Source organism: Rhineura floridana, chromosome 8, assembly GCF_030035675.1.
Source record: "Rhineura floridana isolate rRhiFlo1 chromosome 8, rRhiFlo1.hap2, whole genome shotgun sequence".
In the NCBI taxonomy this organism is placed as follows: Eukaryota; Metazoa; Chordata; class Lepidosauria; order Squamata; family Rhineuridae; genus Rhineura; species Rhineura floridana.
The window spans coordinates 37711737-37823938 of NC_084487.1; the positions used below are offsets into that span (position 1 = coordinate 37711737).

General features: G+C 42.2%; 3 protein-coding genes and 1 long non-coding RNA gene across 17 annotated transcripts in view; 3 read left to right on the forward strand and 1 right to left on the reverse strand.

The window, feature by feature from the left end:
* Positions 1-19561, forward strand: part of TMEM263 (transmembrane protein 263) — a 24265-nt gene extending 4704 nt beyond the window's left edge. The window contains exons 2-5 of one of the 2 annotated variants that reach the window (XM_061638948.1): positions 4456-4504; positions 8560-8637; positions 12216-12285; positions 18655-19561. In XM_061638948.1, coding sequence (XP_061494932.1) covers positions 12222-12285; positions 18655-18941 — 351 coding nt within the window. In that variant the 5' untranslated portion in view covers positions 4456-4504; positions 8560-8637; positions 12216-12221 and the 3' untranslated portion in view covers positions 18942-19561. Of the gene's footprint in view, positions 1-4455; positions 4505-8559; positions 8638-11417; positions 11446-12215; positions 12286-18654 lie in introns of those variants that run through there. The other variant, XM_061638949.1, reaches the window with a different exon arrangement.
* A 1496-nt stretch (positions 19562-21057) lies between these two features.
* Positions 21058-25833, reverse strand: MTERF2 (mitochondrial transcription termination factor 2). Of its 12 annotated transcripts, none has more exons than XM_061638943.1 (3): positions 25489-25833; positions 24692-24786; positions 21059-23608 (listed from the first exon to the last, which is right to left on the reverse strand). In XM_061638943.1, the coding sequence occupies exon 3, from the start codon at positions 23567-23569 to the stop codon at positions 22391-22393; it is 1179 nt and encodes a 392-aa protein (XP_061494927.1). In that variant the 5' UTR covers positions 23570-23608; positions 24692-24786; positions 25489-25833; the 3' UTR covers positions 21059-22390. The 12 variants fall into 12 exon arrangements, with proteins under 12 accessions (XP_061494919.1, XP_061494920.1, XP_061494927.1 ...); XM_061638940.1 differs by having other exon boundaries at positions 25468-25833; XM_061638945.1 differs by lacking the exon at positions 25489-25833 and adding an exon at positions 25229-25245.
* An 11880-nt stretch (positions 25834-37713) lies between these two features.
* Positions 37714-80281, forward strand: CRY1 (cryptochrome circadian regulator 1). Of its 2 annotated transcripts, XM_061638950.1 has the most exons (14): positions 37715-38666; positions 54821-54929; positions 62776-62918; positions 64334-64518; positions 67173-67261; positions 68027-68167; positions 68255-68566; positions 70360-70511; positions 70607-70809; positions 72251-72352; positions 75838-75933; positions 77279-77350; positions 77432-77538; positions 79611-80281. In XM_061638950.1, the coding sequence occupies exons 1-13, from the start codon at positions 38509-38511 to the stop codon at positions 77533-77535; spliced, it is 1866 nt and encodes a 621-aa protein (XP_061494934.1). In that variant the 5' UTR covers positions 37715-38508; the 3' UTR covers positions 77536-77538; positions 79611-80281. The 2 variants fall into 2 exon arrangements, with proteins under 2 accessions (XP_061494935.1, XP_061494934.1); XM_061638951.1 differs by lacking the exon at positions 77279-77350 and having other exon boundaries at positions 37714-38666.
* Positions 80282-89480: 9199 nt separating this feature from the next.
* LOC133363384 (uncharacterized) lies at positions 89481-104447 on the forward strand. The gene is made up of 2 exons (XR_009757663.1): positions 89481-89564; positions 103682-104447. It is a non-coding gene; the product is annotated as an uncharacterized LOC133363384 (long non-coding RNA).
* Positions 104448-112202: the final 7755 nt, after the last annotated feature.

Below are 112202 nucleotides of genomic sequence, written 5' to 3' on the forward strand. Positions count from 1 at the left end.
GCAATGGAGCGGTCGGATCCGATCCTGGGGAGGGGAGAGGCTACTCCTACAGCGCGGCTTGCCCTCAGTTGATGACTCTGAACGCGCAAGATCTAGGGGGCAGAAGGATGTGGCGACATCGGTGGCGTAGCACGGGACACTCTCGCCTTGCCGCGGTGGTAGGGTGCAGTGCACCCTTTCGGCCCAAGACATCGGCGGCGCCTCCCCCACCCCGCGGCACCGACGGGGGGAGTGAAACGCCCTCTGGTTCATGACATTGGCGGAGTGGAGACATATTTCAACGTCTGCTGCTATTGTTGAATTATGATTGTGTTTAGTGTGAATGAGTTTGAGTCTTTATATGAGTTGTATTAGTTTGAATTTTAGTGTGGTTAATTTATGGAGTGTGTTGAGTGTGAATGAGATTGAGTGAGTATATGAGTATATGCGTGTGAATTTATGTGTATTTTATCATGTGTCTGGGAGAGAGGGCCTTGCTCCGACTGGGGGGACTTTCGGGGGCCCCAATCAACGTAGTGACGGGTAATGGGAGGTATGGTGTTGTGAGAAGAACATGCCAGATAAGGGGAACTCGTCCCAGACAAGTTGTGTCTGTACCTTGTTCCGGTCCTTCTCACATCCGCAGGACTGCTGGTTGTCCTGTCAGCCAGCTCTCGGATCTCCAAGTGCTGCTTCTAAACGCTAGGTCGGTACACAACAAGATCTCCCTCGTCCATGACTTAATTGTCGATGAGGGTGTCGACCTGGCGTGCATAACCGAGACCTGGGTGGGTGATCAGGGAGGACTTGCTCTCTCCCAGCTTTGCCCACCTGGGTATATGGTTCAGTACTGTGGTAGATCCGAGGGCCGGGGAGGTGGGGTGGCTGTGGCCTATAGGAGTTCTCTCTCACTCATCAAGCACCCTGTCCAGGTGACGACTGGCTTGGAATGCCTCCACCTTGTGTTGGGTCAAAGAGACAGACTGGGAATTCTGTTGGTGTACCGTCCACCCTGCTGCCCAACAACTTCCCTAACTGAGCTGTCAGAGGTAGTCTCGGAGGTACTGTTGAGGTCCCCCAGACTATTAGTACTGGGAGACTTCAACATCCATGCCGAGGCTGCCTTATCTGGGGCGGCTCAGGACTTCATGGCCTCCATGGCAACCATGGGGCTGTCTCAATTTGCTACTGGCCCAACACATGTGTCGGGGCACACTCTTGATTTGATCTTTGCCACTGGACATGGAGATGGTGATCTGGAGGTGGGGAGTTTTTTCTCGACCCCATTGTCATGGACAGATCACCGCTTGCTGAAGTTTAGGCTTACAGCCGCCCTTTCCCTCTGCAAGGGTGGAGGACCTATTAAGCGGGTCCGACCTCGGAGACTAATGGATCCTTTGGGTTTCCAAAGGGCTCTGGGGGATTTTCCGGCTGATAAGACAGGCGCTCCTGTCGAAGCCCTGGTCGAACTGTGGAATACGGAAATGACCCGGGCCATGGACACGATCGCTCCTGCGCGCCCTATCCCATGCAGAGCTCATGCAGCCCCATGGTATACCCCGGAGCTGAGAGCGATGAAGCAAGAGAGGACAAGGCTTGAGTGCAGATGGAGGCGTACCCCTGACGGATGCAATTATGCCTTGGTGAGTGCCTCCACCAAACTGTATACAGAAGTGGTGAGGGCAGCGAAAAAGCGATATTTCGCTGCCACTATTAAATCATCTCTCAACCGCCCAGCGGAGCTGTTTAAAATTGTCCGAGGGCTTTTACATTCTAGCCCTCAGGAAATTATAGAACCTTCAGACACCCGCTGTAATGAGTTCGCTGGGCACTTCCAAGATAAAATCTCACGCATCCGCCGGGACTTATACTCCAGTATTACAGCAGTTGAACCTAATGAGGTATCCGGAGCACGGTCTTGTCCTTATTTGTTGGATGAATTTCAGTTGGTACAGCTTGAGGACGTTGACAAGGTGCTTGGACTGGTGCGTGCAACCACCTCTGTACTGGATCCTTGCCCCTCTTGGCTAGTGAAAGCTGGCAGGGCTGGAACAGCCGGCTGGTCCAGGGAAGTGATAAATGCCTCCTTGAGAGATGGAGTGGTCCCTAGTTGCTTAAAAGAGGCAGTAGTGAGACCACTCCTGAAGAAACCTTCCCTGGATCCAGATAATTTGAACAACTATAGACCGGTAGCGAATGTTCCATTCCTGGGCAAGGTCTTAGAACGGGTGGTCGCCAGCCAGCTCCAGGTGCTCTTGGATGAAACCGATTATCTAGATCCGTTTCAATCCAGTTTTAGGCCCAGTTTTGGCACTGAAACAGCCTTGGTCGCCCTGTATGATGACCTATGTCAGGAGAGGGACAGAGGGAGTGTTACTCTGTTGATTCTCCTTGATCTCTCAGCGGCTTTTGATACCATCAACCATGGTATCCTTCTGGGGAGACTCATGGAGTTGGGAGTTGGAGGTACTGCTTGGCAGTGGTTCCGCTCCTACTTGGTGGATCGTCTCCAGAAGGTAGGGCTTGGGGAACATAGTTCGACACCCTGGACTCTCCATTGTGGAGTCCCGCAGGGATCGGTCCTGTCTCCTATGCTTTTTAACATCTACATGAAGCCGCTGGGTGCAGTCATCAGGAGCTTTGGAGTGCGTGTCATCAGTATGCTGATGACACGCAACTCTACTTCTCCTTTTCATCTTCCTCAGGTGAGGCTGTTAATGTGCTGAACCGCTGCCTGGCTGCGATAATGGACTGGATGAGAGCTAATAAACTGAGGCTCAATCCTGACAAGACTGAGACGCTGTTAGTGAGTGCCTTCTCTGACCAGATGGTGGATGTTCAACCTGTTCTAGATGGGGTTACACTCCCCCTGAAGGAACAGGTTCGTAGCTTCGGGGTTCTTTTCGATCCATTCCTGTCTCTCGAGGCGCAGGTGGCCTTGGTGGCACGGAATGCGTTCTACCACCTTCGGTTGGTAGCCCAGCTACGTCCCTATCTGGAAAGCGACGACCTCGCTTTAGTTGTGCATGCTCTGGTAACCTCTAGATTGGATTACTGCAATGCGCTCTATGTGGGGCTGCCTTTGAAGACAGTTCGGAAACTACAGCTAGTGCAAAACGCAGCTGCTAGACTGCTGACGAGGACTAGGCGGTCTGCACATATAACACCTGTTCTGGCTTGTTTGCACTGGCTACCTATTTGTTTCTGGGCCAAATTCAAAGTGCTAGTTTTGACTTATAAAGCCTTACACGGTGCGGGACCACAATACCTAGCGGAACGCATCTCCCGATATGAACCTACCCGTTCACTGCGTTCAACATCTAAGGCCCTCCTCCGAGCTCCGACTCACAGAGAAGCTCGGAGGGTAGTAACAAGATCTAGGGCCTTTTCAGTGGTTGCCCCCGAATTATGGAACAGTCTACCCGATGAGGTGCGCCTGGCGCCTACACTTTTATCTTTTCGGCGCCAGGTTAAAACCTTTTTATTCTCCCAGGCATTTTAATCTATTTGTGCTTTTAATGTATATCTGGCTGTTTACTTGTTTAATAATGTATATTTTACTGTTTTTGTAATTTTATTGTATTTTATCCATGTTGTGCACCGCCCTGAGAGCCCCCCGGGCTGTGGGCGGTATATAAATCGAATAAAATAAATAAATGAATAAATAAATATTGATAGACAAACTACATTGCAAGCAGCAGCTAAAGTTTGTTCCCCCCTTTATCACAATCTGAGTTTCAACCCCTTAAAGCACGCTCCTTACCTTGAGGCCTTAACGAATTACAAATATCGCCTACCATTTTCTAAGGCCCGCTTTAATTGTTTAGATTCAGCCCTTTTGGAGGGCAGATTTCAGGGCATACCTTTAGTGCACCGTACGTGCCCGTGTAAGAAAGGTTTGACTGAATCGCTTTCTCACGTCCTTTTTGCCTGTCCGTTATACTTAGTGGAAAGGGACTTATATATGTTGCCCCTTCTTAATAAACGTCCCAACTTATCTCCCGAACACCAATTGGCCTGGCTTATCAGGCGCCATCAGTTCTCATTTGGTACCAGTAGCAAAATATTTTTATGCAATTCAACGTAAACGGGTATCTTTGTTCTCTTAATTTTTAGTTATTGTTTACCTAGCACGAATTTTTATATGAGCATTTTATCCTTTTCGGTTTGTAATTTGACTGCTGTATCCTATCCCTTTTGACAGGTCGCTGACCGCAATAAAGATGTTGTTGTTGTTGTTATTTATCAAAGCAGTACAGTCAGAACATTTTAAATTGTTGTTAAGTAGAAGAATAGCTTTGGGACATCCTGATTTGCCTTTCTTAGATGTTTAAAGCTTTGCATTAATTAGAATTCTTTATGAACCACATACATAACTTGCATTTCTCCAGGTCATTGTGTGTTGCAGCTGAGATGTAATTGACAATCTGAAAAATCTATTGTGTATAAATGTTAATAAGCATGTTACTCTCCTAGGTTTTTATATAGAAAATCACAGTGGGACTTTTGAATGCAGTAACAGTTGGTAAGTCTTAATTTTTATATATATTTATGTAATAGTGGGTGTACCATATGTAGACATTGAGGGGATCTAAATGGAGGCAAAGGAGAACAGGAGAGTCTTTGCCAGTGCCAAAGATCCCCTATATTTGCAAGAGACTATTGGGGACTGGAAGGGTTCTGACCCTGCTTCTCATTCTCTTAAAAAAAAAAAAAAAGGCCTGGTGTGAGGGTTGCAGATTTTCACTTCTCTCAGCCACCAGCGAATATCCCACCAGTATAGGAAGTTGCAAAGGCACAAGACTGAAGTTGTCTTAAGTAGACATAGTTGAGAGAGGCTGAAGGAAAGCAAACATCCTCCCCCCACCTCCAAAATTCAATTTAGGATGGACTTGGTTAAAACAATTTATTCCCCATCCCACCTGCCCAAATATATGAAAATAAATTATTTCTGTTTCTGAACTTGTTCCAAGGTTTTGATTTGTTGCACTCCTACATACTGTCCCCCTTTCCCCAGAACTTGGTACTGTCTCCATTATCTGTAAATTAGTTTTAGAAATTCCCTTATAAGGTTTTATTGGGACTTTATGTAGAAAACAAATCTGGACAAGTTGTTATAATATGTATTTTGCATGAAGAATGTGGTCTTGTATTCATCTGAATATCTGCAGTGAGGTAGTTTGCAGTGTAGCAATAAACAATTATTCTAGAATAGTTTAGGTATAACGCTAGTCAAAATAGTTTGTTGTGCATGTTGTGCTCAACTTTAGCTGTATGTAGGGGCAGTGAGGGCAGCAAAAAAACAACATTTTGCTGCCACTATCAAATCATCAATCTGCCGCCCAGCAGAGCTCTTCAGAATTGTCCAGGGGCTATTGCATGCTGGCCCCAAGGACATGATAGAACCATCTGAGGCCCGCTGTAATGAATTTGCTAGGCACTTCCAGGATAAAATCTTTAGCATCCACCAGGACTTAGACTCCAGTGTTATAGCAGGTGAATCAAGCGGGGTATCCAGAGCACAGCCTTGTCCCGATTTCTTGGAAGAGGTTCAGTTGGTACAGCTTGAGGACGTTGACAAGGTGCTTGAACAGGTTCGTGCAGCCACTTCTGTGCTGAATCCTTGCCCTTCTTGGCTAATAAAAGCTAGCAGGGATGGAACAGTTGGCTGGACTAGGGAAGTAATTAATGCCTCTCTGCGAGGGGGGTGGTCCCTGGCTGCCTGAAAGAGGCAGTAGTGAGACCACTCCTGAAGAGGCCCTCCCTGGACCCAGAAAATCTTAATAACTATAGGCCAATAGCAAATGTTCCATTCCTGGGCAAGGTCCTTGAACGAGTGGTTGCAGGCCAGCTCCACACCCTCTTGGATGAGACCAATTATCTGGATCCATTTCAGTCAGGTTTCAGGCCTGGTTTTGGCACGGAAACAGCCTTGGTTGCCCTGTGTGATGACCTCTGTCGGGAGAGAGACGGGAGTGTGACTCTGTTGATTCTCCTTGATCTCTCAGCAGCTTTCGATACCATCTACCATGGTATCCTTCTGGGAAGACTGGGTGAGTTGGGAGTGGGAGGGACTGCATGGTGGAGGTTGTGCTTCTACTGGGCGGGTCGGCTCCAGAAAGTGGTGCTTGGGGAACATTGCTCAGCACCCTGGACTCTCCAGTATGGGGTTCTGCAGGGGTCAGTTCTGTCCCCCATGCTCTTCAACATCTACATGAAACAGTTGGGTGTGGTCATCCGGAGCTTTGGAGTGCGTTGCCATCAGTATGCTGATGACACACAGCTCTATTTCTCCTTTTCATCTTCTTCAGGTGAGGCTGTCAATGTGCTGAACCGGTGCCTGGCTGCGACAATGGACGGGATGAGGGCTAATAAACTGAGGCTCAATCCAGACAAGACTGAGATGCTACTAGAGGGTGGTTCTTCTGACCAGATGGTAGATGTCCAACCTGTCCTGGATGGGGTTGCTCTCCCCCTGAAGGAGCAGCTTCGTAGCTTGGGGATTCTCCTAGAACCATCTCTGTCACTTGAGGCTCAGGTAGCCTTGGTGGCACGGAGTGCCTTCTACCAGCTTTGGTTGGTGGCCCAGCTACGTCCCTATCTGGACAGTTATAACCTGGCTTCAGTTGTCCATGCTCTGGTAACCTCCAAGTTAGATTACTGCAATGCACTCTATGTGGGGCTGCCTTTGAAGACTGTTTGGAAGCTGCAGCTTGTGCAAAATGCAGTGGCCAGATTGGTAACAGGGACCAGACTGTTAGAACATATAAAACCAATTCTGGCTCGCTTGCATTGACTGCCTGTATGTTTCCAAGCTCGATTCAAGGTGCTGGTTTTAACCTATAAAGCCTTACATTGCTTAGGACCACAATACCTGATGGAATGCCTCTCCCAACACGAACCCACCCGTACACTACGCTCAACATCCAAGGCTCTCCTCCAGGTGCCTAGTCTGAGGGAAGCTGGGAGTCTGGCAACAAGGGAGAGGGCCTTCTCAGTGGTGGCCCCCAAATTATGGAATGACCTCCCTGACAAGGTGCGCCTGGCGCCATCACTGTTATCTTTTTGGCGCCAGGTCAAGACTTTCCTCTTCTCCCAGGCATTTCAGTATGTGTTTTTAAATTGCTTTTTAAAGATGTGTTTTTAAATTTGTATATTTGTTTTTAATGTTTTTAATTGTTGTAAGCCACCCAGAGAGCTTCGGTTATGGGGTGGTATACAAATGCAATAAATAAATGAATCTTACCTGTCAATACAAAGAAAAGTGGCCTACTGCAAATATTTAAGATGCTGAAAAATGTCTCATAAAAATAATTTGGCCACCTTTAAAATAATATTATTTGGCATTTATATGGTGCTTATTGAATAGCCTGAGCACCTCATGTTATCTTTGCAATCCTTACTAACCTACCTTACATAGCTAGGGAAAGGAGTTGAGGATGGCTTGCCTAAGGCTTTACCTAGTGCAGTGATAGGTAACTTGTGGCCCTCCAGATGTTACTGGACTACATCTCCCATCATCCTTGACTGTTGGCCACGCTGGCTGAGGCTAGCTTATTTATTTATTATTATATTTATATCACTACCTTGGCAGGAAGGGCGGGATATAAATGTAATTAATTTCCTACCTTTCCTCCAAGGAGCTCAAGGTGACATACAAACTCTCTCCCTCCCACCCATTTTATCCTCACAACAGCTCTGTGAGATAGGTTAGGCTGCGAGACAGTAACTGGCCCAAGATCACCCTGTGAGTTTCATGGATGAGTGGGGATGTGAAGCCTGGTCTCCCAGATCCCAGTCTGACGCTAACCACTACTTCACACTGGCTCTAATGGGACTTGGAGTCCAACAACATCTAGAGGGCCACAGTTTCTCCATCCCTGACCTAGCTTTTTCGTGACAGAAGCATGGGAAGTTAGTAAAGAGATTTTTTCTATATTATAGAAATTGTATTAAGTGAAATAGAGATAGATTTCCTACAGAGTATCACTTCATGTAGGAAATTCCAATAAAACTACATTTACATCATCATGCATGAGGAATGCACATATATCTACATATGTAGATAGACCATATGTGGCTTTCTACACAAGAATGATACCATGTAGGACACCTATGTGCAGCAGCTCCAAAATGCTTACATTTTAAGCTCTTGGTACAATCTTACACCTTAAGCATATGCACTGACAGAATCTTGGATGATTGCAAAACTGTTTCTTTCTGCAGGAGCCTTAGCTCTTCTAGTAGATAGCTTCTTTGGTACCCATAGAGTAGGTATGAGTCTACAGGAGTTATTTATTTGTTTTGCAATTTAGCATCTGTAATTACAATCTGCATAGTAAAAAGGGTATAAAAATGTATTTTCCAGAGATAAGGGAACTCATTCGTTAAACATCTAAGATTAAAAATTAGCCATTGAACCGTTGCCTCACTTGAAAATGCACAGAGCAATCTCGAGATTGTCTTTGATAGGCCTTTCATACGGGCTTACCAACTTTTTCTTCTGGGAATTTATAATAATTCCACTAGATGTGTGCTGCTTTAGTTTCTGTTGACTTGGATCAGTGTTTATTATTGTAGGTTGCTGTTTAATTATAAGAAAAAGAGGAGAGATTTTTTGCTTGGCATCCTGAAGCTATACATCAAGGCATTCTATAGGTATGTATATTATGTGGGGTATAATATATTTATATTTAATATTATTTATTTAATTCTAGTGCTGTAGAAGTTTCTTTAAAAAGCATAGTTGACTTTTAGGCTACATGTTAGCTGCTTTTTTTCAGTATTTTAATTATTTTTGTCCTGTACTTGTTTTAAAAGCCTGAAATAGGGAGCATTCCAGCTCTGCTAAAATTACAAGACTTTTTCATTGACTTTGGGAGGTGGATTACAGACCTAATAATTATAATACTCTGACATTCAAAATGGTACATGTCAGTTTGCTGGCTAATAACTCTCTGAAATAATATTTACCCTAAAGCAGAATTGCTCATTTTGATAAAGCTGAGATGGTGGTGGACAGAAGAGGTTTTTTACAAAATGTTTTTTGGTGTCAGTTAATTCATGACATCTTGAATGTGTACATACAAATCTGCTTTTTCTAAAATAGAAGAATTTTAATATGCTAAAGAGAAGAAGTGGAGACTAATACTGCATCCAATTAAAAATGTAGGATATATGTGGTTGTCCATACTGAAATTTGGCCAGGACAATAATGTTAATACCACAACTCTTTGCAAAATGCCGCATGATCTCAGTGGCCCTAATTAAGGACCATGAAATCAACAAGACGGCATGTCCTGCATGGTGTTATTGAACTAACTGTGTTATAGGGTATTTCTTGACTGCCCTCTTTTTAAATGCTTCTAGCTGGTATCCTGGTAGGGTATGAGGGTAAGGTATTTGAAGCTTCTGACACCCTTGTCTTAAACATACTTAATTAAAAGTAAAACCTACTGAGTTCAGCAGATTTGCCTTAGCAGATTTAGGATCATGGTAGTGTTAAATCATTGAGATTTAAATATATTCTTCATATTAAAATAACAAGCAAGCATTAAAATGCTAGATAACTTAAAATGTGTCATTTATTTATGTTAACAAAATTTATGTACTGGTGCACTGTAACTAAAACCTCTAAGCGATTTACAAAGAATGTAAAATATACATTAAAAAAAGTTTTTAAAAAATCAAACTATGAATATAGTCAGAGGTTAAAATATGTATTGCAAGTTAAAATTACGTATTAAAATACACGCCAGCTTTACATGTCTAGATAGGCATGTAAACAGAAAAGCTTTTAGCAGGTGCTGAAAAGAATATGTGAAGGCATCTGCCTAAAGTCAATGTGCAGGGAGTTCTAGAGTGTAGGAGCTGCCACACTGAAGGATTGATTCCTTATAAGTGCAGAATTAGCATTATGTGGCACTTGTAAATGCACCAGTTCCACAGGTCAAAGTGGTCAAGTGGGCATATATGGGGTAAAGCAATCCTTTAAATAAGCTGGTAAGGACTTTATATATGAATAATAATACCTTGAACTTGGCCCAGGAACAAATCAGCAGCCAATGCTAATCTCTGAGCAGGGGATGTTATATGCTATATGCTGACAAGATCTCACTTCTGTCAGCAGTTGATCAGTATTTCCCTTTAATGATGAACTTATCGTGCTGATTTTAAACTTTGCATTAATATCCTGCCAAAGGTCAATTAGTTCAGCATTTTTTCAAGTGTTGCAATGTAATTTACTACAATGGCAAGCCACTAAATCAATATCTTTATTTACTTTTGCATTCTGTAATAATTCAACATCAACGCTTCAGTATTTATTGGAAAAAGATATAAATACTTGGCATTAAGGAATGTGAGGTTTTGCTAGCGTGCAGGGGTCCATAACTCTTGCTGGGTTTGGTAACCATTCATTACTTTGAATAGCCAACAAGGCTGCTTTCTTGCATCCTACGCTACAGAAAAAAATATATCCCTTTTGCACCCACTGCCTAATTTATAAAGGAAAAGCCACATGAACTGTGTGTGTATAGGAACCCCTTTCCCTCCAACCCACAATCCTGAGCATAATGCAGCCTAATACCTATTTGGAAAACATGCATTCTGCCTTCAATGGCTGCTGGTATGTTTGTGTGTGAGTGTGTGTTTCTTTTCTTTTTGAAGAGAAACCTGTTCTCAGCATAATTCTCACACCATTTTTGTTAAATTGTAGGGAAACATTTATTTATTTAAAGGCATTTCTAAATCCCTGAATACTTAAACTCTCTAAGTGGTATCAAAAATACAAACATAAAAAGCCATAAAATAGTATCATAAAAACAGAGATTAAAACAAAAAATCTAGTAAATCAGGGTCCAGTATTATGGGGCAGAGAAAGCCAGGGCAACAAGGTGTATCTTTACAAGGTGTCTGAAGCGACTGATGGATGATGCTTCATATTTGACAGAAAACTTCCTGTACGAAGTAAAAAAAAAATCAGCTTGCTGGAGATCTTGAATAGTGTGCTAATAATTGGAGTCAAGATAGACATGTCTGAATGTACAATGAATATTGCCCAATCTGTAAAAAGGCAGGCTGTAAAAGATTCTTCAAATTGGAATTTGTGTCAGTAAAGTACTGTGTGTTGCTAGGAAGTGAGACTTAATGCAACTCTGTACATGTCTACTCAGAAGTAAGCTCCATTGAGCTCAATGAGACCTATTCCCAGGTAAGCGTGTATAGGATTGCAGCCCAAGTTGCCTATTCCTCAAGCATGGAGCTCCTTTTGCTCCATTTTGTGCTTTCTGCTTTTTATTCTTCTTTGCTGCAGTCTGAGTGGCTATCCAAATGGTAGCTTTTTTTATTGATTCAGTAGTTATTTCATATTTATTGAGGAGCAAATTCTGCTAGACCTTGTATAATTGATACAGATCATTCATAGATCTGCCAGCGTGGATTGCTTTTGTGAAGTCTGAAACTAAGGTATGCTGATACACATTTTCCCTGAATAATAGTACTTCACATTTGACTCTTCCATAGTACAAAATTGTGCACGAAATAATCTATATTTCTACTCCTAATTTGTAAAGCGAGTTTGGTTTAATAACAAAGGCTACAACATGATGTTGTTTTGTTTCCTCTTGAATTACTGTGCTTTTATTTTTATTGTTTTCTGTTAAAACTTAAAAAGCCATTAAAAATCTTAATCCCATGGTGTATAGGGTCCTCAATAGTCAGTTCAGATAGACCACGTGAAACCCAGCAAGTCTCTCCCATGAGCTCTCCCTTTTTGCAAATGGGTATGTTGTTGGTTGGGTGTGGCTGCTGGTCCACCATTCTCACCTTCCATGTTTCCTTATGATAATGGAGACACAGTTGAGTCTGAGATGCAATAAAAAGCAATGATTGCTTTTACCTCATTTCCTGCCCCTATACAATGTATTACTCTTTTTATTCAATTCATTGATGATTTTGTTAATTTTAAAGCTAACACAACCTGAAGTTGAAGTAGAGACTGAAACTTGTATGGTTGTGCTTAACTTAGCATAATATGGAAAGTGCCATCAGTTCGTAGCATCCATGTAATGTCATGATTGTAATATTGGCCCAATGTTCATTGGCTGTTGCAGCAAGTATTAGGATTAGGCTGTACATTTTCTTTCTTTTTTAAAGGGAGGTGGGTGAAAGATTAACTTTTTAAAAGCTTGTGCCTATACAGTACATGAGAACTCTTGAATTTTTTCTTCCCATAGGCAATAATGAACCAAACAGACAAAAGTGAACAAGATGTTCCCCCATATCTTAGTGAGGAGCCACCAGAAGGTACATTTCAATAACAAGTGGTTTTGTAAGCTACAATGTCTTAAGCTGCAATCCTGTGCCCCATTTCCTGGAAGTAAGACCCAGTGAACCCAGTGTACGGATTTTTGAGTAAGCTTGTAAAAAATGTGCTATTAGTATGTTACTCCACAGGTGTATTTTATGACCCCTACTTCAGAAAATGGATTTCTGATTGTTGTCAGACCTGAGGAGTCAACCCATGCAGTGTGAGGCCTGAAATGTATTCCATCCATTCATTTACTATTCAACATTATAGTATTATTTACTGAACTGCAAATTGTTTCCCCTCTTCTAAACTTACTTCAAGTTCAAGACTAGATCTGACTTTGCAAAGAAAATCACTAAAATACTATTTTTACTAAGTTTAAAATTATATTTGCCCAAGCCCACACGGTGAGCTTCACAGCTGAGGAAGCATTGGGCTTTTCACATAAGTCCAGCACTTAGCATCTTCTCTTCTCTCGTGGCTTAATTTTTTTTAAAAAAAGTCTGCAAACCTGGATTTCCCCAACTCTGCTGATTCCTCTCTGTTATGTGTGGGGGGTGGTGTTTTAGCTGCGTAAGAATCTACATTCAGAGAATGAGTTGCTAGTAACATATAGGACGACCCAGAAACTGAACATGCTTATATGTCAGGACAAGCTGTTTTCTTTCTTGCATACCTTGGCATATAAGCATCACTTGTGTTCCTGAGTTTCTGTATTCAGCTATGTGTGTTGTACTTTTCACGTTACCAGCTTATTTTTGTTGTTTTAAATGAAATTCAGGAAATTGTTTCTTGGACAGCTGTTCTTATTCAGTAGGCATGGCTTTCACAGTCGCCAATTTCCTTTTTTCTTCATGGTATTGTTTCTTTCTTAGCACATAGTTCAGAAATGCAGATACTTTGGACACTTTTAATGTAGAGAACTAATCTTATAAAACTGAAATCCATGGACTTCTGAAATAAGTGATTGCCTCAATGATGGTAAGCTATCAAGCACTATTAGGCTTTCTCCTGTCTCCTCTGCAGAACTTAGATACAGAATCAGGTTTAGGTGGTTGCTAATTCTGTACAGGACCACAGAATTCTGGATATCATTCTCAGTAGCAACAGTTCAGCAATGCCAAACAGAGTCGTGCAAAGAAGAGGTATCTCCTATTGTTCATTGACTATTTCAGAGCTTAACATCACTGTTTTGGCATGGTGGAAGCTCTGCTATGTGGAGAAGCAGCATCAGCATGGGAGTTAACACTCTGAAAGTGAGAATTGTGGGTGCTGATTGGAAAGCTAGTCATCCACACAATGCTATGTTGAGAAGCACCCTAATGTTCTACTGCTCAGACCCTTGACTGTATAAAAAAGAAAACAGATTTAACAACCTCCCCAAACAAACATTCTTACTCTAATATTGGAAATCTGGGGCCTTTTGCTTTCAGGTTTCTCATTCACCTTTCCTTATGGTTTTAGTATTATAACAACACTGATAGTAGGAAGTCCTGTTCTTGTATCTGTGTTTGGTAGAACAAGAAAAATGCTTTATGATTGATGATAATTCAGAACTATTTAGAAGTAAGGTCCTTTGAGTTCAATGGAATTAACGCCCAAGTACAGGATTGTAGTCCATTTTTTTAACATTGCATGCAGAGTTTGGAGTTTATGGGATATATCCAACATTGACCATACTCTGAGTTGACTCATTGAAATTAATAGATGTGACTAAGTTAGGTACATTAATTTTAATGCATCTACTCTGAGCAGAACTTTGTGGGACATAATCCTATACTGTTATGTTGCAAACAGCAGTTGTGAAAGGAACCAATTCCTTATTCAGGCTTGTAAATAGCCACACATTTTGACAAAAATTTGTCAAGAAATATGGAAAACTAAACAATGGCCAGGAGATTGGAAGCGTTCCATATACATCTCAATTCCAAAGAAAGGGGATCCCAGGGAATGCAGTAATTATCGAACTATTGCCTTAATATCCCATGCAAGTAAAGTAATGCTCAATATTCTACAACAAAGGCTCTTACCATATATGGAGTGAGAAATGCCAGATGTCCAAGCTGGATTTAGAAAGGGAAGAGGCACCAGAGATCATATTGCAAACATACATTGGATAATGGAATTTTAGAAGAAAATCACCCTGTGCTTTATAGATTACAGCAAAGCCTTTGACTGTGTAGATCATGAAAAACTATGGAATGCTCATGGGGGTGCCACAGCATCTGATTGTCCTGATGCGCCACCTATACTCTGGACAAGAGGCTACTGTAAGGACAGAATATGGAGAAAACAATTGGTTCCCAGTCTGAAAGGGTGTGAGACGGGTGTATTTTATCACCCTGTTTATTTAATCTGTATGCAGAACATACCATACGGAAAGCGGGATTGGACAAAGATGATGGATGTGTGAAAATTGGAGGGAGAAATACCAATAATTTAAGATATGCAGACAATACCATACTACTAGCAGAAACCAGTAATGATTTGAAACGAATGCTGATGAAAGTTAAAGAGGAAAGCACAAAAGCAGGACTACAGCTGAACGTGAAAAAGACTAAAATAATGACAACAGAAGATTTATGTAACTTTAAAGTTGAGAATGAGGACATTGAACTTGTCAAGGATTATCAATACCTCGACACAGACATTAACCAAAATGGAGACAATAGTCAGGAAAACAGAAGAACGCTAGGACTGGGGAGGGCAGCTATGAGAGAACTAGAAAAGGTCCTCAAATGCAGAGATGTGTCACTGAACACCAAAGTCAGGATCATACAGACCATGGTATTTCTGATCTCTATGTATGGATGTGAAAGCTGGACAGTGAAAAAAGGGGATAAGAGAAAAATCAACTCATTTGAAATGTGCTGGAGAAGAGCTTTGCGCATACCATGGACTGCGAAAAAGACAAATAATTGGGTGTTAGAACAAATTAAACCAGAACTGTCACTAGAAGCTAAAATGATGAAACTGAGGTTATCATACTTTGGACACATAATGAGAAGACATGATTCACTAGAGAAGAGAATTATGCTGGGGAAAACAAGGGAGTAGAAAAAGAGGAAGACCAAACAAGAGATGGATTGATTTCATAAAGGAAGCCACAGACCTGAACTTACAAGATCTGAACAGGGTGGTTCACGACAGGTGCTGTTGGAGGTCACTGATTCATAGGGTCGCCATAAGTCATAGTCAGCTTGAAGGCACATAACAACAACAACAAAATAGCCACACACCAGTTTGCCTGTGGCACATAAGAATCTCCTTCAGAGGAGTAGTTCTAGAAATGTTTTTAACAATGAAAGAGATTTGATTTATGGACTGTATGGGAAGATGAGCTAGTAAACATATCTGGGCTTCTGTGGCCATCTTTGCAAGGCTGCTATAGTCATGAAGGGTGAAGGGTGGGCTGCACTTTTTAAGAGTTACATGTCATGGAAGACTTCTCCTTGTTTGATAATCATAGCCAATCCTGTCTATCATTCCTGTGTTGAAAAGAAGAGACAGTATTTCAAAGAAATGTTTGCCCTGCAGCGTTTTAGTGGTTAATTCTGTTCCAAAATAACTTCCTATCCTGCACACCTGCAGTGTAAAAATGCTTTTCAGTTTGTCTGAAAAAATCTGTTAATTGTAGGAGCACTAAAAGATGCAGCTTGATTTGGTATACCAGATGACACAGTACTATGGAAGCACGTTTTGCTTATTTTTAAATCGGTGTGAATCCAAAAGTGCTTTAACATGTTTGTGCCACAATCCAGCAAATATTGACGTTGTTGATCACTTTTCTGGTAAAAGAAGGGTGGGCAGTGGGTACCTGGCTCAGTCCACTTTTTCTACTCTCAGCAGTGTATTTGTGAAGCAGAGACTGCCTCATAGTCTTGTTGAGTCAGGCAACAGGCTCAGAATTTCCTGCTGTACTTCTAAGCTAGTGGATCAGGGCAACTGTTCACAGTGACCGGTTGCAGAAAATATTATTCACATTGATACAGTTATATAATTATAATTATAATTGAGCATGCCGACTCTCTTCCTCTTAAGTGGCAAAGCCCGTAATCTTGAACAAGTTTTATTTCATACACTTACAGTTCAGTTTGGATTCATGATTACTTAGAAGTTAGTCCCACACTTCAGTCTTAGATACATAGAATTGTTTCTGCTGTATTCTGATATTCAAATGGAGGCACAGAGTAATACAGAACATTTATGGCACAATACTTGTACTGAGATCAGTTGTTAGCTGATGTTGGTTTAGCCTACTTTGTGGTTTTAGCTGCTCCTTTTGTTTTATGGTTTTTATCATATATTATGTCCTTTTGTTTATTTTATGAATTGTACCCTGCCCTGGTATCTGTATAGATCAGGGGTGGGAAATGTCTGCCCTGCGGGCCAGATTTAACCTTACAGGCCTCCTCATTTGGTCCACTAGGCCATTTCCCCAAAACCACACTCACCTGACACCATATGTGACATCTGGGTTGGCATTCAGTGCTAGTCCTACCGAATAGACTCTTTGAAGTTAATATGCAAGACTAACATCATTCATTTCAGTGGGTCTACTCTGAGTAGGATTTAGTTGAATACAACTCCTGATGTGGGGCTGGTGGAGATGTAGTTGCAGAAATCAGGATTGAATTCTTCAGGAGGTTCTGCTAAATTAAAATGAAGTTTTTTTCCCCTTGGTTTTAGCAGGGGTTCCAGTTGCCCCTCCTGGAACAAGGTACGCCCTCACTGCCCATCACCTGGTGGGGGTATGCTTTCTTCAGAAGGGGGAAGCAGTTTCTATTGAAACTCCTTTAAAATGGAGGGAAAATCCTTTGTTTCAGCAGCTTCAGTGAAAACTGCTTTGCCTTGCTTCTGGCGAGGTGCTTTGAAGTCTGGACTTCAGGACTTCAAAGCACCAAATCACCTGATCTCATTGTGATGTCAACTAATTGACAGGTTGGGCTGGCAAGTGGATGGCCCCTCCCACCTATCAAATTTGGCCTGTGAGATTCTCATACGGATCTGGCCCATGGAACCAAAAAGGTTGCCTACCTCTGGTATCTATGAATGATTGGGGCTTTTGAGTATATTAAATAATAAATACATTTGGCAAAATAGAACTTCCCACTTTTAGAAAAAGTGGTGTCAGAAACCTTGCAGAACAGTGCACTTAAGTAAATTCCATTCCCAGTTCACAATTGGGAATATAAATCCTGTGAAAATGTTTGATGTACATAAAATTCTGTGAAGTGTTGAGAGTACGCTTGAAGTCTTTGGCTGAGGAAATTGGCATACTCGGTGTCTAGAGGCTGTAATGGACCTGTGGCTGTTAAAGGAAGAGTGGCGGGGAATCACCTGTGGATAATTTTAGGCCATCCAGCCAAAACTTTGGAGGCCCAAAGTGACTATAGGGAAGAAGAGGCTTGGAAATTACATTACGGTGTTTTAAACAAGGGTTTGACTTTTAAAGCCTGGAACATCCTTCCCTACTATCTTTTGAAAGGGAGGTGAAAGAGAACTTGAGTTAACTGGTTTTGCTGTTGTCATTCTTTGTACTGATAATTATTTATTTTAATTAGCCTTATTTTAAACTTTTTGTCCTTTGCACACTGCTTATATATAAATATATATATATATTACAGTGACCCATAGAAAACTTACTGAGTTATTTTCTAATGATAAAGTGCTTCATACAAAGAAGAATATTATGTATATTTTGAACAAGTACATAGCTGAACACTCTCATGTTGCATCAGTTATAACTTCCTATACCTATTTAGAATGCAAATGATTAAATTCTGTGTTGTGTGTTAGCAACATTAAGATTATAAAGAGAATCTGGCACAAAATGCTCACTTATACACAATCATCTGTTTTAAAATTCTGATTATGAAGATGCTGCACACTAGTATGTTCCAAAACACACTTTGCACAATATGCAGGCAATCATACCCAGGGATTGCAAGATTGCTTAGAGAGGAAATCAAAGGTGAGGACAGTTGTAAAAGTAGAGTTGGGTTAGATACTACCTTCCTTATGCTGATGAACGGTTTTGAGGCTCTTGAAATTTGTATTATTATCTTTTGCCAAAATGAACACTGCTCAGAAGTCTTTATGTGTGATAGAAGACTGATGTCAGAAGACAACTACTCGATAAAGGGAAAAAGCAGTATAAGTTTAATAATTACTAAAACATTTTAAAATAATTTTTGAAAATGTTATTCTTTGATAGGAACTTTCATTGGCAAAGGCTTCTGCCAAACAGCCGGCCTATAGGGCATTTATAGTCCATATGATGTATGTCGTGTCAGAAGGATATGTAATTGTTGGTTTAATTTTTTTAAAAAATAGTATCTGAACATTTTACTCTCTCTCCTTAGATTCATTAAAAGATCATCCGCAGCAGCAGCCTGGCATGATTTCTCGCGTGACTGGTGGCCTCTTCAGCATAACAAAGGGAGCTGTTGGAGCCACAATTGGTGGTGTAGCATGGATAGGAGGGAAAAGCCTAGAAGTGACCAAAACAGCAGTAACAGCCGTGCCTTCTATGGGAGTAGGATTAGTAAAAGGAAGTGTTTCTGCTGTGACAGGAGGTGTTACAGCTGTAGGATCTGCTATCTCAAGCAAAGTGCCTTTAACAGGGAAGAAAAAGGATAAGTCCGACTAAAAAAGTGACTGAGGCCTGTTTGTCAAGAATGTTGCCTCTGTGGCTGTGGAATCTGCAGATTTGGACTGCTACAAAGCCGCAAGTCTTAAGATTCATCTAAAGAGCTGTATGAATAACTTTCACCCAAAAGGGACAGGAGCAACTTGTCATCACAGTGTCCCAAACTTCATTTAAAACTATAGATTGCTTCAAGCACTCATCTGGTGATATGTTACACTTGATAAATATGGAATCAAGTACATGGATCTGAAGGGATGGCTCACATTTTAATATTCACTGTAGATCTTTTTGAAATCTTGAACTAAAAATGTGAAAATAAGAATGGAGGGAATGACCTAGCAAAACGTTAAGCACTTTGAAGTCCTGTTGGTCCCAGTGGGAGGAATTTAAGCATGTGTTTAACTCTCCCTTCAGAATCTGTTGAACATTAAAGTGCTTTAAATATTGGCTAGATCATCCTCTTTGTTGGTAACCTGTGCAGTTCCATAAATATATTGATGTTCTAGCTGTAAGTCTATGGCTTCTGTATTTTTTGGATAAAGAATCATTGAACTGCTTCATATCTTTGCATTTTGAAACTATTTTTATACACTCTATAAACTCTTTGAATGGTGACTGCATTTGCTCTGTGTGTGTGTGTATGTGAATATATATGTAGATGTATATAAAACTCAATCATTCATGCCTTATCGTGAAAAGCAATCCATTTTTACTTAGTGAATCTGGAAGGATTTTGTAATGCCCCTCATTTCAATGCAGTCTGTAACAGAAGCTTTACTTCAAAAAAAAAACTGTTGATACTGACTAAAGAGAAGACTGCTAAATCTCAGGTGTAACTTGCTGGTTTCCATTCCTCACCTGCAAATGAAAAAATCTGTTGTGCTGTTTGTTTTAACTGAAATGTAACTCCCAAGTTTACAGTCCATTGGATAACTTTTTAGCTTAGAATAAAAACACTCTCTGTGGCTTCTAGTCCAACAGTACAAATGATTTTAAAACCTGCTTTTTGAACACAGGTGCAAATTCAGCAACAGCTTCTGCTACACATAATTAATTTCAATATAGTGGGTAAAAATGACTGTGCAGCAACAGTGGCGGATGGGTTAGACGATAATCATTTTTACTTTGAGAAAAAAACTTCTTAGCATTTATTCCTCAATAGGTAGTCTGTTGAAGAAGGAAAAGGCACCCAAGACTGACAATGACTAAAGCAAAGTGATTAAAAATAACTAGGTAACTTGCATAGAAATCAATTTAACGCATACATTTTCAAGGTTTCCTGAGCAAGATGCAGATATGTAACTTGTGGTCTTGCTTCTAATTCATAATCCATTAATTCTAAAGTAGTCCTACTCAGGTCACTGGACTGTTAACTGTAGGTTAATTAGATTTATGCCTTCTTTCATTTGGAAACTTCTTGTTGACTTTGTAACATCTTTGGTAGTCCGTAAAAGATGGCTGAAGTAACACATGAATATTCTATATGCGGTAATTCCTAAAATGTATGTGTTAAAATAAAAGAGAAATGTAAGCATGTGATCTTGGTTGAAGTGGTTCTGATTATGAACAATAGACTAATGGGGGTGAGTTGGGTTTCTTTATAAAATTGACAAATCACTTATTCTGGTTCGTAGAATTTTGTAAATTAAATAGTCTGATACAAATAGCAACAGCGCATAGTTTGACTATGAAATTCGCTCCCACAAGAGGCAGTGACGGCCACCAACCTGAATGGCTTTCAAAGAGGATTAGAGAAATTTATGGAGGATTAGGCTATCAGTGGCTACTAGCCATGATGGCTGGGCTGTGCCACTGTAGTCGGATGCAGTATGCTTCTGAAAACCAGTTGCTGGAAGCCATAGGAGGGGAGAGTGCTCTTGCACTCAGGTCCTGCTTGTGGGCTTTCCATGGGCATCTGGTTGGCCACTGTGACAACAGGATGCTGGACTAGATAGGCCTTTGGTCTGATCCAGCAGGCTCTTCTTAGGTTTTGGCTCCCAAGGGAAAGGACCATAGCTCAGTGGTAGAGCATGTGCTTAGCATGCACAAGGTTCCAGGTTAACCCTTGACATCTCGATATTAAAAAAAACGGGTAGCAAGGCTGGAAAACACGCGCTCAAGACTATGGACAGATGTTGCCAGTTAGAATAGACAATGCTGGGCTAGCTTCATATGCTCATAAGAACAATATTTTACCTATACTGTTTCTATCACTCAAACCTGTAAAATCTGAAATAAAATGTCGTTCTTCAGACCTAGAATGTGATGCTTCAAACCATCCCAATAGGAGGAATTAATCACTCCTATTGTCTCGAATGAGGGGTTTTGTGGGAGCTATATTGAATCGTACAGCAAAGCACTATAATAACACCATGCCTATATCTGAGAGCTCCTAAGTAGCTCTTTTAATATGGGATGCCTTGACTAGCATGATTGTAGATATTTTCAAGATATCATTTTAATATTCTGAGCTGTTCAACCACTCCCAACAAAAGATTCCTAAAAGCATTTTTAAAAGCAAAAATGTTGTATTCCTTTTTTTTTAAAGGAATGCTTTACAAAGATCCTTGTCTTCCATATGTAGGCATTTTAACTGGTTTATGTATGGGGTTTATTTTTAGAATGGTTAGCTATATTGAGACGAAGGGGTAGAATGTATAAACATTTAACACTTACAGTGCTTATAGGCATTAATCCTATTGATGCTAGAGGCTTAAACTGCAAACGAGATACTGTTAATTACAGTGTTGTCTGGTTACATAGTCTTAGTCTTATTAGAGAAAAGAGAGGTGTAACATGTACAGAATGGTGTGGCTGATTTTAAAAGCATCCTTGCTGATCCTCTCTTACCTATTCCTCTCCAGGACTGAGCAGACGCCACAACTGAAGTCAAACATAAATTAAGTGTCCCTGCTTATTTTTGCATGTGTAATGATAAAAGCTTTTTTAAAAGTATTAGGTGAAAATGAAAGCTCGTTGATGGGAAAAAGTGTGGTGTCCAAAATCCAAGAGACCTCCAGCATTCTAGGGTGTGTGGCAATCCTAATAATAAAATGCTAAAATTATGGAATTGTGAAACTACAGGGCTATTTCAATAAGGCACTGTTTTGAAAGCTTTTATTTGTCAACTAACTGAAAAGCAATATGGAATGTCCTGATGGATTTATTTTTCTATTGGTTAGTATAATACACTCAGTATCAGCAATATTGCTAAAAGCAGCTTCACTAGAGTTAAGTCCCTGATAAGCTAATGTCCAGTTAGGTGGGGAAGCTTGCAATCCCATTAGTCACCAAGTTCGAAAATGCATTTATACTACATTTAAACTGAAAGAAGTAGAGTCTGAATAAAAAAAACTTTGAGAATATCAATTAGGTCCAGTATTCTCCAGTTGTAAGAAGTCATCTTTTTCTCTCTTACCAGATACCACTGTTTAAGCACATTCTGGAAATTAATCTTCGATATTTAAAGGAGCAGCTGGATTAAATATTGGTCTCTCCCTTTTTGCTTGAATCTTTCCATAAGTAGCTTCAAAATCCTTTTTTGTCCCATTCAGATCCTCTAGAGTTCCACTTCTTAGATTGTATCCTATAGCATCCAATTTTTTAATCCTGTATTGCACTATTTCTGTTGACAGTTCTAACACTGCAGGTGTTCTTTTAATTTGGTCCACAGACATTCCCACCTTCAATAATTCCTCCAATCTTTTTTCCAGAACTGGAACTGAATAGTAGAGAAGAGCAGGGCATTTTATTACTAGCTCTTTTAATTCTTGATCACTGCACTTGAAGATATTCTTTGAGAACAATAGGCTCTTCTGCATATTGCAAGGGTTAAGTTGAAAAATAAACCCCTTTAGCTTGGATAGCAGACTTAAAACTTCCAAATCAGTGAATTTGTTCTTCTGAAGAAATTCCAAATTGTCTTGAACAGTGGCAGAGGCATTTAACAAAATAAATGGGTTTTGACTCAGTAATTTCAGCAGCCAGTTCTTCATATTCTGCTGTGAACCACCCAGTCTTAGATAGTTACTTTGTAGGGTTTCTATCATATGCTTGTTCTTTGTGACAGGATTGTAAAATATATTTGATGCACTTGTTAGGAGCCTACTGATAATCGTATTTCTCAGTCCCAGATCTTTAAAGAAGCTAATGTTGGATTTCTGGTTTTCATAATGTTCAACTGTAAAAAAGGAGTCTGGGAACCGTTTTATTAATTCAACTAATTGCTTTTCATTTTGACAGACCGACAACCACAGGTCTCTCTGACAACTAATATCTGTAGGGTTGCAAATAATTGCCTCGGGACAGCGTTCAAATATATATGCTACAGAACTCTTATCAGCTCCCATTTCTTGCAAAATCTTAGCTGTTTCTTTGACATAAGTTGTCTCTTTTGACAGCACCCATGGTTTTAGCCTACGGATCTTCTTGATATCCACAGATAACTCATAGAGGCTTTCTATGGTGGTTTTGTTCTCTCTGGCAATAACATCAGTTGTGTATCTAAAATGCAGTAAAAAGTTCCTGTTCTGTCTCTGGTTCCACAAGGCTGAAAAAGCTGGCAATAACAGGTGAGGCTGAGATCTGCCCAAAACATGTATAATCAGATTTGGAGCAGTGTGGTTCATTTCACTTTGTGGTTTAATTAGCACTATGGTGGAGAAGGTCTGTAAGAACCAAAGCATATGAGAAATTAATGCTATGCCCTCTTCAAACAACAACAAAAACTGCGAGAAAACTTAAGTCTGTTTACTTTTTCTCACTTAGCATATTTGTTTACATTTCTGATCCTGTTTAATAGTCTTTAAACAATCTTTCCAGGCTGTAATGATGCCTCACTCTGTAGAAGATGCATTCAAATTCCTATTTAAATAATGGGGCACATTGTGAACACATTCTAAGTCACATAGATGACAAGCAAGTGGAAAGCAGTAGTAGAATGTATGTTAGTAGGTCAACAGACAAACTTGTGTGTAACTTAACCACTGCAATGTAAGAGAGTGGGTTACTGCTGCTGCTATAGCTCCTGATGCATTCTTTCTTAGGACTTAATAGGGAGTAAAATTAAACTCCTGTCTGCTTCAGCAGCCAGGGAAATTAATCAAGAGGACCAAAGAATGACTCCCAAGGCAGTGGCAGCAATCTCTCCTGCTACATCAGTACTGTTAAGATAAAAGCATCTCACCTTCACCCATGCATGGCAGCCAAATCTGCTGCTGATTTTCATTTTTTAAATATATCTCCAAAGCCTTTTGAGACCTTGCTTTCTCCTATTCTGCCAGTCCCCTATTTTTTTCCATCATCATGGAAGCAGATGGGGATTTCATGAGACATGGAATGTGCCTGTGGCAGAACTAAAAGAGCTTCCCTTGAAATTCCAGAAGGGTAGCCCTGTTGGTGTGTTGCAGCAAAAACAGGGTCCTATGGCACCTTAAAGGCTTCTACAGGGGAACAACCGGCTTTTTTTTTTCTTTTTAAGGACAGCTGCCACCTTGTGGAAGGGCTCAATAGCTGTCTTTAACAGAACGACAGGCATATGTTCAACAGGTGCACCTTTCCCCAATTACTATGTTAGTATGCAACGAAAAGCGAACCGCCGTGCAACTGCAAAAGGCATTGAATCTTTTTATTTACTTTTTAAAATATAACAGCCTTCTTCCTCTCTCTCTTTTTAACAACACAATCCTATAGCACTCTTAAGGGTTACCAAATGTATTTTGGCATGTATGATCAGATCTATGGAAACTAACCTAAAGTGGGAGGAAAGGCTGAAGGCTGCGACGTCGTACACACCATTTACTTGGGAGCAAGCCCAGTCTCATACACTGGAAGGAGTCAGAACAGACTGCCAAAGAAAAAAAGAAAGAAAAAAAGCAGGGCTCAGATTGGGCTGTGAAGCCTGTTTGGGGGGTTTTAACGCTGGCGTAAGCGTTTGCCCCAGGATGGGGGGGGGGTGTCAAATAATGGACTGTCCCTTCCGAGGAGAGATACTTGCCAAGTGCTCAACCCACCCATCGCTGCTGCTGGAGGATGGTCTCTCTCCCCTCCACACAGTAGCGGCCAGGCCCAGCCGCCACCACCCAAAGGACACGACTCAGCAGTCCCTTTAGCTATTGACCTTGCACTGCCCTGACCTGTCTCCCCAGCGCAGACCACCCGCGGCTTTTCTGAGCCTAAAGACAGACAAAGAAACTCTAGGCAGGGCGGCAAAAGAGCCTGGGCAACTCCTCAGCAGTGGCAAAAACAAAGCAGCTGCCGGGCGGGCGGCCCAGGTGTCTTGGCCATACCATTGTGCGAGACAGAGAGAGGGGTGTCCCTGAGGCGGAGCGAACCATGTCCACTTTCCAACTCGGCTTGGTTGCTGCGATAAACAAGGGGACCGGTTTTTAAGTCAGAGACTGCAGACAATTTAAGAGCATGAAACCTTGGGACCATGGGCTGTGCTCGGCTCCGGATCTCTTGTCTGTTCCCTCCCCCCCCCCACTTTTTAAATTTAAAATCGTATTTTTTAAAAAAGTTTGCTTACAGGGCAACTCAGAAATCATACATTTTGATGGCTTCCATGTAATCACGTTTTCTCTGGTTTCTCCATAACTGCAGAGGACCAAAGTTTTATTTCGGGAAAGCAAGAGAGCGAGAAATTGAGATCGCCATGAGTCACATCCACGTCTGAAAAAAAGACAGGAAAAAAGCATAGGTCAGGGCAGCATATGAAGGTCCTGATGAAGCTGGCCAGACGTAAGCAAGCATAGCTTTAACCACTGAATCTGTGTGAAATTTTATGCTTATGCTTGTAGTTAACAAGAATATAGAAACGAATGGAAGATGCAGGTCATGCCCTAATTGAAAGAAGATGAGGCGTTGATGAACTCGTTAGACCAGTGGTGGTTGGTGTCCATTAGGATTGACAGGGCGGAAGGCAAGGAGGCCATCGGTAGGCGGAGACAGAGCCAATGACTGGCTAAGCCAACTAATTCTAGTTTTGTCCCCAGCCTCCTCCCTCTTGAGTTCTACAAAGTCAACACGGAGACGAGGGATGGAGGAGAGATGTGATTAAGTTTGCATTTAGAACTTAATTTATCAAATTTGCACTTTCTTAAACCAATGAGAAGGGAAGCACAGCCATCTTACAAAATTTGTACTTATCCAAATTTTCTAATGCAGTTCTCCAACTGTTTACAAAAGTGCATATTTTAGGGGGAAGTGTGCATAAAAATGAATATCTTCGTGAAAGTAACATACAAATTATGCTAAGAGAAATTGCTTGCAAAAATGTATACATTAGTCAAAAATGCATATAAACACGTTTATTAGGAGAAATTCACACTAAAATGCTGATGGAGCTTCATGAGGATTTTTTTTAAATCGCTAATTGCTGCAGAAATGTGGAGAACTGAATTTAAAATTTGAAAAACTGAGAGAACCCAAACTGACAGATCCTTCCATCCCTAACTAAGCAGGAGGAAACAGAGAGCCAAGGCTGAGAGTGCACCTTTAAAGGGGCTTGCTGCAACCACCAGGTGTGGTGCAGGTAAGTGTGGTTTATGGAGACCGGCCTCGCTGCTAGAATGTAAATTCAGTATAGAACTGGTAACTCCTTTCAGATTGGCAGAGAAATCCAAAGTGCAGGGACAAACCAAGGCAGAGGAACCACCAAATCCAGCATCCCAGGTTTTGAATGCCTTTGCCCTCTGATATTTGTCTGGCTCCTCCACTGATGGCTTTTAGTTGCCAGCTGGAGACATGGCTGTTTGTGCAAGGATGTGGTATTGACTGTCATTTATTCAGCAGTGAATTTTGAAATATGAAATAATTTTATGTATATGTATTTTTATGCTTTTACCCTCTCTCTTTAATTAATATTACCCACCTTGAGATCCTTGATAAAGGATGGGATATCATTATTTTAAATAATATATGCATATATACATGCATATAGTTTTACTTTTTAAATTGTTCTTAATGCTTTTATTTGTGAATTGTTTGGGGAAGGCCTTTCCTCTGCAAGGCAATATAAAAATACCCAGACAAATACATGTTTACAATAGGAGACACTGCACTGATTGCCAGTTAGTTGGCTCAACTAAAAGTTTCAGGGCTCAACTCAAAGTGCTGATGTTGACCATTAAAGCACCATATGGTTTGAAACCCCAATACCTAAATTGCCTCTTCCCATTTGAACCTACTCAGTACTGCATTCATCATCAGGCCTTTCTCTATATATCATCAAAAGATGCACAGATTATGGTGATCAGAGAGCAGATATTCTCTGCAATATTCCCCCAGCTCTCAGAATTTGGAACCCTCTCCCTGCCGGCACCAACTTTACTATCATTTCGGTGCCAAGTTTTTATTTTCCCAGGGATATGAGCAGCTTTAATGATACTGATGTTACAGTTACTCAGTCCAGGCTTTAGTGTCTTTTTTATAATTGTTACTTTATTGCTATTGTTCATTGTTTTAATCTGTGTTTTTTTGTGTGTGTGTGTGTGTTACTTCATGATATATATTATAAACCACTTTGAGTCTTTTTACTCCAATCAAAGATATGGAAGAAGCAAGGAAGGGAGGAACAGATGAAGCCAAGGTTAGAGGATGAATTACACATATACACTTTATGTCACAGGGGCAGGAGAGGAGAAGAGGAAGTCTCTTAAGCTAAAGGTAAGATTTGAAGGAAGACATAGAACACCTACATGCTGCTACTACTGTCAGTGAAAGTCATTTTTTTGGCACCTTAACAACACATATCAAGCATCACATTAAGATATCTACAAAAATAAACTGACTGAGTTTAAGGTTTGTTAGGTGAAGGCTTCTTGAACTTTAGTTGGGCAGCTGGAAAGCATTTATAAGCCATTGCTTCAAATGATGCTCACTTGAGCAACCAATTGTTAACATAATAACAATTATTATTATTTACAGAACAAACTGATAACAGAAAAGGAACATGATCCAGGTAAAATCAGTAACAATCCTCTTCATTTTAGTAAATCCTGTATTCTAAAAGTCTTACTCATTCATGTTATTTAAAGTACGTGTGTGTGTGTGCGCGTGTGTGTGTGCGCGCGTGCTGCCTTTTAATCTCAAAGAAATTTACTGTCGGGCAAGCATCGGATAAATTTTATGAGGAAACAAATACTTCCAATGGGGGGGGTGTTTTATGAGCTTTGTTGGTGTTATGAATCTGGCTTATGTGATTTTGAGTCTCTTTGTTGTCCTGTATAGTGTCTTGAGGGCATTTTCATCAAATGCTTGACCAATAATGTGAGCCAGGAAGGTTTCTCCAACCTTAGAATCATACAGCCTTTGCTGTCAATCTTGGAGTCCGTACTCATGGACACCTGCAGTGCAATCCTATGCATGTAGCATTCTATGGAGTCCCAAGGCATGGTCTGAAGGCATATGAAGCAGCAACCTTGCTGAAAGCTGTGCGTAAGAAAAGTCATGCTGAATCCCACTTTGAAAGGACCACACACAGGGCGGGAACGCAATAACTCTCTTCTGATTTTATGTCTAGCAGCAGGAATGCAGGTCTGGTCACTACCTGGATGGGGGACCACTTGGGACCCCTATACACCACCGAGTTCCAAAAAAGAAAGACAGAATATAAACAGACATAATGCTTACTCAGAATTAAGGGCAGAGAATTACAGCCTTAAAGTAGTCCCAACAACCTTGTGTAACACACTTCAGCCACATAGCTGTACTCACAACAGATGGTTAAAAAGCAGCAGGGGATTGCTAATGCAATTCTGTTCATGTCTACTCAGAAGTAAGCCCCAGTGAGTTCAGTTGGATTTATTTTTAGGTAAATTTGTATAGGAATTAAGTCTCAGTTTCTCCATTCCTTTCAGTGCAAGATTAATTTATTTTTATTTTATTTGTTTCATTTATAGACCGCCCATAGCGAATAGCTCTCTGGGCGGTGTACAAAAAGGTTAAAATACAAAATACGACAATAAAATCAAGCTACACACAATAACGTTATAAACATTTAAACATTTAACAATTAAAATGCCTGGGAGCACAGCCAGGTCTTAACCTGGCGCCGGAAAGACAGCAGCGTAGGCGCCAGGCGTACATCTTCGGGGAGGCTGTTCCACAGTTCGGGGGCCACTACAGAAAATGAACTGTGGAAGTGCAACCAGGATATGATTGCTAATCTGGGTTAATTAATAATCCATTAAAAGTTTGTGATGTTGTATATGTGCCATTCTGCCTGGCAGGGAATGAGCAGGGACATACTTCTACGACTGTAAAGCTCACAATGGCTTCACTTGAACTAGTTAATTGGTGCAATTCACTTCATTTGACTGTCAATCTTGATTGACACCAACACACATATGAAGAGATTCCTTCCTGAATCCTTAAAACTTGCAGTTTTGTATATAATTTCCTAATTTTTTTTAAAAAGGAGGTCAGATATTTTTTAGACCAGATATAATGAATAACTTGGTGGACAATATACTACAGGTATAGGTTCTAATTATTATAAAAAGCAAATTGTATGACAAATGCAGGAAACTCTGCATTATGGGGAATCTGAAAAAGAAACAAAACCTTTCAGGTGTAGCAACATGTAATTAAAAGCACACTCAGGCAACCCTAACACCACCTCACATTTAACGTCATAACAACCACCACCATATGATTAGCAAATTACAGGGTTTATTGTGCTCCCAGCTTTTAAAGACATAGATGCCTTGGGTTTCTTTCTTCATGGTACATTGTGTTCAGCTAAGCCTTAGCAGAACATAATACTTTAACATAACTGGTTTAGTACAACTGTGCTTCTTCAGCAGTTCTTTATCTCTCCTGCTCTCCAATAATGATTTAAACAGACAATATTCAGCTCTAAATTGATACCCATTTGCAATGCCAAAAAGTGCTTATTATTTAAAGCTTATTTTCCCTAGAACAGGGGCTCCCAAACTGTGGTCCACAGATCACCGGGCTCTGCGAACTTCATTCAGGTGGTCCACAGCATATTTGTAAAAATACAATTAAAACTCATACAGCACCAAGCACAGCACATACAATTGCTACAGCAGACAGAAAAATCATTAAGTGGTCCACCAAGACCCTCAGAATTTTTAAGTGGTCCGTGGGGGGAAAAAACTTTGATGATCACTGTCCTACAATATTTTGCTTTGTGGTAATTTTTTAATAGTTGTTTACAGTCTTTGGCAAGATGTTGCTTATTCTAACTATTATTTCATGGATCCTGTGCAAAACTGAGAATCATTACATTCACACCCATCTCATCATTAGTGATTCTTCCACCCATCTTGGTGTAGTATGTGATTCTAACATGAGAACATTATTGTTAGAATGATATAACATTCCTGTGTTAGGAAGTTTTCTTATTAACAACCCAAATTTACGAGTAGATGCTTCCTCAATGGGAGCCAATGAAAGAGCGAGCCCCAGGATAATTGACAGACCCTCTTTCTCTGGCAAGTGAATTAGGTAATAAAGAGATTTTAACATTTTGCTATTGTTTATTGATATATTAGCATAGAAGAAATCAGAGAATGAGGAAAATAATCAAGCAGAGGCTGGATACTGCTTTTCTATTATGGTATTCCTGCTAAAGCTTGCATTTTGGCTGGCTGAAGATCTTTTGTTAAAACTCACTGTTTTAACTATGACTGTCAGCTGACCTTAATAAATTGGGTATTATACCATGTACTGCTGCTCCTTTTTCCCAGGGCAGAGGGAGGTTATGTATTTGTATATATGGATCAACACAGCCGCCTGTGTTTTTGAATTTTACCTGGGGATGTGGCTATGGAAGCTGTCATGATGGGGGGCTGCAAATTTGCCACTGCACCACTGATAGTGGGAGATGTGTTTTGAATGGGAAAAGCTATCAGAGAGTGGTAGCCGACACACACAGCCCAGCTAAGAGGAGGAAGTGGATGTAATATGTGTTTGTGTGCATGCAAAAGATATAATTTTGGAACAGACGGGGAGAGAAGCAGAGAGGTCCGAAGTAACTTACTACACTATAGTGTGCCTTTCTCTTGGGATCTTATGTGTGATAGATCTGCTGCCTCCACTTATGCTATTTGCTCCCACTTATGCTCTATTTGAATATCTTATTTACAAACAAATATATTACAAAACCACTGCAAGTCTCCAGCGATCTCATCTCCAAAGGATCCAGAGCTTGGTTTGCCCTGCCCTTATGTGGGGAAGGAGGTAACATTGTTGATCTGTACATACAGCTTAATAAAACTCCCCCAAATAACACTGATGACAGATTTACTTATACATGGAAAGGAGGAGGGTGATTTAAGACATTTGTCACCCTTTGTCCATTCCTACTTTGGTGCATGTGTCTGTATTCCCTTTCCAGTGTACTTAGATTTTGTACAGTATGGAACAGAACTGCCAAAAGATGATGGAGGTAGGTTCTAACAGGAATCTGCCTCCCCCCGGTTATTCATTTTTTAAAATAAAGGACATCACAAAACTGTGATGTTTGTTTCTATTCTGCTGTGCAGCTCTGAAATAGTTTTCCAAAGGAGGAACATTTGCACTGAGGAAAGAACCATGCATACAGCAGGAGATATTTTTGTTTTTTCCCCTCAGCAGTTTCCCCTGCTGAAGAGCCAAGCTGTTATTCAATTTAACGACCAGCTTGTCTTATCAGCAAGTATTCTATAATTGTTGTTTTCATCAACTGTTATTTCCTGCCCTGAACCAGCTCTGTAGCTCTTCCCCCGCTGGTGGAGAGGACGTGAGGGCCATGCCAGGGGAAGGGAAAGGTAGTGACCTTCCCCCTCATTCCTCCTTCATCCAGAGAGTGTGTTAACTTATATGATGTTTAATCTGTTGAATTGTCTTACTCTTTTTTGAGATATTCCTTTGAATACCAGACTCAAAAACTTGACTTAGCCTATACCTACACTCCCTTTTCACCTGTGGTCTGTTCCTGTGTTCCGATTCTTCATGAACTGAGCTACTTTGGTAATGACAGTGAGCTCCTGAGATTAGCTTTGATGGCGCATTAGGTATCTCAGTTTTAGATTCCACCCAAAAAACAAACTTGTCCATATTACAAGTTTAGGGAAGGGCAGAGAGAAAATAATTATTCTAGGGTGTGTTTGTTAAGTCCTGAGGAGTCCCCCCTTCTAAACTTGTTCCTGACCTTTAAATTTTCCTTCCTGTAGGACAATCGGGGAAAACATTTTAACCGGCTGCTGTAAAAAGGACTAACTAAGCAATTGGAAACTAACTGTAGTAAGCAATTGGATTTTTTTACTGGTTGTGGGGGTGGGGGTTGTCCAGAAACTCTGAAAAAGCTTCATGCTGAGCAGCACATATTGGGAAGATCAGAAATTAGGCCCGAGTTATAGCTTAGGTGGCCAGCCAGCCAACTAGCTAAATATAGTGTACACAGCAGTATTTTTATTCCTGTATAGAACCAATCCATCTCTTGTTTGGTTTCCTCTTTTTCTACTCCCTTCTCCATAGCTGTATTCAAATTAATGGCTGACTGTCACTTGTCCTAGCTACGGGACAAACTCCTTGGAGAGGCGAGAGCCACCACATGTTTGCTAGACCCTTGCCCTTCCTGGCTCATTAAGAGTGCCAGAGGGGGACTGGCCGACTGGGTGAGGGGAGTGGTAAATGCCTCTTTACAACAAGGCATAATTCCAATGTGCCTAAAAGAGGCAGTTGTAAGACCTTTGTTGAAAAAGCCCTCCCTGGATCCCTCTATAATGGGTAATTATCGGCCAGTCTCCAACATTCCATTTCTGGGTAAGGTAATAGAGCGTGTGGTGTCTGCCCAGCTCCAGAGATTCTTGGATGAAACGGATTATCCTGATGCATTTCAGTCTGGTTTCTGGCCCTGCTACGGGACAGAGACGGCTTTGGTCGCCTTGGTGGATGACTTGCACAGAGAGCTGGACAGGGGGAGTGTGTCCCTGTTGGTTCTACTGGATCTCTCAGCAGCTTTCGATACCATCGACCATGGTATCCTTCTGGGCCGCCTTGCAGGGATGGGACTTGGGGGCACTGTGTTGCGGTGGCTTGGCTCCTTCCTGGAGGGATGAACCCAGAAGGTGGTGCTGGGGGATTCCTGTTTGACTCCTTGGCCGTTGACATATGGGGTCCCTCAGGGCTCAGTTTTGTCCCCCATGTTATTTAACATCTACGTGAAACCGCTGGGTGAGGTTGTCCGGGGGTTTGGGGTTCGGTGTCATCAGTATGCAGATGACACCCAACTCTATTTCTCCTTTCCACCTAAAGCCAAGGAAGCTGTCCTGGTCCTGAACCGGTGCCTGGCATCAGTGATGGACTGGATGAGGGCAAACAAATTGAAATTAAATCCAGACAAGACAGAGGTGCTCCTGGTTAGTCGAAAGGCAAATCAGGGAATAGGGATTCAGCCTGTGCTGGATGGGGTTACACTCCCCCTGAAGACACAGGTTCGCAGTTTGGGTGTGCTCCTGGACTCAGCTTTGAACTTGGAGGCCCAGGTCTCTGCAGTGGCCAGGAGTGCTTCTGCCCAGCTAAGACTGGTGCTGCAGCTGCGCCTGTTCCTGGAGACGCCTGATTTGACTACAGTGATGCATGCCTTAGTTACATCCCGTTTAGATTACTGTAACGCGCTCTACGTGGGGCTGCCTTTGAAGACTGTTCGGAAACTTAAACTGGTACAAAGAGCTGCAGCCAGAGTGCTAACTGGGGCTGGTTACAGGGACCATACAACTACCTTGTTATGACAGCTCCACTGGCTGCCAGTTTGTTTCTGGTCACAATTCAAAGTGCTGGTTTTGACCTATAAAGCTCTATACAGCCTAGGTCCAGGCTATTTGTCAGACTGTATCTCCCCATATGAGCCTGCCCGGGCATTGAGATCCTCAGGAGAGGCCTTTCTCTCAGTCCCAACACCTTCGCAAGCGTGATTGGTGGGGACGCGAGATAGGGCCTTCTCGGTGGCTGCCCCCAGGTTCTGGAACTCTCTTCCTAGGGAAGCACGAATGGCCCCATCCTTGCTATCCTTCCGTCGGCAGGCAAAGACTTTTTTATTCTGACAGGCTTTTGGACTAGAAGATGTTTAAGATAGGGCCTCATAAGGTCTGTTGTATTGTTCTATGGTCCTATTCTTAATGTTTTAAATTGTCTTAGTATCTTAAGTGTATGTTTCATGGTTTTAATGTCATGAATAGTTTAATTCTATTTTAATTGTATATTTTTGTATGTTTTTTTACCTATGTGTAGTTTTTATTTGTAAGCCGCCCTGAGTTCCAGTTTTGGAAAAAGGGCGGGGTAAAAATAAAGATCCATTAATTCATTCATACTTCATGCTATGAGCATCTGCCAGTGGCCTGGTCAACCAGCTGCAGTGTAGATAGGCAGGGACTAAGAGAAGTGTAAGGTCTCATCTCTCTTTAGAATAGTCATCTATTTTTGGAGCAAGCTTTTGTATCTTAAACAGCTGCATGCCAAACCCCAGATGCAATATTTGGATTGCAATAGTTGCAATATTTAGTTTACAATCTTGATCCTATGTAAGCCAACTCAAAAATTCAGTTTCAACCAGAGAACCTTCTGAGCAAAATGATACTGCTGTGCTAATGGGGGAGAGCTGCTCTTACTGTCATCAAGTGGAAGTGCATGCAGCTAAGTAATGGTTGAAAGCAGAAGATAGGGATTTGATTGAAAGGGAAGAAAATAAAAGTGTGATCTAGTTGGATCCTTGTGGAAGCAATACATTAAAAACAGATTTTGCACTTTGTGACATGGTGCAAAAACTTAAGATTCATATCACAATCTTTGTGATTTTTACATGAAGTCCAGATCTTTATGGACCACTCAGTTTTTACATGGAAATACCCCACAGGCCACTTTAAAAACCAGAGCATCCATAACAATGCTCTGTAAAAATGGTACTTCCATGGTGCAAAAACCTAGATCTGAGTCATGGATCTTCATGGACCTTTAGGATTTCTATAAAGACACACCACAAAGTACACATCCATGTACAAGTAATGTACCACAGAAATAGCATATCCATTGTCAATCCATGACTAGGCTCCACATTTTTGCAGGGGTGCCGAGAGGGAAGAGGAAAGGGGGGAAACTGTCCTGGGACACACAGAACTGGGCCCCACAACATATTGGTTCAGCCATTGTGACTTGAGCTGAGCTACTCATGAATCAGATTCAACAGATCTAAACTGCAGAGTAATGTGTGAAGAGCTTAGGTTTTCTGTTAAAATTACAAAGAAAACAGAACAGTATCACAACCATGGCAAAAACTGCATGTTGACAGTCTTGAATCCATTTTTTGCAGAACTCCTGGAAAATGTATTTCCATAAATATGCATTAAGAATACTCAGTTGAATCCTCATAATGGTGGCATCAGGTGGGGATACCTTTAAGTAAACTGAAATTGGTAAAGCATGTCTGGGAAAAAGTTTTTCTATGGAGGGCCATTGACTCACAGGAAAAGTCAACTGGAAGAGGAGCCGTGGAGGGCAGAGCCTCTGCTTCTCTCTTCCTGCCACCTTCTTTTTTCTCTTTTTCTTGCCATTTCCTTTTCTCTTCCACCTGTCCTGTGATCTCCAGGACATGCTTTTGCCCCAAGAGCTGTGATCTTGTCCAGGACATCACACTGTATCTTAGAAACACAGCATGAAATGAGGGTTCAAGAGGAGGCACCCCAGGCATCCGATTCCAGTTCAAATGTGATAGAGGGGTGGTAGATACATCTGGCTTTCTCTGACTCTGCCAAAGTATTAGAACTCCAAGGGAAAGGCCAGGTGGAGGGGAGCATGCACTATTATACACCTTCAGGGAACACCCAACAGCTCCACCCCACCTTGCCTTTCCTGAGGGGAAGGCCAGAGCAGGAGTATTCACAGGACACCATGGGCAGGATCCTGCTTTCAGGTCAAAGGTTCCCCTTTGGTAAAGGCTGCCTTCAATCTACCATAGGAAAAGATGTATGACAGGACAGTATGCTGTCAGCCAGAAGAAAGCTTATTTGACAAATTTCTTTTGACAATTGGATGACTTATGTACTGCAATACATGATTTGTTTCAACTATGCGAATGTTCTATCATTTCTGCTCTTAATTTTAGTAACTGTAAATAACAATATTCATAAACACTATGATGATTCATACTTTCCTGAGATGTAAGATACACCTTTTGTATATTAGTAAAGTTGATTATACTAGATAAATTAATAACTATGAATATTAACTAGGTAAGTAAGTCATTGCCTTTCTAATGAATCAGTGTTCAAACTTACTAATAAATTTATGTTTAGTTGCTACATACATTTTATAATACATTATGTTGATATGTACATCAATGTGCTATGCTACCTACTGATAACATTTGCACAAGAGCAGGACCCCAAGATGATGTTTTGTCCCAGGTTACTTCTCAACAGCCCTTCATTTTTGTACCAGGGTGGCACCACAAACAGCTACAATGGAGATTTTTATGGTCCAATCTAAGCACAGGAATGCATGCTGCAATTTGAGGTGGGGGACTGCCTATAAGAATCTGAGGAGCTTGGGTCCATGTTTTTGTGCTATGGTGTCACCCCAAATTATTCATTCTGTGATGTTTACAGTGCATTGTGTGTGGGCAGATGAGAGCTGTGAGGGTAGAGTCCTGTGGCCATGCTAATTCAGGAGTAGAATCTACCAGATCATTTTTTATTAAAAAAATCAGGCAATAAGTAAGAGAAAGTGATAACAATTATACTCATATCGATTCTGTCTCTTCCTTTGGAAAACGTAAGACTGACTGACAGCCTGATTCTGTATTCAAAAGTCCCACTGAGTTCAATGGCGCTCCCCCAGGTAGGAAAAATACAGGATAGTAAGCTTCCAAGTCTTACCCTATCTCTTGATGCAACCAGCTTTGCTTTGTCAAAGCAACAGATGCATTTTTATTGGTAAAGGTATTTAGATAGACAAACAGGCTGCAGCAAGGGGAGAAGGGAAGGACTCCATCAAGCCACCAAAACGATTTTCCATCCAAGCTTGTCCTTATAACTTATTTTAGACATTTTGAAAGCGCACAGAACTGTAACTTTAAGAACTTTTTACTTTTTTCATCCTCTCTCCCCATGCTTTTGCGTCCTGTCATTTTAAGCCTGAGGGCAGGGACTTCCGTGCTGTTTTATAGTTGATCTGTAAGCAGCTCTGGGAGTTCGCCGACTGAACAGCGAAGTGAAAATCCGTTAAATAAGTTAGAATAAATAAAATGAATGCACCGCGTAACTCTGACGATAACGGGGCGACCAAGTAGAGCTGTGGAAAAAGAGCGTGTGTGGGGGTGGGGATGAAACGTCTCTACGTGGGCCGTCTCAGGCAGTTCAGTTATATAATAAGCCAGTCTACTACGTCTCTAACCCTGCACTGCCTCTTGCTGGCGTGCACCGCTTCCTCCAACTACCGATCGCAAAAGGAAGGACCCAAAGAACGCGCGCCCACCCCTCATCCATGTGTACAAACACGAGCCACACAGAGGAAGTGCTCGCGGGCACACGCACACTCCTGCATCTTTCCAACCGCGGAACGCTGCCACATTCTCCTTGCGGTTGCGGGTGTGCGCGCGCTCCGTCTCTGTCGCGCGCAATTACGTCGCGCGCAGCTACTACGCACTTCGGAAACCTCCGCGGGAGCCCCGTGCTCATCCCGGCATTGCGCGTTGCGTCTAGGGGCGTGGCTAATAGGCATTCCGGCCACGCCCCTGGCCTCTTTTTCGTTGTCCGACGACGGAGGGCTCGACCTTTCCATTTTAAAGGAGCTCGAAGCTGTGTGCCGATAACTGTTTAAAGTTAGGCTCCAGTTTTGTTTACCACCCCCTTCCGCTGCGGCGCTCTAAGCTCCGCGGACACCCGCAACCTTTCACCACAGAGCAGTAAACACATTTCAGAAACGTGAGGGGGCCGGCGGTCACGTGGAGCAGAGACAGCCAATGGGCCGGAGGAGGAGGGGCTTGGCGGATCCCGTCGTTCTGGATTGCTGCGCAGTCACAGGGCGGACGGCGAGGAGAGCGGCGTTCGGCTTGAAGCTGAGGGAAACCAAAGAGAAAAAGCGTCTCGCCCCACGGCCGCCATCCGCGCAGCGCGAGCCGGTTTTGCCTCGAACTTGGTGAAGCTTGTTGCCCGACAGCTAACTGTGAGCGGGGGCGCGCGCGCGGCTGAGGAAAAGAAGGGGTGATGCGTTTCCCGCTGGCGGCCATCGCCACCGTCACCCGAGCTGCTGCCTCCACCGCCGCGGCCGCCGCCTCCACTGGGTCCTAGAGCCGCAGGCGCGTCTAGAGCGACCTCTCTCCCCCTAAGCCGCCTTCCTTCTCCTGCCCCTTCTTTCCCACACCCCAACATCACCACACCTGAGGGTGTTCCTCTCAGTGTCGGGTCCCGGCTCGGTATGAGCCGCGACGCCGACTTCCTTTTTTCTTAAACGGCCGGTATCTCTTTCCTCCTCGCCCCCCACGCCTCTTCTCCCGGTTCGCCCCGGCCGCTACCCCCACACGTGGCGTATCTGTGAGGGGAAGTGACTAGGCGTCCCCCGAAAGATGGGGGTGAATGCGGTGCACTGGTTCCGCAAGGGGCTCCGGCTCCACGACAACCCGGCGCTGAGAGAGGTAATCCAAGGCGCTAACACCGTGCGCTGCGTCTACATCCTGGACCCCTGGTTCGCGGGCTCCTCCAACGTGGGGATCAACCGGTGGAGGTGAGTGACAGGAGTTTAGTGGGCACGAGGGTGCGACTTTCTTTTTTAATGTAGCCAGTCATTTTATATATCCCTCCTCAGTAGGTTCCCCGGAGGGGGGAAGGGCTGTCTGCGCACGCGCGTTGATTGATGGTTATACAATGCCAATGTAGGAGCTTCGTAACACCCGTGAAATCATCTTGACATACAAACACTCAAAGTTAGTAAAGGACGGTGCACTTTCCTGTGGGATGACAATTCTTATCTCCTTGCTTGTTTTTTAAAGCTTGCGATTCTGGTTTTGCTTCCTTCAGTTCAAACCATTTTCCGAATGGACACTTTATTAGACTGTGTAATCTATTTATGGAGCTGTTTGTTTCTCTAATTGTATGTAAAAAACTGTTAATTTTGAAACACATCTAAAAACACACTAGCTCATGTTGGTGGCGAGGAAGGATTTTGGGTAGTAAAAAAAAAGTTGTATATTTCCAGAATCTGGACCATTTTTTAAAAAAAACCAAATCCATCATCTTCTCTCTGCTTCCAGTTCTCCAGAAGAAGAAGGCAACCAATATCTGCCAAACACTCCAAAGCGATACCCACTGTGTGCTTGACAATATCAACTTCACAATTATAATGTTGTATCTTGCTTTTCCCACTGCTGCCTTTGCTGTCCAATAGACATTTTGTCATCCTGGGGAACATGGTAACAGTGCTGACCCATCTCCTCTTGCTTGCTATGACTTGTCATTAATTAGGCTCTTTCCAGCCTCTTCCTGATGCTGGCAGCACTGAGGCAATTATATATGCCATCCCTCCTGTTGCTGCACAAAACCAGACATCATCTCACTTGGATGTTTCACAACCAGTATTATACTCATTTTCCAGCCACAAAATCTATGAGAGCAAGAGACCTACCAGAAGCGACTTACAATCAATAAAACATTGTGTGGGCCTGTGTGTATTTATATGTAGTTGTTTGTGTTACCCAAATGTTGCTGAAAAATTAGGCAATGTAAACTGAATCAGTGATTTGTTTTCTGTTGGTGAGTGGAAGCTTTTATAGGGTAGTGTTTGTCATGTAAGCAGTGTTAAAAACTAGTATCTGCTCAGTAGCAAAAGCTTGGCAAATTATGTGGACCATTTTTAGTGTGTTTTAGAAATGTCAAAGAGGATTATCAATCTCCAAGAAAGAGTGTGGGTGTCTTTCAAAGGAAGCTTCCTACTTATGTGCATTTTGAACTAATTTCATTGCCAACCATTTGAACATGGTCCATGATTAATTCACAGATAAGTTGAAAACTGGGCATTGCTACTCAACATTTACTTGAAGTAGAACTGTCTGATGGCCTGTCTTGTAGTTTACATAATGTGAACTGTGCAGTATGGCCATTAGCAACCTACTGGACATACAGATAGCAAATATTTCTGCAGGGGCCCTTTTGGGTATGAATTTAAGCTGTTGAGATATGTTGTCATTGACTTGAAATTTGTTTTCCATTTTAAAAAAAATATCAGTGTGAAGTTAGAAGTCATACACATAGGGTATTAAAGGAATCCTGGATAGAATGTAACAGCACTATATAATAGAAATCGGAAATAGTGTGCAGGAAATAGATTTGGGAACACTTGGAACTATGCGTATACTGGGCAAGTGAGATATATGGCAAATGCATAGTACACTTGTGAATGAGTTTTATCTACAGGCATCATACTGACATGCTGAACGTGTCGTGTGGCGTTACTGACCTCATTTCTCTTGGCCGTATTCCTTGTATGTCATAGTGTTCATAATATTATTTATTTATTTTATTTATTTATTATTTAATTTGTATCCCGCCCTTCCTCCCAGCAGGAGCCTTAAAGATTTAAAGTTGAGTCCACATGTCTTTGTGTTTTAGTTGTACCTTCTTGACTGGTGAAGTAAAAAAATGGCTCAGAATATTAATGGCAGATTCTGCCTGCTTCGTTCTGTGGTATCCTGTGGTACCAAGGCTGTGGTGAAGTTTGCTTTGAATTAAATGTCAGGCTTTCTTTTGAGTGCTGCTGGGAGTGGGAACAGTTGTAGAATTCCTCCCAAGTTTTGTGTAAAATTAGCATGCTTAGAGATATTCTTTAAAATATTGCTTTAAAATATTGCTTCGATGTATTTTATGGGAAGCAATTCATACTTGGAAATAGGTAGTATCAAAATTTGATTGTCGTTGACAGATCAGAAAAGAAACTAAAATTATTTTTTTTGCACTGAGAGTTGGTTCTGTTTTAGAACTGCTTATTGATTGCATGTTAATTTGGATTCTTACCTATTACTTCTCGATGTGTTAGGTTTTCATGATTTTTATGGTGCTTGGTAAATTTATTACATGTTTAGCCATGCTTCATATGCACATATTTTTTTCTTATATTGTAACTTAATTGTCAGGAGTAGTAGATGAAGGCAATATGAAGTGTTACCTTTTTTTATTCTACAGTTCTGTAAAAAAGAGTGCTGAGTATTGGGCTGTCTCTGCTATTAGTTCTAGGGGACTCCAATCTGTCTTATCCTTTGGTGAGCAGGCTTTCAAGACTGACATTTTTGTTGGTCCTAATAAAATGCCTGAATGTTAATTTTGGATTTTTTTTTATTGATCAATGCAGCTTCACATGCTTTTTATATGTTTTTGAGATGTCACTCTGTAGGCCTGGGAGAAGAGTGCCATCATCAAAGCGGAATGCCTTGTGTTATGTGGCACTCATAATTTGAGGAAACTCAGTGTGGCAAAGTACCTGGAGTAAATCAACAGAGCAGCCTTTCCCCAATCTGGTACCCTCCAGATGTTTTGGACTTCAACTTCTATCATGTGTTACAATTTCTCATGCAGGTTGTGGTTGATGGGAGTGGAATCTGAAACGTCAGGAGGACACCAGGTTGAGGAAGGTTCAGATAGCATTGAACCTGAATCTAGAAAGTTTGGATTTAAATCCTGTCTCAGCTATTCATATGCCCAAGGGCACCCAGGATCTCATGACCATTTGTAAAATGGGTATAATTCATCTGCGGGGGTGTTGTAAGCAGGGCTGTGGAGTCGGAGTCGGAAGCAATTTTGGGTGGAGCGGAGTCGGTAGAAATGTACTGACTCCGTCTCCGGCTTCAAAATAAATTTTGATTGACACATTTTTTAAAATATAAATTCAGTATGTCAAAGAAGCTTCCCATGAAGTCAGCTGTAGTTGAGCATTTCACCATAACTCAAGATGGAAAACATTTTGTGTGTCAGTGTATGACACAGGACCCAGATGAAGACAAATGCTGTGATGCCAAGATCAGCGCATATTCAGGCAGCAATAAAAATGCTCCTATGAGACCTTCCAATTTAAAAAGACATTTACAGCCCTTTCCAGGGCTGTGGAGTCGAAAGCAATTTTGGGTGGAGTCGGAGTCGGACAGTAGAAAAATAGAGGAGGCGGAGGCGAAGGTTTGGCGTACCGACTCCACAGCTCTGGTTGTAAATATGAATTATGAATGAAGTAGAAGCTGAAAGGTGCCACTACTCTAGCACTACATAAATGCGGTATTTACTAACTGCTTGCTTAGTAGCAAGCAAGCATACCTGGACAAAAATGAGTACTGTTGTTTTACTTAAAATAGTCTCATTGGAAATTTATGCTGTTCCAGGTGCTATAATGATGTGTAGACATGTTTTAAATAAATAAATTTGATGCTGATTAGAGATGCAATTTTATGTTGCATTTTGGAACAAGATTTTAAAAAACTTATTTCTTCAAACAAATGCATTTTTCATTGATTCACCTTTGCAAGATTCCTGTTATGTTCTCACCCCTGTTTTCTGAAGGTTTGTATGCATGATTCTGTGTAGAACAGGGAGTGTATTAATCATATTTTGACCATAATATTTACCAGTGCCCCTGAAAATCCCCTTATAAGAGCAATAGGATGATCAAATAAATATAGTGGATATAACGGCATTCTGCTGTAATAGTGATAATCATTGTGATCGGTTATTGTTGGATACATAGAGCGGGGAAATGTGTCTTGAGGGTGATGTAGCACTATAAGTCAAAGAGGCCTAGAGACCAAACTAGAAAAGGAGCAGACTCCTCCACAGAAGCAGTCCTTGAAAAATAATGTAATTATTGGGGACATATTACCATGCCATCCCCCCAGAACACCTGAATTGTAAGGAACCTCTTTCATTTTGCCAGTTTATGAGGAGCAGGCAAAAAAATTTTTTTTAAAAAAAGCAGAAGAAACCATCAACATTAATAACAAAGAAAATTATTTATGTCTCTGCTAGTTCTCCACAGTGTTAAGCAGACATAAAGCATTCATTCCCATATAAAGAACTGAGAAAAGGGGGGGGGCACCAAGATTCAATGAAACATTTTATTTATCATGCTAAAATAAAAAAATCCATAATCCATTCCCCCCCCATTTTTTTCAATTTTTCAGAAAAAAACAAAAAAGGCTTCGGAAAATAACGGGGGGGAAACTGTGGGTTTTTTGGTAATTTGTCCATTTTCCCCCAGGCCTTCACTTCTCTATCCCCAACATCAGATTGTATGCCAGAAGACTGGAAAGTAGCCAATGGAACATCTAGGAAATTACTAGCTAATTATAACAGCTGCTCCATGTAAACTGGTGGAAAGCACTGTTGAATTATCAAGCATATAGGAGTCATACTGCTTCTGTAAAGGGAAATCCTGCCTCACTAACCTTTTTAAAGTTCTTTGAGAGTATCAACAACTAAATGGACAGGGGTGATCAACGTGATCAGGAGGCTGGGGCACAATCCCCATGAGGAAAGACTACATTGGCTTGATTTGCATGACACAATAAGCCAAAATATGATTTAGTGGGATTGAGTGGGCTCCTGAAAAGGAGCTCACAGCCACTCTTGCTTCTTCCCAGTCGTGTTTGCTCCTGTGCTAGCTGAGCAAAGGTTTAGCTTAACTTGTCTGAACCCTGGCTTGTGATAAAACTTTCTTCTCTCAAATCGTGAGTTGTAGCCAAGGTTTATTCTTGTGTAGTATGTGGACAAGGCCTTTTTGGGGTGGAAAGCATTGCGTAGTATGACTCTAGGGTTGCATACTGGACCAATTCAGATGTAATAACCACCTATAGTTTACTGTTGAATGAGTGAGCTGATAGGAACTTCAGCTCATCCCTTTTCACCTTTTCATTTCAGAGGAGGAGATCTAAAGCTTCCATTCCTGGATAGCAACTACTGCTGCATTTAAACTTGGCAAGCAGTTGTTTGTTCACATTACAAATTCTTAACAAGCCAGAATATCAAACCAGGATTGATATCTTTCTGTATGATGTTATTCCGATATTCTGGTCTCTGGTGTTTCAATCTTTATCTAAAAGATTACTTCCAGCATTCTTAAACCTGACTACTAGTAAAACTCATAACTATTGGAATGTAGAACAATATTCAGCGAACAGTAAACAGAATAGATATGTTTCTTATTTGCAGGATGTTATTCACCTGCTAAATAACATGTTGGTAGGTCGTCTTTATATTGTAGGTAACTGCTTTTGATATGGTTTCTAACAAGCTAATAGTTTCCAGGGCACCCACCATATACCTTAGACTGAGCATCAGCAAAAAGGTCATAATTGCTTCAGATTAATACCCATGGAGGAAAGCCTAAATATTAAAACCTTTTAGTGAGTCACTGTCTCAGGCAAATGAGTGAGTGGTGGACAGTTGTAAAAAACCATTAGTTAGAAACACTGCAGTGTGCTGTGCTGGCACAGACCTCATAGGTCAGGAGAACAGTGGAAACTATTGTAGGTGATATAGTGCTACTTCAAGCTTGGGCAAGAGGGGTCAGAAACAGTCATGGTCCTGTTGAACCTGTGACCTATTCTCCTGGCCCTCAAGTTGCAGGAAGCCTGATCTAGTCAGCCATATAACTGTCCCATCAAGAAGCATATTATGGCAAGGAGAATGTTCCTTAGGAGTGAACTAACTAAGGTGTTGCCTTTTAAAATTTGCCTCTTAACATTGGGATTTAATTTCAGGCAAAATATAAGGAACTCAGAGATCCATGTGACTTAAAGTCTGGACCAAAAATGCAAACATATGTTTAGTCAATTAAGGGATTTCATAGGATAGTTTAATACTACTGCCTAGGATATCATTTTTTTAAAACGAAATAGCTTCTGCAAGATAAGAAAAGAAATAAAATAAAGGCATTATCTTATGAGGTAGTTCTATACTTGACTGAATATTTCAACTAATACACTGGTAGCAGTTGTGTAACTAATTGAATGATTCCTCTGTAAAAAAAAAAAGCATGTAATTTGAGAAATAAAGAACGTCAAGCAGTATGCAAAGATTGGGTTACATTGGAGAAGACTAATTTGTTCAGTAATTTATCAGTACAGCACAGCCTGTCCTCGGATGTAGAGATGCAGTAGAGTTTCCTTACACTGAACAAATGTGCATGCTTACTGTGTTCATTACAAAGGTGATGGAAGAGTCTGTCCCAGTCATTGCTGCTTTTGAGAAAGGCTTACCACTTTTATCTGGTATAATTCTATTTACAATAAGCACAAATGATGTAAATGGAGTGTATAGCACTCCATAACCTTTTTCTGATTCAGTTTCTAAAACTGTAATGGAAGCTATTTTTACAGTGTAAAACACAAAGATACAGGGTTGAATCCTCAGAATCCCAAAGGAAAGGATGCTTGCCCTATATCCCTCCTCTCCAAATCTACTGGGGGGCTCTGAGGCAAAAAGGCTGCAGTAGGAAGGAGAGAGTGGGGACATTTCCTTTTGTGAGCTCTTTCTGCTGTCAATTCTCAGGATCCAGCCCATTGAGATGGAAATTCTTAAGTAGTGTTTAATTTAATTTTCATAAATGGGACCCCAAACATTTTAACTTTTCACTCTTGTGTCACATTGCACTACTGGAGTATATGTTCTCACCAGTTTAATTCTCTTGTTTATTTAAACCTTTTCTATTTTGCTTTGTGACAATAAGACTGTAAAACTACATTTATAACTGGGCAGTTGAAATGAATACAGTGGTTAACTTACTAAATAAAAAACAACTAACTTCAGATGATAAAACCATATGACACAGAAGCCAACCCCCTTGTTCCCAGCACAGGATACCAGCTGTCCCAATTTAGCATAATGAAAGGGGAAAGTTTTTAGGTCTTGTCTAAAAGAAATCGAGGAGGGAGTGGAATGCAGCTGTCAGGGAAAGAAGTTCCATAAACCAGAGTGAGTGGGTGGGTGGGTGGGCTACCAACCAAAACATCTATCTCATGAGTCTGTAAACTAATTGTACCTACTGATGGGTTCACAAATAGCCTCAATCTTAATACTTGGGCAGATTCCTGTGGGTGCAGGTGGTCTTTCAGGTATCCCAGTCCCAAACCTTTAAGGGATTTAAAGGCCGACACTTTGAATTGGCCCCAGAAATGAACTGGCAGCCAGTGCAGCTGATGTAATATTGGAATAATATGCTCCGAGTGCCTCACGCAACCAACATCTGAGTAACATTTTTCCCTAGATGAAATTTCTGAACTGTCTTCAAAGGCAGCTCCATGTGGAGTGCATTGCAGTAATCTAGTGTGAATTTAACCAGGCCATGGATAATTGAGTCAAGATTGTCACACCTAAATAGGGCTGCAGCTGGCGTACCAGATGAACCTGCTAAAAGGCACTCATAGTCAGTGCCACCTGTGCTACAAACAGTTACTTTATATCTTGATGAATTGGGTGAAAAATACTTCAGTATTTATTTAGGCAGCTCTCCTCTTCAGTCTAGAAGGACTTCCAGTGGCAACCAGTAGCAAAAGGTAAAGGGTGCAATCCATGTGTATTATTTGGAGATAGGAAATTATGCCAATAGTGGAGGCCATCATGCAATTGCTGAAAGTTCCTTTAGCTTCGGTCATAGTCCATCTTAAATACCAACTCCCTTCCAATATAAATGGCATTATAGGGCAGCATATGTTTTTGGCGTGCTTTGTTAAATTTATATCCTATCTGCCTGCTTCTTTTGGAAATATTTTAGCAAGTTGATCACAGAGTGGCCATAGTTTATGAAACTGAATGAGTGTCACAGCTGAGCAATTCTCCCTTTCCCCCTCCACTCCCTCTTCCTATTTATTCTGTTCCATTTGAAACAGTTTTATGTGTTTTATAATGATTTTATATAATTGTATATTCTATTGTAACCCACCCTGGAACCCTATGGCAAAGGGTGGGTAAGAAATCAAATCAATAAATTTTGGTTCTCCATTTGCTTAATGTTGATTAACCATCAGAAAAATAAGTCAGACTGATTATTGAGATACACTGGTCCCAGACTATTGAGGGCTTTAAAGGCCAAAGCTAGGACCTTGAATTGAGCTTGGGAACACATTGGAAGCCCGTGATGTTGGCATGAAAATTGTAAAATTAAACCAGGTATCACAAATTTTGCCAACATCGTTACTTAAAATATACCTATTTGAACTAAATAGAGCCTATATCATCCAGGAGAATAATTTGGTTATGCATCCCACATGCATTACAAAATGTATATATGCTCAGTAGGGAGCAATTGAGAATTTCTGTTTAGCTCTCATAGTACACGTGTAAGTGATCTTGCTTAGTGTCTTTACTTGAGTGTTCAGGACATTCCAGAATGAAGGGCTAGGCCATACTAAACAGAACAATGTTCCTCCTTTACATGAAAAATATTTTTCTGTTTGGTTATTTCTGTTGGTAATTTGCACAATAATACACATAATATATAACTTATTCTCAAATGCTTCAGCATCACACATTTTTGCCGCTGGTGCGTTGTTCTATATAGAAATAGAGGCTTTAACTTAATTAGTTGTATCCAACGAAGTCATCAAGTTAGTCCAAGGACTTCTGCTTGCACAATGGGACTTCTTTCCCCACCTCCTCAGTTGGTTCTGGGGTTTTCTCCAACCCTCTGGAGCAGAGGAAGCCCTGTTTTACAGGTCAGAGATACAAACCAATCTGTTTTTAAGGTAATCATAACTTACAGTGTTTCTAAGAGTTTATGAATATTGTAGATACTGATGTAAATATTACATTTTAATTAAAACAATGTTTTTTTAAAAAATGTTATCCATTCCAGATTCAGCAATGGGAGATGTGTTGCTTGTCACAAATGATACCCAGTAAATGCCCATGATACTTACTTAGTTACATTCTGTGCTAAAATTACATTGGCAGTGAACATGCTATCTAGTGATGTTTTGTATTTTCCCAGGTACAAAATAAAGTGGTTTGACAGAACTGACAAATGTAATATTCTTGCAACAAACATGCTAACTACAGAAAATTAGGCAGATGATGCACAACAAATGTGTATCGCACACATCAAAGTGATTATACAAAACAGTCTTAGAGAAGTTGAGAACAGAACCCATAAGTCTGAGTGAAGAGGAATTAGTAGCTCAGTTGATAGAGCAGGATTTCCCTTCTCATCTGTTGAACAGAAAACTGCAAAAGATGTAATTAATGGGGAATAAAAATAACCCTTTTAGTTTTAATTAGTTGAAAAACTCCAATGACAAGCAATAAAAAAACTTCATCTAGAAGACAAGCTTCTCCATCCTCTTTTTTCCCCCCAAATTAAAACAAAATGGATGATATCCAACATTAGTCATACTCAGAGTAGACCCATTTTAATCAAGTTACTTAAAGTCCATTAACATAAGAACATAAGAAGAGCCTGCTGGATCAGGCCAGTGGCCCATCTAGTCCAGCATCCTGTTCTCACAGTGGCCAACCAGGTGCCTGGGGGAAGCCCGCAAGCAGGACCCGAGTGCAAGAACACTCTCCCCTCCTGAGGCTTCCGGCAACTGGTTTTCAGAAGCATGCTGCCTCTGACTAGGGTGGCAGAGCACAGCCATCATGGCTAGTAGCCATTGATAGCCCTGTCCTCCATGAATTTGTCTAATCTTCTTTTAAAGCCGTCCAAGCTGGTGGCCATTACTGCATCTTGTGGGAGCAAATTCCATAGTTTAACTATGTGCTGAGTAAAGAAGTACTTCCTTTTGTCTGTCCTGAATCTTCCAACGTTCAGCTTCTTTGAATGTCCACGAGTTCTAGTATTATGAGAGAGGGAGAAGAACTTTTCTCTATCCACTTTCTCCATGCCATGCATAATTTTATACACTTCTATCATGTCTCCTCTGACCCGCCTTTTCTCTAAACTAAAAAGCCCCAAATGCTGCAACCTTTCCTCGTAAGGGAGTCGCTCCATCCCCTTGATCATTCTGGTTTAATTTCAGTAGGTTTACACTATGACTTAATATCAGCTACTCTTGTTATGTGTTGACTTTCAAGATTCAAGCTTAAATACTGTGCAGCCAGGCTTCTGAGCAAAATCTTCCAAGTCCTAGAACTTCCATGGTAGAAAACCTGAATTTGTATTGTTAATTTTGATCCATTCATTATGCCATAACAATGGAAAAACTGTTACCTTGCTTTTTGGTCATACCCTTGCATGGACATCATTTTTTCTATTGCTATTTCTATTTCTATTGTAAATATTGCTATTGGTGATACTAGTTTTGTTCACATGCATTTGGGATAATGAAGGAGTACTAGAATGGAAGACTTTTATTCTATCTTTCCATAGTGTGGAAGGTCGTCTTACACTACTTCCTTCCATAGTGCAGTAGTAATTTTTCAATCATGCTTTTTGACATTTAAATGTTGTGTTCAAAGGTACATTTTTCTGCAAATGATGCAGGATAGTTCAACTATGATACCTTTTTCTGTTTCCAGCAAAAGTCTGGTTTATTTCAGGCTAGCAGTGTACTGTGATCTCCTCAAAACATTGCAGTGATTAACTTGAAATTCTAGTTATGAAACAGTTGTAGCATGATCTTTAAAGTAGGTCATTGTGACGGGAGTAGTCCAAACAGCCTGCTGGTTGCTAGAGCAACGACCTATTTAAGAAACTATTTCTGTTGATTCATATTGAAACAATCCTTTAGAAATCATATAAGGAAATGGGTTAAGAGCTAACACAGATGGAGAGAAATATTAAAGGTTTATAAAACTAGGTGTCTCCCTCTTTCTCCTCTCCCCAATCTATTGGGGGGGGCTTTGAAGATTAAATTGTATGTGTGACTACTTATTAGAGGCTGTCTTTCCTCCTGGGCCTCCTTTGCCCACTTGTACGGATTATCATTTGTTAAAAAGCACCCTATGGCACTAGTGTTCTTGGACAGCGAGAACTAAACTGCTCTCAGTTTGGACTAAACTGCTCTCAATTTGGACTGCAATCAACATATCTGTTTGTCCTTGCATCTGATGATAGAAATAGTCATTGTAAAACAAGTTACTTAGTAGCTGAATAAGACGTTTTGGGTTGAGATTCAGGGCGTATTTTAGCATTCATTTCCCCCTCTTTTAATTTGATAAACTGGTAGTATAGATTATTCAGTGTGTGTCTATATTGTGGATTGCTAGCCCAGCACCCACCCATGAAGACCTTCATTGATGTCTCCAGGTAGGGGGCCCAGATTCTGATTTAAAAGAAAATATAAGTCTCTAGTCCTCATAGAAAGAAAGTTATGAAGCAAAATGTGCAGGTATTCTTCTAAATGATTTCTGTGAAATGAATCTGCCTGGCTAGTCTTGCCCGACCTTTTTGTCTTTAGCCAATAAGTGAAAACAGATCTGTGATAAGTATTTTGTTTAGACACCAGGCAATAGGAATCACTGGATCCTAAAGAGCTTTTGTTTTCCCCTTCCCTTTAGTGTACCTTTCTTGCTTATGTCTTATTTTCTGGTCATCTTTGGAATCCCCATAGTTTGCCCATCCTTTCCCCCCCTAGCAACCAGGATGCATCTGTCCTGTGGTGGGTTCATCTTAGACTAGGTACTCCCTCGAAGTTATTTTCCGCAAATACTGTTACACAATAAGTATGTGTGGATACTAAAGACTCCCTGTCCCAAATGGCAAATATAAAATGGGAAAACTTTGCAAAGAGGCTTAGGCATTTCTCCTGCTGTGCAGGAGCTGATGTCCAGGCATCCATTAAGAATTCTTACAGTACAGAGGTTTACATGTCTATTTTTGAAGTAAGTCTCTTTGTGTTTAGTGGGGCTTATTCCCAGGTAAATAGGTACAGGATGGCAGCCTAGGCTTTGGTTGGGGGTTGACATTGGGAAAAACAGTGTTTTGCCTTTAATAAGTGTGTCTCTATAATCAGGACCAGCAGGACATAGCTGATTTCCCATGGTAAACATGAGGTTCCTGTGAGATGAGGAAGCAGCAATAACTGTACTCTAATTGTGTGTTATGCCATGCCCTCTATGGCAGCCATTTTGTGACTGGTGCCCGTGGCACTTTCTCAACATATGAAATCTGCCCACTGGTCCAAAAAGGTTGGTGACCCCTGGTCTATATACTTTCATGCAAAGTACTTTGATATTTTAAATAACATTTTGTACTTCTGATTATCTGCAACAAAATAGTTGCATGTGTTACATTTATATCTGATCTTTTCCTCTGGCAAAATAAGAATGGCATTCTAGCCTCAAAACAATCCTGAGAGAAGAAGCTGAAGTTGAGAGCTGATTTGCTTACTATCACTAGTGAGTTCTGCAGTTAGTTAGTGATTTGATCCTGAGTTTCACACATTCATTACAATATAAGTATATGTGTGCATTTATGGGTGTACACACACATACAGAGTAACAAAGACTTATACATATGTCTTGACAAATCCTTGATGTAGCAGCAGAGGAAGCCTCTCTAACAGAATTCAATGTAAAGTTTTAGGTCTTCTGTGAAAAGTTGAAAAGGTAGATGAGATAGCATGCTAGAAAACACTTCTGGAATCCCAGAAAACTCTGTGCACTTGTGTGAAATCTCTCTCTTCAATCTGAAAGTAGAAGGAGAAACCTACTTTTAAAAATGTGCAATAATTAAAGTTTTGTATTTAATTTGCTGAGTAACTAATCCTGTGCTAATTCCATTCAATTTCTAGATTGCTGTAACGGTAATATATGTGATGTCCAAACTGCACAAATGGTGGTTAGTGCTAATCTCCAAACTGTAGTTTGAAATGGGTTGCACACGGTGGTTTGGAAGTTAGCGCTTACTACAATTTGCCCATTTGGAAGGGAGGAGTATATAAGCCCACAGCATATTCTCAGTTCTCCAAACCACTAGTTTAGTCTTGTGTGTATGAATAAAAGTTTCTCATTGTCAACTATAGTGGAAGAGAACTGATTGATGCACTGTCACAAATACCAAGGAGTCAGCAACAAGGAGTGTGAACACACAGCTGCTGCTACTACTCCTTGTGTTTTCTGTTGATACATGTAATTTAAAGACATTTAGGTTGCTAACAACTAAAAATTATTTGCTGTGGAGGCCTACAATTTTGGCATGCCTTGGTAGCACTGTGGTCATCAGGGTCTGTTCCTTTCTTTGTCCCTGATCTCAAACTGTGCTTCTGCATGACTTCGTTAAGGGACAATCCTGAACCCTATATTTCAAGCTGGAAAGGTACTGTTATTAATATTCATTTATATACTGCTTTTCATTAGGTTTAGAAATGGTAACACCTTGAGCCTTAACTGATGGTTCAAACAATTTTATTTGTGAAATGGCTAATGGGAGAGTGTAAACTGCATGTGGTGAAAACCACACAAGCAAAACAGAAGTAGAATCCTCTGCCATGGGTTAGATAAAGGTTAGCATGATGAGGATGAGCAGTTGCAAACATTGGGTTTGTGCATTATCTTTCCTGTGTGAAAGGAGGAAAGTGAGAGCTTCTCTTAATGGTTTTGAACAAGCCATTTCCCCCCATATTCAGACATAATTGGAAGCTGTGGCTTGCATAAAACAGCAAAGAGACATTTTAAACTACCTTCTCCAACACTTGATAGCTGAGGGAAGAAGAGGGGAAGTTCTTGAGTCTAAGCTTCATACCTACTCATCTTCATAACATAGTTTAGCATTACACCATATATTATATTCACTAATAGGCAAAAAACCTTGCGGTTTAAGAACATACCTATAGCCCACAGCTATTCTATCAAACTTTAAAAAGCAGGGAAATTGGGCAGCTATAGTGAATGCACCAGGGGAGCAGGAGACCTGAACTCCTCTCTGAGATATTGTACTGCCCTACAGATTGGTCAAAATGCAAACACCATTTGGGTTGGTCTTTCACAGTCCGATCCACTTCCTGTGTAGCTTGGAAGAATTTGGTAACTCTTAGGGTGACGTCTTGCGACATTTACTAGGCAGACCATATATATGGGGTGGGATTGCCAGTTCCTTCCCCGGCCTTTCTTTACCCCCCAGCATATGCCGGGTACTCATTTTACCGACCACGGGTGGATGGAAGGCTGAGTGGACCTTGTGATGCGTCCTTCCCTGGCTCTCTCTGTCAGGTTCCTACCTGCTCGTGGTTACTGCCTTGTCTCTAGGCACCACCAGGGACTCCACCAGTCCGGACCGCACTCTCTTATGGTTTACCTATCTGCTCTAGCACAGATCTCAACAGATCCCCCTGCTAGGCAACCACCAGTAACGTCCCAATACTAGTATTCCCAGAGACTCTGAATACTGGTATTGTTATTCTCTTCACCGCTGCCACCATTTGTTACAGTTCCCCTTCAGCCTTGGTCATTACCTTACCCTCCCTTCTGGTCTGTGAAACCCCAGCCAAGGATCAGGCCTTTGGTAAACCAAATTAAGTATTTATTACAGATAACAAAGCTAACAAGATTAACAAGATTTCTTCTTAAGGCACATAAACATATGGTTTTACTCAATACTAATCCAAACTCCACCTCCCTCCTTCTCCACTCTCTCCTGGCAAACAACTCTCTCAAACCCCACCAAGCAATCCACTCTTTCTCTTCTCCCCCCCCCAGATCCCACTCTCACTCTTCCTTTTATACATTCAGCCATTTTAAACACTCAGCCAATCATCTCGCATTCTACTGCCCATTCACTCCCCCTCTTTCACTCCACTTACCATGTATCTTCTAAACAACTAACACTTACCATATATACATTAATATAGGAACATCACAGACCTCAACCCCTTTTACCGGAGATTCGACTTCCTCCTTCCGTTGGAATTGAACTTCGGACGTGAGCAGAGCTTCGGCTGCATTACCGCCGCTTACCACTCTGCGCCATGGAGGATCTTAGTGACTTGTATATTGCTTCTATTGAGGGAAGATAACAAAGCATCATTCACAACTTGATTATTGATTTGTTTGACAAATCTCCATAATGAGACTACTGATTTACTTGGTGTTCACTTGCTGGGAGGATGTGAGCGATAGGTTTTTTCAGGAGCTGATTTGCCTGGAAAGTTGCCATAATTCCCCAACATGATGCCCTCTACATGTTGTTGGAGTATACGTCTAATCATCCCAAACCATTGACTATGCTGCCTAGGATTGATGGAAGTTGTAGTCCAACAACATTTGGAGGGTACAAGGTTGGGGAAAGCTGCTAAAATGTGACTTTTTAAATATCAAAATATGTTGTGTATTTTTATTTTACTTAGTAGAACACTTCTGTCCTTGTGGTGTTCATTTTTGTTCATTTTTGGTGCACCAGCAGTAGTGGTGGCTTCATTGTGACTTGCTGGACAAATGGCATCCTAGACATGCGAGAAAAGGGAATGTGAAATTTAGGAATGTGGAATGGAGCTAATTGAGCTTGGCAAGTGGGAACAAAATTATGACCAGTCCATTTCCACCTAAATGGAATTGAGGGGTGAATGTGTGTCTGCATAGGTCTACTCAGAAGTAAATCATACTGAGTTGAATGAGACTTAGGATTTCAGTCTTAGGAAAAAAGGAAAGGGAGGAGGATGGAAACGGGACTGGGAAGGGTGGATAAAATGAAGGGGAGAAAGTGGGGGATGCATCTTTGAAGCTAAGATTGTCTTCTAGCCTAGTCTTATGTGCAACAGATATTTTGTTGGGATAATGGTTAGGCATTTGGGACTTAGACCCAAGTGCTGTGTAAACATTCAGTTGTGTGCGTAATTGTGACAAAACCCAATCTGAACAATTTGGCAGTTTGGCCATGACTGTTTCTTCATGCCCAAAATTTTACTACAGTACTTCTATTTACTTGATGCAGACTTTTCAGGAAATGGCTGTTCTTTTCTCTTATCCATTTTATAGATTTCTGCTTCAGTGTCTTGAAGATTTGGATGCCAACTTACGAAAATTAAATTCTCGTTTGTTTGTGATTCGAGGGCAGCCTGCAGATGTGTTTCCCAGGCTCTTTAAGGTAAATTCTATTGCCTTATTTTAGTGCTCCCTGTTTCCCCAGTATTGCTTCTGTGCAACTTGCATACATTTCTCAAGCTATTCCAATATATTCACATTTGATTTGGAATGCTCTTGAAGTTCATGTAAACAGATCAGCTACTCTGGATCTGTGGTCTTCTCAAAACCTAAAACACAGTCCATGCATCACAGTTCAGCTGTGTAATTTTCCTTCAGATAGACATCACAATGTTGAGAATTAAAAATAAAACCTTTATAGTCAAATATCTTCCTTGTTAATTTTTATTTTCATTGTAATACAAGTATTACAACATTGTCAAAAAATATTGCACAGAAATAATAATGTTTTCTGCAGAGACAAAGCAAAAACTCTAAACTTACGGTATATTTTGGTAAGAATGATATATTCACAGGCATCCATTCCTTTTTGTCTCTCTGTTTTTCATTCTTTCATTCAACCAAGCAGTTGTCACTTGGTAGAAAAGTTAAACAAAGGTAGACTAGGTGGTAACACTGTTCTAAAAGAGGATTCCATACAATCAGGATACTATGAATCTGGCCTCTAAGGGAGGATTTGGTGAATAAGAGAATCCCAGGAGGGTGTGCCTATCTGTACATGGGCATAATGACATAAAAGAGATGCCTCATTTTAATTCTTTCCTATTTACTTTGGCTGGAGAAGGGGAAGATTGGGAATGTAGTTGTCAAACTACTCCAGGGCCTCTGAGACAGTGCTTTGATCCACCATTCATTTTTCTGGGATCCAGTGGTATTTCAGCTTACAGCTGTGCTTCCAGAGAAAGGGGAGCTACAGATTTTACTTTAACTTGCTCAAAACCTTTTATGGCAGAACTCTTGGCTCGCATAAGTAGAATAATTTTCCACAGGTAGCCTGCCATCACTGTGGGTACTACTGCCATCTAGTGTCCGAAGGCAAGAATGCACTGTAGTCAAAACCTAGGGCATCCTTGGCCCCTCTCACTCCAGTTTCATTCTTGCCTTCGTCCGAGGCATTTGGATACCTACACTAGCGTGGCTGAGTTCTCTTTTTGTCTTGTTTTCTGGACTAGTGTGTGTGATCTGAGTGCTTTTTTCTCTTTTCCTCGTGTTGCCCCCCCCCCCGGGTTTTTGGAGTGAGTGGGATTGATTGTCGTGTGTTTTTTGCCCCTCAGTTTTTGTTTTACTGGGGTCCTTTGTTGGCTTGTTCCCCCCCCCCCCGGTTTGAGCAGCGGCGGCTGTCTCTCCCTTGCCTGGGAGTCCGTGGCTGTGGCTCCCCCTCCCTCAGGCTTGGCGCCGGGAAGCCTGCATTTGTGGCTTCCCCTCTCACGCCTCCGTGACTCTCCCTCCTGCCCCTGCCTCTAACTTCGGCGGCACCTCTCCGCTTTACAGCTAGGAGCCTGCGGCGGCAGCTCCCTGTTTTTGTAGTGCAGCTTGTTCAGCGGCACCCAGCCCCGTCTGCGGAGGCGGTGGTGATCTTCCCCTCCCCAACTCGTTCCTGCAGCTTTTTTATTGCCCTCCGGCGGTTCTGGAAGCTCACGGAGCTCCTTTTCCCAGCTCCATTCAGCAGCGGCTCCTCCCGCCTGGCTGTTAGGGTTGCGGGTGTCTACCCCAGGCTGCCATTGCTCCCTCCCTCTCAGGCCACCATTTGCTTCTGTTTTTTCCCGCCCACCTCTAGCGGACACCATTTTTGTTTTTTGTCCCACTTTACCTCGCTTTTTGTTCTTCCGCCTGTTTCCCTCTCTTTGAGCAGTATTTTTTGTTTCTGAGTCTCCAGAGTCTTTTGCTGCCTTCTTCATTTAGACAAAGCCTTTCCCATAGCAACAGCACTATGCTACTTGTAGGAGCTGCATAGCCTGAGCATGCTGTTTTAAAGCGATACTGCACCTTCCCCATTGTGTGCGTGTATCGGACTCTGTGCATGCCATATGGCTGCAATTTGTTTATTGTGGTGCACTAGCCTGGACAGTGCACATTAGTGGTACCGCACCTTCCCCATTGTGTGCGTGTATCTAGCTTTGGGCCACACTGCATCGAATTTTTCCTTGGCATTGAGCAGTGTACAGTAGCAGTCTCACACCTTCCCCATTGTGTGTGTGTACTTAGCTTGGCCCATATTCCATCTCAGTTTACTTTTTGGCACCCTGACCTGACCAGTGCAGTAGCAATACCTCCATTGTGGGCATGTACCCACCTATTTTAATTAAGGTGCCATAGCGAACCAAATCTATCTTTCTCTTAGCATCCCAGCCTGCACAACGCATCCTGTTACTCACCGTCTCATTGCACTAGAGTGATACCGCACCTTCCCCTCTGTGTGGGTGTATCTAGACCCTGACATGGCAGATCAGCAACCAGAGGCAGCGCAAACCTCAGGGGCAAGTCAACAGTGCAAAGCTCCAGCACAGCAAAAAGCATCTAAGCACAAGCATTCCAAAGCTTGTCGCCAAGACGAAACATCTGTCTGCACACAGTGCTTCCAAGCGGGCCCGATATGTCTCCGCCCCAGCCTTAGAGGAGCCTGCTCAAGAAGCATTACCTGCTCTTTTTCAATCTCCTGCCGGGTCATCAGAGGACGAGTTCGAAGGTTTTCCTAGTCAAACATCTTACCACTCTGATTTCCCTCCCACTCCTCTGCCCCCACCAGTGCAGCCACATCTGCCTGCACAGGAGCACACTGTACCTTCTGATCCTACCTCGGGGCTGCAGTTGACCCCAGAATTTTTGGCACAGCTGCGAGAGGTACTTGGCTTCCTCTCCCAAGCGCAGCCTCAGTCTCAGGCATACTTATCTCCTCAGCCAGCAGTGCCATGGCAGCCCACCTCTACATGACAACCTGGCTGTCATGATGACGTCCCTCCCTCTTTGCCAAACCCATTCAATATTTCCAGAGGCAGACTTGGCGGTGAGCCCTCAGGGATGGATGACTATTCATCCCTTATGCAGCCAGATCCTGACGAATGGAGTGAAGACTCTGATCTGGACGAGGAGTACTCCTATCGGCTCTTCGACTCGGCTGATTATCTTCCCCTTTGCCGTAGAGTGATGGACACCCTGGGCATCCAACCTGCACAAACACAGCCTGCTGCTCCACCTGTGAAAGGCGTCAGGGTTCTCAAGTCTCCCAGGTCAGCGGATCACTCGATCCCTGTGCCAGATCCCATCAGTAAGCTCGCCAAAGAGGAATGGGTCCATCCCCTGCGTCCACGTCGCTTTTCACCGTTAGCTAACAGACTTTATACTTTGGCCCTGGAATTCATGTCTTTCCTGAACGTCCCTGGCGTTGACCAACCGATTTCAAACTTGATTTCTAGGTCCCTCCTGAAGGAAGGAGATTCCCAACTCACGGACCCCTCTGAAAGACGGCTGGGCTTTGCATTACGCAAGAACCATGAGGCTTCTGCCTTTTCCATCCGGGCCTCCGCTGCCGCCTCGATTTTCTCCAGGGCCTCCATGATGTGGCTCGACCTTTTGGATGATTCCAATCCGGACCCAGCCACACTGCGAAAAGGCCTAGTCAAGTTGCATAAGGCGGCCACATTCGTGGCGGATGCCACTTTGGACGCGACCCACTAAGGAGCACGGGCCCTGGCTGCGGAAGTAGTAGCTCGAAGGACTGTGGCTCCGGCACTGGGATGCTGACACCACGGCCAGAACCAACTTGTCCATGGCTTCATACTCGGGGTTGCTTCTCTTAGGGGAGGATGCCCTTAAAGCGGTCTTGGTTCATCCCAAGGACAATCGAAAACCTACTTTAGCCACAGCCAAGAGAGATGACTGCAGACAGTTTCGGCAGTTTGCCCCATATTGTCCCTTCCAGCCCTTTCGGGGGGCACAGCCTGGGGGGCAAGGCCGAGATGCTCGAACTCCCGATTTCCGCTCCTCCAGGCAACCTGGCCCAGACAACGCTACCAGGGCAGATTCCAGTACCAAGGCTGACAAGCTCCATCCTCCTCATATGGCAGAGGAGCTCGTCAACGCAGGCAGTTCTGACGCTATTCCTATTGAGGGCAGACTTCTTCTCTTTGCAAGTTCCTGGCTCCTTCTAACACAGGTCTCCTGGATCAGAAGCATTTTCCTCCACGGATACAACATATCCGTGTTTTGGCTGCCACCTCTGGACAGGTACTGCCCCTCTCCAGTCTCCAAATCACGCGGGAGGGTCATGCAGGATGCCCTACATCATCTACTTTACATAGCCGCAATAGAACCTGTACCACCAGCGGAAAGGTCGCAAGGTGTCTACTCCGTTCTGTTTGCGGTTCCCAAGCGAGATTCTTCATGGAGGGCGGTCTTAGACCTCAAATTCGTAAACTGTTTTGTCAAGTATTGCAGGTTCAAGATGGAGTCACTGGCGTCTATTGTGGAAGCACTGCAACGGGGACTTTCTGGCATCCATCGATCTGAAAGATGCTTACTTCCACATTCTGATCTGTCCTGCCCACAGATGATTCCTAAGATTCTCACTGGGTCAGCACCATTTTCAATACTGCGCCATGCCATTCGGCCTTGCGTCGGCCCCAAGAGTGTTTACCAAGGTGATGGTCACCCTGGTGGCTGTCCTCCGCCTACAGGGGGTCCATATTTACCCCTACTTGGACGACCTTCTTCGGGTGCGCTCCAAGGACCAAGCCAACAGACAGATCCATTACACTCTAGAGGTTCTCAGATCTCACGACTGGCTGCTCAACATCGAGAAGAGCCATCTAGAGCCAACTCAGCGGCTCCAGCATCTGGGAGCAATACTGGACACGACACGAGCCATGATGTTTCTGTCTCCCGAGCGTATCTCCACCATCCAAAGCATGGCAACCTCATTGGCACGACATGCAAAGGCAGACGTCATGTTCCTGGCAAGGGTTCTTGGGAAATTAGTCTCCACCATTCACATCGTCCCATGGGCCTGACATCACACTCAGCCTCTCCAATGGGCCCTACTACCCTTTCAGGCGGACATTGCCACTTCCACTCATCGCGTGATCCACCTGGAGCCATCGCTGAGAGCGTAATTTCGCTGGTGGGCAATGCAGACACACCTCAGCAGGGGCACTCCTTTTCGGGAACCAGACAGTCATAATAACCACGGATGCCAGTCTGACTGGATGGGGAGCCCACTGCAACTCCAGCTTTGTCCAGGGCGTATGGTCCAGAGCGGAGCAACGTCAGAATGTGAATTGGCTGGAACTTAGAGCTGTTCATCTGGCCCTCCGGCACTTCCAGCCACTATTCTCCCTGCAGCATGTACTAATCCGAACAGACAACACCTGTGTGAAATCACATCTGAACAGGCAGGGGGGCACCAGGTCTTGAGCCCTCCAGGCAGAGGCGACCCTAATCTTCGACTGGGCCGAGAATCATCTACTGTCACTAAGGGCAGAACATCTCAGCGGGGTGCTGAATGTGACCGCCGATTGGCTCAGCAGGCAGCATGTAAGTCAGGGAGAATGGAAACTCCATACGGTGGTGTTCGACCTCCTACAGCAACGGTTTGGCACCTTCTCGGTGGATCTCTTTGCCTCGAGCCACAATCACCAGCTGCTCCGCTACTTCTCGAGGTACCTGGACTTGACTGCAGAAGCAGTGGATGCCCTGACAGCACCCTGGCCAGATGGTCTCCTGTACATCTTTCCACCAATATTCCTCCTGGGCAGGACGTTGAGGAAACTGCGGTGTGAGGGAGCTCAGCTTCTCCTGATAGCCCCACACTGGCTGCGTCGACTGTGGTTCTCAGACCTCCTCTCACTGTCAGTCGCAGACCCCTGGACACTGCCTGTCAGGCCGGATCTACTCTCCCAGGGACTGAACTGGCACCCAGACCCAGCCTGGCTGAGTCTGATGGCCTGGCGTTTGAACGGAGGCAACTGAGGGCCGCTGGCCTACCTCCAGGCGTAGTGGATACCATTTTAGCATCTAGAAGGCCGTCGACAATGAGCATATATCAGAGTACTTGGCGTGCCTTTTCCAGCTGGTGCATCTCCAAGGGTGTCTTGCCCTCTCAGGCCACTGTACAGCAGGTGTTACAGTTCCTGTATAGACGGCTCAGAATGGGTCTGAGACTGAACACTTTGCGTCGTCATGCCTCCACTATCTCATCTATCCTGTCCGTCCCTTCATCGGCTGTCCCTGTGGGTTCTCACCCCCTCATCAAACGTTTTCTGAAAGGAGCCGCATGTCTTTCTCCACCTGTGCACCACCACTTTCCTTCCTGGAGTCTCTCGAAGGTCCTAAAAGCCCTACAGCACCCTCCATTTGAACCTCTTGCATCTGTCCCCTCTCCAGCTGTTGTCCTTCAAGGTCCTGTTTCTGGTCGCTATAACATCACCGAGAAGAGTCTCAGAGCTGGGAGCTTTGTCATCGGCACGCCATCTCTGCATCTTTCATAAAGACTCCGTGGTGTTGCGGCCAGACCCATCCATCTGTCCCAAAGTCAACTCAGTGTTTCACTGTAACCAGGACATTGTTCTTCCGTCGTTTTGTCCGACGGCAGTCCATCCATTGGAGAAGTCCTGGCATTCACTAGATGTTCACAGAGCTCTCAAAATCTACCTCTCTCGCACCCAAGATATCAGGCTCTCTGAGTCATTATTCATATCCTTTCACCCTGGGACCTTGGGGAAAAAAGGTTTCCAAATCCACATTGTCCTCTTGGTTGTGGGCTTGTATTGCTCTGGCTTATGAGTCCCTTAATCTCCCGGTGCCAACTAACATCACGGCCCACTCCACCAGATCAGCAGCCACTTCGGCTGCTTTCACAACCAACGTGCCCATTGCAGATATTTGTAGAGCTGCAGTTTGGTCTACCCCAAACTCTTTCATGAGACATTATAAGATTGACCATTACGCTTCTACTGACGCCTCCTTCGGGAGGCATGTCCTGCAACATGTCCTTTATGATAAGTAATCTGGTGGTCCCTCCCTATTGAGGGGCTGCTTTGGTACATCCCACATTGATGGCAGGCTACCTGTGGAAAATGGTCCATTGGCCTCACCTGAAGGGTGATTGTCACAGGTAGACTGCCATCACAGCCCTCCCTGTTGGAGGAGATCTGGATGTTCTGTTCCACCTTTTATATCCTGGCTGTTGTGAAGCTTTCTTATTCTGCACTGTTTAGTTACGTTGAAACCTTTAAGATTCTGTTACACTGCAAATGGCTCTCTGTTGTTATCGGGGACGTTGTCTCTATTTTCCTTGCTCCTGGGCCTGTGGGCCATTTGTTCTTTTCAGATATGCCGCTTCGGACTCGTTGCGAATGAAACTGGAGTGGGAGGGGCCGGATGCCCCAGGTTTTGACTACAGTGCATTCTTGCCTTTGGACGCTAGATAGCAGTAGTACCCACAGTGATGGCAGGCTACCTGTGAAAATCATCCTTCAGGTGAGGCCAGTGAACCATTCTGTGCAGCTAGCTACAGTTACAGAAATGCAGAGTTCCTTGGGTTGTCCCTATACTATTTAATACAGTTGGCCGCTTGTGTTTGTGGTTTGAGTATGCTAATATTCACAGTGGTTATCCCTGTCCGGTAGTGGTATGTAAGGCTGTGTTGCTGACTTGGCTTCTAATTTAGTTTGTTGCCACCAGTTCCTGAGAGGGGGAGGGGCAAGGCAGTAGGGAGCTTGCAGTCCAGGTACAGCAGTGGGAGTGTTGCATTGACTCCACCACTGCATCTGCACCGAGCTCCCCAGTGCTTGCCCCTTTCCCTGTCAGTTAACCAGCAGCAACATGCAACGTTAGGAAGCCAGGTCAGCAGTGCAGCTCTACCAGTGCTGCCCTGTCAGCCGCTGCTGTCTCTATTTCTCTATGTCCTGGAACAACTGTCCTCTTAACAACTGTATCCTTTTTCAAAACTGTAGGAATGGAACATTACAAAACTTTCAATCGAATATGACTCGGAGCCATTTGGGAAGGAGAGAGATGCAGCAATTAAGAAGTTGGCCAGTGAAGCAGGAGTAGATGTTATTGTACGAATTTCACATACTTTATATGACCTAGACAAGTAAGTTACTAGTTTTCTAAGTTAAAATGTGAGAAAGATAAGTTGGCTGTTAATGTATTATGCATTACTACTGTTGTGTTTTATGTATTATACGTGTTAGCAGTGATGTGGGATGTAACCAAGATTTCTTCTTAGCTATACTAACCTTGGTTGTTTGAGTGAAACAAACCACAATTCTAAGCCAGGGATCATGGTTTATTTCTCCCACATGCTAGCAGAGAGAGAAGCAGAGCAGGTGAGATTCACAGTAAACCATTGGGTTACCATGTCACATGCATCCAAGGCCACTATGTTTTAATTAAAACCTTCACTGTGTTCATAATTCTCGGAACAGTTTTGGATAAACCTGTGGAAGAATGCCCACCATTCTTATGTGTGTATTTCCAGCTCCTCTAGTTACCAGTTTAACAGCTTTTTATGGCTCCTATGGCTCAGATCCTGGCAAATTAGATATCATGCTGTGGTAATTAGGGCTGTGCAGGCTTCAATCCGTGGCCTCAGATCGGACCTGGGCTGAGCTGGGGAACACCCGATCCTGCCCCAGATCAATTCAGAGGACAGAGCTAATGTTTAATTCGGGGTTAATCAGAGTGGTCTTGCCCCAACTTGGCTAAAGCCTAGATTCACCCAATTCGGTTCAGACTTGGACCGAATCTGGTGTACAGCCATAGCAGTCGTGATGATTTGGCTGTATGAAAACATCACACATTCAATCCCAGGGGAAGTAGAATGTATTGCCTTCAATGTAGATGTGGGGGAGACCCTGTTTTGCAGGGGGAGCCCTCTGGGGGAGATTTTCACAGGGAGCAGTTTGTGGGGGGAAACCCATTGAAATATGGGTCTATTCCTAATTAACTATTCAATAGACTTTCATGTTCTGTAAAAACTGAAGGATCATTAGGAGGTACCATGGGAAATAAACAAGCTATAGCATAACATTGGCTTTGGTTCTAATAAAGCTAGTCTCATTGTGGACCTCTTTCCTCCTCTGTAATGATGATATTTTTTATAGACCAACAGCATGATTTGCCTTTTACTATTTATCCAGTTGTGCATTAACCCCTAAGAATTCTTATTTCAAATATACAAGTATAAAACGTGATGGATTAAATGAGGGATATTAATGGTCCTTCAGTCACTCCTCCTTACTCTTAACAACACTTATTTCAAGTATACAAGTACACACCCACACACATAAAAGGTAACACTCCTCTAGACGTACAGGAAGTTGTAATGCTTATTTGCCTGAGACTTTGGTTCTTATAGTAATTTCTTAGGAAGCTGGTTCACTCAACACATCAAGCCAAACCTTGGTTTAGCAAGAATATATGGGCTTGTGCAATGCAGGCCAATAACACAATGTGTAGTTTCTGGTAGTATTTTTTAAAACGATAACTTAATTTCTTTGTATGTAGGATTATAGAACTAAATGGAGGACAGCCACCTCTTACCTATAAGAGATTTCAGACTCTAATAAGTAGAATGGAGCCACTGGAGATGCCTGTAGAAACTATTACTGCAGAAGTTATGTCAAAGTGTACCACTCCAGTTTCTGATGACCATGATGAAAAATATGGTGTTCCGTCGTTGGAAGAACTAGGTAATCCAAGATACATCATTTGCGTACTGCAAAAATAAACATTTCTAATGCCCTTCTGTGGCCCTGCATGTTATTACTTGTAGAAAGATGACAATCAGGACCACAACAAAATGTTATAGGGTATCACTGGTTTTACCTAAAACTGTGGCTGAGGGGATTATTTTAAAAAATTGGCATTAACGACAGGTGTTGCTGCTCTAACTTCGATCTGTCTTCACCTGCAAAACTGATATACTTAGGACCAACAGCCTGCATGCGCCAATGAAGCATGAGACTTCTATACGTAGTTGAATGCTTGATTTGGCTTGGGAGGAGTCTTTGAGGGCAATTTAAATAGATTGCCCTTAGATGGGGGAGTTTTGACCAGAAATACAAACCACAACCTCAGCTTTATATACCAAATTTATGTAATTTGTACAGGCTGCAGAATTCAGCTTTTCTTACTGCAGAATTTGGTACAGAATGTTTTAGCTCAAGAACTTTAGTAGCTGTCAGAACATTGGTGCATCTAGCTCAGTATCCTCAACACTGAGAGGCAGCAGCTCTCCAGGGTTTCAGACAGGGGACATTTCCAGTCCTATTTGGCGATATTGGGGATTGAACCTGGGACTTTCTGCACGAGAGAAGCATTTTTCCTAACATTCTTAATTTATTCTGCCAATACCAAATTATAAGTGCAGTGCCTTTAAAGATAGTAGCCTTTACAAAGAAGAATTATAATCTCTCTTCAGAGGACAGTAATATTTTGTTAACTTCCAACCTCTAACTTAAGTAAACTTTGATTATAACAGAAAATAGAGCTGGCTTGTTGGACAAGAAATCTCTAGTATCCTGTAAGCCTTTCATAGGAGATCACAGACCTTTTATTTCATTTAGATATGAATGGCAAAAGGCTGTAAATCTAGATGCATTGGTATTGTATGCCAATCATAAATCCTGTTCAGAAATGTTACTGTTGTTGTTGTTGTTATTATTATTATTATTATATAGATTTAAGCATTGTTTTCCATGGCAGGAGTAATTTTTGAGATAATTTAAAAATAATATTGATTGATTGATTGATTGATTGATTGATTGCACTTTTAGACCGCCCTATAGCAACAGGCTCTCAGGGCGGTGTACAAGAAGATAAAAACAGATTTAAAACCAGCGAATGTGAATACGACATATAAATATAAAACACATTAAAAACAGATACAACAAAATTAATAAAAATTACAATTGATTAACTATAACATTAATATTAAAACAAGACTAAAATGCCTGGGCAAAGAGGTAGGTCTTTACCTGGCGCCGAAAAGATATCAAAGAAGGCGCCAGGCGTATCTCGTCAGGGAGGGCATTCCATAATTCGGGGGCCAACACCGAGAAGGCCCTAGGTTTCGTTATTGCTCTCCGGGCCTCCTTGTGAGTTGGAACCCGGAGAAGGGCCTTCGACGTCGAGCGCAGCCAACGGGTAGGTTCATAGTGGGAGAGGCGTTCCATCAGGTATTGCGGTCCGGTGCCGTTAAGGGCTTTATATTACACCTATGGCACCTATTCAAAATATGTGAAATTGATCGATATCATTTATCCTTACAAATTCTAAAGGAAGCTGTACTATTACTGATTGACTGAAAACAGTCCTCTGCTCTTTTCTTCCTAGACATTGAGTTACACTGAAAATGACTTGAGACACAACAATAAAATGGGGTGTTGTATTCACCGGTGCCCTTCTATTTGCAGAAGGGCTTTTCATCCAGCAGAGCCCTGTAATGAAATGGGGAGCAGGTGATTTTTGCTGATTTATGCAGCCCACTGATGAGGGAATCGGCAAAAATCACCTTCTTCCTCTTAGTGGAGGTAGATATCTGCAAACAGAAGGGTAGGTAGGTAGGTAATACTTTATTGCTCATGACCAAAGGCCGCCGCAATGATATACAAATACAAATAACAAAATAGAATACAAATATTAATAGTAAATATGAAAGGGTGTTAGGGATTAAAAAGATTAAAATTTTACACTAAAAACCAATATTCATACAGTCCAGTACAATCAAGGATACTAAAACAGGTATGAAGAGGTGGAGACCGACCAAATGAAACATTTGTACACTAACAACCACTATTCAGGACCCTACATTCTTTTGAAACTTGGCTCTAATTTTCCCAGCTTTAAAAGCGAAGTTTGCCACTTGTCTAGTTATAAAAATATCCATGCCCGCTAAAAGGACACGGACTTGTTCCAAAGTAGGCCTGTTATCAGTCAGATGGGTGATAGGGGCAAAGAACTTAGCCCTCACATCTTTATAAAGAGGGCAGTTCAACAAATAGTGGACAATATCCTCCACTTCGCCTGAGTTACATGTACAGCAGCGGAGGGCAAACAGAAGGGATACGTCCATTTGTGGAAGGGCATTTGTGGGTACAGTCCATTTCTGTTAATTAGCAAAGGAAACAGATGGTCAATGTGCATTTGGTTGGTGAATATGCAGCACTTTTGCAAATGTCCATATCTTTGGAATCATTTTGGAATGCAGAAGTTGTAGTACTTGGATCTTTCTTCCTTCATCATCCTTGGTTCTTAGTGCCACCCCGCCAATTCTTCACTTGGACAAACTATATTCTTAACAATATTATTTAGCTGCTATATTTGTAATGGTTTTGTCCTGCAGGTTTTGATACAGATGGGTTGCCTTCTGCTGTTTGGCCAGGTGGAGAAACAGAAGCCCTTACAAGGTTGGAAAGGCACTTGGAAAGAAAGGTACATTGCTGAACCTTGTATAGAGGTATGGGGACACTGATCTGTAGTGGTCTAATAAAGATAAGTTGGAAGCACATTACAAACTGTTATTCTTGGCATGTTGCAAGAAGTGCCATTTTATCATTTTCATTGGGAAATAATTCTGAAAGCAACATCACTTGTAATCACTCTTGACTAGATTTAATTTTACATGTAAACTATAGTGCAGTGAGCACTGTGAGGACAGAAAGGTTAAATCTTAGCACAAAAACATTTGAAATAACATCAGACTCTATTAAAACTAAAAAGCAGCATAAAACAAAAAAGACCAAAAAGAATCAAACAGTATCTTAATTTAAAATCCAGCCCACTATTTTTAACCAAACAACGAAGTGAAGATTTTAATACCTACCAAAAAGCACACAGGGAACAATGAAATGTACCTCCTATGTAGAGGTGATCTACCAAAAAGATTCTTGTTAACTCTTCCAAATATAATTCAGCTACTTTAATAGCTGGCTCAAGCACATGGCTTTTGGGGTGGAATAGGAATCAATGTTAAGTTGCCTGCAGATTGTTGCTATATAGAACCCACAGTTCTCTTTGATAGGAGAGCCAATGTTCCTTCTAGAATTCACAGGTAAACAAATTGAAACTGATACATTTGAGTAGTTCCAGAATCTGAGATACTAGATGAGCAGTTAGCTGTTGCCAGGTTCTTTTTTTCAGTAATTTTAAGAAAAAAGTGAATGAAAATTGTAGATAACATGTTCATTTTTATTTAAGGCTTGGGTAGCAAACTTCGAACGACCACGAATGAATGCAAATTCTCTTCTTGCAAGTCCCACAGGACTTAGTCCTTACCTACGATTTGGCTGCTTGTCCTGCCGCCTTTTTTATTTCAAGTTAACAGACTTGTACAAAAAGGTATGAACTGGCTATCTTCAACAATACTGACCTATAACAAAATGTATTTTTTTTTAAAATGAATTGTTTCTTGTGCTATAACTTTAGGTAAAGAAGAACAGTTCTCCTCCTCTTTCTCTCTATGGCCAGTTGTTGTGGCGCGAATTCTTCTACACTGCAGCCACTAACAACCCACGCTTTGACAAAATGGAAGGCAATCCTATATGTGTGCAGATTCCATGGGACAGGAATCCTGAAGCTTTGGCAAAATGGGCAGAGGGTAGGACTGGGTTCCCTTGGATTGATGCTATTATTACCCAGCTACGTCAGGAAGGCTGGATCCACCATTTAGCCAGACATGCTGCGGCATGCTTCTTGACTCGAGGTGATCTGTGGATTAGTTGGGAAGAAGGAATGAAGGTATGCTTTTCATTTGTTTAATGGTTTTTTTTGTATCGGCCTTTAAGCTTTCAGTTTGACATTCCAGTTACGTAAATATTTCTAAATTTAAGGCACCTTTGGTTACACAGTGTTGATTTTTATGGGCATCATGTTATATACGTAATTGCAGCAGGCCATGTATTTGCCCCACCCTTTGCATAAATACTCTTAAGCGGCAATCCTAAGCACACTTACCAGGGAGTAAATCCCATTGAACTCTATAGGATTTACTTCATAGTAAACATATTTAGGATTGTGCTGTAGAAGTAGATATTGCATGGTCTTTAGAGTGGAATTTATAGCTTTCTCAGAACAGTAAACACTGTGCATTACTTGTTGTATAACTTTAGCAAGCTTAGCTAAATAGCATCATCTAGTGGAGAACTGGCATGATTACATGTCACACTCAAAATCTCCAATGTGAATTTTCCTTTTACATCCTCCCAAAACACACACATAGGCACACAGAGCTCTAAAGCAAGTCAGGTAAGTGTTCAGAATAATACCGTGGACTGTCTGATCCTGTGGATGGGCTTTAGTTACAGCAATATGAACACTTGCTTGTGTCAGTGCTTCTCAATCAAGTTACTTTATCAGCAATGGGGCAGAGACTTTCACTGCTGCCTTGCTTTCAAGGAGCATAACACACCTATTATGTTCCCATTTGGTCAGTGTGCATCTTGTATCTGAACCAGAGAGCCATAAAATGGTATGCAAGGGTGCAAGATGAAATCCGTGGAAGGAAGCTGTCTTGATCTCCGCATAGCATAACTTCATTGCAGCAAAGGAACAGGACAACCACTTCATTATTTATTGAATTTATACCTAGCTCTTTAGTGAAAAAGTTTCTTAGAGCAGCTTAGAAAAATCAGTACTAAGATGTACCCCTTCACACTCACAATCTAAAAAGATATGACCCATGAGGAAAAAAGCATGGGAGCAGGGAGGGAAAAGCAAGCTCAGTCATAAATCCTTGTTATGCTTCTTAATAGCACTTACATAGTTCTGCTTAGGCAGATTCTGGCTTTCTAAAAGAACAGCAACTCCTTGCTGATACCACTGGCAGTTCTGGATGTCTTGCTTTTGTTCCTCCCTGGAAGAACTCTCTTCTATCCGCCCCACCACCAGATCAGCTCCAGGAGCAGTGCAGGTGCCAATGTCCAGACCAGGTGGGCAAGGCAGCTACAGTGCTTCCTTCAGACAACTGATGATGAAATCCTCACAGGCAGGAATTTGATGGAGTTACCCTCATCCCTAGCTGATGTCAGTGATAATTGTGGCTCCCCAGAAGTGCTTCCCCCCTCCCCCAGATCAGATCCAGGTGACAGTGTCTAGGTCAAGAAAACAACATAGGAACACCTAGATCTCTTTTGCAGTAGTACCCACCTTGAGATCTCCTTAGTTTTGTTTCTTGTTTTTAATCTGTGTTTATGTATGTGAGCCACCTTCTGATGCTTCTGGTGCAGGTTAATAACACACAAAATTATGCCTCTTGATTTAGCACAATTCAAAATGTCAAAGGGGTTCTACTCTGTGTAATCCACATATACCTTGCCTCAGCAGGAGTTTAGACTGACAATTTATTGTGTGCTTTCCTTGGCATTTTGTCAGGAGTAAGCGTCTTATGTAATTTGTCATAGATAGTCATTTTAATAGCCATGACTCAAAATGGCTTTATGCTAATGCTTCAGAAAAAAATGTACAAAAGTATTTACTGAAAACCCTTTGTGTTCAGGCTATCTCAGTGTTTGTTTGTTTGTTTGTTTTTAAAGGTATTTGAAGAATTACTTCTGGATGCCGACTGGAGTGTGAATGCAGGCAGTTGGATGTGGCTGTCCTGTAGCTCTTTCTTCCAGCAGTTTTTCCATTGTTATTGCCCTGTGAGCTTTGGCAGAAGAACTGATCCTAACGGGGACTATATCAGGTTAAGCACCATTTTCAGATATTAGTGACATTAAACTGTTGAACAAGCTGTTCCATACAAGATTGTAATTTAAATGTTTCTCTTTTATTTATAAGACGCTATCTGCCTTTCCTAAGAGGTTTTCCTGCAAAATACATATATGATCCTTGGAATGCCCCTGAGGGTGTCCAGAAGGTTGCAAAATGTATAATAGGAGTGAATTACCCTAAACCAATGGTAAATCATGCTGAGGCAAGCCGCTTGAATATTGAAAGGATGAAACAAATCTACCAGCAACTGTCACGATACAGAGGATTGGGTATGGCAAATTATTTTGATTTGCTACTTTCTGTATTTGTTTGTAGCCACAGGGCCCAGACAAAATGTGTGTAACTGGGTGACTAAAGGTGATTGGGGAATGAGAGGCTGTTTCCCTTATGCATGTAATTCATATCAGTCTCTTTAAAGTTTCTACAGTACACATTTTAATGTAAAGTTCATGTCTTAGGCTTACATTGTTGCATAGGCAAATAACTGCATTGGGTAGTACATTTACCCTGGTGTCCAAATACCGGAATGTAATATAAACATGGAGGTGGGTTAACTCATTTATGGGGGCAGTGGAGCCTCTTGTAAAGTGGCATATATGGCATATAAAGTTGCAAATATCCTTTTCTTGGGCAAGGTGCTCAAGAGAGTCAGAGGTGAGGGAGGATAGTAACTAAGGTGAAGGAATTTTTAGTTGCAGTGTCCTATCTGGAAAACTTTTTCCTTAGTGAGTGTCCTGGTGTCAAGATTGCAGTCTCTGTTGTCCCAGACCTTTGAAAACATCCAAGTTTCAATTTTCCCATTGATTTTTAATTACCAGTTTATATTGAAGTATTTTGTTCAGTTTTATAAACCACACTATAACCTTTGGGCAATATATAAATCTATTGATGAATAAAAATAAAGGGTTATATCCAGTGCTAATATTTTGAGTAAACTTTGAAAAATTAATGGATTTACATTAGTCAGGTCGATTGATTTCAGTGGGTTTATTCTGAGGATGACTTAGATACAACCAAAGTTTTCAGTGATCCCACTCAGATTAGCTTTTGTTAAAAACATAGGGTTGTATCCAGTGTTAGTCTTATTCAGAGTAGACCCATTGACATTAATGGACATTATGAAGTTGAGTCCATTAATTTTAGTGGGTCAGTGCAGTGTAGACTTTTGTTGGAAACAGCCCATTGCATTCTCTTGTCTAGAGAGATGGAAAACCATAAATATGAAGCGAGAATGTGCTGTGTTTTAACTTTTGAAATATTGCTCTTGGTGGTTCTTACTAGATTTCTTCTTGCTGCTGTGGCCCATTTTTACAGTTCCTGCTTTTAACCCTGAGGTCCAATTTCAGACCTTTTTCTTACCCCTGAATGTATATTTCTATATTTTATTATTTATGTATTATTTGATTTATATCCCGCCCTTCCTCCCAGCAGGAGCCCAGGGCAACAAACAAAAACACTAAAAACAGACATTAAAATACATTAAACCAAAACAACTTTAAAAACATTTTTTATATTTTAAATATATATTCAAATATATATTTAAATAATGCCAGACTGTATCATTTTCTCCTGTGATCTGTTCTTTGGAACATCTACATTTTCTTTTGGATGAAATGCAGGAAACTACCTACTAGCAGGATTGGAAAAAATAGTAACTAAACAGAAATACATGTTCTTCATTTTGATGCTAATGTATTTTGTTTTGATTAGGTCTCCTTGCGTCAGTGCCTTCGAATGGGAATGGAAATGGAAATAGTGGCCTAATGGGATATCCACCAGGGGAAACCCTTTCTGGTTGCCCCAATGCAAGTGGTAAGCTATACTACTCTAATAAAATTAAACGGGGAAATGGAAAGCAGTAAAATCTACCTAAGAGTCCAGTAGCATTATAATGTATAACAAATCTATCTTAACAGGTTCCCAGAACTAGAACTTCAATAGCATAATCACTCCCTATGTAAATAAGGTGGATGTCCACATAACAAGACTTGGAGATGGGAGAGGATTTCATTAATTCCACAACATTGGAAGGAGTAGCACCTCTCGTTCATACTCCTCATTTCTGCACTTGGAGCAGAACATATTTAGCCAGTTAGTTTATATACTGCATTTTCCACAAATACATACATGCTCAAAGCAGATCACAAAAATATGCAGTCTATAATAAAGTATTATTCTTATTCTTAGTATACCGCTTAACATACAAAATCCCTAAGCAGTTTACATAAAATACCATAACGTCATAAAAAAGAATATACATACAACATTATGTAACCATAAAAAAGTTAATATTACTCCAACAAAACACTAAAAGTTAACAGTTCGTTTAAAAATACATCAAAAACTGAGCATAAACCTTCAGTGCAGTTGACCTTGAACAAAAATGAGGTATAATCTCCCACTTACATGGTCTAATTCACAACGCAGGTGTGATATCCCAGGAGCACTAGGCTTAATGTTAAGTCTACTGTGACATTTTTAAAGGCCAAGAGAAACCCACCCCATCCCCTCCTCAAAATAAATCTCTCAGAAATGACTGGAGGGGTGTGAAGCTGTCTTAACTCTTCCACAGTCGAAAATAGATCTGCTGTTTAGTCCACAAGTCTTTGACCCAAACCACTGGTTCAGGCTCTTTACCAAGAGATAGAGGGCTGCTTGGAGCAGCTTCAAAGTTCAGCACTCCACCACAATGGGTAAAAATGATTTTGCTTCCTGTATATTGATGAGGGCAGCCATCTTTTCTCCATACTATGTCCCTTTTGTACATATTACCGTTGGATGTACAACTGCACAGGAGGTGGTGTGTAGCTACTTTGTGCAGCACTTTTTAAAGCATATTTAAATGTGGCAGTGGTGGTGGGCTTTGAAACTGCTCCTAATAGCTTTACACTGTGAACAAAGGGAAAAAAAGAAAACCACCCTAAAACTACCTCTTACGTAATACTTTTGTACCTACATAATTTTTTTTAAATAATTGATTTCTGTTCTGTGCAGATTTTTTTATTCTTAAAAATCCACACCGGTACAGGATGGACTTTCCATCCTCATGTGACAACAGGATGGGATGGACTTGGGCAGATGTTTCCATCCCTGATGCAGACTTTCTAGTGACAAAAAGCAGAATGGGAGAGAGTTTTCTGTTGATTGTACAAACACGTCCCACAGATAAATAGTTGTGGGTAAGAGGGCAATTTTTCAAATAACACGTCCTCTCTGCCCCCCCACCCCCAAAAACCACACTGGCATTATGCTGCCTGGGAATATCTCTGGCACTAGAGAGCAGTGCAGAGACTCTGGTCCTCAAATGGTCAGGTCCATTTGGCTACAAGATGGCTGTTCCTTTTTTACTGAAAGGATCAGGAATTACTGGGGTGAAGGAACATGTGGCCTGCATCTTCAGTCTTATCCTCTCCTCCCCCTCTCCCCCACTAAAGGCTGTGATGATATATTTCTCTTGAAGTAATTTCCCCACTCCCTTTTGCCCATGAATTTATATTAGAAATAATACATTATAAAAAATATAGAAAAGGAGAAAACGTCATCTGTAGCCATCCAATCTAAAAAAGACTTAGAAAAGGAAACTGTAATGTCTTCATTTTGTTTGTACAGAATCCTTTATATTGATACCCAGCTGCAAATACAGATGCTTCCCTGCACAAAACTGTGTTTACTAAGAAATTCATAGAATGTTATTGTACAGTGCAGTTGTGGTGGCAATATATTTCATAATTGTTCTTTTCAAAATAATATGTAGTTCTAGTTCTGCAAGATTTAGAAATGTCAAGATTAAAGCCCTAGGGAAGAGTCATAGCTCATGGTATCTATCTTGGTTACTGTCATGAACGGCTGCCAGTTCAGTCCCAGGACTCAATTCCCAAACCCAGGGCAACTGATCCTGGCCAGGCACAACCCATGCCTCCCTTACCAGGGCTGAGTAAACCAACAACAACTCTGCAAGGTAGGTAGACTGCCACCACCCCTTAATCCTGATCACCCACTCTGGGCCAAGGGGAAACCCAAAGTGCCAAAAAAAGACCTGCCAAGTATCCCAAAGGCAAGAGCCAAAGGTACACTCCTTGTCCTGGAGCCTTTAGGCAAAATACCCAAATATCTGGTAGTCTTTGGCTAAATGGCCAAGGTGCTAGACTCAGTGATCACACACTGGCAAACAAGAAGTAGCTTTATTAGAATAAAAATATAAGTGCATAAATATATGGCAGTAAAATGATTCCTTAAAACCCACACCCCTGAGGGCCAGGTGAAATACAAGAGTTAGTCATAAATAAAAATAACAAAACTGTCTAGCCTAGTCTATACTTGCAATAGAGGTAAACAGCAAGCCTCCTCATGGTTCTACATCTCCCCAGAGATGCAAAGCTTGGATAGCCGATGGAACATAGAACCCCAACCAGGTAGCACCAGAAACCACTGGAGAACCCTAAGGAACATTGAGAACATTGGGGAACAAAGGCTAAGGTCTGAATCCTATTCTTATGGGAAGATGCCCAGCAACAGCAAGGAATTCATTAGCCAGTCACAGGGCTTTCTGATGATGAAACCTTCTGGAGCTTTCGTGCCTAATGGTTATGCATTCACCAACCTAACCAGGCCAATTGGCCCTGACGTACCAGTCTCAACTTATAAACAGGTGTTCTTGCTTGTAGACTAATTAATTAGCTTCAGCTATGAGAACTGCAATCTCATGGCCTCCGAGGACCCATTTCAGGCAAGATGTTTTCCCCCACAATTCCTTGCCTCAGAACCATTTTAGTTTTTAACCTTTCAAACCAGGCATTTTTGACAGTTTCCTTGAACCAAGGTGAAAGTATTTGCAATGTCTGCCTGTACTAGATTATGTCCATGATTGGTTGTCATGCAAAAGTAGTGATTGTACATAGACTTGGTTAAGAGAACGGATTGTGTAACATACACCCACATATGTAGGCACAGCCAAAACTAAGCAGCTCAGGCAGTTTAATATTTCATGTGCTGAAAAGTTTCTCATAGCTTCCAGACTATAACCTTTAAAACACAACAAAGAAGTAATTTTGGGATGTGGCAATTTTAAAAATTATTGCTGAACAGGAAGTCAGGCTGAAGGATGAATAGCCTTTTTAGGCAGGATCATAATCCAATTGGCAATCTAGCTAGAAATTAATTTTATTGTATGTGTGAGTTTCTGCATTACACTGCGGGAGCGATGCCATTAAACAAATTAACTATTGAGAGGAAGTCTGTACCTGGCAAATTCTTCTACCCAGAAATGAGAAGAGCTAACTGGATTCACTTTCTTCCAGGATCTCAAATGGGAACAACTGAAGGCCATACAGGGAGTGTTCAAACATGCACCTTAGTAGAATCTCACACAGGAACAAATGGAATTCAGCAGCAAGGTAATGCAACATTAGTTCACTTTGGCATAGTTAAACTTCTCAAAAATCTCACTCTTTTTTAAAAAGCAGTAATACTTTGGGATAGATATCATTGGGAATGAGGGGTTCTCTGTCATGCTGCCCTGGGCTACTGCTGGGAGGAAGGGTGGGATATAAAGCAAATAATAAATAAATAAATGCTGTTTGAACACGGTCTGATAGCTTCCTTGAACCTAACCGTAGTGAATGTCTGAGCAAAAATATGTGGGCCTCTCCAAGTAGAACCAAAATAAAGTCTAAAGATCTTAGCAGCTGGGATTCATTTATTTATTTTTTAATTTATATCTCGCCCTTCCTCCCAGCAGGAGCCCAGGGCGGCAAACAAAAGCAGTAAAACCACTTTAAAACATCATAAAAACAGACCTTAAAATACATTAAAATAAAACAACTTTAAAACCATTCTTTAAAAAAGCTTTAAAAACATCTTAAGTAAAAAGGGTTAAAAAAACATATTGTTTAGAGAGAGAAAAAATATTAAAAGCTCTTCCAACACAGATGCAGACTTATATTGAAGCATTGGAGGTTGTAAATCAAAGGGGGGAAAGGAGACATAGTTGATTGGATCCAGGGAAGAGCAAGTAGAATTCCACTCATGAAACAGGCCTTTGCCGTTTCCTCCTTTCAATACAACCCCTTGCCTGCACACCCAAAAGCTGCTCACCAGGGTCAAGGGCACAGTCAGGAAAGAGAAATTAGAATTTGGTTGGGCTGAATTTCTGTTTCTGCAAGACACTTTTTGGATCCAAGCCATTTTACTAGTCTAGGCACAGGTAGTTTAAGCTGAGCTGATGACAGTTTGGATCTTTTAGAAGGGTATGTTTTACTTCTGAATCATGATCAAATTAGCCGGTTGGGATATTCGTAGCTGAATAACTCTGAACAATCTGGCCAGCAGTTGACAGAGTGGGAGGGATAGGGAGAGAGGAGTAAACAAGAGGACTGAGGGGTGGCATAATGTCTTCTGCTGGCTCTGCTTCCAAGAAAGTGCATCTTTTGAAATGAAATTTGGATATTTGAATTCACAACATAGATCAAATAGTTGTTCATCTATTGACAGTTGGTGTTTCTAGTATTTCTTTCCGAAGACTGTGACTTTGGTTTTTGAGTAAGATTTTCCTCTTTATTCACCAACCCTCAATGCTTGCCTTTTTAGACCTACACAGCTTACACATTTGACAGCAGGATTGGTGGTATTTAAATATGTTTGTTCTAACAGTGTATAATTTCTTGGATTTTGACCAGAAATATTTACTGGGGCTCTTTTATATATTTTTAAATATATATATTTTAATGTGTGTATTAACAGGTTATTCTCAAGGGAGTGGTATTTTGCATTATGCTCATGGGGAAAGCCAGAAAACACACTTAATCCAGCAAGGTATGATCTCCAAACATGTGCAATAGCATTATTTGAAAACCAAATAGATACTTAAAGTAGGTCTTTGGTTTTAATTTGCAGGAAGAACATCTCTTGGTGCTGGAGTGTGCACTGGGAAACGCCCAAATCCAGAAGAGGAAACTCAGAGTGTCAGTCCAAAAGTCCAGCGTCAAAGCAGTAATTAATGGGTAAAAACAAGAGTTCTGCAGAAAGTTATTAATGATAGAAAACCACATGCTCTGTTCTGGTGTCAGAAAGAAAAACTAAACATTCCTCCTGAATTATTGAGAACATAACTTCCATTGAAGGAGTGGACCAAATACCATTGAACTTAGTATCGTGTCCAGAAGTAGCCAAGAGTCATCTGCCCTTCAGTTCATGCTATTAGCACATAGAAATACTCTGTGTTTAGTATTGCCAGTTCTGCTCCATTTAGCTTATCTTCCCCTACCCCCCATTAAACTGTGTATTAGTTTGGTCGTTGCTGAGTGATAAACGTATCCACTTGAAAACCACCAGTCATTTGTTTACTTTTTCTTTTTTTGCCTGCGGGGAGGAGTATTTGATTTTATTTTGAGTTGTAAATTTGTATGCATAGTTTTTATACTGAGAAGGTAGATGTTTCGTTTAATTGCTGCTGTTACCTTCTACAACTGTCCTTTCTGCAGCTGTCTTTTGTCTGCCCTTAGCTGCGATAGGCCTAAGCATCTGTCCTGTTAGCAGCTTGGTATTTCCTCCCCTCTGTGTTCATGTTCTGTTCTCTCCCTTAAGAGGAAATATCTGAATCCATACACAATAGAAACACTGCACATGGATTTATCTAGGTAGGTTGCAGCATTTTTCTGTAGTTACACGTTTTTATGTTGCTGCTGTACATCAGTAAGTGTATCAAGTATGCATTTAGATTAAGTAGCCAAGCCTTCTCTAAAGCATCTTTTGCGCTGAAACATTTATTCTGTTCTAGCCTGTTCATAGTAGCTGGGGCATGCATTTTCTTTTGCAGCTGTGCAGCAGGATTTGGGGCAATTCACATAGAAAAGTATTCTGCACAATGAATATCTTAACAAGTATGCACATAGTTGAGGAATGCCATCTATCTTGGTGTGACTTCCATACTAAGAATTCCATACCAAGAAATACTCATACTGCTGCTGATTCTTACCAGCTGACAAAGAAGGGTAGAATAGTTTATTTCTCTGTATTCCTCTTTATGCCTGAAATATTTATTGTAAACATGAAGAATTGATCCAGCAATAATTATTGAAGTGTTACCTCCATTCTTAGTTCTACTTATAATACTGTGGCATTATGATATAAAATACACCACAGGTTACTGTCAAACGTCATTCAACATTGTGCTTCCATCAGTCAGTTTCTCCATTCCACACACTTCTTTGCCTCAGTCAACAGCTACCTGACTAATTTAAAAGATTAAAAAATAAACTTGGAAGAAATAGCCATCTATTCGCTCAGCACTGTATTATCTGGTTCAGTCTTTTTTATTGTGTAGGGCTGCAGGTCAGTGCTTCTGCTTGGCATGCAGAAGGTCTCCGTTTCAATCTGGCATCTCCAGGTAGGGATGGGAGAGAGTGTTGCCTAAAACAATGAAGAGTTGCAGCATGTTTTGACATTGCTTTGTGTGAAACGTACAATTTAGTAAATAACACAGGCACTGCAGATTGGTATAAAAACCAGTCCACTTTTTTAAAAAGTGGAAGACATTTTGGTTATGTTATACTTGTTCATATTTTTCATCTACCCATCTTTCACAGCAAAACTTTGGCTGCAATCCCATACACACTTATCTGGGGATAAATCCAATTGAACTAAGGGGGTCTTATTTTTGAGTAGACGTACATAAGATTGCATAGTCTACAATGCATTTGTGTCTGTGCACAATTGTCCTATGCCTCTTTGTTCAACCTGGGGTTCTTCATATACATCACTTATTCACCTGTGCTCTGAAATCCCTAAATGTGGTGTGCTGCCCATTCTTGTTTGGACTTCCTTGCTAGTGAAGAGCTACACAGTGTAGTCTTATGGTACCTACATGCTGCACAACTTAGGCAGTCAATGTACTGATTATCATTAAATTGCAAAGAAGCAATGTGAGCAGAAAATGTAGGTCATTACATATACTAATATTATATTAACAAATTAGGATATCTATATGGAATGGTAACAAATTTCAAAAAAGAGAAAGCATATAATATTTGTTGAGAATTAATTCCTAATGGACTGATTCATTTTTGTCTTGCAGCTTTGCTGAAAGAGAAGGATCCACACTCTAAAATGTCAGGGCAACATTATTTCACTTCATATTGGAATTAAAACGTTTTGTGAGAGTACTTGTATTAAAATGGGCATTTTCATACATTTATTTTCACACTGTCTGAATTGTTGTAAACAAGTATGATTTTTTGGAGTGCATTGTTTCTAACTAGTATTTCTATGGTTTTTAAACTTTTAATGGCTCACAAATAGAGATTTGTAAATAAAGCATTTGTTGATGAGTTTGATAACTTAATGTAAATATAAGCATTCATGATTAGTGATAGACTCATCAATATATTTTTATATTCCATGTATGGCTTTCAGAAAAGGCTTTAATTGAATGGATGTAAAATGCAAAGTGTCCAAACAATGATGACTTTGAACATTTTTAGATTTAATATTTTTAGATTTGGGGCAGGATTTTTGATCTCTTTATGAACCAAACTGTCTTTTCAAAATGTCAGCTCTTATATGTCTGTGTATAAAATACCAGAGATGTTACTCTATGGAAATACAGCTGTATATAAGTCTCATATGCCAATATTTTGTTATTATGAAGTTGTCATGTACTATGTTGTGTCCTTGTATTTCCCACTGCCTTGTTCAATCACAGTGAGGATACCCTTGTTAATAAAAATGTATATATAGATTGTTTCACTTAAGCCTTATTTTTGTGCAAATTTTGTATTTGTTTAATCAGTACAGTTTTTAAGAAGTGCTAACATGCAAGTCTAGAATTGGTTATAGAATTGTTTTAGAGCTTCAATTAGTTGAAGTGAGAACTAGCAATTTAGAATAGCAGGCTATAAGCAATTCTTGATCTGCAAATTCTGTTAGCTGCTTTTCAACTACGGTATCTTCTCTTGAATTTTATGTAAACCTGTGGTTTGGGTCACCCATTCAAGACTAATCCTAGACCAGGTTAAATTACCCATTTGAAAGGAAACTCTCTAGACTACAGCTGGGACAATAAAACCCGTTTGGGTGAGTTTATAAAAGCTAAGCAATCACTCTCCCTCCCTCCCCCCCTCTCCCTCCCTCCCCCCTCTCTCTCCCTCCTCCCTCTCTCTCCCTCCCCCCCTCTCTCTCTCCCTCCCCCCTCTCTCCCTCCCTCCCCCCTCTCCCTCCCTCCCTCTCTCTCTCCCTCCCCCCTCTCCCTCTCCCTCCCCCCTCTCCCTCCCTCCCCCCTCCCTCCCTCCCCCCCTCTCTCCCTCCCCCCTCTCTCTCCCTCTCTCCCTCCCCCCCTCTCTCCCTCCCTCCCCCCTCTCTCTCTCCCTCCCTCCCCCCTCTCTCTCTCCCTCCCTCCCCCCTCTCTCTCTCCCTCCCTCCCCCCCTCTCTCTCTCCCTCCCTCCCCCCCTCTCTCTCTCCCTCCCTCCCCCCTCTCTCTCTCCCTCCCTCCCCCCCTCTCTCTCTCTCCCTCCCTCCCCCCCTCTCTCTCTCTCCCTCCCTCCCCCCCTCTCTCTCTCTCCCTCCCTCCCCCCCCTCTCTCTCTCTCCCTCCCTCCCCCCCTCTCCCTCCCTCCCCCCCCTCTCTCTCTCTCCCTCCCTCCCCCCCCTCTCTCTCTCTCCCTCCCTCCCCCCCTCTCTCTCTCTCCCTCCCTCCCCCCCTCTCTCTCTCTCCCTCCCTCCCCCCCCTCTCTCTCTCTCCCTCCCTCCCCCCCCTCTCTCTCTCTCCCTCCCTCCCCCCCCTCTCTCTCTCTCCCTCCCTCCCCCCCCTCTCTCTCTCTCCCTCCCTCCCCCCCCTCTCTCTCCCTCCCTCCCCCCCCTCTCTCTCTCTCCCTCCCCCCCCTCTCTCTCTCTCTCTCCCTCCCCCCCCTCTCTCTCTCTCCCTCCCTCCCCCCCCCTCTCTCTCTCTCCCTCCCCCCCCCTCTCTCTCTCTCCCTCCCCCCCCCTCTCTCTCTCTCCCTCCCTCCCCCCCTTCTCTCTCTCTCCCTCCCTCCCCCCCTTCTCTCTCTCTCCCTCCCTCCCCCCCTTCTCTCTCTCTCCCTCCCTCCCCCCCTTCTCTCTCTCTCCCTCCCTCCCCCCCTTCTCTCTCTCTCCCTCCCTCCCCCCCTTCTCTCTCTCCCTCCCTCCCCCCCTTCTCTCTCTCTCCCTCCCTCCCCCCCTTCTCTCTCTCTCCCTCCCTCCCCCCCTTCTCTCTCTCTCCCTCCCTCCCCCCCTTCTCTCTCTCTCCCTCCCTCCCCCCCTTCTCTCTCTCTCCCTCCCTCCCCCCCTTCTCTCTCTCTCCCTCCCTCCCCCCCTTCTCTCTCTCTCCCTCCCTCCCCCCCTTCTCTCTCTCTCCCTCCCTCCCCCCCTTCTCTCTCTCTCCCTCCCTCCCCCCCTTCTCTCTCTCTCCCTCCCTCCCCCCCTTCTCTCTCTCTCCCTCCCTCCCCCCCTTCTCTCTCTCTCCCTCCCTCCCCCCCTTCTCTCTCTCTCCCTCCCTCCCCCCCTTCTCTCTCTCTCCCTCCCTCCCCCCCTTCTCTCTCTCTCCCTCCCTCCCCCCCTTCTCTCTCTCTCCCTCCCTCCCCCCCTTCTCTCTCTCTGATTCAGTGTTAAATATACCTCAGGGTTTGCTAACCAGTGACCCTCCAGATGCTGCTGAACTACATCTCTGGCAGCCCCAGCCAGCTTGGCCAACGGTCATTGATGATGGGAGTTGTAGCAACATCTGCAGGACCACAGGTTAGCCATCCTGGTATAGAATGTAAGAAAATTCTCCTTAATTGGCCAATAATGTGGGCTAGGCAGCAAAGAGGGACAGGCTCGGGGGCTGAGTAGATTTATTGTAAGCTCGACGCGTTTCAGAATTATCCTTCAGGAGCTAAAAACATTAAAACAAACTAAAATCAATGTCATAGAGACAACACCATGGTCTGAAACATAAACAAAATGCTTTTAAAGACCACATTCCATATAACTCACTTTACATACATTTAAAAAAGCCATTATGTTGTATCCTTAAGCATTAACATTAGACTAATATGTTATGAAACTGCTATGCAGCTCAAACAAAGCAAATTCTTGTGCTAGCCAGCTACGACACAAAACTCTCTCACCCTCCCCAGAAGTAGCAAATATATGCCCTATACTGACCAGTGGAGATCTGTTTTCTTTACTCTGTCCAGGCAATTCAAATTCTTTGTCCAGCTCCACACTAAACACAAACCACAAACCAAACTCAAATGCTGCTGGTGTCCATAGTGAATATATAGATCAGATCAGCTGCTCAATCACTGCACTTACAAATTTGGCTGATCTAGCTGGTACTTACAGTGAGTGGCTGATATGTTCAGTGGTTACAGAAAGTCAGCCAAATTTCAAATAGGACCCTTGTTTTAGATTTTATTTAAACTCGGAGAAATCCAAATCCTCATTCAACCCCAAAGGTACCAGACTTTTCAAGGAGATAATCCAGAAACGCTCTCTCCTGCTGAGTAGTCTATCATTGCCCACAACTCTTTCAATGGCCTAAAATGCGATAGCATTTGCCTTATGTTGTTTCTCAACACAATGTCTAACCGATGGAGCACCCATTCTTTGATGTTTAAATTGCAAAGATGTTCCCCAATTCTGGGTTTTAATGGTCTCGATGTCTTCCCAACATAAATCTGATTGCAAGGGCAGGAAATAAGGTAAATAACTCCTGCAGAGTTACAGGTGAAGAAGTCCTGGATTTGAATATGCTTTCCAGTGTTGGGGTTAACAAAATATTTTTTGTTTTGGGTGAATTTGCAGTATGAACAGTGGCCACAGGGATGGTGTCCTGTTGGATTGGAAGTGTGGAAAATCGTGGCCACGATTCACTTTGGTGCTTTTCCCTTTTGCCTCTGCAATAATGTGGGCTAGACAATATGGGGAGCCCAGCAGCAGATGGGAGAGTTCCATTTTTTTATACTGATTGATGGTGCATTTCGTCCTGCACTTTAATTTCATCCTGCACCTTTATCACTCCTGCTTTGCACAGGTGCTTAATAAACTGAGATAGGAAGTTGTCCCTGCCTGTTTAAGTATAGTGATGGGGCCAGGCAAAAATTAAATAATGCAAGAGACATTGTGGTTCAGGTTTCAGGACTATAACATATTTCTGAACAGACATAGGATGGTATAATCGGCCTTCTCCAACCTGGTGGCTTCCACATGTTTTGGACTATAATTCCCATCATCCCTGACTATTGGTTGTGCTGGCTGGCTCTGATGGGTATCTTCTTATGTTTGTTTTCCTCCCCTGAGTGCCTGTGCAGTCTCAAGATCTCGTTAGGCCTTTTCTCACATCAGCTACTGAACAGGAGCTTCTTCAGTGCAGTTCTATCTTGTGCTGGGAAGGAAATGAGAGAAGACCATACCCCAGCTGCTCCCCATGCCAGGTCTCCCCCTCCTAAAAACTGAGGCGAGTTTCAAGCGGCCATGTTACCTTTTGTGGCACCAGAAGTAGCCATGCATGTAATGCAAGTAGAGGCAGTAGTCCTTATTTTTACTCTATGCTCTGTATTCATGATTCTCAGAAGCTTCCCTATAGTTTTATTTCCTCCTGAAAATTGTTGGAACATCAGCTACCTTTCAGTTAGTGAAGTTAAGCTTCTGTGAAACATCTTTAGTTTTGATATTTTACCTCTTATCTGGGTAGCTCCTATTACACCTTCTACAATGATGCCTTCCAATTAGGCTTTTCTGCATTCAGCTGGAAGCAACTTTATCACTGAGGTTCCACATGCACAGTGCTAAATTCCCCATTACAATCCTGCAGTGCCTATCCCCAAGGCAAAGGAAGATGGGTGGTGCATTATTGCATCAATCATTGCAATCTACTGCCAAAAAAGCCCTTGAACGTGTGTACTAGTTTTAAATTAATACATGCTTTAGTGCAGAAAAAAAATGATATAAAAAAAAGAAAAAGAGGCAAACACTGCCTGTTAATTACTGGGGATAGGACCATGTTGGAGGACATATAACAGCAGCAATGCAGGTTAAAATCCAGCTTATCATCTCTATACTGAACGGGAGTCAGAGGGCCTAAATCTCATCCACCATTCCTGAATAACATCTTTTGAACTAACTTTTTTGAAAGGGTGGCAACAGTGTAGGGTAAGTAGTGTAAGTAGTAGGGTAAGTAAGTAGAAGTGGTTGTACAATCATGTTTACAACATAGGACAAGCAATATAGAAAGGTGAAAGCTTTGCTGCTCATCACCAACTGCCTCACAGACCACCTTTCCCGTGCAAGGTGAGTCAGTAGCACTTTGCCAATCCACACGTAAGAGGACTGCAGGGAAAGCACTCGAATGCAGTAGTTTTTGCAAGTGTCTGGATTCTCCAGAACACCTGAGTGAATTAAGTCAATTCCAGAGAAATGGCTCATGTGAACACATTCTTTATGGTTGCTTACTATTCATATAAATCTTTGGGAATAAAGCACAAAAATCCAAGGAATTAGTCAATCTGAATGGTGAAACAATAATGGAGCCTTTGTGGCATTTTTAAACCTATAGCCTTGCCTATTTGGCCTATAGGTGGTGCTCTGAGAGCTCAAGTATGATTTTACTCCCTCTCCTGCATCCCTGTGATAGCCAATGCTTTTATAAACAGTTCTGAGTATTTTCTTTGTATGCTTTGTGCTCCATAGTCTACATTCAGAGAGTGAACACAGTTTATCATTGCTGTGAAGAGAAAGAGTGTGTGCATTTGATGGCAAGTAGCACCTTTTTGAAGGGAATGTGAAACTTCATCTTTAATAGAAACGAGTGCCGCTGAAGGAAACCTTTTATTTTTGAAAACCATAAGTCACTCCTTCTGTGGTAGCCAATAGATCAGGTCGCAGTGTGTACTTGGTTGTGGGGTGTGTATGTGGTGTCCACAACCAAGAGTGTAATCACCTGGGGTCTGAGGGGATCTTAAATCCTTTACATTTTTGGGAGTAGGGTCCCTATGTCTCCAGCATCCTGCAAGCCAATCAGCACAAAAGGGTAGTCTATTAGCCACTGCAAAAAGTCTTCTGACATGCTTCTTTGTCCTTTCCTGCTGATTGGAGCGAATCAGAGTGAAAGGAGGTAAGTCAGCTACTGAGAATACTCTTTTCAGTAACTAACACTCTCCCATTTAATGCTTATCAGTCGTGGCTGATGGGGCGGAAGACATAGAGCCTTGGCAGTAGGTGGAGCCAGAGCCAACGGCAGGCTGAGCCAACTCATTCCAGCTTTGTCCACCATCCTCTTCCCTGCTAGGTTCTGCAAGGGCAACACAGACTGAAGACAAAGAAGAAGCTGACAGCCAATGACCCCCTGAACTGGTTTTAAGTAAGAAGGTAGGGAAGTGAGGGCTGGCAGAGATCACTGAGGTTGGTGGGTCAGTGTCCCACTTGCCCTAATGGACCGGCCTCCACTGATGCTTACTGGCTCCAAGGGATGTTTCTTGTTGTCAGAGGAGGCATTTACAAGGATCTCATTCTCAACCCAGCAGCAAAAAGAAAGGGGGGGGGAGTGGGTGTGGCTGTGATAATCAGGAAGGGACCCTGCACTCCTGAATTTGCTACTATGCTACTGTCCACAACCATTTTCCTGGTTTGCAAAAGTGTCCTCCATCCCCCAAAGTGTCCACTGTCCCCTGCCTTAGAACATTACAAAATGTTCTTGTACTCCACCCACGGTACATATAGCAAGAGAGTGCAGAAATGAATAGTCTGGTAAGCCTGGTGGTTGAAAGAATAAAGAAACATAAGCCATTCTAAGTACAGACAGCTTTTGGCTATTATTAAGTCATAAGTCAGTCTCTCTCTCTCTCTCTCTCACACACACACACACGAACAAGGAAGGAAGTAAAGCCTGAGGAAAAAACAACCTGCATACCAACAAGTGGTTATTTTAATGAAGGAAGAAAAGGTTGCCTTTCTGTCTATTGCTACACACACACAGACATACCCTGCTCCAGAGTATTTATTACAAGCATTGGTGTTTTACTCCCAACACACCCTACCCCCTCCGCATTCCACTATCACTTATTTTTAGTTTAGGTGCTTTCACACTTCTGCTGCCACAGCCAGCTATAAGTAGCAGCCGGCCTGAGACTTTACTGCCATTCATTGTGACAAGGGTAAGATCCTTCCAGGGAGGAAGTTAGGCAGTAGGGGCTACTTGCAAAAATTAAAATGTTGAGTTTTAAAACCCTTAAAATTTGCCTTTGCAAAATTAAAGGCTGTACTAATTAACTTGAAGGATCTGTCAGTTTTGGTTCTCTCTGTGTCTTAATTTTTCTAATCTTAAATTCAATTCTCCACTTTTCTGCAGCAATCTGTGATTTTTTTTAAGTCCTCATGAAAATACTTCATCATTTTAGTGAGAATTTATCCTAATAAACACATTTTTGTATGCAGTTTTGACCAATGTACACATTTTTGTAGCAAGTTTTCCAAATATAATACATTTTGTCTATCACATTCACCAATATATACATTTTTATGCACAGTTTCTCCTAATATATATATATTTATAAACAGTGCTTGGTTGGAAAATTGCATTGTAAAATTTGGACAAATGCAAATTTCAAACAATGGCTGTTTCAGCTCTCATATTTTGGGAAATACAATTTTTAAAAAATTTTTACTTTATAAAAGTATTTATTTACCACCCTCTCACAAAGCATTAGGGTGGTGTACAACATAAAAACATTTTAAAGCAATCATTGGAATGACTGGCTTCTGAAAAACCATTTTAAACAGCTGCACAGGCCGGTCAGCACAAAAAAAAGTCTTCAAGAGATGCCTGAAAGTCAAAAGCGAGGATGCCTGCTGAATCTCTTAATTTTGATAGATTTGGCTTTAAATGCAAACTGAATCGAATTTCTTCCCCATCCCAACCTGGGAGTAAGCTCTGTTGAACTCAGTGGGGCTCCCTTTTGAGTAGACATGTCTTAGATTGCACTGTCATTTATGTAGGACAGAGAAAGGAGGCAACAATTTGAGCAGCAGTTATACAAAGTCGTCATCTGCCCAAAGTCCCTCCTTCCATCATTATTATTTCTAATATGTGCTAATGACTCTGCACCTAGATAGAAGAGACTGAATAATCCTGGTAGGCCCCTCTGGCCAAAATAAAACTCTCTAAGATCTTCATAATTAAAATACATACAAATTTAATTAACTGCAGGAAATGAATAGAATCCCCCTGTAATTAACTCTTTCACTCAAAGGGTTTTTTTTAGCATATATAAAAGCAGTTGTGACTGTGTGGTATCAAAGCTAGACATAGACTAATGAGGTCCTTGTTCACTCTAGTAAGTCCTCTCTAATTAGAATCTCAGTTTTGCTTATTGTTCAAAGTCTTAACCATGAACATTGTTTGAGAGGTGTTTTACAGCAGCCAAGGTCCATCCCACCTGGACTGCAGACTGACATGGGTGTGGCAGCAGCTTGCTTCATTCATTCATTTAACAGTTTCCCAACTTTGGGAAGCGATCATACCTGAGTGGTAGGCCACATGCTTTTAATGCAAACGATCCCAGGTTCAGTGCATGGCATCTCCACTGTAAAGGCAATTAGGTAACAGGTGATGAGAAAGACCTCTGCCTAGGAAATGCTCTGAAGAACAGCTGCCAGTCAGAGTAGACAGTACTGGCCCAAGTGGACAAATATTCGGGCACAGGCAGCTTCCTACCAAAGGGTACTCAAGGTGGTTTATGATAATGGAACATGGTTGAAACATGCAACATTTTAAGAAAAGCTGCCACAGTGTGAGGAAAAGTGCTGGAAGTGGCACTGTTGAGCAGCAGAGCACTGGCTTGCTGTGAGCCCCATGGAGGAGAGGAGTGTGGGTCAAGCACGCATCTCTGCATTGGGTGTGATCTGGGTCATTGAGTCCATCCTGATGTAGCTGAGTTACCCACCCTTGGAGGTGGTTGTCCGTCAAATCACTGCCATTGTGGAAGCCATCAGAGGATGAGGAAACAGCACTCAAGCACTCCTCCATTGTCCCTAGATAACAACTCCAGTTGAGAGCAGGCATGGGGGAGAAATTTGATTTAGTGTACAGTTAAAGGCAAAGCTTCCTAATTCACACTTTCCAAAATGCTATGCAAAGTGAAATGCCTCCTTCCTTAGAAACATGTGCATCTCTGAATTTTGCAATGCAGTTCAAGTAAGGTATACAAAAATGCATATACGAAGGCAAAGTGTGCATAAAATGCACATAACAGTGAAAATAATATGTGCATTATATTAAGGAAAATACAACTATTAGGGAAAATATGCTTTGGAAAAATTGGCATATTAGACAAAATTGCAAACAAACATGTATATACTAAGAGAAATTTGTACTAAAATGCTGATTAACTTTCATGAGGGCTTTTCATAAAAAGAATTTGCAAGCTGATGCGGACTGAATTTAAGACTGAAAAAATTAGAAACAGAGAAACTGAATGGATAGATTTGCCCATCCATAGTTGAGAGCCTCTCCCATGTATAGGAAGCTAAATTATCCTGTATTTGTATGAAACTAATTATGTTTTGCCCTGAAGGGCAACATAAGCAGTAAGAATAAATCAACAAATAAACCTCCCCATTCACAACCATGTGTTCTACAAGTAGGTGCAGGATGTGTGAGAGCAGCCCAAAGTCACTTTTTCTTTTGTGCTTTTCACTATGCAAGAGCATGTGAGAATCAAGTACAATACTGAGGTAGTCAAACACATTTTAAATTCTTATTCAACACCTTACATCTGTCATTTTTACTAACACAAACTACAATTTATCAAAAACCACACATCTGTTGAGCTAATGGTCATTTTCTGGAAGAACCTTCTAATCTTTTACACCATCAAGTCCTACACGTCTGCAGCTGTGGGCCCCAGCATTCTGCCTTGCCCAGGTCAGCTGGGAGAGGTACTGACTGAAAGCTAAGAGAGGGAGAAAAGGTAAATCGATTTTGTTCACGGAACCAACCCTGTTGCCCTTCACCAGGGCTGGAACAGGAAGATAGGTAATCTTTTTCAGCACTGCACAAGGGAAAATTGCTAGCAATACTCTCGCAGGATGCAGATTGGAATGTCTTTGTCAGAGCAGTAGCCGGCAGATAAGCTGCCTCCTCTGTCCTTCCCCACGCCACCCCCATTGTGACCCCCATTGAATCAAAACTTGCTTGCAGCTCAGATTGACTACATCTGTGCTGGGAAGGCTTGGCAATCAGACCCATGTTGGAAGATGTTGCTGACAGTCTGATCTGCAGTTGTGACTGCAGCTGCATTCTTCCTTGAGAGCTTTTGCATCCCTTTATTGGGTTGGACCTCTGGTTCTTCCTTGCCATGTTCTAGGTTCTTTGGAGGCTGGATTCCATAAGGATACCTGGCCCATTTCCCAATATGTTTGCATGACTGGAGATGCCAAGTTGTGGCTGGTAAGATGGACCATGAGACTTTGGCAGCTTTATCAGACCTGTGGCAATCTGGGAAACAACCTGTTGTAACTTCTGCAAGATTGCACAGACTTTTTTATCCGGACCAGGGTGACTGTATCTTGTTGCAGAACGTTGTGTCTTCAGTGGAATCTAGTCTGCTGTGATGAATAATTTATTACATTTTCGCCTGGGCAAAAATAAGAGAATGTTTGATTTGAGGGCCTCAAGTAAATGAAACGGATTATGTGGCTGCAACTCTGAGCATTGCTTTTTTAAAACACACACACACTCAAATTAACTGATTTCCAGCAGTTATGGTTTCTTAGCCCACATACAGGAGCAGCTGGCATGGGTGGAAACTACTGGGGCCTGGCTTCCTGGTACCAGCGTATTGGGATAAGTTAGAGCAGGGAAGGAGTGAGGTTGGACTGGTGCAGGCCCACAAGTGAAAGAACATAGGACGCTGCCTTATCCCGAGCCAGACCATTGGTCTACCTAGCTCATTATTGTCTACACTGACTGGTAGCAGCTCTCCAGGACTTCAGGCAGGATTCTGTCCCAGCCCTACCTGGAGATGCCAAGGATTGAACTTGGAACCTTCTGCATGCAAGGCAGATGCTCTGTCACTGAGCTACCACGGAGCCTGCAGCACCCTCATTACTCCCTTACCCCCTCCCAGTAAGCAGTGATGCCGGTGCTGGGAGGTCAGGTCTGTGACACTACCCCTCCCCAACAGCCATCCCTACCACCATTCAATAAATTCTGATGGCTATAGGAGAGAGCACAGAGGGACACAGAGCTCCCCCACTGGTAAGCCTCCTCTGGTAAGCCTCCATCATTTAGTACAGTGGAAGGGATGCTTCTCTGTGTGCGAGGCAGCAAGCATGCGCAGCTACATGGAAATGAATGGACAAAGGAACCTCAGCATGAACGCAGGCAGGGCTTCCAATTGAGTGGGGCACCACATTTTTCAAAGAGTGGCTTTTTGAAGATAACGCCAGCATCTCTGCTTGCTGAGGTGATGGGAGTCGTAGTTCAGCAGCATCTGGAGGGCCACAGGTCACTAGCACTCTCCAGTCAGGAAAGCTGGTGTCCCCCACCCCCTTTCCATTTTGTGAAGATGGGATTTAGCCATCCGCAGAACTTGATCAAAGCCAGCAGTGCTTCAGTGCTAGGCGAAGGAAGCGCTGTGGGAACTGATCCACTGGAAAGGCACAGAGTTTCTGAGAGCAGAGAAACTATTGGGAGCAACAGTGAGGAGATTCAGCAATATACTAGCAAAGACAAAATTGGGGTCAGGAATGAAAAATACAAAAGATGAAAGAGAAAAGGAGGTGCTGTTTGCCGACGTGACTAAGCTGAGTGAAAGTTGTGGAATACAAAGAACATCTACATAAATGTTCTAAAAGGGAAAGAGAATGGATGCGAAGTAATAGAATGTTCCAGAACCCCAAGGCAAAGAAAAAGTGTAAAAACAGCAGGCAACAAAGAGCAAAAAAGAAATCTTAATTTAGGCCACGCATACTTTCTCCTGAGTGAGACAGGCATTTGTGTTTAGGAGGAAGAGATCTTTCTTGAGATCCTGCGGATACCATCTTATCAGAAGGTCCATTTTGCACAACATAAGGGGACCTTTAGTGGCACCTACCGTTTGGAATTCCCTCCCCTTAAATATTAGACAGGTACCACCTTTTTGGCGCCTACTGAAGACCTTCCTCTTTCAGCCTTTTAAGTAGAGACCCTATCCCATTTTGCTTCTGTGTTGGAATTGCTTTTTAACGTGTTTTTAAACCTTTTTAATATATATATATTTTAAAGATGTTTTGTTTTAATATGTTTTTAAAGATGTTTTGTTTTAATATATTTTGAAGTCTGTTTTAAAGATGTTTTAGAGTGTTCTTAGTGTTTTTGTTTGCTGCCCTGGACCCCTATTGGGGGAAAGGGTGGGATATAAATTTAATAAATAAATAAACAAATAAATAAATAATAAAATTGGGATGGGCACCTGTGGCCCTCCAGGTATTGTTGCACTCCAGCTCTAAATAGCCTCAGTCAGCATAGCTAATGGTCAGGAATGATGGAAATTGTAGTCCAATGACTGTTATTTGCATCACTGAATTAACCCTTAGTGGGAATGAAGATTTTCAAGCTGACCTTTTGTACAGGGTTGGGGAACTTGTGGCCTTCTGGGGCTGATGAGAGTTGTAAAACAGTAAGACATGGAAGGCCCCAGCTTTCCCAGTTGGGACTTTCTTCTAAGTAGACATGACTATGGTTGTGCTGTTAAATTATGATTGTATTTTTATTGCCAGGGTTTTGTGATATATTCTGCCTCAGGTGCCCAAACAACTTGGCAGGCCTTGGCAAAGACCTTAACTTTGGGATGTGAATGTGTCATTTGCTATTCAGCCTCAGACAGCCAAATGTCCTGGACAGGGCCTGTGAATGCCTGCCTCAGGGCTACTTTTGGCAGGAGTGGCTGTCAAGGGACCGTCACCAGCGTCACTGCCACTTATCAGGATGATGTGGGGGCTGGGTGGCATCAAGGTGGCAGTGCTGCAGTGGTACAGGCAGAGTGCTAGATTTGCTCCACTGGACGGCAGGCCCTGCCCCAACCTCATCAACACCCTATCCCACTTCTGCCCCATCCTGGTATGCAGCCGCGGCACAGGTGCTGGGAGGTGCGGTCTATAATGCCAAACCTCCCTGCCAGCTGTTCCTATTGGCCAGGCAAAAGACGTATAAGTAGGGTGGGGAGAGTAATACAATGGCCCGAAAAAGAGAAAACATGAAATCTTGATCCAGACAAATAACTCACTAGCCATTAAAAAGCCTCACAAGGAATTTGTTGAAGACCTTGTGAAACCCAAGTCTCTAACTTATCTTAATCCAATATTTTCTTCTGCTTTTTCTTCTCTTCCTTCTCCATCTTCTTCGCTGAACCACAGTGGCTGTAAAACAGGGTTGGCATCTTGAAGCCCTCTAAATGTTGTTGTACTCCAACTCCCATTAACTCCAGCCAGTTTGGCCCATGGTCCATTACTATCTGGAGGGCCACAGGTCTCCCATGTCTGCTCCAAAATGTATTTTGGAGATGTAGATTTTTTAATGTGAAAATCTGAAGCCGTAAATGTATGGTTTTTTATTTTTATTTTTTCCAATTGTTTTTAAAGCTTATATTATTTACTGAAACAACTTTCTATCTAGTCTCATATTCCATACCTTACATTCCAATATTCAACAAAGCAACACCATCTTTCAGCAAATTCAGGATACTATAGTCTTCCCTCTCTCCTTGAACCAGCTCTGTTAATGTGTCCCTTTCTGCCAAATCAAAGCATTTTGTTAACCATTCCCACTCTGTTGGTGCTTGTTGATACTTCAGTTTTCTAACTTGCAGTATCTTAGCAGCTACCAACAGCAAATACACTAGTGGTTTTTGATTCAATGCCAACTCATCATTGATTGCATTAAACAAAATCAGTATTGGTGTGGATCTCAATGTAGTCCCTATTATATCAGTGATATATGCCTCCAGTACTTAGTTATAATTGGGCATTCCCCCCACATGTGCAACAGATGTGCATTCTCTGCTGTGTATTTCCAACATTTAAAATGGTTTGTTTAATATGTTCTATTTAATCTTGCCGGTGCAGAATATCACCGCAGTAGTAATTTATATTGTGCCTCCCTAACTTATAGACTTAATGATGTTTCCACCTGACTCCAGGTCTTATTCCATTGTTGATCTGAAATGGACCATCCCAGATTTCTTTCCCATCTCATTCTACCAATTACATTTTTGTTTCACAGATCCATTTATTTATTTATATCCCACCCTTCCTCCCAGCAGGAGCCCAGGGCGGCATCAATGTCTTCTGACAAAATCCCCTTTGTTTTCTTTATTATCATTTTCCCCATGTTGTCTCTTGTCTTAATGTGAATGTTGAAGGAAGTATTTCTAGCAAAAAAAATACCATATTTGAAAATACTGCTATCATGAAGGTTGCCATCCCATCGTTTTCTGATAAATTTCTTGCCTTGATAGCATCCAACCATTCTCAATTAAGTCATCAAATGTTGACATCCCATACTTTTCCCAGTTGCTAAACTTGGCTACCTGAATTATCTTGCCAAATCTATGGTGTCTTGTTACAGAGGCTAATTGGACTTAGCTTAATTTTAGTTCTATCTCATGTTTTCAATAATTGGGATGGTATGAAGTTTTGTTACATGGCCTCTCCTCTCTTATTTCTTAACAACCACATCAGATTTTCTAGAGGAGATTCAATAAACAGCTGTTCAAGATGGTACATATCTTCCTCCTCCTTATGGGATAACTCTAAATGTAAATGGACTGCCTTCAAGTCGATTCCGACTTATGGCGACCCTATGAATAGGATTTTCATGGTAAGAGGTATTTAGAGGGGGTTTACCATTGCCTTCCTCTGAGGTTGAGAGGCAGTGACTGGCCCAAGCTCACCCAGTGAGCATTGTGGCTGTGTGGGGATTCAAACACTCGTCTCCCAGGTCGTAGTCCAAAACTCTATCCACTACGCCACACTGGTTCTCATGGGATAACTCCAACCTCAGTCAATTTAACTGTGCAAGCCTCATAGGAGGTCCTTAAGGTGGTCGTTACTAGGCCTCCCATTTGCTTTGGGACCTGCATGGTATAAATGTCTATTCTGGGGCGCTTGTCCTGACATATAAAATTATCCAGAATCTTTTGCCAACTTTTTAATTCTCTCAAGCCTACAGATAGGGGTAGTGCAATAAACAAGAACAGGTAGCTCAGTAAGATCACCTTCCTGATCGAGTTCACCCTGGACAAACAGGACAGATTTAATTTCCCCCATCTTTCTAAATCACCCTTAATGGCCTGAACTCTAAAATGTCTTTTCAAAATACATTCTGTTCCATAGCCTAGCAGAGATGAATGGGTGGCAAAGCCCAGCACTAACTTAACCAAATGTTGCTGAAATGTGATGGTTGAAAAGAAGTGGATAGGATTGGTCCCCTGAATGAATATTGATGTTGTGATATGCCTTCTGAATTTGATAGAGTGGAGTTTGTAGGAGGAGGCAGACTATATAAAGTCACAGAATTTGTTGAATTGGATGTTTACCCTTCCTCCTTTAGTGTATACTGTTCAAGCGTCTGGAAAGGTTCCGTTCTCAAGCAAACTTATTTGATGTAGCTCTTGCTGATCGCCAATAGTGAAGCTTCAGTGGAAGCTAATCGAGATCTGAATGGTTAAGTGTTGTGTTCTGTTTCCATGGAATGCCACCTATGAGATTAGGCAACTCCCTCTGAGATTAGCTTTTGACAAGAATGAACAGGTCACATATCACCACCCCGATCAGCAAAAACATGTCGAGCCCTAACAATGACAGCATTCCAGTGTGCTTCCTTTCTGAACGAATTGTGAACCTGTCAAGTCGAGAAAAGCCTTCTGTTCTGACAATAAACCACTCAGTGATCGTGAAATTCCTCTTGTTGCTCAGGAACTGGTTAAATATCAGGAAGCAGAGAACTGGAATAAATGGACAATTCTCCTGATGGAGGGATGCCGAAAGTGGAGTCCCTCAGGGGTCAGTATTGGGACCTGTGCTTTTTAACGTGTTCATAACTGATCTAAAGTTAGGGGTGAGCAGTGAGGTGGCAAGGTTGCTAATTATACTAAATTGTTCAGGGTGATAAAACAAAAAGGGATTGCAAAGAGCTCCAAAAGGACCTCCCTCAACTAAGTGAATGGGTGATGAAATGGCAAACTCAATGTAAGCAAGTATAAAGTGATACCAGTTGGGGCAAAAATATATATCTCAATTTCATATATATGTATGGGGTGTGAACTGGCAGTGACTGACCAAGAATGAGACCTTGGGGTTGTAGTGAATAGCTCTGTGAAGAGTTTGGCCCAGTCTGCGGCAGCTGTGAAAAAGGCAAATTCCATGCTAGGGATCATTAGGAAAGGAACTGAAAATAAAACCGTTGATATCATAATGTCATAATTTGCTATGGTGCGGTTGCATTTGGAATGCTGTGTATACCTCACTTCAAAAAGGATATTGTAGAGTTGGAAAAGATTCAGAAAAGGACAAGCAAAATGATCAAAGGGATGGAGCAACTCCCCAATAAGGAAATATTACAGCATTTGGGCCTTTTTCGTTTAAGAAAATATGAATAAGAGGTAGTATGCTAGAAGTATATAAAATTATGCATGGCATGGTGAAAGTGGATTGAGGAAAGCTTTTCTCTCTCTCTTATAACACTAGAACACGTGGGCATCCAATGAAACTGAATGACGGAAGATTCAGAACAGACAAAAGGAAGTACTTCTTCACATAGCACATGTTTAAACTATGGAACTTGCTCGCATAGGAGACAGTTACGGCCACCAACTTGCATGGCCTGAAAAGAAAATTAGACAAGTTTATGGAGGATAGAACTATCAATAAAGCTACTAGCCAAGATGGCTACACTCTGTTTCTGCATTTGGAGGCTTCTGAGCTCCAGTTGCTGGAAACCACAGGAGTATGCTCTTGCAATCAGGTCCTGCTTGCTGGCTTTCCACAGGCATCTGGTTGGCCACTGTGTGAAAAAGATGATGGACTAGATGGGCCACTGGCCTGATCCAGCAGGGCTCTTCTAATAGGCGCTGCTGGCATCAAGAATCAACATGGTTGGACATCTGTCAAGGGTCTATGCCCCAGCAGGGCCATTAGCAAGAGTCACCTAGACCTGCTGCAGTGTGGATGACTTGCGGGGGGGGGCATGGAGAATGACTTGCCAAAGGCCCTCCAAAACCTGAAGCCAACACTGCTTATAGGCCAGCGTGCATCTTAAGGATACGGGGGTCAGGAGGAAGCTGCTTATCTATCACATGCAATTGCCACTTCTTTGTCCTGTTGTGGAATATAAATTTCATTCCAGTTTGCCTGCCTGTGTCCCTGTTTTGGAGCCTTGGCAAAGGAAGGGCAGAAGGTGTATCTCTGGGTTATTTGCAGTAGATCAGCAAGAGTTTCTGATTCCGAACTGTTTAACAATTGCAACAGCAACAATCAAAATCTTCCCCGCTAAATTAGACTGCTGAAATTAAGAAAGCTTGGGGTGGGGGTTGGAGGAGCCAGTACTGAGCTAGATGGGTCAGTGATTTCGTATAAGGCAATTTCCCAAGTTCCTTGTTGTAAGGATGTTAAATATTGCTATGATGAGTTGCCTTATGGAATTTCAGAAATAGGCAAAGACCTTGCTTTAGGGCTTGGTCCTGGCTTTTCTGTGTAGTGTTACTGAATTGTAGTTTTATTTTGGGTGGAAGTTATTATAGTTGTTGTGTATTTAGGAAAGAACTAGGGCAAATGTACAACCTGGATTTTTTTCAAGCTACAAACAGCTGTTCGGAACCATACACCTGTTTTGATATCCATTATATTCTTGTTACAATGGTTGTTTTCTGTAGAGCCTGTTTTCCCCTTTACCTGGGAGTCTCCTGTTAAAATCAACATTGGTTAGTCAGATGATGCCAAGGTTTTTGGTTTTTTCCCACTCTGATCTAAGTTTACATTAGCTATCAGCCAAATAAATGGCAATATGCAAAGTCTATGAACCTGCTGTTGTTGTTAAAGGCAGCATGTCAAATTCTGCCATTGAAATTCACCGACTCAACATAGTCCCAATCCACAACAGGGAAATCAAATAATCTGTAGCTCAGTAGTCAATAACAATAACTAACTTTCAAATCCCCCAATGTACCTGGACATTCTGAAATCATTTTATCAGGGCATTGTTTGCTAAGGCAGGTTATGATGAGTGGACACATCTATCAATTTTGGTTTCTTTCGGTTTCTCATTTTCCCAAGCTTAGGGATGTATCCAGTGAAGTCGTTCTGTTTGTGCAAGGACTTTCTCTTGCGCAACAGAACCTCCCCACCCGTGGTTCACCCCATGCACCACCCAGATCTGTTCTTGGGGTTCCCCTCAAACCTCCAAAGTAGCTTTGGGGGTGCAGGGAAAGGAGAGATGGGGGAGTTTCCTTGTGCAAGCAGAAGCTCTTGCACTAATGGGATGACTTCATTGGATATATCTCATATGTTCAGGTCGCCACATTTCAACATTAATGTGTGTGGGTTTTTTTAAAATATTCCCCAAAATTGGTCACCATTGTAGTGCACACTTCTTCCAGTATACACACTTTTGCATGTAGTTTTTTATTTAAAAGTATTTTTAAATAAATACTTAAAAATAAGTATTTAAATATTTAATACTTAAAAATAAATAAAAAATACTAAGCAGTATACAGATATACTATATAAAACAATAAAACAGTATCGTAAACACAGATACAACCATAAAAACAATAAAGCAGTATTATAAAAACAATTAAGCAGTATTATAAAAACAGAAAGAGAGAAATTCAGTAACAAAAGTCCCAACTTAAGGGTAGGAGAAAACCTGGGACAAAATGATATGTCTTTACGAGACATCTGAAGCAACTGACAATATGACATATAGCAGAGGCAAATGCCCATTTTCAAGGTAGGTGCCAGCCACCGCTAATAAAATTGGACTGCTTTTCCCCCCATTCTTGGTTTTTTGTGTCTTCTACATTGTTTTGGTCGCTAGTTACTGCGTGTTTGGTAAAATAGTTAGCATGAATGGAGTATGAATATGGAGAATGTGGAATTGAGCACTAGGCCAAGACCTGTGCTTTCAGGGGGAGTGCTACCCTATCCAGAACATGCCATCGACCTAATTCCCACATGTGGAATCACCTACTCACAGTGCTTCCATCTTTACGGGATTCAGCTTCAGTTTATTGGCCCAGATCCACCTCCATCACTGCCTCCGGACAGTCCAGCATTTGCACAGCCTCTCCTGATTCAGATACAATGGTCAGACAGACCTGGGCGTCATCGCTTATTGATGACACTGAAGTCCAAATCCCCAGGTGATACCTCTCAGATAAATGCTAAAAAGCATGGGAGATATGTTATTGTTATGGGATTGAGGGTTGAGATGGGTGATTTCTATGAATCCCCTTGCCAGCCTCTGATTTGGGATCTGCAAAGGAAGAAACCTGCTCTACTGGTGAGACTAGCTCCATCCATAAGTTTATGGATTCAGCCAAATCTGTCAAATGCCCCCATTAACAAGTGTAAGAACTCTTTCAGAGAAGAAAGTAGTGTGTGTGACTGTGTTAGTCAGTCTGAGAAAAGGCTGGAAGCTGAAAAGAGACAGAAAGGCTTGCTTGCTTTGTGTGTCTGAAGGAACCCCGAAAGCTATGGGCGATGGGGAGTAAGATCTATGGACTGTGAGTGCTGTGAACTCCTCCGTCTTACACTCAGGTTGTGAATATGTGTAAATAAAAACCATATATCCTATAACACACCACAGTCTCTGCTGATCTTATTTCCAAGGAAACCAAACCCTTGGTAAGTGTTGGCACCCCTGGAAGTCTTGTACCTCTCACAACACTGTTGTCTTCCTCTTCCATCACCCAACTTTCATAGCCTGAAGCCTCCTGTTCCTTTTCCAGGATCAGCTCCAGGTTTGTGGGGCCTTCAGTATAGGTTTGTGGGGCCTTCAGAATAAGCCCCCCCCATGCCAGTGGACACTTCCTTTTGCAGTGGTTAGTCCTGTCTTCCATCCCTTTGGTGGATGGGCAGTTCAGCAGGACCTCCAAAAACAACAGCAAGGTGGAAGAGGAGGGGGGGGGAGAAGAGAAAGGCAAGGAGGGTAAGGGGGCATCAATGAGTAGGTAGGCCCTTGTCAGCTGCCCAACAGTGCTTCCTGATGATGCCAGGCCTGTCCTCTCCCACTGGTAGACCTTTTCCACCCCTTGTGTCCAAAGAGAATAAACAGAAGAAAGAAATGAGGGGCTGGCTGATGACCTGAAGATCCCACTGGTATGTGAGATCCAAGGAGCCACCATGCCAAAGGCCCCTCAAACTTGAAGCCTAAGGCATGGGCTATCTTGGACTTGTAATGACAAATCACTTTTAACTTTTAACTGAGCCACTGACTTCTTAGTCTGTGTAGAAATTGATGTAGATAGAAGCACTATATATGACATGCAGTAAATCTTCTTAAACTGGTCCAATTTTATGCAGCAGAAAGGCTGATATTGAAGGGCTCAGTGGCTTTCCTATTGCTGCAGGAAGAAATGTTCAAAACACCAAGTCATTTTAATAGTGTTTTTTAATATAACTGGCATTGTTAATATTAGAGTTAATCTTTTTTTCACTGCAATTTTAGTGGATTAGTGTTGCATCTGGTTGGATGACCTATGGTTTACTCTTAAAATATTCATTATTTATTAATAATGGAGATCCTTAATATGTAAATGATGAGGGCCCTTGCTTATGTATTTGAATTTTATTTGGCAGTTTCTCCATTGGTGAGTAGACAGTGATAGATCCCATTTTGATCCTTGTGGAATTTTGAAAGTGTTGTTGTTATTGGTGGAATTCTCTTTTGTGAGCATCTCAGAGAACTCATGCTATAGAGCAGCTCTATAAATCAAGTAGAGGTCTTTACATTCAAGCGGTATATAAATTTTGTGAAATAAATAAATTCAGTTAATAAATAAATACACAATAAATTCCTATTGGGTTGCGTGCACCCAGTACTAATTCTGCTCAAAGGAGACCCATTGAAATTAATGGCCATGGGTAACTTAGGTTCATGACATTGAGTAGAAGTTACTTGGATACAACCCATTGCAACTGTTAATTTGGGCACTGAGCTTTTAAAGAGTTCTGTATGTGTACTTCACCACACAACATGAAATCAAACTATGGAATTCATGCCCACAAGATGCTGGGCCTACCTGCCACTGGCATGTGACCCCCAAAAGGTTGTCCTGAAGGGGCTGTGGCCCTTGGGATGAAAAACATTTCCCAGCCCTGCTTTAGACCCATAGATGCTGCCTCTGGACTCTGCCCATGCCTGCTGTGCACCCTGCTGCTTTCCTCTGATCCTTCTGGGCCCTGACACCTTTCAAATTTTGAGAACAATCCTGAGAGAAGGAATAATATATGTAGGAAAAACATAAAAACTAAAGGGCCAAACTAGATGCCACAGAAATACCATAAATGCAATTAATGTGCACATTTTAAAGAAACATATATAAATAGCAGCCAGGGGGGAGGCAGCATCAGGATGACCGAGGGTGAGACCTTTTCCCTCTCTGCAATGGTACTGATGAAAATGGCCTTTCCCAGGAGTTTGCATTGGAAGGGAAGTCTCCCCTGGCTCCAATTATGTCTTAACCCCAATGCAAACAGCAGCTTGAGAGGGAGGAGTGATTTCAATCAGGACCACAGCACATAAGGAAAGGGTTAAACTCCTCTTCCCTGCCCCCTGTGGGCCCTATGCCATTCAAGCATTGGCAGCAGGCTGTATATGTGTGTGGCAGCAGCATGCACACATTGTGATACTGTCTTCACCAGGGTGGAGTAGCAGTTTAGTCAGAGGAGCTTGGGGTTGTCATCCTGCAGGTGAGTGTGCACCTATAGGATGCCAACGCCACCAACCCCGAACTCCCCCCCCCACCATCCCAGTGCAGGCGAACACAGTGCTGCTGCTAGGAGAGTACTGTGTCCCCCACACGCACATCCTCACATGCTGCTGCAGGGCTCCCCCGTGGCTACTGCGTGATGTCATGTCTAGTTTGGCTGTGAGTACCAGGAGAAGGGACACTATTCTAAAAAAAACACACGCAACATGGGTGGAAGGTAAGTGATCCTCCAATTTCCATGCATTCATTCAACCATGTATAAAGAGCCTATGTGCAAAAATGTCGGGTAAATATTCTGTGTATGGTTGCATGCATACTCCGTATAGTTGGATGAATGCTTGGAGGCTGGGATGGGCCAGTAGGTGTGGTCCAATAGAACTCCAACTGCCATCCATCCATCCATTTGTTTTTCTTGGTATTGTATCAGTCTATCTGTTTAAGAGATTCATACCTATCCTAATCAATTAAAAGACAACCAGGACAGCAATACAGAGAAGGCCCTTGCCCTAGCCTCCATCCGCCTGGCCTCAGAGGCACTCAGAGAAGGGCATCGGATGATGATCTCATCTGGTGATAGGGATGGAAGAATCTGCTAATTTCATTTTTCTCAGTTTCTCATTTTCTAGTCTTAAATTTAGTTCTCCACATTTCTGCAGCAATTTGCGATAAAAAAAGTCATGAAAATTCTTCAGAATTTTATTGCATTTTCCCTCTAAAACACATTTTAGTATGCTGTTTTGGCCAATGTTCACCTTTTTGGAAACAATTTTCCTAATATAGTGCAATGTTGTATGTTATTTTTACTAATATATTCATTTTTATGCACACTTTCCCCTAATATATACATTTTTGGTAAACATTGGTTCCAGAACTGCATCACAAAATTTGGGTAAGTTTGAATTTTCAAGGATGGCTGTATTTCAGTTCTCATGTTTCAGAAAGTGCAAAGTCGATAGATTCAGTTTTAAATGTGAACTGAATCAAATTTCTCACCCATTCCTAGCTGGTGAGCAAGTTCAGTGGGACTTACTCCCTGGTAAGTGTGTATTGGATTGCAGCCTTAGATAGCACAGTCCCACTTATCTCTATAGCCTTTGAGAGGATTTATTTATTTTTAGTTTTATTTAACAAAATGTATATACTGCTTACTCAATGTAAGACCTCTAAGCAGTTTATAAAATCTAAACTATTCATTAAAAAACCCAATAAAAACAAACACCACAAACGTTAACATAAAAAACTAAATATAGATTGTTCAATTTCAAAACAATTATATATAATAACATCATATGTTAAAATTGCATATTAAAATTACATGCCAGGGTGAGCTTGCTGAAAGAAAATAGTTTTTAGCAGCTGACTCCTTTATGTTATGTAAACTGCAAAAGTACGTTAAAAGTGATTGAGCAGTGGTGTTCTAGAAAAAAAGTGTCAAAATATTTTTCAGACAATGTTGCCTCAGTCTGCTTATTATTATTATTTCAGAGTTACAGTGTTTGGGAAGCGATGAAAACTGTTTAGAGAGAATTAAGCAACAAATCTAAGTGGGATCATTCACTCTTTTCCTCTGCACTGAAACGGATGCTTTGGTTCATTTTCACAAGCTGGTGTGGCAGCAGATTAATGAATGAGGGAGTGCGAGGGCTGGTGTCACAGTGGCTGGCTCCATTAGCGCTTTTGCTCAAGCTGTGCCTTTGGGTTCTGAACATAAGCTGAATGGAGTGTTAACTTTGCTAAATTATTTTATTTCTTTGCAAAGGTTGCAGGCTTATTGCCCATTATCTTCTTAGATGGAGATCGTGCAGTAACTTGATTTGGGGCCTTGTAATACTGCCAGACGTGCGGGAAACAAATAATAACCACCAACAGGGATCAGGCAGAGAATAGCCTAATAGCATGGCTGAGAGAGTTCATTGTTAGTAGTAACTGCCTTCCCTCCTCCCAACTATAACATTATATATGATTGGGAATTGCTAAGAGACAGTGACTTTGTGGTGTTCCACAGCTATGTCTCCAGCCAGGATGGCTTCAGTAAAATAAGATCAGCGGCACTAGTTATCAGTTTAAGGAAGGAGATCACTATAGTGAAATGTGCAGCATTTACTGGGCCAGTCCAAGATATTTTACTGCTTGAAGCAAAGGACTAAATGGTGCTCTCTCCCTCCCCCCATTCCATACACAGGAATTGACCGGGGTGGCAGTTGATTCTTACTTCAACACTGATGATGGGACAGCATCTTCCACCACACCTGAGGACAGGAAGCTAACTTAGAAGACCTGCTCTACAGCCTGCCCTGAGCTCCCTATCACCTCATCCCCGACCCCCAGCATCTAACGCTTGAGGCAGCCCCTTTACTCTACCTAATGGTAGGGCTGGCCCTGAACACTTAGATGATAGCTTGTATCCTGTTCTGTTGGGGCTTGGGGTCCTCAGGGGAAGTGGTAATGAATACTTCATCTACCAGGTCAGTCAGGACCCTGAGGAGCTCCTAGAAGGCCCTGCTTGCTGAGTTTGGGAAGATGTTTCAGCAAATGTGTAGAGTCATCTGAAGCCTTTAAAAAGGCTTGAACTTCCCGTGGCTCTGCACCTCTGGGACAGGTGTACCTGTTTTGCAGTCATATGCTCCTGTGTGGTTGTGGAACAGGAGACGTTATCATCTTCAGACTCCGAGGATTATGAGTCATGTCCTCAAGCTGGGGCAGTGTATAAGAGTGTGCTGAGGGTTCCCCTCTGAGTGAAGATTCTTATCTGAATCTGAGTCCTTCTGAGGGACTCTGAGGTGGGGGACATGACAGCTTGGTGGATTTGTACTACATCTTGGGTTGAGGATGGAGGCATTTTTCTACTTATATGAGGAATGCAACCAACTCACTAGATTAGATTATTTATTTGTTTGTTTGTTCCCTTAACCATCTTTCATTAAAAAATTCCAAGGTGTTGTACAACAGTTTGAATAACATTAATTCACCCAGCATATGATTACAATTTCAACACCTCTGAATAAGTGGCTCAAAATAAAATGAGACAAAAACCAAAAAAAACACAAAAGCAAAATCATCTGCTAATGCAAAAAAAAAATCATTTCAGTCAGCTAGAAAGATATCTCTAATTAACTGAACCCTTAACCATTTTTTAAAAATGTAAGTACTGATTAAAACGGCAAATGATACGCATCTTAGAAGAGACATTCCCCCCCTCACTCTCACATGGGAAGGCATGCCTCTTGTAAGATGGTGTCCGCTTCAACGTATACATGCACCATAACAAGAAAAAAAAGTTTTTTTTCATTCAATGCTGTAGTGTTGGATGCAGATGAATGCATATTTAACTGATTCAACTCAACTAGCTTTAATCAGGTGACAGCCCTAATAAATACCCTTGTCAAGGTACACAAGTAAGCAGAACAAAGTTGGGGAACCTTAGCCCCAAATGCAACCCACCAAGCCTTTAGGGCTGCGTATAGACTATGTGTTTAAAGCGCATGGCTTCCTCCAAAGAATCCTGGGAACTGTAGTTTGTTAAGGGTGCTGGGAATTGTAGCTCTGTGAAGGGTAAACTGCTGTTCCCAGGATTCTTTGGTGGAGGCCACGAGCTTGAAATGTACAGTGTGTGTGCAGCCTTCGTCTCGCCCCTAGGGCTCTCCGCAGGCTCTCCAGCTGCATCCTCTTTCCTTCGGGCCACACATCTCAGTGGCCTTGCTTCATACCCTCTTGAGTGTTTTTGGCTGGCTGGAGTCTGTCCTTGCGCTCTGATAATGTTTCCTGCTTGCCTGGTTGGAGGATGAATCGGGGTGTGTGAGTGACCATAGAAGCAAGGCTACGGTGAAAAATGGAAATGGACTGCGTTGAAGTTGAGCCCAACTTATGGCAACCCTATGAATAGGGTTTTCATGGTAAACTGTATCCAGAGCAGAGCTTGGATAAGTTACTTTTTTGAACTACAACTCCCATCAGCCCAATCCAGTAGCCATGCTGGCTGGGGCTGATGGGAGTTGTAGTTCAAAAAAGTAACTTTTCCAAGCTCTGATCCAGAGGAGGCTTACCATTGCCACCCTCTGAAGCTGAGAGGCAGTGACTGGCCCAAGGTCACCCAGTGAGCTTCATGGCTGTGTGGGGATTCGAACCCTGGTCTCCCAGGTTGTAGTCCAACACTCAAGGTACAAGGTCAAATTTAGATTCATTGTTTTGTCCACTTTTGCCTCCAGCCCTGCCTATCACCGGCATGTGGCCCTTGGAAGGTTGCCTAGAATGGACTGCAGTCTTCAGGCTGAAAAAAATTCCCTACTCGATGTAGAATTTGGGGAAGATTGTCCCTGTAGATGTCCCATCCTATCCACAATACTCTACTCTCTCTTTTGATTCGGCTCTATGCAGTCTTTCCTCCAAAGGTCATCCTGGCATAGAGGACATTTGCATACCTCTCCACTGGGTGTGGTAGCAGGGGAAGACGGAAGTAGGATAACCAGATGTAAAGACAGACAAGGCTAAACATTTTTTTGGGGGGGGTATGCTGGCTTTCTTACACATGCTTGTTGACCTGCCACAAAACCCCTTTTCTGTATAACTGTTACACAGGAACCCTGGTTTTTATCAGGTTAGATTGGATGTTGAAATTCCCTCTAGGATGACCAGTAACAAAGGGCCTGGTTGGATGATACCTCTCTTCCCCCCACCTGCCACCTGCCCATGGCATGGATTAGAGAGGATGCAACAGTATCTTTGCTCCAGTTCTGCCATCCCTGCACGTATGAATAGGAATGGAGTATTTGAACATTGTGTATAGATTCATGTGCACAGGTGAAAATCTGGGGTTTTATTTAGTACATTAAAGCAACCATGCACTAATCTAATCTAGTCTAATCTATAGAATGTGTTCTGCTGGGGTTGGGATCCCACTGCAAAGTTGTACCTGGGTTTCCTTCCCCTATGCTATGTGGCTATCTAACATGAGGGTACGTGTTCATCAAAGAGTGTGGGACCCTAACATAGTGAGTCGTCGTGCCTCTACAATGGGCTACAGCACTCCAGCTGTGTGGGATCATCCCTTCAGCAATTTGCCCAATCTTATACTGTACTGAAAAAAAACCTGGAAGTTACCCATACTAATGAAGAAACATCTATGAGGAAAGCCTGCGGGAATGATCAGTATTGTCATTCTCTCTGATCTCCCTTCCTTTGAAGAGAAGTCTAGTTTGTTCAATTGATTCAAGTACTCCCAGCTAGGGAACTGGCAATTAGACTATATGGGAGCCTCCCCCTGTTGCAGTATGTATGTTCTTAATTGCTGGCAGTGTTGTGCAAGATGCCAACAAAGTTTTCTTGTGAACAAAAATTGTTAACTTCAGTTGTGAAGGTAGATGTGTGCATGGAACATGGAGTAGTTAGAAGTGGGGGATATGCCTGCCATGTATATGTCATCTATTCTCAGCTGCTGTGAGCATTTATGATATTCTGACTATGACTGCAGAGGAAAGATTCTGCTTCAGGCCTTACAAGCTGAAAAGCAGTTTTTGCTACATTAATCATTGTTGAACTGTATGACTATCGCTGTTCTTCCAGATCCTTTAGAAAACCTCTAGCTTCTGGGTCTAATTAGGCCTCCAGGCCTTGCCATTTGGCCCACAAGGGCCTTTTGGTCAGGCCAAGCCATGCTCACCTGCCTTACACCTGATGTCCTATATCTGCAAACTCCAATATCAGATGATCATTTGAGCTTCCATGCACAGCGCAATGCAAGCCCTGATGATCACTTGATCATCACAGCTTGCAGAACCCTATGTAAAAATGGGTCACCTGATATCATGACATCAGGTGACTGGCAAATAGGCAGCCCTGACTAGCTGTCAAACTTGGCCGATGGAGGAGGTAGGGATCTGCTTGCTGCCTGAATCCAGTTCCCTATCCCTCCTTTAGGGGGGTGCAAAAAAGCATGGGGGGACTAGATGTGGTTCACAGTTACTTTAGATATATTTATTTATATATATCTATTTAGTCATAAATATATTTGTAAACCGCTATTTTGTTTAAAACATCAAAGCGGTTTAGGACAAGTTAAAGAAAACAACCACCATAGAATAAAAACATTAAAAATACAATAAAAACAAAGGCCAACTGTTGTGAAAGGAGATTTTAATTGCCTGCATAAACCTGGCAGAAGAGAAAGGCGCCTGCTGGCAGAGCATTCCAGGTGACTTTAGAACAGCGATGACACAAAAGACTTGATTTTGTGTTGATGTTCAATGAGCCTCACCAGCTTGGGGATGACCAAGGCCACTCCTGCAGATGATCTCAGTGATTGAGCTGGGATATAAGGCTTCAGGCGGACCCTGAGATACCCTGGACTACGTTGTTCAGGGCTTTGTAAATTAATACAAGGACCTTGAACCTGGCTCGGTAGTGGATGGGCAGCCAGTGCAGAAGTTTTAAAAGCAGTGTCACTTATTGTTCGCCATGTGCTCCCATCAGCAATCTGGCTGCTGCATTTTTGACCAGCTGGGCTAGGGCCAAGGGCAGTCCCACATAGAGTGCATTTCAGTAATCCAGCCTCGAGGTTGTCAATGCATGGACTGCAGAGTTCAGGCTATCCCTGTCCAGGAACAGCTGTAGCTGACAAACCAGACAAAGCTGGTAAAATGCACTCCTAGCCACAAAAGATATTGGTCCTCTAGTGACAAAGATGAATCCAGGAGTACCCCTAGGCTACGGACCTGGTCCTTCAGAGGAAGTGTGACCACATCCACAACAGGTAACCTGCCTATTTCCCGGACTTCCTGGGAACTACCCACCCAAAGAGCCTCCATCTTCCCAGGATTCAAGCACAGTTTTTTGGCCCTCATCCACTACAGCATTCTGACATCGATTCAGAGCATTCACAGTCTCTCAGATGTTATAGAGAAATAGAGCTGTGTGTCATCAGCATACTGCTGACACCTTGCTTCATAACTCCTAATGACCACTCCCAACGGCTTCATATAGATGTTAAATAGCAATGCGGAGAGAACAGTACCCTGCAAAACCCCATAGCACAAGTGCCAGGGGGCCAAGGAACACTCACCTAGTGTTACTCTCTGGACGTGACCCTGAAGGTAAGAGCGGAAATACCATAATACAGTGCCTCCAGTACCCATCCCACTGAGTCGGTCCAGGAGGATACCATAGTCAATGGTATCAAATGCCGCTGAGAGATCAAGCAGAACAAACCAGGTTGCACTCGTGAGTCACACTCCTGTCTCTCTCACGATAAAGGCCATCAATCATAGCAACCAAGGCTGATTCTGTTCCGAAACCAGGTCTGAATCCAAATTGTGATGGATCTAGATAATCAGTCTCATTCAGGAATACCTGGGTGTAACTTTTCCTCTTGAATGTCTGTAGTTGGTTCCCAACTAAACTATCTCGCACAGCCAGGGCTAGCCCAAGGCATTCTGCTGCCTGAGACAAAGGACAAGATGGCGCCCCCCTCCCTTTTGCATATGGAAGCTGACCAGACTCTTTGGCAGTCCATTCAACTCTCTGATGATGAGACATCATCTTCCACCACACTTGAGGGCAATGGCAGGCTATTTTATATGGTGAAGGCCAGTCCATGTGGTACATACACAGCTCGGCCCTCCAATATCTCCTGGCAACTCCTCATCCTCTTGCTTCTGGCCCTGAGATGGCAGCCTCATTCTGCCTATAGGTAGGGCCAGCCCTGGCCACAGCAAACTTAAAGGCGGTAAGTAGGGTATGGTGGAATGTACAATTGATTCCATGCCTGATCCTTATAAAATGCAGTTGGTAAGTAGAATTGCCTCTGGGAGCCTGAGGGTGTTTGAAGTCTCCCTTCACCAGCGCCTCCACCCACAAAGGTTCCTTGTTTGTTTGATGGTGCATCTCAGAAGCAAAAGCTCTTCAAAGTATGACTCAAAAAATCCTTAGGAATTCTGTTAATGAATCCAGCTTTGTTTTGCCTGTAATGTCTATATTAAGGGGGAAAGCACACAAATATACATAATGAGTTTTCATGAAGACTTGTTTCATTAAAAAATTTGCAAGCATATGTAGAAATGGGGGGGCGGGCTTAAGACTGGAAAAATAAGAAACTGAAATTGACAGATTCTTCAGCAACTAATAAAGAAGTGGTTGAATATGATTGAATTTTCAGAAAATGACTTTTAAAAATGAGCAGTATTGATCGCTATCAGGTACAATGCACAATGCCAAGATAACACCTTCTCTCCCAAGCTTGTAGATCTTCAGGTTCCTTCTTTTTGGCATGTAACATTTACAGCCTGGAACATAGGGGTGTAGTTGTCTGGAGCATGGGAGGTCGCAGACGCCTTACTTTTTTGGGAGCAGGGTCTCTATTTCTCCAGCATTCTATGGACCAGTCAGCATGAAAGGGGAGTGTATTAGCTGCTGAGAAGAGTCTTCTGGAAGCTATCACTCTATTCTTCTTGCTGAATATCAAAAAGACAAACCCTCATGCTGCATTCATCGACCAACAGGATTCTGAACAAAGTAAGAGACTGAAAGCTCATTTTATTGTATAATCTTAGAAGGTTGTATAATCTTAGAAGCTGGTGTGGCTATGAGGGGGCACTGTGTGATTATAATGAAGGGACCCTGCACTTCTGAGTTTGCCACTACACCACTGCTGGAACAGGATGCTTTCAACAAAAAGTATTGCAGCTGTCACTCCCTCTAATAACAAACTCAGGTGTTGCATGCTGACAGAAAATGAGCCAAAACAGGCCCACTGAGAAGCTAGAGGGAGGTATGGGAATGCTTGAGGGAACCCATGGTTTCCTGAAGTGCAAAAATATTGTTTAAACCCTAAGGAGGTATAAACCTGGGGGGAGCGGGAAACACATCCAAATGAGGATGAACATACTCAGTAGCCACAGGATATTGAGTGTCAGTTGGCTGGGGGAAGGAATAGGAATTGAAAGGATGAGAACAGAATGGCCTCCTGGAGGAAAGCATGGCTGGCTTACTAGAATCCTGAAGAGAAGCACTCCTATTATGAGTTTATACTGTAACATTTTGTTGCAGGTCACACTTGTAGGACAGGATTCTCAGGGATGTGGACCTGTCTTTATGTAATTTCTGTCAGCAGATAACAATTGTTTGAGTTAAACAAGCATTTTAGGTTGTTTTAATTAAATGTTTAAATCTCCTCTGCTATGGCTCTCTTTGGTTTTGTTTATTAATAAAAGTTTTCCTCTTCGTTTTTGGTTGTAGTGACCTTGTGCTTGTTTTATTGTGTTTATTTCTATTTTGACAATCACTCTAAGTCTTGTGAATGGCTGGATAAACATAAGTGGCAGTTTCGCAAGACTGTCATTCCAATCCAGCAAGAGAGAGAGAGACCCTTAGCATCAATGCAGTTGATGTGCTGAACATCATGTTGCTCATCCAGTCCCCGTTGAACTTAAAAACTGCTTCAGATGGCATCCCTCCGGGACTCCTGGTGGCATGTAAATAGAACCAATTATGGCAGTGAAAGCTATTCTTGCAAGTTTGAGTATCACTACACTGAACAGTGAGCTTCTGCCAAAAAGGTTTTATTAAACTAGCACTAAAGCATGGCTTGCAGGGTTTTATTTCAAGTGCAGCTCACTGGTGAGCCATACGGCTACAAAGGAACAAGTATACCCCCTCTCTCCACTAGGACACACACTGCCACTTTACTAGTCCTCTTTACTACTAAGCCACTAGGCAAATGTGGGCTTGAGGAATATTTAAGTTACAAGAACTTTAAGTGGCAGCTTGGTAGATCATATTTCTTAAAGTACATGAATATCTGTTTAAGTCACCAGCTGTGTAAAGTGAATAAACCACAATCCATTCCCATACTCTAAATAGTTTTTCTTCTGCTGGTATGTGAGGGTGGGGTAGAGTTTAGGATTGCCTAAGAGGTTCTCAAAGGGACAAAATCTGCCATTGCACACAGCCTATTTCCTTCCCCATTCCTCAGTTTCTCCTTTGTTAAGATCTCCTGCTTAACCTTCAAATGACTCTTTGAGATCAGGATGTTCAAGAGTGATTGGGGTGTGTATGAGGGGATGGGGCCCTCTCAAAAAGAAATTGTGTTGGGGAAAAATGGGTGTGTTCATGGAATGTACTGCATGTACATTCCTCTTGGATCCTGGCACAGACTTATTAAAGATTGTGACAGAATGTGAGAAGCTTACTGAGCAACAATAACCCTGATCAGCTGGCTAACCTTCTGGACTCATGGGTTCCATCTGGTTAGTTGTATATATTCCAGTGCTCATTTTAATCGGGGCTGCAACCTAGTTCAATAACATTTGAATTGATTAATTGTATGAATTTTAATTGATCAGGCTATTGATGAAATCTGCAGATGGTTAAAAACAATATTCCTAAACCAAGAGGCATATATACTTTGTATTTTTTTATGATGATGTGAACAAGTTATAGCATGAATAATCCTGCATGTAAAAGAAGAGTCCTTTTAAGATGATGCTTCTTGCCAGCCATAGTTTTATCAGTGCTTTTATTAGGAACATAGGAAGCTGCCTTGTGCTGAGTCAGAACATTGGTTCATCTAACTCACTATTGTCCACACTGACTGGCAGCAGATGTCCAGGTTTTCACGTGGGGGACATTCCCAGTCGTATCTAGAGATGTTTGGGAATTGAACCTGGTACTTTCGACATGCAAAGCAGATTCTCTCCCAGTGAATTATGGCCCTC

Coding starts and splice junctions, on each gene's coding strand:
- CRY1 (XM_061638950.1), top strand. CDS start 38,509: ATGGGGGTGAATGCGGTGCACTGGTTCCGCAAGGGGCTCCGGCTCCAC. Junction 67,262..68,026: donor AAAGGCACTTGGAAAGAAAG/GTACATTGCTGA, acceptor TTTTTATTTAAG/GCTTGGGTAGCAAACTTCGA. Junction 68,168..68,254: donor TAACAGACTTGTACAAAAAG/GTATGAACTGGC, acceptor CTATAACTTTAG/GTAAAGAAGAACAGTTCTCC.
- MTERF2 (XM_061638935.1), bottom strand. CDS start 25,276: ATGGTTCGCTCCGCCTCAGGGACACCCCTCTCTCTGTCTCGCACAATG. Junction 23,609..25,228: donor TCTCTCTGTCTCGCACAATG/GTATGGCCAAGA, acceptor TGGTTCTTACAG/ACCTTCTCCACCATAGTGCT.